This window comes from Carassius auratus, chromosome 23 (assembly GCF_003368295.1).
Source record: "Carassius auratus strain Wakin chromosome 23, ASM336829v1, whole genome shotgun sequence".
Lineage (NCBI taxonomy): Eukaryota > Metazoa > Chordata > Actinopteri > Cypriniformes > Cyprinidae > Carassius > Carassius auratus.
The window spans coordinates 5,970,347-6,091,246 of record NC_039265.1 but is presented as its reverse complement, the minus strand read 5'-3'; the positions used below and the strand labels follow the sequence as shown (position 1 = coordinate 6,091,246).

The 120,900-nt window shown below is 37.2% G+C and overlaps 5 protein-coding genes across 8 annotated transcripts; 1 reads left to right on the top strand and 4 right to left on the bottom strand.

Moving 5' to 3' along the window:
- Positions 1-1,061: 1,061 nt before the first annotated feature.
- On the bottom strand, positions 1,062-51,148 carry LOC113041104 (forkhead box protein P1-B-like). 2 transcript variants are annotated; one of them, XM_026199429.1, is made up of 17 exons: positions 50,999-51,148; positions 32,143-32,294; positions 29,335-29,421; positions 19,713-19,850; positions 19,405-19,494; positions 19,019-19,145; positions 16,397-16,562; positions 11,556-11,660; positions 9,982-10,069; positions 9,638-9,721; positions 9,343-9,550; positions 7,239-7,315; positions 6,983-7,084; positions 6,790-6,911; positions 6,638-6,701; positions 6,202-6,365; positions 1,062-2,380 (listed from the first exon to the last, which is right to left on the bottom strand). In XM_026199429.1, the coding sequence occupies exons 2-17, from the start codon at positions 32,278-32,280 to the stop codon at positions 2,236-2,238; spliced, it is 1,905 nt and encodes a 634-aa protein (XP_026055214.1). In that variant the 5' UTR covers positions 32,281-32,294; positions 50,999-51,148; the 3' UTR covers positions 1,062-2,235. The 2 variants fall into 2 exon arrangements, with proteins under 2 accessions (XP_026055214.1, XP_026055215.1); XM_026199430.1 differs by lacking the exons at positions 29,335-29,421; positions 32,143-32,294; positions 50,999-51,148 and adding an exon at positions 28,696-28,997.
- Positions 51,149-51,679: 531 nt separating this feature from the next.
- Positions 51,680-58,200, bottom strand: eif4e3 (eukaryotic translation initiation factor 4E family member 3). Its single transcript, XM_026199431.1, has 7 exons — positions 57,841-58,200; positions 56,626-56,698; positions 56,214-56,308; positions 54,107-54,167; positions 53,885-53,951; positions 53,643-53,798; positions 51,680-53,474 (listed from the first exon to the last, which is right to left on the bottom strand). The coding sequence occupies exons 1-7, from the start codon at positions 58,014-58,016 to the stop codon at positions 53,428-53,430; spliced, it is 675 nt and encodes a 224-aa protein (XP_026055216.1). The 5' UTR covers positions 58,017-58,200; the 3' UTR covers positions 51,680-53,427.
- A 2,813-nt stretch (positions 58,201-61,013) lies between these two features.
- On the bottom strand, positions 61,014-77,576 carry LOC113041102 (RING1 and YY1-binding protein A-like). 2 transcript variants are annotated; one of them, XM_026199427.1, is made up of 5 exons: positions 77,393-77,570; positions 67,934-68,059; positions 64,560-65,105; positions 63,507-63,599; positions 61,014-62,275 (listed from the first exon to the last, which is right to left on the bottom strand). In XM_026199427.1, the coding sequence occupies exons 1-5, from the start codon at positions 77,416-77,418 to the stop codon at positions 62,026-62,028; spliced, it is 1,041 nt and encodes a 346-aa protein (XP_026055212.1). In that variant the 5' UTR covers positions 77,419-77,570; the 3' UTR covers positions 61,014-62,025. The 2 variants fall into 2 exon arrangements, with proteins under 2 accessions (XP_026055212.1, XP_026055213.1); XM_026199428.1 differs by lacking the exon at positions 67,934-68,059 and having other exon boundaries at positions 77,393-77,576.
- A 900-nt stretch (positions 77,577-78,476) lies between these two features.
- On the top strand, positions 78,477-86,686 carry LOC113041101 (serine/threonine-protein phosphatase 4 regulatory subunit 2-A-like). 2 transcript variants are annotated; one of them, XM_026199425.1, is made up of 9 exons: positions 78,477-78,642; positions 79,392-79,473; positions 82,210-82,380; positions 82,463-82,556; positions 82,667-82,704; positions 82,806-82,880; positions 83,043-83,180; positions 84,029-84,318; positions 85,200-86,686. In XM_026199425.1, exons 1-9 carry the CDS (start codon positions 78,609-78,611, stop codon positions 85,550-85,552), a joined length of 1,275 nt encoding a protein of 424 aa, XP_026055210.1. In that variant the 5' UTR covers positions 78,477-78,608; the 3' UTR covers positions 85,553-86,686. The 2 variants fall into 2 exon arrangements, with proteins under 2 accessions (XP_026055210.1, XP_026055211.1); XM_026199426.1 differs by lacking the exon at positions 78,477-78,642 and having other exon boundaries at positions 79,442-79,579.
- On the bottom strand, positions 85,971-110,657 carry pdzrn3a (PDZ domain containing RING finger 3a). Its single transcript, XM_026199424.1, has 10 exons — positions 109,817-110,657; positions 107,491-107,580; positions 105,915-106,022; positions 90,102-90,340; positions 89,882-89,972; positions 89,512-89,604; positions 89,296-89,358; positions 89,107-89,208; positions 88,782-88,889; positions 85,971-88,652 (listed from the first exon to the last, which is right to left on the bottom strand). Exons 1-10 carry the CDS (start codon positions 110,525-110,527, stop codon positions 87,165-87,167), a joined length of 3,093 nt encoding a protein of 1,030 aa, XP_026055209.1. The 5' UTR covers positions 110,528-110,657; the 3' UTR covers positions 85,971-87,164.
- Between the last annotated feature and the right edge of the window lie 10,243 nt (positions 110,658-120,900).

The following is a 120,900-nucleotide window of genomic DNA, read 5'->3' as shown; positions in this document are numbered from 1 at the left end:
GAGCGTTTGAGATGGAGAAACAGATGGAGGACCAGACATGGCGTAGTAGTGACGCTGAGCAGCTGTTGTGCTCTGCTGGAGTTCCAGTATTAGGAAGATTTAAATGTCATGTAGGATGATGTCATAATGGAAGGCTGATGGTCATGTGATAATTACCCAGAGAGAATTTGGTAACCTTTAAAATAGGAAGGAACTTTGTTTTTCCCCATTTGTTGTCTATTTCATGCACTGTTCATAAATTGAATTTAAAATAAGGCAAACAGTGGTTCATAACAATCCACATCATATACCGTACAACCCATAGCTTTGTCAACTGACCGTCACGCATCATGCTGTATCATTGCCTACCATATTGTGTAGTAGAACATTATATTGGAATGTAACCAGTCTTTAAACTGATTGGACAGGTGGACGTTTCCACCTTCATGATCTAACGATCTCCAGAAGCTGTTTATAACCAAAGACGTGGCCATGTACTCAATCAGTTACTTTAAGCTGTGCCATTTATTTTACCTAGCTTTATCAAGTTATTTCTGTTTTTGACAGATAGTAGGACACGTCTATGACTTTAATATATTGTATTCTGTATTTTCTTATTGATCTTTTTATGTAGTAATATATTTTCACACATGCAGCTGACTTGGAAAGTTAAAAAAGACTACATGGAAGGATTTTGATAAGAAAAGTTTTTTTTATTATTACCATGTTATTTTTCCAGTATATGCACAAGTGAAGAATATAATAAATGTAAAGTCATGGTACCAAATCTGAATGCATGATGTGGATTATTTCAGTTGCGCACTATTCTAATATAATAATTCTAATGCACTATTCTTTTCATTTACCACCATTATCATGTATTATACTGTACTTTAAATCAGAGCGATGTGTGTATTATACACATTCATACACCTCAAATTAGATTGGTTTAATGTTTGACTTTATTTTGGACCCTTTTTTGTGCTTTTAATGCACTGTTAATATATTTATATTTGCATAAACAATTGAAAAAAGCGAATTTAAACATTTAGAATGATTTAAAATTGAAAAAGCTGACACCATTTAACTTTTTCACATTTTCATACAAGAATTTATTAATCATAAGGCCATTTATTCAGAGAGCATTAAACTGACAGTTCATTTGAAACCGATGCCATCTATTTCTTTCAGACATGTGTAACAAGTTACTCATTCAACAATTATGCATTATTTCCTTGTCATCTACTTTATTTCTCTGTGGTACAATAACTAGTTGTCAGATCAAATGATTACAATTACAAAATGCTCAAAATGTCACAAGTGTGACATTTAACACATCTTCTTAGACTTCTTAGTCTTGGCCATATTAAAAGGGACAATGTAAACAGGATACACAACATCAAAACATCTTTCACAATCTTTGGTAACGGTTGATTCTTTCTACAACAGCAAAAAACTTATCCAAAAAATAAAGAACTCAAATATTAAAGAAAACGTTTGGTTCAGCTATACTAGTAACCGAATGATTGGGACTGTTGGGAATTTCCTTTGCATAAACAATGTTTTGGATAATGAAAATACAGTAACCTTCTGTACACACTAAGTGAAAAACAAATCAAAAACATTCATCATCAAGTGCTGGTTATAAAATGTTCCCCTTTGGTTTTGTTTTATCTAAAAAAAAAAAAAAAGAGGTAAAAAAGAAAGACATTCACGATTTCATTTTCCATTCTACCAATAAGCAGTCTGAAATTTAAGGCCACACGTTACCGGGGCCGTCGTCAGGTCCTCTATGTTACAGCCTCATCGAAATATCATCAGCGCCCCGTGACCTCAAGCGACGGCCCTGATGGTGACTAAACCCTACAGTATTTGAGGCAGAGGTGATTCAAACTTGCATCAACAATAAAGAGCTTTTCATTCAGCATTCACAGCTGCACTGATGAGATTTTGTGGAAAGCTAAATATCTCAGACACCTTAAAAATTCATTTTCCTCAGTTGAAAGGGAAACCATCTTCCCTTTAAGCAGTTGATGGAGTTCAGCTGCTGTAGTGTTTAATATACAAACCGAAAATGATGTGTTGTCTACAGTGCCCTCTTCTGTCCTCTGCATGCTGATGGAGCACATTTTTAAACACAGAGGAGCCCTTCTGTACCAGTGAGGTCAATCTGCATACAACAGAAACAGGTACATCGAAACAATAAATAAACTGTTGTTCCCAAAGTCAGTTTTCTGAGTCTAATGGAGGAGGATCTCAGCAGCGGAGCGAGTGAGGTGACGAGGAGAACCCCGGCTCATGGTGGTTGGTGTCTGGACTGTGCTGGTCTTCTGTCTCTGGAGACATGGAGCTGTTGTAGTCCTCGGCCTCCATCTGCTCTTCTTTGATTTGAGACTGATGCCTGTGAACACAGACCGCTCACGTCAGCCAGGATCAAACCGAGAATCTGACTTCAACTGTAATATAACTCATCACATCACTTCTGATGAATCGCTGTGCTATTTTTAATTTCGTCTTTTAATCTGAATATCAACATCTGTGAGATTTTGACAGTCAAAACAGATCTGAGGTTGACTGATCTAATTTTGTCTCTGGAAAATGGTGTTGTATTGCATTACATGAATGACTTTAGATTTGGATGTAATTCTCACAAAAATAGTGCTATAGTTTATCATTTTACAGGTTAGAAACATCTGCACATTTACAAGCAGTAGTGAAGAAACAATGAAAATAAAAGAAACAAATCAAGATGCTTCAACTGTAGTTCAGATTTTACATGCCATTATATTTTCACTGGCCCTGAGCTGCAAATACAGTATGGGCCTTTTAAGCAGCTTGTCTTAAAATTAAGTTTTAGACGTTAAACAAAATTATGATTGTGCTGCAAGTTTCTAAAATTAAAATTTAAAATTTAAAATTTAAGCTTTTAGTAACTTTAAACTTAAGACATATATACTAGAGCTGTAATCGGGCCTTAAAAGTTAGGCCCAACAGGACCCGAGCCCAGATTGACAGCTTTTTTAAAAGCCCGAACCCGTTTACAGCCCGACATTATTCAAATGTGCGCACGCACACAGCTCTTTTGCCTTTTGCCAACAATGAGCAATTTATTCATGTTTTAACATAATTTACTCATAACTAACGTAGACTAGACCACTTGGAAGTTGGAATAAAGAAATAAAACAAGTCCTGTGTCACATCGTAACATCTCAGCACTCTAGACAGACTCATTTAACCTATAAATAGACCAACTCACCAATAAAAACGAGTCATTTAAAAAAAATTAAATTAAGATAAATTTTAAATGAAGATGGGTATTTGGCAATAACGAAATTAAGATAAAGGCTCCGCCGGATTTGCTTTATTTAATAAAAGAATAATGCCAACATTAGCGTAAACACTCTGTCAACATTATGCATTTAAGACTGAATGAATATTTAGTTATCATTTGAAAAACCTTTACTCACAGAGATTAGGCTAGGTCTACATGTTTTTGTGGAGGAAAATGAATGAATCCACTGTAGATGTCTTCAGCGCGTTCCTGCGCTCACTGATGGTGCGTCATTATTCATTCATTATTCTCATTATAAACATGGTCAAAACTTTTCCACACCTCAGACTTTGCTTTAGTTGCTGGTGCAACCAAAACGTAATCACCAGAGGCAAGCCTCCGTTACACCTGCTCAGCATTCAGCATTTTCGCATCTTTCTCGCACTAATCGAAACACATCACATGACCGCTCGTTTACCTCGCAAACCGGAGCGCGAGCCCGAGCCCGGCCCGAGCCCGCGTAAGATGATAGAAATTAAGCCCGAACCCGACCGAACCCGTTGGGTCCCGACGGGTCCCGTCGGGTTCGGGCAAAGATCTTCAGCTCTAATATATACACATATTTCATATATTATACACACACACACACACATATACATTTAAAAAAAAATTATTAGTTTTTATATTTGTGAAGTAATGTTATTTCAGTATCATTACTATTTTAGTGTTTATTGATATTCTGAATCAGATTTTATTTTTATATTTCCGCTTTTATTTAATGTTTTAGTGATTTAGTTTTTTTCAGTTTTAGTTATTTCAATACATCACATTTAAATTAAAATGAGAACTGCCTTTGAAAGCAGCTGAAATTAAAAGGTTTTATTAAATGTTATATTTCAGTAAATATTTAAATAATGAAATGTTTATTGTATGGTTTTAATTTTAGTCAACTATAATAACCCTGTTGGGGAAGAAGAGTTTTTTTTTTTTTTTGAAAAAAATGAAAAAAATGAACCTTTGGGATAAGATGATGCCCAACAATAATGGAGATGTTATTCAATCTTTCCATAAATTAAAGTAACATTTCAGACATTTAAAAAAATGGCTAATTGGGTGAAAATATTTTGCATTCACAGTGTTGCCATTATGCCATATCTTCAGTTAAAATATAGGCAGCTTAAGTATATATTAATTTGTCTGTATGTAAGTCATATAATAAATTTTCCTTTCAGATATTTTTTTACTGGGATTCTAATTTCTTTGTCACTGATCATTTAACTATTCAAATAAGTTATCAAAATATTTTAAATATTTGATTTATTATTCATTATACATTAATGACTTTATATTTATTGATAAGAATTATACATCAAAAGTTTTATATGATTTGATTTATATTTTCCTCTTGTTCCAGGTAGGTGCCATCTTCCCCAGTTTTTATATTTTATTTTAATAAAAAATTTGTCTAGAGATGCACTGATTGCAATTTTCTTGTCTAATTTCAATTTCAGATTTTTTTTAGAATTGTGACCTCCCGATATAGATTTTTTTCTGATTCTGATTTTCTTTCTAAGAACTATTATTGACAGCACATAGAAACAAAACTCTATGCAAATTTCAATGCAAAAATTATTAAACATTACAATTCCCCCTATCTGGACTAAATTACAGATTTTCTCTCACATAAATGACTCTCAAAATAAAGTGCTCTGTGATTAGAAAGAGGAAGAAATGGTTCACTTAAAATGAGTTGATGTATGTAACAAAACCCACTGTGTTTATAAATGGTTATTTTCCCCCAACCTAATTAAATCTGTCATCTTTCACATCCACTTCTCACTTTGCTTCAATTAATTCAGTTAGAATAATAAAAAACCGTAGAGTTGTTACAATTCAAATAAAATGAGTATCAACAAACTCTCTTTCCACTGCTGAAGTGGCATTAGATGCATTTACAGATTGATGAAGCTGAGGTGTCATAAATGCATTTACACTGCAAAATTTCAAATGCATAAATGATTTTATAAGATTAATGTTTTACACATTTTTTTAAACATACAAATAAATGAAAAAAAAAAGTGATAATACTTTTAAATATGACTAAACCACCAGTAGGTGGCGGCTAATGAGTCTTAATGAGTAAGTCATTATTAATTCATTAATTCAAGAGAATCTTTCAAATGGTTACATCATTCAGAAATTAGGCAAGTGAGTGCTGTCTTATGAATGGGCCACTATATCACTGACTCATTTGTTCAAAAAACATGGCTTTATTCAGTAAGGAAACACCGCTGTGTGTTGCTCAGAGACACAACAGTTCTGCTGGCGCTTTAATCGGAACCATCTCCGTCAGCCAAACTGAGCAAAAACCATCATATTTTGTCTCAAATCTAAGTCACTTATAATTTTAACTTCTTGTTTACTGAAATACTATTTTGTAAAACAGTGTCGAGTTGCAGTCGTGTTGATATTCAGGGAAACATCATGGCCGTATAATGTAGCTTACCTAAATCACATTTTATAAATAACTTTTTTTTTTTACTGCAGTATGCATCTATACATTTCTGTGAGTTACTTTGTGTGTGCTTTCTCTCTCACACACGTTGCTGGTAATAAAAGGATCGGCTCGCGGTCGGCAAGACGTGAAACTGACCGGCTGGTCATGTGAAAAATCAGCCGATTCCGATCATTGGCCGGTCAATCGGTGCATATTTAATTTTGTCCTATGACAATTAATTTAGCAAATGTTTCTATTTATTTCCCCTAATAACGGACATGTTGATGCATCATTATCATCCTGCACATGCTAAACTATACATTCTAAAAGGAAATGCACTTTGACCTTAAGAGGGCATCTTCCCCCATCTAAAAATAACTTCAAAGCCTTTTTTAATCTTTGAATAAGCCTGGCTGATAGATGTGATGTCGGACAGGCAGGAGAGTGGACTCACAGTGTGGGCGCAGGAGACAGCTCCAGGCTGGAGTCGCTGTGGGAGCCTTCGTCATGATCGTGAGAACTCATGTCCTCATGCAGTGCGCTGGCCAGAGCCTTCAGACTGGACGCTCCCATGGACGCCGAGCCGTATAGGGGCAGACTGCTGTCCACCATCACTGCCTGAGGAGTAACAATGTTTTAAGACCATGGAAAATAACACTGACATTACAAACAAGTTAAATACACTTCCATTCCAAAATATAGAGTATGGATGCATTAAATAGATCAAAAGTGTGACAGTAAAAACAAGCATATTAGAATGATTTCTGAAGGATCATGTGACTGAGGACTGGAGTAATGATGCTGAAAATAAATGACATTTTATAATATGTAAAAAATCGTACCAATCTCAAACTATTAAAATGGTAGCTTGTGTATGATTGACTCCATACCTGCAGAGAAGACAGGGCGGGATTCTGCCCCAGACTGGACTGGATGTTCTTCACCAGAGGTGATCTGAAGAAACAGACATCCGTGTCATTAACAACAATGACCTCAGAGCAATCTGTGCAAATAAAATCACTGCAATGAGATTTGAAATTACCCAGTGATCTTCTGTGGCCTTCTTTTCTGAAACTCCATCTCGTCTACAGTCCAAACGGCCCCCTTCACATTCTCGACTCGTACGAAACACTTGTGAAGACTGAGGTTGTGGCGAACTGCATTCTGAGATCACAGAATAAGTTAACAAACTGATCCAAGGCACAGGAAATCATTCAAGACCATCTTTCAGTTACCTTCCATGTTGCAGCATTGCGTCTGAAATACACAAATGTGCGCGTGAACCAGTTGTAGATTTCATTTAGTGTTAGCTGCTTTTCTGGAGACTCCAAAATGGCCTGTAAATTAAAGGGGAACATGTATCTCATATGGCAGCTGATGAAAGATGCAAATAAACGTCTAACTAAACTTCACCTCCAGTTTGTTCAGAAATCCTACTTGATGGCCGTCTTATCAGAAATGATAGTGCAGACCTCGATGATGGTTTCTTACCTGCCTGATCAAAGCTGCGTATGTAAAAGGAGGCCGGACCTCAGCACTCAGGTAAAATTCCTTATTCTGCACAATATCTATGAGACACAGAAGAAGGGTGCTGTCAGTTACACTTCATTTATCAAAGCAATTCTGTCTTCTTTTTTTTATAGGGTTTCCATGTATGCGGACATAAAATAAAGAAAGGCTTGTGCAATTGTTTTACAGGTTGGAAACAGTTTTTTGCTGTGAGTTTCTAAACTTAAAATATAAGTTTGTTTTAAATGGCAACTTTCTAAGAAGTAACTTTAAGCTTAATGCATACATAAATACATAATACATGCATATTATAGACAGACAGATAAACAAAAATCTAATTTACGAAGAAAGAAATAATGCATGAATGTTGAAATAAATTCTTCCAAAAAGAGTAAAAACTAATTTGTCATTTGTAATTAATTTGTATCCAAAAAATTAAAGATCATATGCTGAGATGCTAGTACCGTAAAACTTCAAATAATAGCCCGGGCTTCTATTTACCCAAATCACCGAACTGCACTGGCTTGTATTTGAGACAAGCGTCTATAAGAGACAGGCCTTTAATTTAGTTTTGAGATGTTCAAGCATGACAGAAGGAGGTTACCACATTATATTACGTTTTATTTATAATTAATAATTAATTTGAAAGTGTTTAACAAATCATTTAATGTATGAAATGTCTTTGGCTATTGGCAGCATAAAAAAATTACATAAAAAACGAAACGATGTGATTGCAATGGGCAGAACAATACAAGTTACCCCTAAACGAACGTGTTTAACAAATAATTTAGTGTAAGAAATGTCTTAGGTTATTGGCAGCATAAAAAACGAAACAATGTGACAGCAATGGGCAAAACAATACAAGTTACCGCTAAAATCCATCGAGCATGAACTTGTTGCCCGAAACATATCAACAAGAAAGAATGAAGGCTACCTTGTAAAACAACTGCAATCATGTGATAGAAAATTACTCTATTCATCACTATCATCATCCCCGCGATCCTCAATTACAAGTTTGGCAAATTTGACAACTGTCAGCATAAATGTCAAATCATACTTTTTTTTTATTTTTGTCTCCATGGTGGTATTGAGAGAATTAAGAAAAACTGAAGACTAAAAGAAAGTTCGTTAACCTCTTTGTTTATGTTGCCATAGTGATGAGTCGTTCATGAACTGTTGTTGTGTCTGTCACGTGAAATCTAATCAAAACATAGAACAGACGATCTGACAGGATTCAGAAGATCAAATACAACCCGATACTAAAAAAACAGACCAGGTTTCTATTTGAGACCGGCCTTTATTTACCCAAACCTGTCGTCACATCAGGCATTTAAAAGAGACAGGTGTCTATTTGGGACTCGGCTATTATTTGAAGTTTTACGGTCATCATCTTTTTATTAATACAAATTATTATTATTTGTACATTATTACTTTATTACTAAATTATTATTAAGTTATTATACTTAGTCGCGTAGGACCTATACCTTTCTGCATACACAGCAAATTAATTTTTGTGAAAAAAATCCAAGTCCAGGCACTCAATAGGATGCAAAAGTTAAAAAGCCTTTAATGGTTGGGCTAAAGCATTAAAACACCAACGCGTATCGGCCCATTGGCCTTCATCAGGGTGTTGGTCCACCAACACCCTGATGAAGGCCAATGGGCCGATACGCGTTGGTGTTTTAATGCTTTAGCCCAACCATTAAAGGCTTTTTAACTTTTGCATCCTATTGAGTGCCTGGACTTGGATTTTTTTCCAAAATCTTTTTCTATATTTAACCCTTCCAAGAGCACCAGAGGATACAAGGGATTCCAGCAGCGCTCCAGTTCTCTTTTGTTTAAATTAATTTTTGTATTGAACTTTTACTCTCTTTTGTGAAAAAATAATTGCTAAAATTTGAAATCATGTTACATGTGGACTGAAGACAGAGCAGGATCCTCTTTTTCTGTAGGTTGAAATAACTGTACTGGGCAGATGATGCTCCCACAGGCACACTTTTCTCTCACACTGATTTCGGGTCATTCTTATTGTAGAGCCCGGATCACTGCACTACACTGACTGTGGGTCAGAGGTCACGGATCTTACCTTGGTCCATGGCGATGTTGTATTTGTCAGAGTAGCGCTTGCGGACGGGTCCCATGCTGTGCAGGCTGGTGGGTATGATGACGGAGGGCATCTGGGGGAGTGATGTGAGGGGTGTAGACGGGGCTGTGGCACTCTGGGAAAGACTCATAGAGGGACTGGTTTTGGGAACGGTTGCTTTGGCAAGTGTGAGGTTGGACACCAGATTCACCTAACAACCAAAAAAAATGTGTATTATTTCACCAGCAATATTAAGTGTATCTTCAGAACTAAGCAAATGGCAAATAAAGTGACATACTGGCTGAGGGGCAGGTCTGGGCTCAGTAGACTTGACATGGAGGTGGGCCATCATGGCCTGAAGACGTTCTTTGTCTTTGGCGAGCTGTTTGACAAACATAAAGAAAACAGAGATGTAGCACTGATAAAACTGGAGCTGTCTGTTGTCTAGCGTTCACATGGTTTTTCTTTATGTGTACATACAGAACAGGAAAAAGATTAGAGCTCAGATTAGAGCAGGATGTTCAACTACATGCAAAGCAGAAAACAAACATGTCTTCAGAATTAAATGCACCATATCAAAAACCGCAACTGTGTTCCGTTCGGACGCAAAAGCAATTGTGTTGAGTGTGTGTAAAGCCTTGCCTGCAGTTCCAGCTGCTGAACCACCTGCATCTGAACTCTGCACTGTGCTGTGCTCTTGTCATCCAGAGCATGTTCACTGTTCAGATGCCTGAAAAACACAACACACACATACAGACGTTCAGTAGATGGAACACATAGTCATTAAAACACATCTTTCAAGTTTATTTTCTCTTGATTTCTGAATCACCACTGTGTATGAAATGTGATGTATAAATAAACTTGCCTTATCCTGCCCAAAGTTGACTAAGAATATAAGTCTAGTTTTATTTGCCAACACCAAGTTTAATCAGGAGAATACTGCAATATTAAATTTATATAGTTTGATTCTTTTAAGCAAATAATTTGTACTGTTTGAGCAACCACAATTTTGAGTATATCTTTGAATACAATTTAAGTTGAAAAGAACAGCATTTATTGGAAATAAAACTATTTTAACATTACACTAATAAAAAAAAAACACAGTTATAGCATTTGTAATGCATCAGTGGCAGAAGAAATATATTAATTTCCTAAAAAAAAAAAAAAAAGTTCTTCTAAACTTTTAGTGGATATTGCTACGAAAATTACCTCAGATTTTTACTCCCAAACATGCAATGTGAACAAGTTTGAATAAATATTTAAAAACCACGAATTCAAAATAATGATCTGATCATATATCACACATGTACAGGATGCAATACTACTACTGAGAAGTAGAGGGCGCTGTGTTCAAAGAAAATCTGAGCAAGGCTTTCATCAAACCAACTTCCTCAAACAACTCCTCCTCTAACAAAAATCTCTCAACAACAAAAAAAATTATTTATCCCTCCAACTCAAACCTTGCTTTTGAGAACATACATTAATTAAATAGTCTCCTTGGCAATACAGTACTGTATTTACTATTGAATAAACAGAGGGAGATTCTGACAATTTGAAAAACTCAAGTCATGCAGTTGTCCAGATTACAGCATCATCATATTTGAGAATGAATGAAAAATGCTTATCACAAAGGCTACGTGCCTCATCCTCAGCTGCGGCACGTGAATCTCAGTGTGATGTGATAGTTTGGAACATGTTGTTAATAGTGCAAATGTGCCTGAGCTGAGGAACAAAGGCAGTGTTGTGGCAATAGACAGGGCGGGGCCTCGGACTGGGAGCAGGGGTCAGGGTCAGTGGAGGGGGCACAGATAAACATCCTCCTGTTGTTTGTTTTGGGAGGGATGGCCAGGATCACCATGGGTACTCTGTTTATCAGTGCACTGAGCTCAACCCTGAGGGGCCCCACGGCTGCACCGCCACAGGGGAGAGAGAAAGAGAGGGAAAGAGAGAAGAAAACAGAAAGAAAATAAAGAGACATGGGCGGAATATACATATATACAAGTAATTGGAGGTTTGAGACAGTGGAAGGAGTGAATAAGGACAAAAAAACAAGTGAAAAGAGTGAAAGGGAAAGAGCCACATAAAATGAGCTGTAAAAAGGCAGCAAGCACACTCAGAAATGATAATTAGATTACAGCTGCTTACAGCTTCTCCTCAGATCTGCAAACAGGACAAACAGCATTATAAAACGCAGAGGACGAGAGCTGCTGACTCACTTGAGGAATGACTGGAAGTCTCCGAACACGGCATCGCAGCCTGGCCACTTGCATACGCCGTGGCTGTATAAAGGATGGGCGCTCTGGGAATGACTCTCCTGAGAACTGAAGCAAAAACAGACAATAAATGCACAATCTGAAGCGTTCCTGTCATGTACTTTTTTAAAGGTCAATAGTACAGTATTGTGCTGGACAATGTTGTGATACTGTGCAACTATTGGCGCTTTGCACAGCGTGGTATGACACAGCCTGGCATGGCTTGCATTTTCACTGCAGTTTAGTACCACTTTAAGTGGGTGGTATTATACACGTCGCAGCCATGAGCTGAGCGACCTCCTGAAAAACGTTTTCATTCTGCACTGCCCCATAAAGCTCTCTCTGGATCCGCTCCTCGGCTATCAACGAGAGGAACATCAGAACTTCCTCAACAGACCACAAAGCAACCATGTTTTGATTGTTTAAAAAAGGTGCGCTCATTCAAATCAATGGTGTTCATTCAAAAAAAATAAAAAATAAAGTTGCGTCAGATAATAAGCTGTCTGTGCTGATTTAAATCTAGCAGGTCTGGTGTCTCGTATCACAAGTTCAATGACGCAGGTAGTGATGATTCTCTCCAGCCAATCAGTGACCAGCAGGGCTTACACATCACATTTTAGTAATGGTACAGCTGTACCCAGTGGAAAACCCCCCAAAATTAAACTGTACCGTGCCATACCATGCAATGGAAACGCACCATATTTGACAAACAGGGCTCTGCTACTTCCATTTCAACCCAAACACACTACTACATTTTAATTTGTTTATGAGCCATCTCTCTCTCTACCGTCTAGAACATTTGCCATCTTTCACCTCTTTTTGCATCAGCCTTTCAAATAAAGCAATTGAGATTTTTAGGTATTTGCATTATTTTAATAAATATTTCCTACAGTTACTTTAAAAGAAAGAAGAAAATTAGCATTCATTCTGAAACCAGAGTTTCTCACTGTGGTCAGACATGCTTCTAAGAGTAAGCTATGGAAAAAAAGATGAAGCAAACTGCAAGAAAGACTGCACCTGATACTGCAGATTCATGCTTTCCACGGTGTCTCTTTCCACTTGACAGGCTTGTTTTCAATCACAATATTTCGATATTGTGATGCATCTTGTTGTAAGGCATGAATCGCAGAGTGTGCAGTATCGTTAAAGAACTACTCATGCAGCTCTATTTTAGATTGTTTGAGTTATTATTGCATTATTAATGCAGCATAATTACTATGATGTGATAAAAATAACGATAATGAACTTCCACATGGTAATATTTGTTGTACAGCCGATTGTTTTTTATTTCTTTTCTTTTTTTTGTAAATTTGAAGTATTTTTTCACTACCTTTTTTGGATCAGCAAGATTTTATGTTTTTGGAAGAAGCTTCATCCTCACCAAGGCTGCATTTATTTGATCAAAAACATAAAAAATGTCTAATTTATAAAACGTAATTTATTCTTGTGACCCCAGTCTTCAGTGTCTCAATCCTTCAAATATTCTAATGTACTGATTTCTTTTTACCAGCGCTGAAAACAATTGTGCTGCTTAACATTTCTGTGGAAACCTTGATAACTTCTTTCCAGGATTCTCTTCAAAGAACAGCATTTATTTGAAACAGAAATCTTTTGTAACATCACTTTCGAACTGTAGTAGTGTGGCATTTTTAATGCATTTTTTGATATTTTCATAAAGCTCTATTCTTCGGTCAGAAGCAGCTGAAAAACTAGCTGGACATGTTGAGGACTTTGTATCAAACAGTGGACTGTTTGAGAAAGTGATTTATTTTTGTATTTTACAAAAATGCCAAGAATGCTTTATTTGTTTGGGATCAGGCAAGGTTGTGTCCTTTGACCCCAGACCTTCTCCTTTTTGTTGCCTAAGAGAGCCCTGTGTGTCTCTGCCAGCAGATTCCTTCCCTTACACCAAACCAAAGAGAAAGCGTCAACAGCAGGGCATCTTTTCTCTCTCAATGCTTGAACACAACCCCAGTCTAGGCAGATGACTCACACTTGACAAATTAAAACAGACTTTGTTATTTCCATCCTTATAAGAATCTGAACAACCAAAGAAGCTAGCAAGCAGACACAATAAAACAAATATGAGCAATGAACCGTTAGTTCTTGCAGATGGGGCTCTGACGATCCCAGCCCAATGTCAAATGCTCACCTCTCAAGAATAAGCACTCAGCGTTACAGTAGTATAGATATCAAAATGGCAGAGCATGGCAGATTTTAAAGGATTGATTACATTTCAACCCTCAATCCATCAGTGGGAAAGTGTGTTTGCATGTCACTCAGTAAGCCAGAAGGAGAGATGGATAGACAATGCCCGCATGTTGTGGTCTTCTAGAAGGGGTGAAGGGTTTGTTCTCTGGTGCCAGCGGCTGCACTTAAGGTTTTAGTTGCAGGCGTCTCTCTGGCGGCCAGGAGTTTACATGACACATGAAACTGACCACACACTCCTTGAGCTCTCACCCTCCACCAATATCATGCAAACAATCACAGGCGGGCCATAAGAAAGCTCTGCTGACAATACAGACCAAATCAATGCAATGCTAGGACACAATGGCACCTACTGTAATCTGAGCATTTTCTGTTAACAGGGTAGTGTAGTGTGGTTAAGACTCGGGGCTGGGGATCTAGAAGGTTGCTGGTTCTTAACCCTTATTTCTCCACTTTACACACTTTTGGAAACAAGTTCAAGCATATCCTAATGCAGCAATATTGTTCACACAGTGAGTGTTTAAAGACTGACAACATGTCAAGAGCGTCTGACAAACAAGAAGCTCCTGAAACATATAGACAAACAGGTTTAGACCTCAACAAACATGGAGATGGAGGAGTGTTCAAGTGTGTATATGAAGAAAGGCCCACAGGGAATGCATTGACACTGTCACCTTTCACACAGCCACAAAGACAAATGCCTTTAAAGACACCTGACATTTGTCAACAGTATTCTTCCAATACAACATACTGTATTAGGAACCTCCCACAAACTGACTGGTTTGACTAGTCATCAAATACTACATTTCAGTGAGAGAAATACTCTCTAAGAAAATTATAATCTTGTCATTTTCAGACCGTTTTGTCACTAATATAATTGTCACTATAAACTTGTTGTATAGATTTTAATACATTAAATATAAAAATAAACATTTTATTCCTGGATGCAAACCTGAATATTCAGCAGCAATTGGCATGCTTCAGAAATCAATCTAATATGCTGATTTGTGGCTCAAGAAACATTTCTTATAATCAATGTTGAAAACAGCTGCTTAATATTTCTTATAAACAAAAGTTTAAAAGAAGAGCATTATGCGAACATAAATGTTTTGTAACCAAATGTCTTTACCGTCTTATTTTTTATTTTTTTGGTTGATTTAAAAGTAATTTCTTCCAAACAACAAATATTTTACTGGTTCGCATTATTTCTGATTGGTTAAGCTAACATTCTGGCTGTACCCTGACGTATTATTGGTTGGTATGCTCTAAAACTATGGCTTTGAATGTCTGCACTGCAGTAATGCCTAGATTCACTTTGATCATTAAAGTGTAAAATGTGTAGTGTCAATCTGTAATATAAAGTAATAATGAGAACACAACTGAAACAGAATGTGGTAAATTCTTTGTGCTTTACTCGCTGGCATTTCAGCGTGTTGTTACAGGAAGAGTGCATTAACAACTAGTTACTCATTCTGACTATCACGCTCAATTTAACTCGTGCATTTGGATTTTTTTTGTGCAGATGCATGATGTCTATGTTGTGCACATCGGATTAATCTAATATAGGATATGTTTGGTCAGTTTCCTGTTTTCAATTCACTATTGTATGCACAAATTTAACCATTAGGAGCGAGTGAGCATCGAGTGCAAATATTAAAAGGTCCCCTGAAGTGCCTTGAAAAACCCAGCATTATTCTATGTGGTCAAGTAATTTCAACTGAAACAGGAAGTGAGGGTGGGACATATCTACCAGCCCCACCCCCTTTTTAAAGTAGCCAATAGCGTTTCGTTTATATCTGCTCGGGATAGAGCCGTTGAGCTCAGTAAAGCCGCATTTGACAGCCAAAGTCTAATAGATTACCCCCTAGATTCAATATGAAACTCACTTACACTGTGCACTACGAGCCATTTACTGTACAGAAAATACTACACTCTGTGAACAGATCTCAACCTGCGCTTCAGCGTTTATATATACCGTATTTTCCGGACTATGAGTCGTACTTTTTTCATAGTTTGGTAGGTCCTGCGACTTATAGTCAGGTGCAACTTATTACATGAACCAAGAGAAATGAACCAAGAGAAAACATTACTGTCTCCAGCCGCGAGAGGGTGCTCTACGCCCTCTCGTGGCTGTAGACAGTAATGTTTTCTCTTGGTACTAAATAAATGCGACATAGTCCAATGCGACTTATATGTGTTTCTTTCCTTGTCATGACGTATTTTTGGACTAATGCGACTTATACTTAGGTGCGACTTATAGTCCGAAAAATACGGTAGTGCAGGGGGGCGGGCACTTCGGATTCTAGAGAGCATTTGATTGGTCAGAAGATTTGATGAGAAGATGAAGTACGATGTGACATCAAAAAAATCATTGAGCCATTTAGGCAGAAGTGACGAACTGCTTATATATATACTAATGCGAATTTTGTCACTGTTTTGTAGCACAAAACAGATAACCTTAAGACTAACATATTGTTACTAACACCCAAAAACGTTAATTGTGATTTCATGGGGACTTTAAGTATTTTTAAGAGCTAAATAAATGGCACATGCTTGAATGCAATAAAAGAAAATAAAGTTTAACGATGATGAAGTACCTGTCTCTCCAGCTGGGTCGGTGCACATGGTGTCCATTAGTGCTGGAGTGGTGGTTGAGGATCTGAGTTTTGGGAGGAGAAGGGGATTTGTCTCCTCTACTCTTCTCCTCCTGTCGTGCATCTGCCGTCTCTTTCAACAGCTGCTGAAGCTCAGCAGGGATCAAGCCTGTGAGTGAGACATTGCCTTCATTAGATCACTAGAAAACTAATAAGACCTCTATATCTATGATTTCATTTCTCCATTCAATGTCCCATTAACCTCTGAAACCAATGTGACTTGTAAGAGGTGCTTGACAGAGTGTGCCTGATCTTGAAATCGAGAAGTGAAAGTGAACCCAAGCACTCATTCAAAAGTGATTTCAATATCCCACATATTGATAGCGGCTCCCTGATGCACAAATATTATACACAGTATTATACATATTACAAAATGTTTGCGGGAGCGGACACAAAAATCACGGTAGCACAAAACACATTGCGGGAGCAATTGGTAATTGTCAGAAATTAAGAAGAGGAGCATTATGAAATAGTCCCATGCAGAGCTCTACTACGGACTCTCCATTAAAGGGGGGGTGAAATGCTCGTTTTCACTCAATATCCTGTTAATCTTGAGTACCTATAGAGTAGTTTTATTATATTCATAAGAGAAAGATAGTCTGTACCGATTTTTCCCGGAAAAACACGAGCGTCTGGAGGCGTGACATGTGGGCGGAGCTAAAGAATCACGAGCGCCAGTAGGCTTTTGAGTTGAGAGCATGTGGAAGCTGTGACATTACCGAGAGAAAAAAAACCATCATCCAAAACAAACTATAGCTTACAATCAGATTCAGCCATTTATTTATAATCCAGAATCAGATCCCGATGCTGAAACTGAACGAGAGCAGCAGCAGCAACGACTCGCTCCAAGCGGGGCTCGAACCCGGGTCTCCGGCATGGGAGGCGGACGCACTAACAAGGAGGCAGAGATATTTTAAGCAATTTTACTCACCGCTTGCGGTTCCAACACACGATCGTGACCCTTTTTCGTTGGGATTGCATCATCCTTAAGAAATAAACGATACGCAAATCCGTCGTCAAACTGGGCCTTGTTTGTAAAACAAGCATCTTCGAAATGCAGGGAACAAACAAAAACACTTGCAGAACTCTGTTGATGCTCTGTAAAAATAAACTCCATCCACTGGTCCCTTAATGCTGTTTTTTTTTTTGGTAATCTGTGCAGGGTTGTCTTGCCCTGGCAACCAAAAACACACTTCTTTTGTGACTTTTCGCGACGCTCTCGCTCTGATCAGTGAATCGCTCTGATCAGTGAAATGTTTGTGCTCAGCCTCGCTATACGGGAGCGCACTCTTCCGGCAGAAGTGCCCTTAGGACCCATATAAGGAAATTCCGCTCCATCTAACGTCACACAGAGCCATACTCGAAAAAAAAAACAAAAATACTGTTTGTTTGGGAACAAAAATACTCCTTCAAACGTACAACTTAATTTTTGAAACTTTGTCCATGTTTAGCATGGGAATCCAACTCTTTAACAGTGTAAAAAACTCAGTATGCATGAAATAGCATTTCACCCCCCCTTTAAGAATGTTATTTATTTAGTTAGTTAATTAGTTAATTTTCATTTTGTCATGTTAATTTGTTATTTAAGTGAAAAATATTTATTGTAGGCCTTTTAGTTTATTCTTTTTTATTTATATTATTTAATTCAGTTTTTTCTGTTCTCCGAAGCGGTGCAGGTGCGTGATAACTTGACGATGTGTGAATCCAGGTTCTGTTGTTGCGATGTTGTTCTGTATCCTGCTGTTTGCATGTTAAAATAAACTTGTGAAAAAAAAAAAAAATGTATCATTTTTTTTTCTTTTTTAACGGGTCACACACACAGACATACACTCAACCATTCTATTTTTATTTAAAGCAGTACGTAAGTTTTGCCTTTGTCGCCAACTACAGTTGCAGCTGTTTGTGGAATGATCTTTGTTGTGTGGATTGTACTCCGGCACGGCTCCCACGCGGATGAATCTGATGTTTCAGGAGTATGTGTGGCAGTCAGTCACCGCACAGGGGTGGATATTTACTTTACTTCACAATTACAGATTCTAGCCTACGTCTTGGAATATATGACCCAATTAAATATTTGAATGAAATATCGTCATCTGAACAAGTAACAAATCTGCCATGTTTGTTATGACCAACTGAGGAGAAAAGAATTACAATAAATCGTACTACCAATGGTGACCTGCAGGATCCTCACATGAGATAGCCTAGTAGCCAGGACAACTTCTTTATGTTTACAGGCGTGATGTAATGATGCAGCAGCAAGCTCAAATTTCCCGCAAAAAACCTACCCATACCACTCAAAATAGAAAACATTATAAGATACCCATTGTGAATGGGGCTAAAGAATGGCAATAGTTTTGAACCCTGGCTGGATATGTACTTGCTCAAATATTGATTTTGCATATTTTTTAACCAAAAAAAAAAAAAAAAGTTAAGAACGTCAGCTTTAATGGCCTACTAATTTACCATAGTAATCTTATCAGTTACCAGTTAATGGACAGACAATGAGCAGTGGTTGTCGTTCAGGAAAATTAAGTGAAATGAGCATCCCAAGTAAGGGGTTCTTACCCTGGGTCAGTGTACTGGTGAGAGCTGACGGGACAGACAACAGGCCCTGTCTCTGCAGGTTGAGCAGGTGCTGCTGTTGAACGGAGAGTAACTGCTGCTGTATAGCCATCTGCTGGGCCATCACCTGCTGTAAGGAATACAGAGACAGACACTTGACGCTCCCAGTACAGTCACTGCCCGTCTCTTCATTCATTCATAGCATCGTCGCACAGCTGGTACTTTCACTCAAGTGAGTAAAGCTGCAGACTCCACAGCTGGCGTCTTCGCTCACTCGCAGTACAGTTGCACAAAGCCAACAAAAGACATAAATGTGGCAAGTGGAAATCTGGCACAGATTGCAATAAATGGCTCCGATGGTCCTCTGGGCTATACTGTGATGCTGTTACCTCTTTACTGGGTTTCCCAGCATGATGTTGCTGCAGGAGCTGCAGGTGGAGTTCCTCTTGCTGTTTCTTATAGAACTCCTGAAGCTGTTGCTGAGAAAACATTTACACCGAAAACAAGTATGTTACACACTAGTGAGGGAGTAATATATTGACCAGGTTGATTAATAATCTGAAATCTGGGCATTCAAATTTTTAGATTATATGGGAGTGTAACTGAGGACCACAGCCCTGACCTACACTAAATGATATTTTATTGTTGTTGCAGTACTGCAGATGCGAAGTTGCACCGCACTAATGTATGTATGTACCTGCTGTAACATGAGGGCTTGTTGTTGCTGCAGTAACAGTTGGAGCTGCTGGGGGCTCAGGACCTGCTGCTGAAGGATCTGCTGCATCTGCTGAGAGGTGATGGCCTGAGGAGTGATCATCCCCACTGATACAGCCACCTAGACATAAACACATACAACCACTTCATTATTTAACATGCAGTAAATGTTTATTAGGCTTATCCTGATACCAAAAATGTAGTAGCTGCTACCAATACCAGTGAAATTTCAGGACTATCAGGACACTGTAACAAAATCTAATATGCTTTTATTACATTGTAAAATAATAATTAAAATACTTATACAAAAACAGAAGAAAAAAAAAAAACATTGATTCAAGCTTTTCCAATTTTACAGTCTGTAATAGATAAGGATAAAAGTAAATCACCAAAAGGTAATCAATTATTGCTGTAGTCTTAATTATTAGTGTTAATGTATTATATAATACTAATTTAGCACTGTCAGAATTTAACCAAGATGCAGGTCTGTGATTAAAATTAGCTGTGCATTTTTTTCTCTCTCGTAATGTTTTTAATAAAGTTACTATAACAAATGTTTCCAGAAAAATGCAGGGAACAGTTGCCTCTTATTCTTAAATATTTCCAGTAATTAGTATTAACAACATAAATGTACAGCAGCAGGTCAATTAGGCTGCACTTTCACAGCAAGATATTAAGTACAATTCCAATATTTTGACAAACACCTAAGGTTTTGTAACGCTCATTTATATTCACTTAAGACAAAACTGACTGTGCTTTCACTAATAACAAGACACACATTTTAAATCATCCGTACACACAGCCAGAACACCACAAGGTATGAGTGTGCATCCGGAAATAGATAAATAAGAGTGTAGTTATTGAATTAAGTCAGACACTCTTTAGGTGTCATAATCTTTTTATTTGAAGTACTGATTTGGTACCAAAGTCACTGTTTTTATGAAACTGATGCAATATTGACAATGTCAAGATGTAGGATGACGATACTAATAATTTTTTTATAGCCTCTTCAAAATGGTTTTGACAGACTTCAAGTTGAACATGACTTCATCTGCACACCTTGTGATGTAAAAAAAAACAAGCACTCAAAACACTTTGGTATCTGTTTTTAGTGGTTCACTTGTTTTCAGAGTAGCACTATGCCAGACCTCTTTGTATATTTAATTGTTTAGACATTCAGGGAATAGTTTCCAAGTCCTCTGGGCCTTGACAGTCAACATCAACAAGACCAAGTAAACAAATACACAAACAATTTTGAAAACCACAATGCTTACAGTCCTTAATAAAATGCAAGGACAAACCCATCTGCCTACAACTGGAAAAGTATGGAAGCACATGGGTAGCAAAATTCATTTTGAAAAGGAAATATACAAAACTGCAATGCAATATGTGGAATAGCAATGTATTTCTGTATTAGTGCTGCAACAACACGTCACACTTTTTACATCTCGTGTAATGGCATACTGGGAATGGAGAAAGTGGCATTCTATCAAAAAAAAGGAAGACCACGGTTATCAAAAGTATGGGAATACTTTAAACAGAGGACAAATAAAATGGCAATTTGTTCCCTTTGCAAAACCAATATGGTGTATCACGGCACCACAACTGCGATGCATGAGCACCTCAGAGGAAAACATCCTGGCGCTCTCCGGTGTTACGGTTTAACTGGTTACCGTGTGATCTGGTGACCAACTTCCTGGTTCAGGTCTCTGCTGCAGATGTGATGGAACAAACTGATGTGATATTATTAAGTGTCCAATAAAACGCAGATTTACTCATTGCATGATTCTGATATTCTTGTAAAGATTACAAGTTATTGGTATGATCACCCGTAGCAGCTGAAGTAAGGATAAGATAAAAGATAAAGTAAGTGTGTTGGCGCTGGTTTCGAACACGCGTTAGGGGTTGTTCTCATATCGCGCCTAAAAACGCGTGGAAAACGCTAGGAGCGCCGCTTTCGCCTTCTTTCCAAAGCGCTCGGGCAGTTGCACCCCTGGGGTGTCTGTTGTTGCTAAGCAACCATGACGTGCTCTCTCCATGAAGACGCGGAAATTTCAGCAAAGGATAAATGGATTTGCAGCACTAAAAATCACTTGACGTAGCTCTGCTACTAAATTTATTTAAAATATGTACATATGATGTATATGTATAGCTGTTCCTTCATCTTAGCTGAGCTTGCAACGTTGTTACGGGAAAGGATGAAGCTGATTGGTTAGTTCTTGTCACATGACCCGCGGTGCGTTTGCGGCATTCTGAAAAGTTGAGATGTTTTTAACTCGATGCGGTGCGGATGCACCTGTTTTCGCATGCGCGTCGCGACCGCGTCACTTCCATTAGGAGAGCGCATACCGCGCACCTACATTGGAATTAATGAACTTGAGCGAGCAAAAGACAACAGTCACAAACCACCGAGCTACCCCAAATCAGCTCCAGATCTCTGGAAACCATGCTAAACCATAGCAGAACCCTGACTACATTTTATGGTTTGTGATGCTAAAGAACATTTCATGACGTCTTAGACAACTGTAAATTTGTGACTACTGCGGTTTAATTGTAAACGCTATCGTAAACTCATATTTACCATAGTAAAATAATTTTCTTTGCCTCTTTATTTTTGTATACTGTAAAAACTTCAACCACATTAGTTGAAAATGAATAAAAGGTTGAAATATTATATTAGATAATTATATATTATATATTATATTTTTTGTAAAGTTATCCAACGGATTAATTAGCTTTAAATTGCATTTTCATTCAATACTCAATCCAATAATACGATCAGTGTAGACTAGTCAATGTGGATTTGAAAATGCATTCTGAGCTGATCACGCCCCCAACCTGTCATTCATTATTTCAAGGCAGGGTTCAGAAACAAGACACACAGTAGGTCAATATTCCCCATTAATAGGCCTGGCGCAACAATCAATATATCGACTTATCACACAATATATGTACATGACCTCAATTATTTTTGGTGACGCAATATATCGCCCATTATATTTACTTAAAAATTAATGTCACCATGTTTTGTGCATTCCACTTGCACCTGTGTCTTTTGCAGCATCTCGAACAATGTGGTGTAGTCATGAGGAGCTAGTTTCAAATGTAAAAAAATGCTTCTACAAAAAACAGTTATATAAAGGTCCGTGCTGTTTTCAGAATTTCCAGACTTTCGTTGTAAGGGTGGGCGGATCGATCTAAATATCGTTAGCATCGATGCCAACACTGGTATTGGTATCGGATCGATACAATTGTAATTTAATCGATAATTTAATTTAAATATCTCTCATCTACATTCATTATACTTTGCTCGTACCTCTACAATCCTGAACTAACGCTGCTTTCACATCCTGGCCCACTTTGCTACTCCGCCCCCTCCTGCTGCTCTGTTGTGAGTCGTTGTGTCGTCACGTGACTCACTGACACAACGCGCCGAGGAGCAGCGAACAGAGTGAGAGCGAAGCTGATAGCACATTCAGAAGGGGGGCTCAGGGAATGTAATTGCACCGGTATATTTCTTCTTTGTTTGTTCTTCAGTAATAATTGTGTGTGTGACTTCAACTCATTAATAAAAAAAAATATTACCTATATAATTGATCATTCATTCACCTCAGGAATAATGACAAAGACCCACTGCACTCCCCTACACAAAAGTTTTTTTTTTTCTTTTCTTTTTTTTTTTTTTTTTTTAAGTAAAAAGTATCGAATTGGTATCGGTATCGGCAATACTGACCCTATAGGTATTTGGTATCGTACAGATACCAAATTTTGCAGTATCGCCCACCACTATTGCGTCTGCCCGTCGACGGGAGATTACACTCCTGGGTCGAGCACGCAAAGTCTGAATGCAATTTTAGATGCAAGTCCAAAATTTGTGTACTTCGTATAGAGAAACACGCACAGACCTACGTCACCGGATTATCTGAATAATCTTCATAGTACTTTAGACCGCGGTGAAAACGCAGAAAGCAACAGGTCTGGGCGGAAAAAAGTTCCTGGTACAATTGTTCTGGGTAATTTCGGTGGATTCGAAGCACATGCAGCAAAATTAAAGGTTTTTTGTCATTTGGAAGTGTGTAGGCATTCAATTGATGCACATAAGCAAACAGACAGTGCAGTTCTACACTTATTTACTTGCCACCTTACACCATGGCTACACCGGATACGACAGTCATCGTGTGGCATCGCACTGCATCCAGTGTAGACAGCATCACTGATTATAGTTGGTTCAGTACTGTCGTTTGTCACGCTGCTCAGGTCCAGTGTAGACACGGTGTTGCCTTCCTCTCTTTTAACCCATAATAAAGCACACATCCTGTGGCACCTAAGCATCGCACATGCCTTAAGATCCCTCAGTCTGTTTACAATCCAGTTGATGCCTATGACCATACAGAAAACGCTGCTACTCCTGCCTGCCCCAGATGAAACTTCACCAGTCTGATCTAGACGCAGCTGTCACAGAACATTCCACAGACTAAGTGAGATCACTTAATTCAAGAGGCTCCGAATGCATTTTGAAATTCACACTGCATTTTCCTACAATTATCATGTGATATCACAATGAAAGTGCAATCCCATGTGTCCTACCCAAGTCTAAATGTATTTAAAAAAAAAAAAAAAACATTTAAATGATAATTTTACTCCAGTTTCTGCTTGGACATTTAAACATATTGAATCAATTTGAGTAATACAATTTAATTTGAATTTTGCAACTTATAAAGCATTTAAATATGTTTTTAACATACATATTAAAACTAGTGTAGAAAATGGAAGATATAAATTATATAACTGAATCTTCATTTTGCACTGTTGGACATATGTATGGGAAAATGTACATTTAAATACAGATATACATTGCCATTTTACATATTGCATTGTCAAAATGAATTTTGCTACCCATATGCTTCCATAGAAAAACATCTCTCACAAGCATTCATTTCAGTTATCTCCATTTAATTTGCCCATAAACCGAAGCAAACAACCAGTCAAGATTAAAAAGACAAATACATTATTCATTTGACAGCAGCTCAAACACAGACATTAAAAATGCTACCAACGAAAACAGACAAACAAAAATACCCACAACAGAGACGAGTGTTTTAAATGTAAATGCAGTGGATTCACAATGAGTTAGACCATGCTTCATTTGGCCTCTAGCAATTACCACATCTCAAGCCAAACACACACACAATCTCAGCTTTTAAGATGTTTACAGTAAACATAAACAGAATAATTCAAGTCACATTTACAGATTCGTATAAATAATACATACTGGGGTACACAGCAACTGTAAAAACAAAACTGGAGATTGCATTATAATTAAGTCTGTGAAACACAAACAAACACAAATTTCCAGTAAAGAAGTCTGTGTTCAGACTCGTATAAACATACTGCTGGACTGAAACATTGCAACTATGAGAGAACAATAACAGCTGACTCTTGTACTCACAAGATTTCCCATACAGTGTGTGTGTTGTGTGCATGTACAGGGGTTGATCATGGCTGTAAATCTGGAAAAAATTAAGAAATAGTTCACCCAAAAACTATTTACTTTTATAACCTTCTATTTGATGGAACACAAAAGGAGATGGTTAGCAGAATGCTTACACTCTTCTTTTCCTACTTGGCACTATTACATTACACTGACCTCAGATTCTCATACTCATATGGTAACTGTAAGGAATTTACACTTGTTCTATAATGAATAATTCTATTAAATAATACATAATTACATTTCTTTGTAAATTTTACATATATATTGCAATATATTGCAGCACAATATACTGTTACACCTCTAGTTTATCTGAATTTAACACAGCACAAGGGTGACATAAAACGTAATGCAAAAACTGAAATAATTTCAATATTTATAAAAGCTAAATATTATTTATGGTAATATATCTGGTCCCACTTTATATTAGGTGGCCTTAACTACTATGTACTTACATAAAAAATAAGTACAATGTACTTATTGCGTTCATATTGTATTTTAAAACACTTTTGCTGCTATTGAGGTGGGATAGGGGTAAGGTTAGGGAGAGGGTTGGAGGTATGGGTAAGTTTAAGGGTGGGTTAAGGTGTAAAGTATGGGTCAACAGTGTAATTATAAATGTAATTACAGAAATTAAATACAGATGTAATTACATGTAGGTTTTTTAAATATAAGTACAATGTAAAAACATGTACACAATAAGTACATTGTACTAAATTATTAATTAAAATGCAAGTACATAGTAGTTAAGGCCACTTAATATAAAGTGGGTCAATATTTTTTTCTTAATCATAACTATTTATCTATTCAAAGAAAAAAGTTTTAGAATGTATCTTTAATTACATGTTGTCATAAGAACAACCCAGTAGGCCCTTAAAGCTCTTGGTTCAGTTTAAGTAAAACATGACTAAAATTAATGACTTGCGGTTCATTAAGCAAGTCAGATTAATTCAGTAATTGCTGCAACTGATTCATGAGTGCTTTCCTGGTTGGTCGTGTGCTGCATGCAACAAAAGTGTGTTTATTTTTATTGTTGCTATTGTAATATTTTATATTCCTAACTCACAACTCCACTGAAATATGATTTTTTTTGTCGTGGTACTTTTAATTCAATGGTGGCCTGTTGCCAGCCTTGCAAAGTGGTGCAGGAAACAGTGTTCCCTCTTCTTCAGCAGAAGAATACACTCGGGTCGGGTTCAGCACGAATGACAAAATACACATGAATGACGCGCACTAATTGAGCATTTCAGCCGTTTGACGCACAAAAAGCGTGATTCGTGCGAGATAAAAAATCAGAACTTTGCCGAAATTTAGCACCGCGTTAACCAATCAGGAGTATGCTCTAGTAGTGACATGATTACGACGTAGTGAGCGGAGGGAAAATCCGAAACAACAATGGAGGACAAAGTTATCGTCACTGTATGCGATGACTTTGAAATGTCAAAATCCGAAACAACAATGGAGGACAAAGTCATCGTCACTGTATGCGATGACTTTGAAATGTCAAAATCCGAAACAACAATGGAGGACAAAGTCATCGTCACTGTATGCGATGACTTTGAAATGTCAAAATCCGAAACAACAATGGAGGACAAAGTCATCGTCACTGTATGCGATGACTTTGAAATGTCAAAATCCGAAACAACAATGGAGGACAAAGTCATCGTCACTGTATGCGATGACTTTGAAATGTCAAAATCCGAAACAACAATGGAGGACAGTCATCGTCACTGTATGTGGATACCCGGAGCTGTATGATACTTCCTTCATACTTTTACAGAAGCAGGAATAAAAAGGATCTTACTTGGAAGAAATAGATTAATTGAATAAAGACCAAAGATTACCTGTTAGATTTACCCAAAACGAATTATATTTTATGTTGAACCACAAAAGAGACATCAGAACCAGCGGCGAATGTCAGAAGGACTAGCCGAGGTGAGATTGCTCTCGGCGGATACATGAGGACTGAGCTCCTGCTGAACATGTGGAGCTCGTCTCCGAAATCAGCGAAACACATTTTTAAATAGACGCTGCCTTTATAAATAAAGCGCATATTTAAGTTTAAAACAACTACATTCTCGCCTGAAATACTTTAAAAATGACATTTCATGACACGATAACAGTAATATTTTAATAATTATCAGAGTAAAAATGGTGGCTGAAATCACAATGCTGTGTGAACTCAACTGGCAGACTGTTGCGAAGTTAATTTCACGCACAAATGAAGCAAATAAACTCAAACTGTATTCGTGCAAGTCGCGTCTGGTGTGAACACGCAGTCAGAAGCTAAGAGGCAGCCTATATGCTGTATACATGCCGCATGTCTATACTGTACACATAACCACACATCACAGGGAAAGATTTTCCATAAAAATATCTTAATGAAGAAACAGCACCAGTATATTTCACAAATTTACACAAACTTATATTCAGAAGTACTGCACTAACAGACTAAAAACAAATGAAAAATTGGCTTGTGAAAAAGCTCCAAAAGAAAAACTACTATGCCTTCGAGTCACAACACAGTCTAAACATTTTAAATGTCAAAGTCTAAGAAGAACATAAGCATGCCAGCAGATTAATGTAAATATTCTCTCTCGGTGGCACGGTGAGCACTGATGAGTGTTGTCTCCATGACTACAGACAAGTCCAAACATTGTTTTGTTGCTGTTATTGTTCTTGCCAGTGTGTCAGAGAACCAACTCCCCGTGAGTGAGTACATGTCAACAAGAGATCGCTTCTGAAAACACAAGCCATAAATCAACAGGCTTCAGTAGCCCCAAAACAAATAGAGCCTGTTGTTATTCCCCTTCAATACCTTGAACAATTTTGGTGTGGTTTCCCCGCCCAAAGTAAAAATAACATTCTTTCCTGCATTGTGCATCTGGGTAAATATAAATTGCAAAGGCAAAGGGAAAAAAAGAAAGAAAAAAAAAACAAGAGGGGAAAAAAAAAAAAGCTCAGTTCTGTGAACACTGCCTTTAAAAAGACAAAAAGAAGTAATTCAGGGAATAAAATTACAGCTCAAAGAAAGTGAGTCACAGAAATATAAGGTTCCAGTGACCATTGAAAGCTTTCAGCCCTTTGTCAGATCGGATACCACGGACCCTAGTGGTCACTCACTTCATTAATCACTCCCTCTTACGATAGAAAATAAAGAGTCTGGAACAATTCTGAAACACAATACTCTTCTGCAGTGTCAGCAACAAATGATACAAAAAATAAATAAATAAATAAAATAAATAACAACTCAGTCCATTTTAAATTTATGATCTCCAAGTTAAAGCATAAAGAAAATTACAGCAATTTACCAAAAAAATGCAAGAAATAAAAGCACAGTGGGGAAACAGAAAATGTGTATTTATTTAATAAACTGCCTGAAAAACACTCATAAAACTCAAACAGACATCCAATACCTGAACAAACTAAAGCAAACATTATATCGTTTACCCTTTCCATCTCAATACTCACAGACCTTGATAGCTCCATGGGCGGCAGGAACAGAGAGCGGCGCAGAATGTTTGAAGACTAGAGAGAACACGAGTATCCTCCTACTGTTCTTTCAACTGCTCACCGCCGATGACCAACCCACTACCTTCAATAACACTCTCACTAGGATCCTAAACCTAATCTTACCATCCAGTCAGTCACATGGCTGGGTCTAGTAATCCCGCCCCTTGCACTTGCCATAGTGGCATGTTGATTTGAACTACTATCTGAACCCTCGTTTCACCACTTGCATGCACATTCACACGAGATGCATGCATAAAGCATTCAATTCGTGATGAATAAATAAAGGCAGCTGTGCACTGGGTAGCATATATTGTGTTTGTTTGCAGCTAAAGCTCTACAGCTGTCTATTTCTCTTCAGTAATATAGCCTTATCTGTTAACTGACATGACAGAAAATACTTTTACAATAGGCTACACACAATAAAAGTGAACTTGTAATCTTCCATCGTAACAGTGTGTAATAATAAAACACCCTGATTGCCCCATCTCTTTATGATCTGTTGAAGCTCAGCATAAACAAGTCGGTTTGTGTAATAGTGTAAACAAAATGGTTCTCTGGAGGTGTATGTGTGTGCTGTGGGTGGAGGAGAATACTGCTCTACCTGTGCGTCTGCCTCTTTTTCTGTGCTCTTGGGGGACTTCTCACCACTCGGTTGCTGCTGCAGATGTTGTGGAGCAACTTGTAGCACCTGAAGATGCCAAAAAACAATAACAAGTTTCTGATTGGCTTCTGAGCTGCTCTGCTCTCCCAGGACTATTCACATTGTTTTCAGGAACACAGAGGCAAAGGCAGCATATTTCGCAATCAAGACTGGCTGATAAAAAAGTTAAAGTTGTTTTGGAAAACAGTGTTGAAGGAAAACAAAAAGGAAATTCACCAATGGAAATTGTCAGTATTTATTGACTCATGTCAATCCAAACCAGCATGACTTTCTTTTTTCTGTGAAACACAAAAGATACTACTATACAAAATTTTTCCACTAATGCTTTCATCAATGTTCAAATGAATGCTTTTGTTAACATGAAACCGTTTCAAAGTTACAGTAAAGATGCTAAAAGATTTAATTTCAAATAAATGCTTCAAATAAATGTTTTATTATTATTATAACTGCGTATCTATTATTTATTCTGAATCAAATCGTATTAAAAAAGTGTAACCACAAAAAAATAAAGCAATTAGAATATGATAACAATAAGAAATGTCTGAGAGGCAAATCAGCATATTAAAATAATTTCAAGGACCATGTGACACTGAAAAAAAAAAAAAAACACCATTAACATCATAAGAATAAATGACATTTTAAAAATATATAAATACACTATATAACTATCTTTATTCCTTAATAGCACTGTTTTACTGCATTTTGATCAAGTAAATAAAAATACAAGCAGCTTTGGTTTTTAAGGTTAACTATCCCTTTAAGAACAACTCCACTGGATATATCCAAGCAAATTATGTAATGGGACTGATTTGGGTTTGATAAAAATGATCACAGCCATAAAGTCTCTTGACAAGTCCTCACAGAACAAATGAACTGATGATTGTGCAACATTTAAAAAAAAAATAACCTGTGAAAATCCTGCTATGATAGTCCCACACTGCCAGTGCATAAGGTGCAGAGGATTCAACCTTTGGCTCCATTAACAGCCCCAGTCCCTTGGTGATTGGATACTGTCACACATTCCTCTGAAGACTATCACATGGTAACATTTGAAAAAACATTAGCATAAGTCTTTTCATGAGACAATCTAAACCTGTTCTTTATTAAAACCAGAACATTATACACCTTCTGAAAAAAAACAAACAAAAAAAAAAAAAACAGTTGTCAGGAGGAAGCAGCCACAAAGTAAATAGCCCAGCTGTGCCAAAGCAATGAGAGGGCTCCAAAAGTTGTTGAAAGGACGTCTCTCTCACTCTCTGTGGCTTTTGTCTTATTTTCCATTGTGAGGCCCTCCAGATAGAAATCAAGGAAAGAGAAATACAAATAGTGCAAGCAAACAATATCCACAGCGCTGGGACCATCCTCTCGAATCTGACCTCTTACACCTCTGAAGGGTCACACATCTGGCCCTGTGGAACTCCCCTTCTCAAAAAGAAGGGTGGAGGAGACGAGCAAACGGATATGGGAGACTTCAACAGAGAAGTGTGAACAGAAAAGGGAAAGCAGTCAGATCATGACACAGTCCTCCTTGGGAGATGAAAACAACATGGGAAAGCATTCACAGGAGCGTTTGAGAGCCTTCTCTCATTGTTTTAATACAGGACGGTTCCCTGAACCCACAGCTGTCTGGCCGATACTCCAGAGGTGACATCACACATCTGGAATCTGCACATGGGGCATCGGGACAATGTGTGGGTCTCTCTCAACATCAAGCTGCAGGACTTTGTCACTGCTGTTACAATTTTAGCATGTGTATTCATTTTACACAAACACACACGTGCCGATAAAAGCGTGCATAAAGATTTTTAGTGACAACAGGACTATTTCTGAGAGACAGAGCACACATCAATGCTTTAAATGAAGACGGGTGTGTCATACAATTGCTCAATTTTTCAAATAAGCAACAAGCCTATTGTGTAACAAATGCTGACATACCAATAAAAGCTTCATTACTTTGAGAATGTATTTCCTGGAACATTTTCAACATGTCAGTCTCATGTACCAGCACAGATTTCACAATTCACTTCCGATTTAACTGCAATTTCGATTCAATTCGACATCAAAAATAAAACAAAATGCCATTTTCTCACACACGTTGTTCTGAACCTATATGACTTTCCTTTAAACACTACTTTTACTATTTTCTCATTCCACTGAACTACATAAATCAACATAGTAGCAAATTTACCATTACATCTTTTACCATATACAATATTTACCATATTCGATGAGCTGTATGTGTGCACATTGATCACTGTTTATGTATGAATAAAAGCCTAAGTGAAATCTGTTCATATAAAGTCTCTACAAAAATACTTTGATTACACAGCATGATTCATATGGATGACTTTTAAGATGGTTACACAGACTTTCACTGAAGGAAAAAAAGGGAATATTTTGTTTAGAATATTAAAAATATTTTCATTTGCAGTCCCAAGATGGTTTTGGAATGACAGGAGGGTGAGTAAATTAGGACAATTTCCATTTTTAGTTGAACATACCAAAAAAAAAAAAAATAAATAAATAAAAAACTAGCAAGTCAAGTATGATTCGGTTACATTTTATTTTGATGAACCTTTAACTGTACAGGGCAGACTAATGGTCTAACTTGGCTCACAACGCTTTTGGTAAGTGCAGCTCAGTGCTACTGACACTGAACTTTGGCTTCTGAAATAGTCTCAATGCAAGAAAAGAAAAGAAACAAAACAACGACAAGAAACCATCAGCTAACATATTTTAAGATCTTACCGGTGTTTGAAGTGTCTGAGTTGTGGCTGACGGGGATGAAGATGTTTCTCTGGTTACTCTCTTCTCGCTCTCTGAGCTCTGACCTTCCTGCCCAGCTGGACTGCTATTGGTTGCTTGATCGGTCTTGGACTCCTGCATGTCGATATGACAACCTGCAACACAGGAGGAGGAAAAATGAGACAGCTGCCAGCAAAACAAATTACTTTTGACACAGAAGTGCATGTTTTAAAAAGCCTTTTCCTTTCTTTTCTTTCTGCCCCCACATAAGCCCAAAGAATAGATCATGACAAATCATGCGTGCCAGCAGAGTTGACATCACAACACAAACATTTGTGTTTGTACTGTTCACAAATATGATGGCCGCATTATAAACAAACAGTTCTGAGAATAAAGCATTTGATGCCAACTGACATGTTAATGCCAAAAACAGAAAATAACTCTCTAAAGACAAATCTTATATAAGACAAATCAAAACTTTTCTTTATGCACCTTGTCTTTGTATAATAAGGGCCTTTTGAAATCAGATAAATATCTGTTTTTCTCTTGAACAATCAATATCCTCCATCTTCCTTTCTTAAATTCGACAAACATCTGTGTGAAACAGGCTGATCGCATCAGAGTGTTTACAAAAAACTGACACGAATAAAAAGACAACATTCCTCATAGCCCTCTTTCATAGGAAAGAGAAAGGCAAGAGTTCTTACTGTTCTTCACTTTCAGTATCAGAGCTGATGATGCTGGTTTAGAATGCTAATTTAATGTTAATTATTGCAATTATGAATACGTAATTAATTGTCGATCCTAATTCGTTCTGCAAATTTCGTAAAGGATTTTTCTTCGCCAGATCAAGTACACAAAAAAATTGCAACCAAAAGTATTAAATTGTGAGTGAAGTGTTTGCTGAGGTCGCCATTGGTGACTAGGCATGAATTTACATGTTCTAATTTAAAATTAGCCCTTTTTTCCTGGTTGTTTTGTGATTGCATCATTTACTATGTTCATGTATTAAACTGAAACGATGCGCATCAAAGTTTTAGTGTAAAAAAAAAAAAAGTTTCAAACAGTCCTCATCTCTGCAGCACAGTAGCGCTGAAACACACCTGATAAACACAGTTCTGTTGTACAGCACGAGCGAGATTAGAAATGACAGACGTAAGAAGAGAAAGTGAGGAAAAGCAGCATCTATTTCGTGCAACAACTACAACTGGTAAAGCTGTCAGCTGTGTGGATATTGGCAATATCATTAACAATTCTCATATATAATCACTAGGGCTGGTAAGTTAACGCGTTAATTAGATTAATTATGGAGAAAAATAACGTGCTAAAATTATTAACGCATATAACGCACTTGCCCCGCCCCAGACCTATGTGGATCATCTGCCATTTCATACAGTCGATTGATGACTAATATGAGGCAGAGCAACAACTTACTGTGTGATGGAGTCTAGAAAATGTCGCAAAAATTCTAGATATGGGGCAAAATTCCCATTTTGTCTCATATTTACATCACATAGCTAAGAAATATCACACTAGCTCTAGCTGTAGACTTAAGTGCAATATCACATGAGTGTGAATGTGATACTGAGTGTTATACAACAGTTCATTACAAAGTTAATATTGTGTTATTTTCATACAATGTTGTCTGTTTTGCTCAATTTTGCCAACCAAAACAAAGACAAATCAGAACTGTTCATCCCTGAGCAACCCCAAGCGGCATTTCATTTGGAACCATTTGGCGCATTGAACCATTGGCCAGTTGTGTTGGATTTGAAGTGGTGCTGCCAAAGTCTTTTCAGGCAAGTTGTGCCACTCTGCCGCCATCTTGGCAACACCTCCGGGCAGCTATTTCGGACTAACAAGACAAGGCTCCCATTTAAATGAATGAGCATAGAGTTAGAACTGCACATTCACTGGTCACCGGGACATAAAAACTGCATGTATAGAAACAGCAGTAAAATATGATAAAAATCGCTGAAAAATGTTAATGACTTTGCCTCAAAATAAGATTTCAAACGACTTTTTCCCCACAGGTTATACTTTTACTACGCATGCGCAAGGGTTCCTGAACTGTGCGCATAAGTCAGTGGAACCAGACGATAGGCCTAAATGTTTCCCGGCTTGACCTTTAAAATCAGATGATTGGCTTTCCAGCAGGAGGGGCGGGACATGTGCATACAACTGCCATCTTTGCCGTTACGGGTTTTCCTTATACAGTTGTATTGAGGAAGTGGCATGTCTCTTATAAATTGTCTCTGGTGCTACACAGACCGATCGGTGTATGACATCAAAGTACAGCGAGAGCGATTCCAAAAGCACAAGGAGTCGTCTGCTCTTTAAAGCTCTTGCAGTACTTTGATGTCACACATCGATCGGTCTGATGGTGATGACCCGCTTCAAGTCAAACAAGCCTGATCATTTAATCAACCATTCATAAAGAACCATTTACTTCACTCCTGAATGAATCAGCCATTTGAATGAATCAGCCATTTGAATGATTCAAATGAATGAATAAATGACTTGATGACTTAATTATTAAGATATTTACCATCACCAACTGGCAGTTTTAGTTTATTAGAGTATCATTTCATTAAAGAAATAATTTAACATTTCCATAGTAATAATAATAAAATTAAGAAAATAAACTATTAAAGTTACAGTTTACCCAAACAAAAATGACATTTCTGTCATCATTTACTCACATGGTCCAAAAGAGCATATGTAATAAATTCGACAAACAAAATTTTTCTTGCTGAACCTACTTTTTGTAATCTCTGTTTGATGCTTTGCGCAACAATGACTTTAAATGATCTTTTTAGAGTAATTTCTCCAAATTTGATGTGATTAATTAGATTAAGTAATCTCAGTATCGGTATCAACTCCAATACTGGCATGTTCTGCCAGATTGGGTATTTATCAGATGAGACCGATGCAAATTTGATATTGTGTGAATAATATTCAGTGTTATTTTTAAGCCCCAAGTAAGGCACAAAAACATGATAAAGCACCAAAATGTTTTCATGCACTATATTTCAAGTGCACGACAATCAAATAAGAAACTTTAATTACAAAATAAACACAAAACAGCACGTCAGCCCCTCACGGACGACTGACTCGCGCAAATAAAAACCAAACACAAACTAAAACCCAGGCCTGGTCCTCTCTCGTCCGTCACTGTCGTCGCTCCGGTTTTATATGCTTCCATCTCCTCCGTGGGACTCGAGACCGGTGGGTCGAGCAGGTGTCGCTCATTTCCAATCATTCCACCGGCCTCGCTCCTGTTCCCACGTCTCTCAGCCCTGCCCCATTCCTCACAGCTATAAATAATAATAATAATAATAATAATAATAATAAAAATAAAAAAGGCCAACCAACAAAAAAACTGCATAATATTAACAGACAAATTATGCTCATATTTATAATTCCAAAGTCAGTAAGCAACAGGTGCTTGGAAATGCTGTTTTGTGCTCTTTTATTGATGAGTCGGCTGCGTTACGGCCAGCTGAAGGCGATGCTTCTCTGCTGGTCACTGCACAGAACACACTGCGCCAGGAGAGACGACACTGCGCCAGGAGAGTCAGACCTCCCTCGCGGGGCAGCACTGGCAACATTTTCCAACTGAATCATAGCCAAGGTTTATCCAAAAAAACTCACTAGGTTTGTCATATTTATTCTATGGAAAAATGCCACTAAAAGTGTCTGAGGTTTGCTAAATATAGCGGTCCTGTGTGTGAGGCGCGGGAACTGATGGCAGCGGGTGGTGGATATGTGTGGTGGTCACTGGACGAGTTCTTCTGTCTACTAGTTCTACAGCTTCAGTTTTGGAACTTTCATGCAAGTGAAGAGAGACCCTTCTCAAAGCATTCCGAACATTATTTAAATGACACCGGTACTGTAGTATTTTAAAAATGTATATCATAAGAAAAATAAACACAGGTATTTGGTATGAACCAGTTTACCTCTCAGCACTATACTGTTGCATCATTACGATCGCATGTGATTAATTGCAGAGCACTAGTGTGTACTGTGCATATTTATTATGTATATGTATTTATACATAAATATACACATTGCACACACTTAGTATGTAAACAAACTTTTGAATGGGATTAATCGCGATTAATCATTTTTCCACACTACATAAACACAGTTCCAATAAACAATATATATATTTAACAAATATAGCATTCTAAAGGTGCTTTTTGTCCTTGAATAATGTCTTCATTCTCAGTAAATACTGATATACAATACATAAAACAAAAAGTTGAAGCATGCCTGTTTCAGAAAGGATAATTGTAAGAGAAAGGTTCTTTTGAATATCGGCATAACCTGTCTACCTGCCTTCCACGAAGCTTAAAATAAACCATTTAAGACAATGCAGCTGCGTGGGCTGTGTGTACGGTTGAAAAACGATGACATGTTTACAGTTCTCTTTTTATCCCATCCTCATGATGGCAAGAAACCACCGGTTTAAAAATGAACTGGTCATACGAAAACTCAAGAGCTATAAAAGAATGTTTTTAAGCCCTATATGCTTATTAAAGCTCTTCCTTGTCTGGCTGAACATTTTCTCTGGTTCTTACATAGTTAAACACTCTCCCACACAAGGAAGCAGGGGGGCCGATATTTGTTAAATAACTGATTGCCACCATGACTACAGTAAACACTGGGGCCCTAGGTTCGGTGTTTATTAACAAACACATCTTCCTTCTGGAGCAATTTAACATTAACCAGGTGGTATAATCTGCAGATCTGGCAGGTGCAATAATACACAGGGAGGGCCTTATGTAAACAGCTGAGGAGGGCGGGGGAACGGCTCGAAAAGCAACACAGCTAGAGTAAACAGCGAAGAAAATCTCTAGACAAACAAGCAACCCCTCTCCTGACATGAATGTGAACCAGAACAGAGCTCGTGGGATTTGAGTGCTTGTTATTTAGTGCTGCTAACTCAGCCGCTGCCTGTTTCGGCTAGCAGAGACACAGTTGTACTTTCACTGAGAACGAAGGACAAATTTCAGATTGGTGTGGGGTTTTATACATATTGTTGAAGTCCATGAAAAAAAATGAGGAAGATATGGACCAAACAAGGAATAGGTAAACTTCTCCAATTATTGAGTTCTTATAAATCTTTGCCCTTTTCCTACAATTGACGGCAAGCTCGCATGAAGATCTGCCTCTATACAATCAACAACCGATAGATAGAACCTAGCCCCCACCCTACAATTTTTTTTTGTTTTAATTTTCGCTAATCCAGTTCACTCAGATCACAATACAGAGGAAAAGATCTGTCACTACTTCCATTTCATCATGACTTTATTCAATTCATTAAGTTCCATCCTTCCATTGCATTTAGTTGAATAGATGGCGTCAATGGCGCTGCACATTGACAACAGCTAGGTGAACAGATGTTTCACATCACGGTTGAATGCTGAATTGACCAATCAGCATCCAGGACCAGAACTACTATCTGTTTATATAAGAAAAAAATGTGCACTTGCAGAAAATCCATGCAAGAATAACATGCCACAGAGGAGGAAATCTGGAGCAAAACGGCATCTAACATAGACTGCACAAATATCCAACAACTGAGAAAACATTTGTGCACATAAAAACCATGACAAATATGTACTAAAACAAACACTGTACAATGAGAGCATTACATTGTAATGCAACCTGTCCACAAATGTGGGGGAAAAACAGGCCTACATGTGAATCATGCACAACTCTTGTGAGTTACACCGTGTCATTCTGTCATAGGCTGACACCAGGCAGCTTTGCTGTAAATAGATGTGTTAGAAACAACTACAAAACGCCAATCTGAACCAGTACTGGCCTGTTTGACTGATTAAAAGAAACGCTAATGGAAGTTTGTTTGGGTTACATGTTCTTACATCGTCAAAAACATGAAAGGGAACAAAAGCTCATCAACAGTGTAACTGCTGAAGAATGTTTTGAGCGTGTTTATTTGACATACACTGGCATCGGTCTATTTGTACAGATGATAGGTCTTCATCTCATGAATGTTTCTCTGCATTCCTAATGCCTCATTTGCCCATAGACACAAACTTCAGCTGACAAGCAACACAAACATGAGGATTTTAGGGGAGAGGTGAAGCCTCTGAGGACTTCAACTGTAAGGAGGGGAAAACATACACCTACCTGAAGGAATGCCTTTGAAGTCTCATTGAGGAGATATTGATACATAACACAAAGAGGGAGGAAAGCAAAGTCGTAAACACACACTCTTGAGCTCTAAAGGTGCTTAATGTGATGCAGCATCAATACGTGGCTCTTAAACTGAGTTACAGTAATTACGTTAGCAAGAACAACAACAACAACAAAACGGTTGTTTGTTGTGTAATTATGACTAGTTCTGAGGATGGTGGGGTTTATCACCCATAATGCAACTGAACATTCAACTGGACAATTAATATGCCCAGGCACGGCTGTTTAATGTTGTTTACTTCTAGGCATTGATCATATATTAATCAATTCGCTAGACCAAGTAATGATACAAAGAAAACATTCATCAGACTCAGTCTACCTATTAATTCTCCAAAATAGCACGTATCTGTGTGTTTTTCACCTCAGCTATGGAAATTAAAAAAACCAGTTCATCAATGGCAGCCTCAGGCTATTCTGTTACAGATATTTACAATAGGTGTTTAAAAAAAAAAAAAACTTGTGCGCTGTCTAGGAATGAATCACTAGATAAATAAATATTTTAAAAAGGGGAGCAATATGTGGAGAAAAGAGAGCTCTACCTATTAGAGGGAAGATGTTAGATAAAGTGTCCAGGGAAATAAATAATGTTTTGCTAGTTAAATACATTTGACTAATAATGCTATCTTTCTGACGGACTGATATTTTAACTGTTATATGCTCTGAATCAAAGTCTTATAAAAAGGAAAGGAACACTAAAGAAAGTAAAAAGCTTCAAAGGGCACAAGTCTATACACAACCTTTACAAATTCTTTCTTCTCAAATGTCATTATTTCACAGATCTTTGTAAACAGCGATGCCTTTCATCTTGCTATTATGAAATCATCATTACTAATATTAAATTACTATTATTAAAGCGACAATTTCATGCTTTAAAATTTTCAAATGTTTAAATTGGCATGGCTTAAAAACACATACAAATAAACTTTTGACAGATTTATCACTGGTCAGAATAACTAATTAATGGGATAATCACAAAAAATAAAAATAAAAATCAGCATTTGCACCCCCCAAAGAAGTGATTTTAATAAATATATTTTTCCCTCCAAACAATAATAACAGTTTTATGTTGTTTTGAACCCCTTTAACCTTTACTGGAACAACATGAGGGTGGATAAATGACAAAATATAGTTTTGGTTGAACTGTCACTTAAAGACAAGCAGCTAAGAAACATACACGATGACTCAAGCAGGTGCCTGCTAGCAGAACTACCCGAGTGCTTCACATTACATTCATATTCCTTGAAGTTTATGAAGCCATCAATCATTTACCTGTAACCTGTACAGACTTATTTTTGAAGGCTAAACTCTAACACTCATGAGAGTTGTGGTTTATGACAATTGTGTACAAGTCTCACTTCATTCAAGGCACTTTAATACTGCTGGACCTGTCTAAGAATGATTATTGAATGTGCAGACAACTAAAATCGGCAGCATGAGTTCATTCAGCCTGGTTCTGTCAGCCAGACAAGGCTGATGGGAGCAGTTGGCAGAAAGAAGGGGCTAATGGCACTTTATAGTAGGCTACAGCATGGTGTCTGGATGCATGGATCTATTTTTAGAGAGGTTTCTGAGATAATGGAAGAGGCAGCCCTCATAGAATATCACATTTCATAGCCTGGCTATAAACACATGACAAATTACGCAGATACACAAAACCACACTGTACGGATACAAGCCAAGGAAAAGATAGGTAGGCTGCATCAGTGAAATTACAGGGTCCGACAATATAATCTTGAAAATGTGTGACACGCTTAGTACAGAGAGCAGTTTGCTATAGTGCCTGCTTTTCATTCAGGTGTACTACTATGTAAATACACTTTACTGAGATGGAAATTATGTGGTTTCCACATAGAGAGTGAATATGAGGGTGTCAAACATTAGACTTTGAGTTCATTCAAACTTTTTAAACTTCATTAACAGTGTTTGCAGATTACAAACAAAAGTCAAGACTGAAACTTTTTTTTTCTCCGAAGGACATAAATATAAGGACAGTAGTTATAGATATTATCTTTTAATACATTGTTTTGCTTTTTTGTTTTATTCGGTTTTTTTATGTATATATGAAAATTTTAGGGAATGCACCAAAATGAAAATTGTGGGCCGAAACTGAAAATTCTGGATGCACTTGAACTGCTTTGTAAGATTATTTATTATTTTATGAAATAATATAACTTAAACTTGTAAGATTTTTTAATTTAACTAACGATATTGCATAAAAAAAAAAAACAAGCTAATGAAATGAGCGCACTTTTACTGAAAGTAACAATAAAACTCTTCAGGCACCATTTAGGCACCAGTACCATTGTAAAAGTATTGATATGGCACCGATATTGTAAAAAACCCTATCGATACCAAACCCTAACCGATGTTGTTGGTGTAACCTGTGGTACCATGAGAAAAGCCGAAAAAAGAGTGGCTCGTCAGAGAAGCATTATAGCCCGTGAAGCCTGCAAATAAATATCAAATCATTAAATCATTATTTAAAACTACAAAAAGAAGACAACAATGGAACAAGAGAAGATGGCATTCTTTTAATCTCCACAAGGACTTGTACCACAGCAGATCAACATTGTTGGTCGTGGACAACAAGTGATATATAATGCTATGCAGTATAATAAATGATAAGACACTTGTTCTTTGCTTTGTTTTATTTTATATAAGAAGGTAACATTAAAACTTATTAAAGTGCACAAACACACACAAAAATCAAGTACATACGGAGGGAGGGTGTGATGATTGGGGCGTGGCCGAGAGCCGTGGCAGACGGGTTCTAGCAGACCAATCACAGCGCTTGTGGTCTGCATAGAACTGAAGTGCCGTTAGATTTTTGGAGAGGTGCACGTCAGGCTACGGCATACTAAACATAGCCTATGGTGCAGCTACAGTGTAGGTTTGACCCAGAGGTAAAAATCAGCCTTTAGCCTTAAAACCCTTAAATTTATATCAGCTTTACTGGTAGTCTACCGTCCGTATGATACATTTTTGGGTATAATTTGTCACAGTTTATTTTATTTTGCTCTCCTCGCTTACATCAACTAAAGTATCCTGCACCCAATAGTAAAAAAAAAAATATATATACACATATACACAAATCCTCGATTCGATTGCATTTTCGATTCTAAGGTCACGGTTCGATTCGATTCTCGATTTTTACATTTATTCTTTTTAAAGCACAGATTGTCATTTTTTAAACTAGACTTTTATGTAATATAATATCTTACCTTTGTTTGCAATGTACCACATTACACTGTCAAACTTAAAACTTTTATTAACAACATAATGCAACAATAACTTATATCTTTAGTCAATTGAAAACTTAAAATAAACTGCCATCCAGTTTCTCTTTTGTAAGTGCAGTTTTCTTCACAAAAGATGACTATATATATATATATATATATATATATAATGTATGTATGTATGTATGTATGTACAGTATGTGTGTGTGTGTGCATCATTACAGTCTGTAAAATACGTGTATCTCTTATTACAAGACTGCAATCACTAGCAATCAGAAGAATTCCAGTTAATCAAGTATCTACAAAAGATCTACTCTATAAACAATGCATTAAATTACATTAAAGACAAAAATAAATTAAACAAGCAAAAGAAATGATTACTCACATGTATCTGGTCTACTGATGAAGTCATGGGTCAAGTCAAGTGAATTATTAATCATTTTCTAACAGGCGTCGAATACTGATTTTAGGAAAAGGGGAATAACCAATGACATTTGAGATAACAACTAAAACAGCAAGCCCCGCCCCACGACTGACAAAAATAAAATTGTTCGCGCGAGCAGAAGTGAGATGATCGAGCACGAGGATGTGGGGAAAGAGCATGCGCGCGCGAGGGCTTTTATTGCGCGCAGAGTACATGTCACGCGCGCGCGAGAGTTTGAAATGAGCTCGCGGGCTCCCGTTTCTTCGCATCCAATTCAGTTTTCCTCTCGCGGAAGCCATATAGCGCGCGCGCCAGCATCAGTTGAATGCTCGGTTATTTTTGTCATTGATTTGCCGTCATACAACATGGGGGCTTGGCAGCATCAACGATTCCATTTTTTAATTCGAAGTAGGGATGTCAAATTTCGATTATTTCAATGATCGATCGTCGTTTAAATTAACGATCAATTAATCGATTAATCGTTAACCATAATACTGCAAAATGCGTCTATTGCAGGCACGCAGTCAGCGGTATGACAGGATGTGCGAAAGCCACACACACACACAAAACGCTTTCTCACTTGAATTAAAGAGGTTTTAGTCTGAATAAAATGCTAGTAGCAGGATTATAAAATGAATAGATGCGATTATGATCATTTGATAAAATGAAGAGAGCGCGCCATACTTTTGAGGTCATTTTACTTTGTTGACAGTTTCCAATCCTGCACGGAGAACGCTGAACGCGCCTCTTTAAATGGTTTTGTGGTGCTCGTTGTTGTATTTTAAAGCACAATTGCAATGTTTTCAACTGACATTATTGTATAAAATTATCCGAAATGTGGAGCGCGTGTGACTGCGCTGCACATTAAGTGAACTACATCGGCGCTGCTGCACCAAAACACAGTTGCTCACATTAATTTGATCCTGCTGGATTATGTCCTAGAAAATGTCAGATTTTTAAAAATCCGGCATACAGCGCATTAGATCGTGACAGTGCATGCGTGCAGACGAGGATGAGCGAGCGGGGCTTTGGCTAGATTTATTTGGAGGTTATTGCTCATGTCTCATTCGGCACAAATCGAAATGTTTCCATATTCGCAATGTATTTGAATGTTAAACTATTATTTATAATGTAAACTAGGCTTGTACTTAACACGCATTCGCATATAGACGGAAAAGATGATCCTCTTCATATGAGCAAAAACGTCCTTGGCATAACAGCAGAGAGGACCGGTGTACTACGGTCTATTTAAACTGACCAGTGTAACCTTTTAATGTTTAGTTGACATTTTATTTTGATAATGAACAGACTGCGATGTAACTTTGAATCGCTAGAATATACGTGTGCAGCAGGCTCCGGGGCGATCGAAACAGCTGAGACATTAAAAAATATATATATTTTCCGCAAAAGTGTTTACTTTCATTTGGGCACACTCACAATAAAAACAGAAGATTTGTGCTCTTGTAAAATAAAGCAAACAAACAGAATGCGTTGTCATCCTTTTTTTTTTTTTTTGTGAACTTATGGAGCGCCCACACTTCTGTTTTAAATCCGTTAATCTTAATTAGCCTATTTAAGTCGGATATATTTCGCATAGCCTATTTAAAAAAAAAAAAAAAAAAAAAAAAACATGAAAACAAATTGTTATTTTTATGTTGGGCCTATTACTTAGTAGGCTATAAATTTTCCTTAAAGCATCCCATTTTGTCCCAGGGCTTAGAACCTGTGCCCTAGTCAGGTCCATGCAGAAACTTGTGAACGATGCTCGGCGTCATCGTTTAGTGACAGCAGTGAATGCTCCAGGAATGTGTCGGTCACAGCGCCTATTAATCGCTGTTTTGAATCCAGCAATTATTTATTTAGAAATGATAAGATCAGATTATGACAAGTGTGGTATAAAAGCTTTGTTTATTAGAGGAATAATAGGTTAACTGGAAAATGTTAGATTGCGACCATGCTTTTGGACCCCATAGTCTTCATTTACGCGGCTTTGTTCTGGTTTGCCGGTTGGTCACGAATTTCCTCAAATTCAGTATATTTAGGCATTGTTTCTTTTCCTAAATCTTCATAGTCTAACCCTCTAATTTCCCAGGTTTATTTTATTATCTTTCGCTTTTAATAACTGTTTTCGCATCTCTTACTGTGGTAAACATGGGAAGGGAAATTAAAGATTTCATGAATTAAGAATTCGTTCGATTTATTAATTTGTTCCCTTATTTCACTTAAATCATGGGTTATTTAGGGAACAAAATTAATGAAACATGGACAATTGCCACATTAATAATTCGTAGGAATGAATTAACAAGTGGTAGGAATGAATAGACTACCTGTCCTGTCACTGTGTCCCGCAGCCCTGCAAAGCGCACGATATAAAACTGTTATCTGATGAAATGATTAGTAACTACATTTCTATTGCATTTAATGTTGAAGAACTTTTATGTTGTTTCTATTTTAATGTACTTTAAAGTTTAAATCACATTAAAAGCTTAATTTGTACATTGTGAATGAATGATGATGCTTTTATATATCGTCACCGTCACTCACAGCCGCTCGCACGTGTTGAGTGCGCATGAGCCGCACGCAGCCCAACACTGAATCGGTTAACCGACCATCGATAGCCTTAATCGATTGCATCTCTTATCGACAATTAATCGATCATCGATTAATCGTTGACATCCCTAATTCGAAGTTTGAGACTGTGACTTAATTTCGATCGATTTTGATTTAAAATCGAAATCGTGGCACCCCTAATATATATATATATATATATATATATATATATATAGGAACCGTTGCAATATTTCTTGTTACCATCTTTTATATATCGCTGTCTCGTTTGTATTTGGCCAGTTTGGAGAAAGCATCACCAAACCTGACGGTGATGTGGTTTTCAGGGCAACCGTCACAGCCCTAGTGGTATCAGCATATTTTAACGAGTACGAGTACAGGAGCTCATTATCGGTCCGATACCAGTATCGCTGCATCCCTAATTCAAAAACAAAGTAAAAAATCTTACCGTTCACAAATTTTTGAACAGTACCTTACATAAAAACTTAAAGACTGAAAATCTAATCTTGTTAGATACAACTGAATTTAGGCATCACAAAATTATTCATTTTGAGACTCGCTAAATATGCAACCTACACTATTTCCAATTAGCCACTGTTAACATCAAGCAAAAAATTAATAGAAATGAATACTCTTATATGAAGCATATGCTTCAAACTCTCCAGGATGGCAAACACAGATAGTTTAACCACACTTTACTGTTCCAGAAGATTTGAATAGGTGTGCGAGTCAGTTGAGATAGGACAACAGAATTATCCCCATTTCCATATAGATTACACCAATAAGACAGCATGGTGTGACAAGCAATTCTTTCACAACTCTTCAGCAACACCTTCCCAGTCCTCAAAATAAACTTGTGCTTATTTACCAGATACTGATTACTACGCACACACAAGCTATTCATTTTGTTTTTTACTTTTTGTTTTAGGTGTTCATTTACTTAAAAATTAACCCAGACAGAGGACTAGGCTTCCTGACTCTGCCAAATGTTAACAGAAAAAAATAGTGACTGAATAACGCCAGCCAAAAGCAAACCTGTCAACTTGTCCACCAGCCATTACGCTTCCTCACCACGACAAAGTTTGCTTAGTGTTTACGCACTCATCTGAAACCCCTTCACCTAAGGGGAAACCCTTGGTGAAGCCAGAACATAAGAAAGGGGAAACATAATCTAAGGGTGTACTCACAACTAGGTGATCTGAACCGTGCCCGAGCATGTTTGACCCTCAAAGCCCAGTTTGTTAGAATAGTGTGAACGCTCCTTACTGTGCCAGGACATGGTTTGTTTGGATGTCCCTGGCTCACTTGGAAGAGGTGGGCTAGAGCACAATTCAGTTGGGCTCGGACGGAGCACGGAACAGCTACTATTTTGTGTGCATTACTGTCATCATTACGACCACACATCTTCTATTAATACAGTACACTAACCAATTAATTTAATTGAATGAATGAATGAATGCCTCCATAATATTCATCTGATACGTGCAGCGCAATCAAGTGAAAATCACTGCACGGCATAATTTATAAATCTATTAGGCAATCTATTAGCGAAAGTGCTTTTCTTCACCCTTTTTTTTTTCAAAACAAAAAGTTGCATCGTGAATGCATTGCTCTGGCCCGGAACATTAAAGTGCAATATGAGTGCAGGCCAGTTGGGGAGTGGGGAAAAGGAACAATCGTGCTCGGTTCAAGGCAACCCTAAAAAGGAAATATCTGTTCATCTACACATCCACGCCTAGGAGCACCACACGTACCGCTTCCTCGGAAAGAACAAACCACATTACACTTACTCCTACATTCTCTCATGCTTGTGGCACTCCCTTCAACTATAATATCATTCGTCTCAAGAGTGCAATTTATGTACTAGACTGTTGCTTATTAGGCAGTCAGCCATCACAGCAGGACGTCTGAGTATGATATGCCATAAAGGTGTTTATCTAGACAAGTCAAGAAAACTGTTAATCATTAATCCGATTATGACAGTGACATTACCGGTTCCTGACTATCTTGTTCACTGTGTAGCAGGAGATGGGGGAAGTTATGTCATTGAGAAATAAGGCATCACTTTTGTGTAAGTCATTAAAGCGGTTATTAAGCAAGAAGGGCAAAATCTGTCAATCGTTGTATTATTCAGGCAGATATAAAAGTGACAGAGAGAAACAGGCAGTTTATAAACACTGTTTAAAGGATAATAACGCCTTATCAATAACACAGTTGTGAAACACAAGACAGGCCATCACATGTTTGTTAACAATATGACGAAGCTCCAGGATACAGAAAAATGCCTGAAGGAGTGCGATCTGAAAGAAGAATGTACTAATGCATGGTTTAGCAAACATGGGTTTATGAGTTTATGAGAAGCTAATATCAATTCATAAATCCTTCTGTTTAAAATGCCACATCATCTCACTGAAGGATTTATTTCAAACACTCGACTGATGTTATGAAGTGAGTTTGGAGTAAAATCGTTTTATTAAATGTGGTATTTTCACATGCTTTCCGATGGAGCAGCATTTACTACACAGATCCATAGTTCACTGAGAAACTACGCAAACTGCTGTCATTATCGCAAAATTATATCTTCGTTTTCATTATCACGCAATTAAATTGTCTGTGATAATGAATGCGATATTGCGTCGCTTGTCAGTAAACTATGGCTCAGTGTAGTAAATGCTGCTCCATCTGAAAGCATGTGATGGAGATTTACTACTAATCACAGAACAAGCTTCACTAACAAGATGCAGGACTATTGCATTTGATTAATCGTGCAGCCCTAATTCAATCATATGTAACACTTAAAAAAAAAAAACAAGTGGGGTTACACAATTAATAAAGATGAAACAGCCATTGATCTTATCAAATTGCAATATTCAAATCGAAGACTGCTATTTAACCGAAGTAGAAGTTTCAGAGTGGCACTCTGTTTATTTATACATTTGCAGCTCATAATATCAGATTTTCAAAACTAGAAAGGGGAATGCATTTGGAAAATCAATGCACACTAGGTTCACTAGACTTTTTATAAATTCACATAAGCAGAACTGCCAACATTTTTGTGGACAGACGTTTACAGCATGCCAATATTAAACCACAATAAAAGCTTGAAGATTTGACATGTTGAAAGCTTGAAAGTAGGGCTGCAACAAACGATTGTTTTGATAACTGAATAATCTAACAATTATTAGAACAATTATTCCACTAATCATAGATTATTTTGCTGATTAATCAGTAGACATGACTATTCAGCTTTTGAAATTAGTTAAAATATTGAATTATACTTATTCTAACAAATAAAGGTAATCACTTCAGCTTTTGAAAGTCTGTAATTACAATTAAACAATTTATACAAACAGATATATTTGGCACACAAAATGAGATGGCAAAGAAACTTATGATAAACCATATGGGAAAGTAGCTGAATGACATCATTATGGCTAAAACCTCCTTTTGTAAGTCATATTGATAACAAAATAAAGGTTAAGTGATAAGACATTATTTTTTTAATAAACTTTTTATTCACAACATAAACTCTCTTAAAAAAAAAAACCTTTTAGGGTTACGATATTCCAAACAGTCCTGAGCTGGATCGAGTTTTGATCTCTGCAAACCAAACTATAACTTTTAACGAAATGTTTTTCCCCCCACTATTAAAAAAGATTTTATCATTAGCTATAGCTCCACACTGGAGAGCTGCTTTATAACAGAAAATCAAGTTGTAATTCTAACTGAAAACGACATGAGTTTTTCATGTTAAATATGGTAAAGCCGCTAGATTTAAGGGTAACTGTTCCATAAAAGACTATATAAATAAACAAATAAACATGACGTGACTGGACATTTCTGGAGTAAATAACTGAAGTGCAGAGCTTGTGCAAACATTGCTCAAATCAGATGCTTTCTCAACATTCAGTTTTTATGTGTTTTTTTTTTTGTTATTGAGAGGAAAGTGCACAGTATATATTTATACATTCATCCAAACGTCACTCAGTAGTTTCAGGTTTGGCTGCGTTTGCTCTGAGTCTTCTCTTGAATTGCATCAGGAGAGCTGAATTGGGCTACAGTGCCACACTAGTCAAACCACATTATTGCAGGCACTTACATTAGGTCATAGGAGATCAGATGACTACTCGACAACAAAAATATTTGTAGACATTTTTTTTTTATTGTCGAAGTTGTTGATAATGATAAATCAGCCGATATTTGGCATTTTTCAAATATCGGCATTGGCCGATAAGTTTTTCTTCTTGGTCAATGAGACTTATTTTGAACAGCAGCGCCTGAACACACAGTGCTCTCACACTCTCTCGTTTGCTGTCGGCATTAACAGTTCTCTCTAATACGGAAATAAATCTGTCTTATAATCATATAGAACAGTTAAACCAAGGAATTAATGTATACAAAAAGTATTATAACGATTGCTTTTATATTATTAGTAATAGAAAGGCAAACATTATAATACTTTCTCGTTTGCCGTCAGCACTAAGCAAATACACATTTATGTCATTACAACAAATCTTTGAATGGCTAATGAACATTTAATTTCCCAAACCTTGCAAACTCAGTCGAATCCACAAACTTTCCAGAATACTGAGTGCGCTATTGGTTACAGTGTTTACTTCCATTGTAATTATATTTTTATTAAATATTTATGTATTTGTGAAAAATACTTTGTCATCTAAAGTATGTTTATTTTACACATTTATTTTTTTAACCATTGTCAAATGATTTCAAATTTCTTAAATATTAATAAATAATTATATCGGCTTCACTTGGCCCCCCTGATTTCCAAGATATCAGCATCAGCTGTCAAAAACCCAATATCAACCAATAGTGTTAGCTTGTTCTTGTAAAGAGTGAATTTAAATATGGGCGATCTGACAAATTTGTATCATGATCAGTTTGAAGACATCCACAATCTACTTCTCAAAGGAATTGTAGATTGTGCAATTAAATATTAATTAAAAAATCTCAGAGGGGTACTCGGCATAAAAAAAAAAAAAGAATAATTTGGGAACCCTCGGTACTAACAAATAAAATCCTCTTTAACGCTCTACTGAAATTGTTTTCCAGTTGTGCTGAATAGACAGATCTTCACAATGGACCGTAAAGTGAGGGAACCAGATCCTAAAGGCCGGTAACACCTGGTTAGACAACTAAAGTAAAAAAAGACGGAATGGGATGCATGTAAAGAGCTGCAACAAATGATTAACTGAATTGTAAATGCTCAGAGGCAAAAAAAGGAGGAATGAAACCAGTCAGGGGCGCAGCTTTATTGTGTTTGTTGTAGTTTCAACAACTTCAAAATCAAACAATGAAACTAAAGGAGACCTTCTTTTTTTTTTACTCTTTAGTACACTCATGTAGGATTATGAAACTCGTCAAACCAACTAGACAATTATGAAACTCAGCAAACCAAGTACACTACAAATGCTGGCTGTGAAAACCTAGAGATATACCAACCTACCTAGGCAGCACTTCTTTTCATAGATGCCCTAAAATAAGTCTAGGAAGATACTTATTTCAGCTATGAGACACAACCAAAGTGACACGCCTTATAAGAGAGTATGCAGAGTCCCTGTTTAAACCTGCTGACCAAAATCAAACCACCCAGCTAGGATTAACACTCAGTTGAATGAGATTTGACTAATGCCCACTGACAAACATTATAATACAGGCTGCATAATTGTAGTGAGGTGCAAAAAAAAAAAAAAAAAAAAAAAATGATAGGGTAAAGACTGTGTGTTCAAAAAGAAAATAATTGTTTTAAACAAATAATGATTAAGACATTTTTATTTTAAGCCTAAATGTATGATTGGGCAACTGCAAAAGTGCATTTAAGTTACTTGATTAACTTCCAAAGACATACATACACATATATACACACACATACATACATATATATCAGTTCAATAATGTATGTATTTGTAGATTGTATGTATTTATGTGCAGTATGATGTCTCTTTTAGTACATGCTGTGTGGTTAATATTTGTTTTATAATCGGTTTAATAATGAAAAAGTAATAAAAAAAATGGTGGGGTTTTGGAGGTTAGACGTGATTTACGACGGACCGTGTCTTGTACAGAAGTTACTCTGGCTTTTTTGTTATCCACATGAACTGAACCAAAGGCACATGTTAGCCAGCTAACACTCCCATAATGGGTTTAAATGGGATGCTGCGAAAATTACTAAGTGTAACGAAAGCCACAGACTTCGTTCAAGGTAAATGACATGTTATAAAACACTAGATAAATGGCGATAAAAGTGTGGCTTTGAATTAGCTGCTCCTCCTGTCTGCTCCCCAGTGCTGCCGTTAGTTCTGATAAGGCTAATAACTAGCAAATCAACCTCGCAATGTAAATTAAGAATAAACAGAGAAGGCAACTTGATAAAAAAGAATAAACTTACCGGGGATGAAGTGGTTTCTCAACAGACAGAAATGAAAAGTTTAACAGCGACCCTGGAAGGAACTTTTGCGAGCTGAAATGTGCGGTACGTCGGTCTCCCATGAAGCTCGCGCAGACGCGCGCTGGCTGCCACACCGCCGCGTGCTGCACAATGTAAACAAGTGTATTCTTCCGCGATGCGCGTCCCAGGGACTACTTCACGGACCACGCGACTGGAATTCGCATGCATACGGCACCGTTTACAGCAAGCGTCGGATTGTAAACGATAAACAAGATTAATTTGATAAATTTAGTTATGTCAAAACCGAGTTTTTAAGGTGAGTTTGAGAGCGGAGTAGCTGTTGGGGCGTGACGTCACGTCCACCTGCTGAGAACTGTAGTGCGTCGTCGCTAAAGACGCGAGAAAAAAATTATGTTGCGCACTAGACCTGATATGATTTATTCAATGAGTGATTAATCAATATCATATTAAAAACGAGCTAGCGGGAAAAATATGTGGAGCTAATCTGGTGAAATGTGAATTAAATAAAAGGTATTGGAGATGAAGACAAGTGAAGACATTAAAGATTGCGTTTAAAGGTTGTGCAGCGCCACCTAGTGGTTACTACATTAGTATGTTATATCATAAATGCATGCAGTTGAAATGAGACATTTTTTTTTTAAAATAACTGCAGTAGTCGAATTTCGAATTCTGCTTTGTATTTATTCAATATTTCAAAACCTATAAGCAAAAGAAAAGAAAAAATAATAATAATGTAACCGATTAAATACATAGAGATAAACAAAACATCCTGTGAGTGAAGCCCCGGTAGAACTCAAGGCACCATTCCAGAAGATTGACAATCAGTTTGAGGTTTCAGATCCTGATTGGGAGTTTGGAAAACCGACACAAATGCTCCTAAAAATACACTCAATAATCCACGTCAGTACTTGCATCTCATCGAGAGATCAGTGATAGGTAGGAAAAGGCTGAAATAAGGTCAGCTGCATGTACAGGATGTTTTGCACATCCCTGCCCACATGAAGGACAAAATCATAATTGTGCTTTTTAGTGCATTAAAGGGCCTGATTCCTGATTCAGTTCATTTTGGGCTTGAAGTTTCAGTCTTGACGAACCTAAATAAAATCACAGCAGTAAGTGAGCTAATGCAAAAAACACATCAGTAAAGACGAACACGAGAAACATGATTTTAACTCTCTCTATGCAAGTCCAGAAAGACACAGACAGGTGCAGATCTCAGACGATGAGGAATTATAACACCGGGAAACAGAAAGGAAATCTCTTTGGTACTGAAAAACTAAAAAATATATGCTCTGATGATTACACAGGTCATTTTCAGTTTCATAATTTGACAATATCTACACTAGCTCACCTCCACTCAGAAGTTTTCCAACATAAGCATCCATCCAAACACAAAACAAACTACAACAATAACAAGACACAGTGTGATTACAGTGAATAAAAAGGCAGTTAGAAGCAAAGGCATAAGTTAAGAAAAATAGACTTAATGATTTCAGACAATGAAAATACGAAGCATTTGGACTATTCTGACAAAGACCAGACACTAAGCGCCTACAGCAACACAGAGAACAAAACGAAGGATATCGACCACGAGGCAATACCCGAAAAAGAAAGTTCACCAGTGCTTTGGCGCCATTCTAAAACAGCTTTGACTTACATAAAATACTACAAGAGGAGGTCTGGATACAGTTTTCTAAATCATAAAAGCAAAGCCGTTTGCAAGATGCAAGGATTTACCCTCATGTGATTAATACAGGATTATTTATTTTAATTTACGTAAATATCAAATTTAGGGTGAAAACGTGAAATTGCATATGCATTTTGCTGTATACTTAAGGTTATAACCAAGGCTGTTACACCCACTTACATTTGCTCTGAAAATCATTAATAACCTCCAAGCCAAAGAGTTTTTTTCCAAAGAGAAATGTGCAATACTTTTGCATAAAAGAGTTCCCAGAAGCAGATTAAGCTTAGCCTTAGACCTTTTTTTTTTTTGACCATTTAAGGAAAAACAGCCCTAAAAAGTTTGATCCTAATGGATTTCTAACGCAATGAGTATATACTTTGACAAGCAGCAACTGTCATTGGACTGCACATTTGATCAATAAACCTAGAAATGTGGGGGCATTGCTCAATCGTGCTTTATATTACATATGCTACTGGCTATGTGAGCTTTATTGATATTGCCTAAGTATCTGTTATGAGAAAACTCCTTATGAAAAGCATGGAGGGATTATCTGCAATGCTTTACAGCTTAAAAACAGGGCTGTATCATTCCCTAAGTGATATGAAACGACCGCAAAACCAAAGTGTTCTGTTCGCCCAGGAGGGATTCTTTCTCCGTTTTCAGTCCCTTTTCTAGGATCAGTCCAAAAACAGGGAAAACTGCGGTGAATGTACAAAGCTTGCTAATGTCTTGAGCGACCACCTTCAAATGCATGGTGCTCCTCGTGTGCTGAAAAAAACAAATTGGAATCAGTCATTAACAATTCTATGATGTCTTTGCACTTAAAATGTGTTAAATTACTTCTACCAAACCTATAAATACAATTAATTTAATGTATGACACTGTATCAAGCCATTAGGGTTTGCAGTGAGAATTATGTAAACTGCTGACACTTACGTTTATAAAATACTGCTTTAAAAGATATCTGTGGAAGAAGTTCGTAGATTCTTCCTAAAACGTTGGCCTCGTTGGCAAAAGAGGCGTTTCCATTCCAGACCTGAACCACATCTTCTCGTTCTCGCACACTGACACTTACTCCTACCACCTCGTCCTCTAAAAGACAAACAGAGATTGAATTATTTATTTAAATGTTAGCAATAAAATAAACTTAATTTCATAGAACATGTTTCTGTGCTCACCTGATGCACAGTAATCTGTGAACTGTTCACCAATTGTAGCCAATAGCAGCTCCTTCCACACAGCTAACTGGTAAAAAAAAAAAATATGGACAGATATGGACAAACTATATTTTGGCAGTGAAAGCACATAGCAGAATGTATGGGGAAATGCTGAATTTGTGTATGTATTTAACATATTTACATTATGCAGTCAGTCTACAAGTCAAAGTGTAGCAGACTTACTGTGCTCTCCTTTGGCACTTTCATTTTCCAAACACCTCCCTTGGCATTGCTTTCCTCTTCCCTGTGTAGACAGATACAAAATATTTTTAAACAAAATGGTTTATATTAATAGCACCAAAGCATTTCCCAAGCTAAAGACAGATCCACATTCCAGTTAAAAGGTTTGTGGACATAAGATTTAGCTTTTAAAGGAAGTGTCTTATGCTCAGAAAGGCTGCATTTATTTGATCAGAAACACCGTAAAATAACTAACTTAAAATAACTTTTCTATTTGAATATATTTTCAAATGCAATGTATTTCTGTGATGCATCATCATTACTCCAGTCTTCAGTGTCTCATGATAGATGACAGATATCTTTGCTGCTTAAGAAAATTTTTTATTAACAGTTTAAATGAAACAGAGTTGCTCAGGATTTTTTGATGAATACAAAGTCTGAAAGAGCAGCATTTATTTGAAATAGAAGTTTTGTAACATTATACAGGTGCTTCTCAATAAATTAGAATGTCGAGGAAAAGTTCATTTCAGTAATTCAACTCAAATTGTGAAACTCGTGTATTAAATAAATTCAGTGCACACAGACTGAAGTAGTTGGTTCTTTTAATTGTGATGATTTTGGCTCAGATTTAACCCAAACCCACCAATTCACTATCTCAACAGATAAGAATACTTCATAAGACCAATAAAAATATAAACACTTTTAGAGAATTGTTGGCCTTCTGGAAAGTGTTCGTTTACTGTACATGTACTCAATACTTGGTAGGGGCTCCTTTTGCTTTAATGACTGCCTCAGTTCAGCGTGGCATGGAGGTGATCAGTTTGTGGCACTGCTGAGGTGGTCTGGAAGAACAGGTTTCTTTGACAGTGGCCTTTTGATAGACAGCTCATCTTAAATTTTTGGTCTCTTGTTTCTCATTTTCCTCTTGACAATACCTCATAGTTTCTCCACGGGGTTCAGGTCTGGTGAGTTTGCTGGCCAGTCAAGCACACCAACACCATGGTCATTTAACAAACTTTTGGTGCTTTTGGCAGTGTGGACAGGTGCCAAATCCTGCTGGGAAATGAAATCAGCATCTTCAAAAAACTGGTCAGCAGAAGGAAGCATGAAGTGCTCCAAGATTTCTTGGTAAACGGGTGCAGTGACTTTGGTCCATTGTGTTTTTTGAAAACCAACACCAGCAGATGACACTGCACCCCAAATCATCACAGACTCTGGAAACAGTCCAAACTTAACACTGGACTTTAAGCAACTTGGGCCATGAGCTTCTCCACCTTCCTCCAGACTCTAGGAAATTGGTTTCCAAATGAAATACAAAACTTGCCCTCATCTGAAATGAATTTGAACCACTGGGCAACAGTCCAGTTCTTCTTCTCCTTAGCCCAGGTAAGACACCTCTGACATTGTCTGTGGTTCAGGAGCGGCTTAACAAGAGGAATACGACAACTGGAGCCAAATTCCTTAACACATCTGTAAGCCTTGACCCCAGCCTCAGTGCATTCCTTGTGAAGTTCACTCAAATTCTTGAATCCAGTTTGTCTGACAATCCCCAGAAGGCTGCAGTTCTCTCGGCTGGTTGTGCATCATTTTGTTCCACACTTTTTTGTTCCACTCAACTTTCTGTTAACATGCTTGGATACAGGACTCTGTGAACAGCCAGCTTATCGACAGTTAATTTTTGTCACTTACGCTCCTTGTGAAGGATGTCAATGATTGTCAGAGACCATTTTGAAGGCCCAGGAAACCTTTGCGGGTGTTTTGAGTTTGATTAGCTGATTGGCATGTCACCATATTCTAATTTGTTCAGATAGTGAATTGGTGGGTTTTTGTTAAATGTGAGCCAAAATTATCACAATTAAAAGAACCAAATACTTAAACTACTTCAGTCTGTGTGCACTGAATTTATTTAATACACGAGATTCACATTTGAGTTGAATTACAGAAATAAATTAACTTTTCCTCGACATTCTAATTTATTGAGAAGCACCTGTAAATGTCTTTAAACACAATTTTGATCAATACAATGCATCACTGTTGATAACAAGTTATAATTTCTTTTAACAATAAAACATAAAAAAGAACATTTAACATGAATTGGCTGAAGACTCACCACAGTGGTCTTCTTTCTCCTCGCATTAAGTGGTAGCTACACCTCAGAGGGAGGCAGGACACAGGAGGAATGTTGTTGTACACACTCCAGAAACTCTTTATGTTATGAAAAACAGGTGATCCATAATATATCAGCAACAATATATTCCCCAACTGCAATGGTAAACTTTTTTTCTGCTGCCTTACAAAACTATTTAACACTATTACTGTCCATTACAATATTTTGGTGCCTAATTTCATTTAAGTCATATACAAATCTAAATGTATGCTATAATGAATTGGAAAGATGCATTTAATTCAATTAAAATGAATAAATCTTGATTAATATATCAAAGGACTAGTTTTTCAGGTTGATCAAGCAAAACATAAAATTCTAATTACAAAATGACTTCTAATAAAAGTGCAACACCTACCTGTACAGTGTGGACAGTGTATATCTTTTTGAGATTTGATTCACACTCTGCTGCCGTTGTACCTGGTAATGACCTTAAAGATATAAATAATTAAAAATAATTACAAAATGCACACTAATAAATAGATTTAAAAGAATAATTCACTTAAAAATTTAAATTCTGCCATCATTTACGCACCCTTGTGTCATTCCAAACCTGTATGGCTCTCTGTCTTCCGAGGAACAAAGGTGAATTTCTTAGTAATATAAATCAAAATAGTGGCTAAGATAATGAAAGTGAATGTGAACTGTTGCTATAAAGCTTCAAAATTACAAATGATTGCTTGAAGTGCTGTCTTTTTTGTCATTTTGAAGCTTGACAGCTTCATATTATGTGATTAAAAACAATCTAGACATTCTTCAGAAATTCCCCTTTTGTGTTCCATGAGCAAAGGAATATCATAATTTTTGTAATGACATGAGGGTGAGTAAATAAAGACAGATTTTTAGCTGAACTATACCTTTGAACAAGACATCTCTACACTATGCTAAACTTGGCACATCATCCATATCTGTATCATAAACCATAGATTCATAGGGGTGTTATCTCCGTCTTATGTCAAGTGCTATTCAGTGCTTGTGATAGTCCCATAGGACACAGAACACAAGCATTTCACAATCCTTATGGCAACCAAATGTCAGTTTGATTGTAAACAGGACTTCAACCCTTTGAGAACCATTGCCAAAAACTGCAGAGAAGATTTTAAGGAAGAGAACCTTAAGGAAAAGTCCTATGCAAATGAACAAGCAACTTAAAAGTGGTCACTTATTCTTCACTAACAGTGTCCTACATTTTAAAAACACCGACAAAACTTAAATTGGCTAGTGACAAAGCCTTGATGTACACCTTTGCCATATTACTCTGCTGAGTTACAGAGCTCCAGAACAACATGCAATCTGATATTAAATAACAACCATGACCTACAGGTGACTCGACCTACTTTACTAAGTTATTATATCAGCTATGCGTTTTGACACTCTTAAAGCTTACAAACACTTAATAGAAGAACCTGAACCATCTACTATTGTTAGCGGTGCTCGTTTAGAAACTGAAAATAGTAAGGTTGGTTAGCTATATAAAAAAAAAGAGAAATACCAATCTTGGGCCTTTGTTGTCAGGCTCGTGGATATAGAAAGTGGAATCCTTATTAACAGTAATATAGCAAAATCAGCCTACCGATCCAGCCAGAAGGTCCACGGGGAGTGCAGCGGCAGCGAGGTGCCGTCCTCGATGTGGTTGGTGATGTTTTCCAGCTCTCTCTCGTCGATGTGGATGTCGTTTTCCGTAGAGTTCACAGGGCTGCTTTGTCTCGCCGTGTTCAGCTGCAGGTTTGGGGTTGCAGGAACCGCCATTTTTGCTTTATTGCCGCTAATCGATGTCTGAGCGTTTTGCCGGGAGATCTATAATAATCTCCACATCCAAAAATAGGCAGATTATTGATGCTGACTCATTTGCCGATCGGCCGGCTGGACTTGCCGCGTCACTGCACAACAACAACAACAGAGTCGGACTGGAGAGGGTGACGTCAGACGCAGCGCGCCCCGTCTCACCGCACTTCAATATAAAAGCATTCAGACGCACTCTTAAAACAAGTGGTGTCAATTTCAAAGGTTTGAGATTTTAATCAGGCAAACCACTGGTAAGAAACCAATCTGTTATCTAGCTGATTCATCTGATGGCGTTTGCTTGTAGGCCATTTCGTATCGGCGTCAAACTGTGTTGATATTTTTAACAAAACTTGAAATAAGTCAAAATAAAATAAAATCTGAATAATAGATGAAAAACTTTTTAATTGACAATTGAAATTTACTAACTAAAATCAGTGAATGATATCTTGGCAGTGAAGTATAAGTTAAACTGAAATAAAAAAGGTTACAATTAAATAGAAATATGCAGTCTGTTAAATCCTTAAAATGTCAAAAGTGCACAAAATTACTAAAATAAATTAAAATAGATTAATGCCAAATAGATATGTAAGAAATTGTAAAAGTGCATAAATTACTACTATTAAATATAAGTAACTATTTTGATTATTATAAGTTATTTTGAATTTGCTTTTCAATTTTTATTATTATTTATTTAATTTTAATATATTGAAGTATAAGATTATGATTAGGGAGGTAAAGTTGATATTTGGAGTATGATAAATACCAATGACCAGTTCAGACCAGCTAGAAACCAGCTATGTTCCTAAACACAACTAAAACCAGAGGGTGGATAGGATATGTTACTGTATCAACATCCTTTGTTTGCCGTCTGATTTAAGGGGTTGGGATTGAGACATACAAAAATCCATTGATGTTCCAGTAATTAATGCAACAACAAGAGATGTTGATCGAAGAGTATATGTCTTATCTAAATCACACTAGGAAGGTTTGCTAAAATTGTAGTAGATTCAGTGGATATCTAATAAACAATTAGTGAACGTGTCAAAGAGCTTGTGATTACAAAACCAATTACAAAAAAGTTGGGACACTGTACAAATTGTGAGTAAAAAAGGAATGGAATAATTTACAAATCTCATAAACTTATATTTTATTCACAATAGAATATAGATAGCATATCAAATGTTGAAAGTGAGACATTTTGAAATGTCATGCCAAATACTGTCTCATTTTGGTTTGGATTTCATGAGAGCTACACATTCCGAAAAAGTTGGGACAGGTAGCAATAAGTGGCCGAAAAAGTTAAATGTACATGTAAGGAACAGCTGGAGGACCAATTTGCAACTTATTAGGTCAACTGGCAACATGATAGGGTATAAAAAGAGCCTCTCAGTGTCTCTCAGAAGTCAAGATGGGCAGAGGATCACCAATTCCCCCAATGCTGCAATGAAAAATAGTGCAGCAATATCAGAAAGGAGTTTCTCAGAGAAAAATTGCAAAGAGTTTGAAGTTATCCTCATCTACAGTGCAAAATATCATCCAAAGATTCAGATAATCTGAAATCTCTTTGCGTAAGGGTCAAGGCCAGAAAACCATCCTGAATGCCCGTGATCTTCGGGCCCTTAGACAGCACTGCATCACATACAGGAATGATACTGTAATGGAAATCACAACATGGACTCAGGAATACTTCCAGAAAACATTGTCGGTGAACACAATCCACCGTGCCATTCGCCGTTGCCAGCTAAATCTCTATAGGTCAAAAAATATAGGTAAAAAAAAATCTAAACATGATAAAGAAGCGCAGGCGTTTTCTCTGGGCCAAAGCTCTGTGGTCAGATTAATCAAAATTTGAAGTTCTTTTTGGAAAACTGGGACGCCATGTCATCCGGACTAAAGAGGACAAGGACAACCCAAGTTGTTATCAGCGCTCAGTTCAGAAGCCTGCATCTCTGATTGTATGGTGTTGCATGAGTGCATGTGTCATGGGCAGCTTACACATCTGGAAAGGCACCATCACTGCTGAAAGGTATATCCAAGTTCTAGAACAACATATGCTCCCATCCAGACGTCGTCTCTTTCAGGGAAGACCTTGCATTTTCCAACATGACAATGCCAGACCACATACTGCATCAGTTACAACATCATGGGTGTGTAGAAGAAGGATCCGGGGACTGAAATGACCAGCCTGCAGTCCAGATCTTTCACCCATAGAAAACATTTGGAGCATCATAAAGAGGAAGATGTGACAAAGAAGACCTAAGACAGTTGAGCAACTAGAAGCCTGTATTAGGCAAGAATGGGACAACATTCCTATTCCTAAACTTGAGCAACTTGTCTCCTCAGTCCCCAGACGTTTGCAGACTGTTATAAAAAGAAGAGGGGATGCCACACAGTGGTGAACATGGCCTTGTTCTTTGAGATGTGTTGATGCCATGAAATTTAAAATCAGTTTAAACATTTAATATGTCATCTATGTTGTATTCCGAATAAAATATTGAAAATATTAAAATTCCACATCATTGCATTCTGTTTTTATTCACAATTTGTACAGTGTCCCAACTTATTTGGAATCGGGTTTATATATATGCACCCATTTTAAAGTCAAGATGAAGCAGAAGTAGTAACATTCTATACTGTAATGTCCGTATATGAGTTTAGCGGATTGGGAGGATTTTTTTTGGGAGGGGCTTAGCATTGGGCGATTGCCTGATGGGATGTTGAGATGTGGATGCAGTTGAGCATGAGCTTGCAGTAGTGGGACTAAATGAAGAGGTCCTGCATACATCACCAGAGAGAAGGAAGGTCCAGTTAAGACATTGTGAGTGAACATCATGAGGTCCAAAAAAAACACACACACAAAAAAAAAAACACATATGCATGGATGATTTGTTCCCAATAATAACAACAGCATGCATTCAGAAAACAGAGGATCAAAGTTTCCGAGATGCTTTGAGACTGTAATGACTTTCAGAAGTATTTTATTAGCTTCATGAGCTTCTAGATTTTTAACAAAGTTCCGAATGAATGTGTAAACCTGTGCAAATCGTCCTCATGGGCGAGAAGAAGACAGTTTTTTCAACACAATGCTATATTGGGAGTTTTTTCAAAATTAATAGTAGAGATCTTGGTAAACCATAAATATACTGTATGAACTCTCACAAATAGATAATTTGCTTCATACTCCAACAACTGCCGGTTTCTCTCTCTCCACACTTTCGTTGCCATGAAGTTGAATAACAGACAGTACTGTGAATCTCTTTATAATTTTACAAGAAATATGCAAAGGTTTAAAGACTAAAAACAGAGCAAGATAAAGAACAATATTCTAAATACTCTCTTATCATCTTGTGAACCACAAAACATGTCTACATGGTACACCGTATGGATTTCAAAGTTGGCCTTGCAGTTATAATACTGTAAACTCACATCATCACAGTTTGTGTTTCCACCATGTAAACACATAAGAGTTTGTCATATGAGATAATAAGGGAACAAATCTCCCTGGTGGTCTAGCGTGACCTTATCATTGAGAACTTGCTTTCTACGAACAGCCGAAGCAACAGATCGTCGACTCAGAGCTGGCTGAGAGATTGAGGAATGAGCTCAGATACTGTACATATAGCATAAACGATTCTACGCTCTAAACACAAAGTCAAAACAGCAGTCTGCACGATTTAATGACAATGAACTATAATAATGCAAACTTGGGAGCGCTGATTTCCATGGTGCACAAAAAAGTAGGGCACAGAATATACAGTGGGTCTCGGCCTGACAGTGACTCACGTGAACATCAACACATCAATCTACAAGGTGCTCCACGAGGGTTTTCGTTAGGTACACTTCCGCCGATGTGTCATGATGGAAATTGTCTGAATGGGTTGAAAACCTCCCTCTTCCATGTACAGTTACACGTTTGGCTATAGGAGCTCCTGGCCTCGCCAAGTGGCATTGAGGTGTCTGAATCTCTTCCCCTTTAGATGCTCTCATTGTGCCCAGTAGAATGGTCTCTTCTGGGGGTGGAGGCGCGGGACGACCCCTTGTCCGTGCTCTCTGAGCTGGAGCTCAGGTGCTGCTGCTCAGAGCCAGCGCTGGAGGTGACAGTGGAGGAGGAGATGGAGGTGGAGCGGGTCTTCTCCTTAAAGTCTGTGATGATGACAGTCACATTGCCCACGGTTATAGCGAGCTGCTGAGCCGAGCTCCGGTCCACGTTCTTCAGTTTAGGTCTGAAGAGTAACAGAGGAATTGAGAAAGAAAGAATTACACATCAACTTTATTACTGCAGCATTCATTGCGTAAACTATTAAATGGATAGTTCACCCTAAAATGAAAACGGTCATCAGTTATTCACCCTCAAGTCATTTCAAACAGTGTTAATATATGTGTGTGTGTGTATATATATATATATATATATATATATATATATTAATAAACATTATTTCAGCTGGTTGCCAAGGAATCATTTCTTATATCTTTTAATTTAACATACTAAAATAACTACAATTGAAGAACTGTATATATAAAAAAACATATCTGCAATACACATATAAAGATATTTGTAAAATGAAACCTGATAGATTTCTGTCCCTCCACTGAAAGTTCATTCAACCAAAACTTTCACATCAAATACGGTCAACTGAAGCTCAAATGTGCTTGACTGATATACGAGAACCAATCAGGTTTGTTCTGATGTAAAATGTAATGTAAATGTTCTTGCATGTACAGTTGAGTTTCTGTAAATGCTTGATGTGACATTATCTTTTTTTTTATCTTTCTAATGTCTTTTGGACCATCACATTTGAATCAACATTCAATGGAAGAACAGAAAATCTCCGAATTCATCAAAATTATCCTCATTTGTGTTTTAAAGATGAACAAAAGTCTTGTGGGTTTGAGAAGTAACTCATAATAAAATTGTCATTTTTGGGTGAACTGACTTTTTAAATATAAAGCAAGTTAGCAACGTTAAAAGGTGCGCCAAGTAATCTTAGGCTGCAGATGTAGTATATGCTGTAACTACATAAAGACAGCCGAATTATCTTTCCAAAAGCACTGGCAGCCATTTCAAGATGTGATGCAGCATCAAGCAAAAGCAGACGTTTTTGTAGCCAATCATTAATTTACTCTGCAAACAAACGTGTCTTTTATTAACAGGATGAAGAGAGTATTCAGCTTCATGTGTTGAAATCCATTATAAGTAGTGGGCTCTCTTGTGTACAATGCAACAGCTTTTTCTAGGCCTCTAATATGACTATATGAGTCTTTACCTTATGTAAGTGCATACTTTCATAACGCTTTTGTCAGAAGTACTTTTCACTTCATTAGGAATAAACTACTGAGTTTATCTCTAAATGCTTAATTCAGCCCAAAGGTCTGAATATGATCATCCAGTTCTAGCTGTTATCTTTTCAGCAAGTTACAGAGCCCATGGACTATGCAGATCAGTTCTGAACTTACCGTGAAATTTTAGATTTGTTATTCTTCTTGACAGACTTGCCAACCTTCATGCCATTACTTTCCCCAGCTGGACTTTTCTGAATGAGTTTGGGCCTGTAAATAAAATTCAATATGCCATTAATAACTATTATCATACAACTTTCCCCACACTCTATGGACTTAATCATTCATATGTAAATGTATTTTTATAGCAATTCTCCACTGGTGTTTTACTTAACATTTACATTTATTCATTTAGCAGAAGCTTTTATCCAAAGTGATTTAGAAATGACAAACACGCATTTCTCATTGCAGATTAGCATATAAAATATAACCAGTTGAGTTATTACTTTAATTAATTATCCAATAAAAAAAAAAAATACATAGAACAGAAATAACCGAAATAAAATCTTTAACAGAGTGCAACAGCGGTCATCTACTTCTCAGTGGCAAAGGCTCCAGAACTATTTTTTACCATACATTTTCTCATAGGGATATTAAAAAAAAAAATCATTTAAGAATTCTAAGCTATGAGCCAAACCAACCAGCTGCCAAAGGAGTCAAAACATTAACAACTATAAAAAAGTATAAGTATAAAAAAATCTTACAAAAAGACAAAGGTACAAGACTTAATGGCTTTAATGAGGGAAATAACTACAATCCCATGAAGCATTGCAAATAAAAAACTAATTAAAACGGAGAAACTATTTAACTTTAAGATGTCGCTTATAGAAAATATTTAAGTAGTTAGAGAGCAAAGTGGGCATACCAACTATTACGTGATAGCATCTATTAACAAACTCGCAGCTCACAGCTGGACTGTCTTTATGGGATTAATAATTTTTTTAAAAACTCAGTTCCCCTGTGGAGAAAATTGATGGGATTTTCAATTCCAGAACCCCACTGTTATAAAGTAAACTAAAAATACATGCATTACCAGAATAAAAATCATTTGGCATAATTAATTAATTGCATATGCTTGTTATCTTTGACAGCCCTAATAACAATATCTGATTAAATCAATCTAAAAGAAAGAAGACCACTCGCAGAGCATGGCTGCATAAAAACACTCACTTCATCTTCTTAGCAGTGGGTTTTTTACTCGGCGTGAGGCTTTTAGGTCTCTCTTTGTGTTTCTCCATCATGGCTCTCTCTATTTTTCCTTTTTTGAGTTCCTCTCTCTCTGCACCCATCCTCTCTGCCGGCTGCATCCCAGAGCCTGCTGTGAGCGGATGATCTTTATCCATGTGAAGTTTGTCCAGCATTGCTCTGTCTGTCTGCTCTCTGTCTGTTCTGTTGTGCTGCTGCTGCTGCAGGTCTGGTGTCAGTCCTGCTCTCTCAGGCCTCCTGTCTGTGTGGAGCGGCTGTGGTTTGTCTAGACCACGCTCCTGTCTCTGATCCTTGTGAGACTGACCTCCATCCAGACTTAATCTCTCGGGATGGTCGGAGTCAGGGTGGAGACTGCTGAGTCTATCCGAGTCGGAGTTGTCCATGTCGAAGTGGTCGTCGTCAGGCAGGTCTCTGTCTGTCCTTTCCCTTCTGTCTTTCTTGGCTGGAGGTGGGCCGGCGTACTGTTGAGCGACCTGCTGTGCCACGAGTTGAGAGTTTATCCTAGGTTTTCTAGAAAAGAAAATGTTACCAGAAATCAAGTGCTTTGTCAGTACTGATGTCAGTTTATATAGCCTTAACCACCATAGAAAAAAATGATGAAATTCTAATTCCAATATGAAGTGCTCTGTTTGCTGTTAGGATGACAAAATGTGTAAAGGAACACTCCACTTTTTTTTGAAAACAACTCTCCTAGAGTTAAACAGTTGAGTTTTACCGTTTTTGAATCCATTCATCCGATCTTCGGGTCTGGCGTTAGCACTTTTAGCTTAGCAGAAGAGTCAAGTTTTAAATAGGAAAAATATTGAAACTCTTTGGTCATTTTTGAGCGAGATGCTAACGGTCTAATCAGATTCAATGATCTATGCTAAGCTAAGATAAAAGTGCTACCGCCAGACCCCGAGATTGGCTGAATGGATTCAAAAACAGTAAAACTTAACTCTAGGGGAGTTGAAAAATAAGCCTATTTTCAAACAGATTGGAGTGTTCCTTTAATATTGATAGTAAAGTTTATATTACATATTATCAAAACTATGAAATTAAACAAATAAATCTATTGGAATTATAGAATGATTTCTGAAAAACCATGTGACACTGAAGACCGGAGTAATGATGCTAAAATATACTGATGCTTTGCATCAAGGCAAGGCAAGAAAAGAGAATACCATAGAAAACAGCTATTTTCAATTGTAATAGTATTTCAAAACATGAAAAGCATTCAAATAAATGCAAACGATCACATAAACAAATTTGGTCGGCACAAAAGACCCCTTTCAAAAACATTGGGGTAATTGGGGTATTAAAATGTGTACTGGCACTTTTTAAAGACTGTCATTACATATGAACTAATGTGAGGGGGAACAACCTCTTCTGGAGGTTTGGAAAAACGGTGTTCTAAATGACCAAAATGGCTTTAACTTGGATGATACATTTGGTCTATCAATAATTCAAACACATGAAGTTCATGTCTCAATGTCCTCAATACTATTTTCATACTGGCACAGCCGAAAGCAATGAGAGATGCTTTCAAGTTATGAGCGAAGGGAGTATTCTGGGTTTAAAACATTACCTCTCGGAGTCAATTTGAGTTGGAGAATCACAGTAAATTAATGTAGATCCGAGTTAACAACACCCTACTGACAGTTCAGGTCTTTGATTGGCGGCTCTCTATGATGTTCTATTTACATGATCTGTTCCAGATTTAACTTCATACTGACAGCACATAATCACCATCCCCTAATCTTATTAAAAGAACACAGTTGTGCTAAATAAATACAAATGATCATAAACAAGCACAATTCATTTCTTACAACACCTGGAACCATTACATTGTTTTGCACCAATTAACTGATTATGGAGTATTACCACAGTTTTGAGTTATGCACAAATCCTCTTTGACAAGTGGAAAAACTACTTTTTTGCATTACTATAAGTGTGTGGGCCACTTCACGGAATGAGAATGGCTTAAAAGCGAGACAGAGAAAGGGTTTCTGGTTTGTCTGTGTGGTGCCCTGCTGATTCCCTCAGCTGTTGCTACTCTGGTGTGCAAGAGTAGCCAGACACAGACGACACTCACTCAAGTCAGCAGAAGCACACCTCAGAACGACGTAATAAACCTGGCCTCATCAAACAACCGCTCTATGAGAGAGCAGGGACTGATCCTGTTGCTTTAACAAAGCAAGAAAATCAACATTCAAGCCTGCAATTTACGCCGAGAGAGATGCCTGTGTACTTCACGCTGTACAGAATACATGAAAAGAGATATGAACACCTGCGATAAAGCCAGTGAGCACTCGACTCGCCACATTCATCCCACTAGAATATCTGGCTGAAAACAGGTAAAGGAGCAAAATATAAAAGGATATTTTGTCTCTTTCATGATATGTCAATTTCAAGAGCAAACCGTTTGAAAAAAAAAGAAAAGAAAGATGAAACACTTTGCATAGACATTGTACTCCAAACGTCTGAGACCACCGGTGAATCATTTTTATAAATTTTTCATTTTCACAATTTAACATAAATATATCAAGTATAAAAATGTGAAGTTTTATAATGAAAAAAGAAAATAGCCATTTTAAAATTCCTTAAAGAGGCATCTGATGTTTGGTGGAAACATCTGATATTTTGTACAGAGTTCAACGGCACAAATGTGCTTATATGATTAGTGACCTAGAATTGTGTCAGAAATATCCCTGCTGTATCCCATAATCCACTTTTGGGAAATCTTAAACGGCTAAAATAATTATACACTACCATCTGTGCTGTGCTTTTGCAAAACAGCTATGAACATACTGAATATCTACTACAAAAAAAATCATTATTTTTCACCATTGGCTTATATATCTTACATTTTTCACGGACAGAACCCTTATCTAATCCACTTATCATTTCAGAGACTATGGCTGCATGCCATGGGCACCAATAATAGCCTAAATTCTAGCACATAACATCATCAATAAGATAACATCAGTGCATTAGTGACAACACAGCAATAAATCAAGCCATGTGTTTCATATTTTGCACATTATTCAACAAACAGCACAGTGTGTGTAAGAAAACAACAATGCTGCATTAGCAAATCTGAGATAGTTAAAGCCTACATCTTGCAGTTTCCCATTTCCTATAGGCTCACATAATGGGGAACCAGCCGGATCCTGCCGCCTGTCCAAGAGTGTCACTGAAATTCTACAGGATTCATATGACGTCAGTGTGGACAAAGACACAATCCACAGCAACAAGACAAAATATCAATGTTGACATCTTCACTGCATGCATGTGCATTGTGTTTATGATGGTTATGAATGCACAGCTCCCTCTTATAAGCTGCAGTGTCACTTTACCTTGTAGATGTACCTTTCCGCACATCACATATACTGCATTTGAATGCCTCTGCACTGTTTTTGAAGGTGCAGACGCTACAGTCCCAAAATCCGTTGTCTGCAGAGGGCTTGGCTTGTCTTTTTGGCCTACAAGATTTAAAGGGAGAATTGGTTAGGGTATTTAAAAAACATGCTGCACCCTAATTAGTGCAAATGTCATCATGTGCACTAATTCTACGTGCTGTTTTCAGACGCCGTCCTCCACAACCACACTATTAGACTTGCAATCTGGTTGCAGTAAAGTTGGTTTTATATTGGACATTTGTTAGACATTCGCTGAGCAAATTAAGGGACTGTCTCAAAATTGCATGAAAATAATTTAAAAAAAAGATGCAAAGCAGATGCAAAGCATCATGCAAATAAAATGTAAAGAATTAAGTGGAAAAACATTAATACATGATTTTAAAATGTCAATCGGATTCTTACTATGAATTATTACATTGAATTCCAACATTTACTTTAACTTTTAGAAACAGGAGCTGATATGGCATCTGTAATATATTCAGTAACACTTGAAAATATGATTTTGTATATTATTGGTGAATCTTTCAATTATTAAAATCTATATAACTTCCATGTGACCCACAGATGTCACACCAGTTGTAATATCTTCACACAATCCCAATACAAATCATACCTTTCAAATAAATTCTATAAAGACTTGTATTATTAAGCTGTAATATATATGGTCTCTGATCCCTAATCAAATCAAAATGGTTCTATCTGTAATTGTTCTGTGTTCTTAGATAAGCATGAAATTCATGTTAGTCTAAAAGAGTTTGCAACTGCTGCTGATGCAGTGCCACATGGAGATCTCATGGTTTTCACTCAGTGGATCTATGCAAAATATTTGTAAATATTTGTATATAAGTAAACACTGATTCTCATCATCTAAATCATAAAAACAATAAGAAAATTAAAGTAGTCTATTCTTGTGACTTTTGTTATCTCCAACTGGAATGGTTTTGTAAGTGATATTCCCTGGGAAGTAAGTCATTACCTTGCAAATACCTGATAACAAAATGTTACATTTAACCCTTTCATGCATGGTGTCCACTACAGTGGACAGATATTTGAAGCCATTTTGAACCATTTAAGCACCATTTCCCAACCACCAACTGCGAACCCCTAAAGTGTTGTCTACAATTGGATTTAATTATTGTCGTTGTATCCTTTGTTTATTTGTTTTTTGTTTTGAGATATTGCATAATTTGTTTAAACAGGCAGAGGGAAGAGGAGATATGCCAGTAATAACATCAGTAATAAGTGTTAAATCTTTTTATTCTCAAAAAGACAGACATACACCCCTGCCCCATACACACACACTCTTACCTTTTGTTTGTTACACTTCACTTTTCTGTGCTGTCATGGCATTGCTTGTTGTTATTTAAATGTTCTTATGAGTATTCATACATTTTGCTTGTAGTAAATGTAAAAAAAAGGAGGGGGGGATGCTTTTTAAAGATAACACATTAAATTCTATTGATTCACTTTTTATACCTTTGATGCATGTTGTCCACTACAGTGAACAGATTTGTAACTCCCTCAAAATAAAATATACTGACAAAAAAGTTTTTGGCATGAATTTTTTCTTGTTTAAAAGTAAAAAATAAACATATATAAAAAAATATTACTTTGTGATTTAATAATTAATGCATGAAAGGGTTAAGTTGATTTAAAGATTTTATGCAGATAAGAGCTCTCCTATCCACCTTTTTCTTCAATGCGAAAGTAAGCCTATGGGTGAGACTTTGATTCATAGGTAAATAACGGGGAGAAGTAAATGGTAAAACTGTTTGCACTACAAACAAATGTGCTCACAATTAAGATAATACATAATATGATAAGACACACCAACTTTCAATATCAAGCAGCAAAACAGTTTTGTTCAGCTACAAATAGCTGGACGGAGTGGACACAGATGAGACTGGAAACCAGACTCATGAATGTACAAATGGCTGTGCCCATTTTTACAACAAGAAAAAGTTGGATAAGCTTTGAGAATGATATTACAACTGTTCTTTCTGTTTAGAGAACCCTGAAACCTCTTTACATTTATTTGGGAATTGCTCACACAATTACATTTTGATGATATTCTTGATTTTATCAAATATTATATGAATCCTAATATCAAATTTATGAATAGAAATGTATTTTTTTGGTTTTCATGATTATGAAAAGAAAAGTGATATTTATTTCATAAACCTTATTTTCCTGTTAGCTAAATATCATATTCATGATGTCAATTTTGGTGACATAGAATGCAAAAATCACTTTTATAAGGTGTTTGAACACAGTTGTTTGGCTGCAGTGTGTGAAAACCACCAGCCTATAATGGTAAAAAATCCACCCATTCTTTGTTTTATAATCCCAATAATTCATAAACAGTCTCTCCACACAAGCAGTTCCAGGTTGTAGTAGCATTTTACACCGGACTACCTCACAAACGAGGGTCTGTTCAGCGCTGGAGTTGTGCAAAGATTGCTTCTGAAAGAGGGATTGATACCAATGATTTGAGCACAAACATCCAGACTAAAGATTAAAAAAAAAAAAGTAAGCATTACGCATAAAAAAATTTGTTTTCCAAAAGAGCTTCCAAAAGAGCTTTTTGGCTAATGTTGCTAAAGCTACCATTGTCTCTGCCTGTTTTCACCACTGTTGGGAACGTTACTTTAAACAAGTAATTAGTTATGGTTACTCACTACTTGTTCCAAAAAGTAACTGAGTTAGTAACTGAATTACTCTATAATAAAAGTAACTCATTACCAGGGAAAGTAACTATTTGCGTTACTGTAAAAAAAAAAAAAAAAAAAAAAAGTCAAAGAATTATTATAATTTTTTTTTTTTTTGGAGCAGTTTTCACAAGTCAGTTAAAATGAGTAGAATGGACAGGTGTTCGTACAGAACTTTCAGTATTTATTGTACGTCAACAGACAGCTAATTTTATCCTGCACTTCCAAGTATTATCTTTGTAAGAAAAGTGTTTTTGGCCACTAGCTTTGTAGATGAGTGTGTCACATATTAGATGTACACATTACATGCACGTTCTTGCCTTTGAACACAATGAATTTGAAATAGTGCTTATATCTCCACCTTGAAAATGCCAACTTTTCATCGGATTGCTCCCGACTCGTCATCTCTGCTGCTGCTGCTCTCGCGTGCGTGTGTGTGTGTGTTTGACGCCGCTGGCGTAAAAACACTGGCTCTGATTGGCTACCATGAAACACATGACTCTGCCTTATCCAATCATAATCACTTATCTCGTTATTAACCCACCTCCTCACTCACTGTGTGAGCCAGTGGTGCGTTCGGATTGCATAGTTCATTAAATCAATGCATAGTAACCTACCACATTTAACGTCCAGTAATGTTAACGGCGTTATAACAACAGGAAAAGTAATTAGTTAGATTACCCCGTTATTGAAAAAACAACGTCGTTACCTAACGTTCTTTTAAACGGCGTTATTCCAAACACTGGTTTTCACTAATGCTTCCTTCATGTGCTACCAGAATGATCGTAAATAGGAATGTGGTAGTTAAAAATTGCATTTGGAAACAATGTGAGGTCAGTATAACACGGTCACCACCAGTTAAACCATAACACCGGTGGTATGCCTGCGAGCATATATATTAGGAGTGGAACGGTTCAACTTTTTCATGTTTCGGTTTGTATCATGATTTTAGAATCACAGATTTCGGTATGTGCTATGTTTATAGAAAAACTATACTTTCAAATAAAAATTATGAAAATAAGAATATTCTATCTAACTACAAGCAACAGCACAAATAAATACAAAAGATTAAAGATACAAATAAAATAAACAGTGATTTTTCAGGCTAGCATTACTGGTGCATCTCAATAAAATTCATTTATTTCAGTAATTCAACTCAAATTGTGAAACTCGTGTATTAAATAAATTCAGTGCACACAGACTGAAGTAGTTTTAAGTCTTTGGTTCTTTTAATTGTGATGATTTTGGCTCACATTTAACAAAAACCCACCAATTCACTATCTCAACAAATAAGAATATGGTGACATGCCAATCAGCTAATCAAACTCAAAACACCCGCAAAGGTTTCCTGAGCCTTCAAAATGGTCTCTTAGTTTGGTTGACTCGGCTACACAATCTTAGAGAAGACTGCTGATCTGTTGTCCAGAAGACAATCATTGACACCATTTAAACATTCATTGCCAAAGAAGCTGGCTGTTCACAGAGTGCTGTATCCAAGCATGTTAACAGAAAGTTGTGTGGAAAGAAAAAGAGTGGAAAAAAAGAGGCACAACCAACAGAGAGAACCGCAGCCTTAAGAGGATTGTCAAGCAAAATCGATTCAAGAATCCATGCCACGCCAAATTGAGGCAGTAATTAAAGCAAAAGGAGCCTCTACCAAGTATTGTGTACATTTACAGTAAATGAACATACTTTCAAGAAGGTCAACAATTCACTAAAAGTGTATTCTAATTTGTTGAGATGTGAATTGGTGGGTTTTTGTTAAATGTGAGCCAAAATAATCACAATTAAAAGAACCAAAGACTTAAACTACTTCAGTCTGTGTTAGTGTTGTCACGATACCAAAATGTCAGTATTCGGTACTGATACCAGTGAAAATCCACGGTTCTCTGTACCAATTTCGGTACTAAAGCAAAACACAAAAATATGCTAATTAAAAAATATATAACTTTTTAGCACTAAAAATAAAACCAATGCCATTCTTTATACTTATTTACAATTGTGTTTAAAGTTTTTCTACAAGTTATATAATTATGAAAAACAGTAAACAAGTTTCACCCAAATTTAATTTGTCTTTTAATTTATGAAATTTAAACACATTTTATTTTTGGTAAATAAAGGGGATTTGCTATTAAAATTTAAACATGGAAGACATATTGTGATTTATTTCTTTTAAAAATAAAGTTTTTCAACAGTAGTAGCATTATCACATACACTTTACTAAATAATAATAATATTTCTAGCACAATGCCTTTATGTAAAAATTAACTTCTAGGCCTAATGAATGCATATTTGTCATTTTAACTGAACTTAAGACTGGTGGTGATGCTTAAAGAGCCACACAGATGGGAAATCAAAAATTACCTGTATTACAGTGTATGATGTAGCTGTCCATCAGTGTAAACAATGTGCAAAGTAATTAAACCAAAAAGTACACGATTTATAAAGTTATTGGCTTTTAAAGTAAGGAGTCGACTCTGAATCGCTGAAACGAGTCGTTATAGATTTCAAATCTGTGTGCCCCACCCCCCACACAGACGCTCTGGTTGGTGTGATAGCATCATGTCGAGGAGACAGTGTGTTTTTAATTGTAAAGGCATGTTTGCTTTATTTTCACTGCCAAAGAATGAAGATCAGAAGAACCAATGGCTAAAATTAATTTTTACCACAATAACAGGGCAGTACAACAAATCCCTTTTGTTGTGTTCACAACATTTCACTGATGACTGCTTTTCTAATCTCGGTGAGTACAAGGCGGGATTTCCAACCGTTTGGCCATAAAAGAGGGTTCATTACCAACTTTATTTAGACCAACAAGCATCTCCGAATCACAACGCGAAGTATGATTATGAAGTTATGTGTTTGTTTTCTCCCGAGCGTCTTATCAGTATGTGTGCTGTCTGCAGCCTGTCTGCGCTGATCTTCATTTACAAACACGTCATTAAAATGAAGTGTAACAAGTGCTGCTAATAGATATTCTGTGATTAAGTAATCCATATGAAAACAACGCAATGTCCGTTTTTCACGTCTCCCTTCATTATATCTAATGTGACCACGCCCCCGTGCTGAACACGCTATTCAGATTCAAACTGAAGCGCGCGGCTTGAATACGCACACACAGAAGAAAAAGCAGCGAGACTGTTCAAGTTTTTTATTTTACTGTTTGCTTTGCGATGAGCGGAATAAGACATAATTCACCCCAAAAAGATGCTAACGCATTGTTTACCATGAAGTTGTGTGCAGAACAACCAATCAAAACTGACTATATTAGTTGACCAATAAGAACACAGTATGCTACCGAAAGGCTACCGAGTCTGTTAAACCTTTGAAAAGTCTTACCAGATCATTCAAATCCGTGCTCGCACTGCCGCTAACACAGAGAGAGCAGTTAGCATGTTTGGTTAAAAAAACATCCTCACATAAGGTCTTTTCAACTACACAGTAATATTTCTGTCTAATAGTAATTTATATCATCACAGAAATATTGGGATGAAGTTTATAGTTCAGATATAAACATTGATGTCTATATTATAGCGATCAAAATAGAGCAAATCCCCTTTTGAAAGTACTGCGCTTCAAATAACGTTTGTGTTATTAGCAATTAGCATTTGCATTAACATAGCAATTCCGCAAAGGAGAGCTCAGTTCAGTGTTACTGTCTGTGAGACCCGACTCTCTCTTTCTGTGTGTGCACCAAACACAGCGCGAGTAACCATCAGCTCAGTTCAGCTTTTCCGCGTCTTGTGTTTGAATGCTTTAAAGTTTTTTGAATGGTTAAATTGGCAAGTGGCAAGACTTAATAACACGTGAAAATGATACGCTTTCATGAAGACACGCATTCTGTCAACTGTCCTGAGCATCTTATTAGACTGGCCTCAGCCAGATGGTTGAGATCAACTAGTAAAGGAGTATTTTTTCCTATTGAAAGAACGATCATAGCTCACTATCAGCAGTTATTTTATCTATGTTCGTAACATTTTTTATAGATTATTGCTCAGTGTAAGAGACAAATAAATATCAGATAAAGATAAATTGGCACAAGTACCAGTACGAGTGATTGCGTGTGCGAATTAGTCATACTGTCTCTATATTATTGTGAAGCTGTAGGTTGTAAATAGCCTAGTTCCTTCAAAAGTAGAAAAATATGCTATAATAAGTTTTGAGATTCTAAACTACTTTAGTGATAAATCACAGGACAGCGCTGACAACTAGTTTCTGTGTTCCTCTGTGCGCATGATCTTCACATCTACTGTTTATATGAGTGTTCGTGCCACAATGCAGCTGCACGAACATGGGAGCTCGAAATAATAATAAACATTCGACCGTCTAATCGCTTGAATATCCAAACCATAAAACAAATACAACTGACAAAGTGTAGTGAAGACGCAAGACTCCTTCAAGTCATTTCTCCTGCTGTTGTACCTGCACTAACTCACATCGCTAACCAGTCCCTCCAGAAAAACGCGATTATGCGATCGCCAGGCTGCATATTTATGCGGGGACGCAACCTTATGAAGTGACGTAATTACCTGACGTAAACATCATCTGCAAACCCCGCGGTGAAACCAGGGTGAAACTTGAAGCGCGCAAATTATTCTTATTTGCCAACAAAAATAAGCACAAAAGAACTTGAGAAGCAGTTTCCCGATTTGTTACATGACAGTGGAGCCAAATTATATTGTGAGAACTTGCGAAAACTGCGGTTTGATGAAATAGAGAAAAAAGGTGATTCCCCCCAACACCCCCTCCTCACTAGGCTACTAACACTGTTGTAGTTTCATTCAGAAGTTACAGTTGTAATTATATTAGTAGTATGTAAAATAATTTACGTTGCAGTAAGAGATTGCAACTTAAATATTCTGTGATTTAGTATGCTCGCTTATCATAGGAAGTACTAAGAAATTACTCTTTACATTAAGGTAGTAGCCTAGTGAGAAAAGGGTGTTGGGGGAATCACCTTTTTTTCTCTTTTTCATCAAATCGCAGTTTTTGCAAGTTCTCGCAATTTCATCGCATATAATTGCAAAAATATGCCGCATATTCCATCGCATTTTTTAAGAAAACATGCCGCAAAATCAAGGATTTTTGCCCACAACAATCACAAAAAAATTTTTTTTTCCCCAACATTTAGATAGGCTCGTATAACCCCACTTCTTGAGAAACCCACCCTTAACCAAACTCTTTTAGAGAACTACAGACCGTTTTCCCTTCTACCTTTCATTGCAAAAACACTTGAATGAGTTGTGTTCAACCTCCTGGACAGCAACCAATCTGGCTTCAGAAGTGGACATTCGATTGAGACTGCCTTGCTTTCAGCTGCTGAAGCCCTAAGACTGGCAAGAGCAACATCTAGCTACTAGGGTTAGCCTCATGGCTCAGTTCTTGGACCACTTCTCTTCTCTGTCTACATGGCATCACTTGGTTCTGTCATTCAGAAACATGACTTTTCATATCACTGCTATGTTTTACCTCTCATTCTATCCTGATTATCCGAAGATTGCTGCTCATATCTCAGCATGTCTAACAGACATTTCTTGTTGGATGAAGAACCATCACCATCTACTCAAGCTGGCTAAGACAGAACTGCTTTTGTTTCCATCAAACCCATCAATTCATCACAATTTCACCATCCAGTTAGGCTTATCAACTCCTTGGAAACAGCTAGAAATCTTGGAGTTGTGACTGATGATAAACTGAATTGGTCCTGCAGATTTGCTTTATACAACATTAGGAAGATCAGGCCCTTTCTTTTAAACACATGCAACACAACTCCTTGTTCAAAATCATGTTCTATCCAGGCTGGACTATTGCAATGCTCTCTTGGCAGGTCTTCCAGCCAGTTCTATCAAACGTCTACAATTAATCCAAACTGCCGCTGAAAATTTTAAAGAAAAGAACTCACTTCACACCTCTGTTTATTAATTTGCACTGGTTGCTATTAGCTGCTTGCATAAAATTCAATGCATTAATGTTTGCTCACAAAACCACCACTGCCTCTGCATCCAACTGCAAGACATGTAGTTTACTTACATATTTATAACATATAATAATCATTTAAAAGTTAAAAATAATATATTTGCCAACATAAAGTACACATGTAAAAGGATCATGGTTTTAGTGTTTTCGTTGAATAATGCACATATTTAATCAAGTTTATTGTGGATTTTGCACTTTTGAGATGCTCCCTAACTTGACATGCGCAAGCGGAGACCGTTGTGAGGACTTTTTCACTTCAGAGGTTTAAAACAATTGCATCATCGATGCTACTATTCATTTTGATATTATGCTTTTAAATGTGATCTGAACGAGATACAGCATGATCCATGACTATTATGTGATTGCATATAAATTAATGCTTAAGTAAAGATCGAATGTATAACGAATCGAATGTCCAAAATAAAACCAACTTTACCGCACCCGCAATCTGACGATTTTGGCTAAGGCTTTCTCTGTTTAAAAAAGGCGATAAGAAAAGAAGAGTGGAGGCGTTTCCTAAATTCCCTTTGTCTAAAGCTCGATACCGGGAGCCAGGCAAGGCTCTGTATCCGCCATGGCTGCGCTTTTTTCCCCGTTAAATCTGACCAGGAAAAATAAGTAGACTTCAACCGCATTGCGCGGCTATACGCTAGTGCACACAAACGCGCAAGATGCTTAATGAAAATACAGAGCGAAGGAGATGTTTCTATACCTGGATGGGCTTTTCTTGTCGCCCATAATGGGAGAAACACCGTCTTCAAGAGGAGGGGGCTTCTGTAATGTACAGTGTGAGCTCCAGACAGAGCCGCTGCTGCTATCACACACTTGCACTCGCTGACCGCTGCAGCGAGACTGGCGTCGCTCCGTCACGTGACCTCGCCCTAAGCCAATCACAACTCGCACACATTTAAAAGTCTAATGTTTCATATAGAAATGTGCGCGTTTGAAACTGACCACTGCATATGGCTCACCTTTAATATAGCCTGTGAAGAAAATATCAAAAATATAAATAAATAAATGATGGCATGCTTCATAGGACAAGTCACACTGCCTAACTCTGGTTAGCTTATGCAGCGTAAACACACACACACACACACACACACACCCTTAGATCAGAGCCAGTTTACATTTAACGTTACTGTTTAAAATATATGTATAAGCTCTGTTTGTGCAATCAAAAGTAACAAATTATAGACAGACTTCAAATTAAGGTAAGCGATCACTAAGGAGAAGACACTTTTTAAATATAAATTTATTTTACATACATACACTGCCTCCCTCTGGTTATTATAGCTATTAATTTATAGTGTCTTGCAAATATATTCAGACATATTCAAACGTATTCAGTTTTATTTCATAAAATATCAGTTCGTGTTTACAACCCTGCTCTTCATTTCCCGATAATAAAGTTCTGAGTTCAAAAATTCCTTTGTTATTATTCTGCTATTCATTAGTACATTCTTCATTAAATACTATTTATAAGTGCTACTTCAGTGCAATCCCAAGCAAGACATAAAGCATCAGAACCAGAGCCATGGCTCTGATCAGAACCAACCAGAGCTGTTTTATTATCCGTTTTCTGGATTGAAATATCACTGCCTCTACCTACACAATTAAAGTTCAACTTGTAATTTTACATTCAACTTTCTTTTTTTCCCCACTTTTTTTAAATTTTATTTTTAGTAATAGAAGCACAAGTCTCAAAGATTGATATATAAACCAAACTCGATTGTTTCTTGCTCCTCTACACAGAGTCAAGTGTTTTCGTCAACAGGGAAACCTCGCGCACGCCCACAGCAGTGGGCAAACAGGTAGTGACGTCACCGGCGCCATATTAAAGATCCGTTGCTGTTTTCTCCGTGTCGCTGTTGCCATCTTTCTGTTTCCAGTGGACTCAGAGACCAGAGAGTAGCACACATACCTCCACAATGGAAATCGATACACTTTTGGGAGCATTTAGAGGTACCGCAGACACCATCTGAAAAACGGTTAACAGAAAAGGTTTGGTGAATTCGTTAGCTTGTAAGCTAAGCTAGTAACTCAAACTAGCAGCCGATGCTAGATGCTGATCCAGCGGGAAACCGTTAAATAGGAGTAATCGATATCGGTTGGTTCTCAACAGCACACAGAAAATGTGTTTGAGTTGATTTTGGTGATGTACCTGGTTAGAAGTTGATAAAGTGCTCTTTATCCCAGGAACAGACAGAAAGCCGGTTAGCTGTGAGCTACACTGCTGCTACTGTGGCTTAATCGCGTTTAACGTTACTGTCAGAAACGTCCAACTTAAATTACAATTAGTTCTCTGGCTCTTATTTGTGTGGCATAACTTTGTAGAAAAGTGAGTGGATTATAAAATAGTTACAGAGGAGCCAAAGTTGCTGACTGAGTGATGCTTTAAAACTGTCATAGATCATTGATGCTGACTTTGTTTATACACTCAAGATATTAGATTGTATACAAATATTTCTACAAATCCATATTTTTTTTTCTTGTCCATGATCATACTGTAAATTCTCCAATTCAAGCACCATTTCAGAAATGTCAGTTTCTAAGTGCTCCATTGGCATTCTTCATACAAAATTGATGAAGCATGAATGCACTGTAAGCAATAACACTGAAGTAAGGTATCAGTAATGTTAAAATGAATATGCAATAGAATAAAAAAATATTTCTACAAGAGGCATTATTATTTCTTTTGTTGTTCACTGTAGATTTCGAGAAGAAAGGAGAAAAGGAAACCTGCCCCATTTTGGATCAGTTTCTGTCGCATGTTGCAAAAACAGGAGAGACCATGTAAGTTCAGTTCTCACACACATCGATTCTACAGATGCTGCTGAACAGAGAATATTGCTTTCATAGACACACACTTATTTCAAGGACAAACCTCGGAATAAAAAAGGTAATTGTGACTTTTCATCACATAATTCTGACTTTGTTTTACGTTTCTGTGTTTGTATATTGCAGTTTTTGAATATATATATCTCACAATTCAGGTCTTTTAACATCTCACAATTCAGATTTTTTTTTTTTCTTCGTATAATTGAAAGTGTCTGCATGGATCATAAAATATATTCTTTGAACAAAATGTTTATTTCTTGAACGTAATATCTGATTTTGTGCATTAATATGAACATGAAATAAATGTGCAAAGACCTTTTCTGATCCAGACAGACTAATTTTGGCCATCCTTAAAAATATTTTGGTTTGCAGTAATGGTAAAAAGAAGTTAAAAAAGGGTCGGTCGGTAGGTCTATATGTTTATTTTTCAAGTTGCAATGTAAAAAATTTTTTTTTGTACAATTTTGGTGATGATGACGTAGGTATGAATTTAAACAAATAAGCATATCGTGACGTCACTGACTGTGTCTTCAACCCGTGCCTTCGGGCGCATCATTGCAAACCTCATTTTGATGCAGGCTATATAGACCACAGACAAATTGAAATCTTTGTCAAAAAATGTTTATTGCATGAATTTCAGGTGAGAAGAAAAAAAATGAGGGATTGTTATACTGTTTTGCAACCTACAAATGAGAGACTGTTTACTTTGCTTTCTTGGGCTGTCACTTTTGTGAAAAAAAAAATCCTGTTTGATTTGAGTGACAGGTGTTCATTGAATTTTTTATGGCAAATTACACCAAATATAGGTAAATCCACGGACAACAGGCAGGACGAATGTAAAGATTCATTATATATTGGTAAAGACCAATATTTCTGATGATTTATTGGCATGAAGTTAATGTGCACAATGATAAATAAGAGTGCAACATTCTCGAAAAACAATAAGCAGAGTGGACTGCCATAATTCAAAACATTTACTGCAGGCTTCAACATGGCTGTGTTTACGATTAGAAATGTCAACAACAAAAAAATCGCATGGGTGGTTCTAGCCCGAATCTGTATCTGTATGCATGAGACGGTCTGAATACCGGCAGAATTCATATTTCTGTTGTAAAAAGAGAAACACTGTGCAGAAGTATTATTCGCTGTTATGCGTGTGTGTCTGAAGCTTCAGTTGCTGTGTGACGCGTATTCAAAAAAAAAAAAAAAACCATGACGCGCTCCGAGAGAAGGCCGTTAAAATAAATTTCCTATTTTCGTTTTCGAAACTTGTGTTTGTTGGTCCAATCGATTCGTACAATATTTTCTCGAACATGAAGTGCCAGTCGACACGGTCACGGTTTTAAATTAGATCTGGGCACAGTTTTTCCAGAACTTCGTGCCAAGTTAAAGCGGTGTCAAACTCTTTTAATGAATTTTTTAGATGTATTATGGTGCCCGAACCCATATGACTTTGAACAGTGACCGCGAACATATAGTTTACTGCAGCCGCCGCCATCATTACCAAGCGTGAACCGTTGACTCTGACAGTGAATGAGAGGAGACTGTCGGACGCACGGGCCATAGTGTGACATGTGTAAACATTGATGACGTCACAGGGTTTTTAAAAAAAGAACATAGCCTTTGTTTGTATGTAGGCCTAGGCAATTTATATATTTACAATACTTACTAAAATATAATTAAAATTATTTTATTGCTTTTGTATTAGTTGTTTGAGGAGTTAAAAAAAAATCGGTCAGTCTTTTAACGCAAATGTACAACCGGCAAGTCAGTCGGACTAAAAGCAAAAAAAACCCCAAAAAAAACATTTGACTCGGTCCTAAATTGACCGGGTCAGTCGGGTTACGGCAAACAAGAATATTTTTAAGGATGGCCTTATCCACAAAATAATCAGACTTTAATAGAGAGAAACTGTAAATTCTCAGAACTAAAAACTAACATAACTCAGTCAGAATTGTGTAAATAAAAGTCATGAGTACATTTTTCTCCTGTTCCTAAGACAAAAAAAATGGCTTCTATAGAGTTTCAAACATCAAATCAAAATTGGCAGTTCTTATTTTTTAAAGAAATACTGCATGATTTATCTGTGCCTTTTTTTAATTTATTTTTGCTTAATGTGCCCTTTTTTTTAATCAGACGTTAACTTCCCCTCGCAAGGATGTCTCTTCTCTGATAACATGTCCATTAATATTAAGGCAACACTTCACAATAAGGTTCCATTAGTTAGTGTAAATGAATGTAGCCTATTAACTAACATGAACAATACATTTATTACAGCATTTATTCATCTTTCCTAACGTTGGTTAATGAGAATAGTTCACTGTTAATTCATGTTAATTCAGAGTACATTAACTGTTAACAAGCTCAACTGTTGATTTTAATAATACATTAGTAAATGTTGAAGTTACCGTTAACTAAGATTAATAAATGCTGAAGTAGTATCGTTTATTTGTTCGTTAACTAAAGTAGTTAACTAATGTTAAAGTGTTACTGTCAGTAAAAAAATGTAGTTTTTTTAAATTCAGTATCATTAAAGTTGTTAAATTAAATTACTTTGTATTATTTAATAAAATCTTTACAAAGAAGTTAGAGTTTCAGCCCAAAACTTTCATCTCGATGCATCCCTACAGCTGAAATGTAAATGTGAAGTTTCAGATGTTTCTGTTTCATCATGTTTCTCTTCATCACCAGGATTCAGTGGTCTCAGTTTAAAGGTTACTTCCTCTTTAAGCTGGAGAAAGTGATGGATGATTTTAAAGCCTCATGTCCAGAGCAGCGGGGACCTGCCAATCCAAACGTGGAGTACATCCCCTTTGAGGAGATGAAGCAAAGGATTCTTAAAATCGTCAGTGGATACAATGGGTAAGAGACGCCAGGCATATTCCACAGTTCCTCCATTGTCCCTTTTTTAAAGCATTTCAATCGATTTTTGTTGTTTTTTCAGGATTCCTTTCACTATTCAGCGTCTCTGTGAGCTTCTAACTGAGCCGAAAAGAAACTATGCGGGAACAGAGAAGTTCCTCAGGGGTGTGGAGAAGGTATGTTGCATTCAAAGAAACTTTGGGAATGGATTTTATTTGTGCTCTGTTTTCTAAAGGTTTTTCTGAACTCTCTCCACTGAGCTAAATGAAATATTTGTCATTTTCAGAATGTGATGGTGGTCAGTTGTGTGTATCCTTCCTCAGAGTGAGTTAAACTCTCTTTCTGCTCTGTTTGACTGTTTTCTGATTGGGCAGCTTTCAGTGATGCTTTTAAACTGTTCTTTAATGCATCTCTTATTTTTACAGGAAAAAAGGATCCGGTTGTGTGAACAGAGTGAATGGTGTCATGTTCCCTGGCAACACTTCAGCGTTTCCTGATAGGTGAGTTTATCACTTTAACCAGCATTGTGGAAACTTTGATATCAGCCTCATGGGTCACTAAACCAATCCAGTTTGAAATGTTAGCGCTCTCTGTAAAGAGAGGTTTGTTGGACTTCGTTTTACTGTCTGATGGTTTGATGTGTCTTTGATTGTCTGTGATAGAAATGTGAATGGTCCAGGAACACACAGGCCACTGAACAGACCAAAACTATCCCTGTCCAGCAGCGTAGCTACCAACGGCCTTCCTGACAGCACAGAAGGCAAAGAACAAGCGTCAGAGCAATCAGACAGAACAGTCAAGTGAGTACAAAAACATGCCAGGACATGATACTCTTGTTCAGTGGATGTAGACCTATAGTTGATGAAAGATGAAAGAGATTTTTTTTCTATTTCTTGTATTTTTTGGAAGAACTCATTAACTCACAGCTGTTATTTAGCATATTTAGGTAACACTTTACAAGATGTCATTTGTTAACATTAGTTAATGGAATGACTAACATGAACAATACATTATTTACACTATGCATTAATTATTGTGAATGTTAGTTCATGAAAATATTCGTTCATTGCTTGTTCGTGTTAGTTCACTGTGCATTTAATTTTAACAAACACCAACAATGCTGAAATTAAAATCAACTAATATTAATAAATGATGTGATGTTTAGTATTGTTCATTTTAAGTTCACTTTAACTAATGAACATAATTTTTTTGTCTCATTTCATTTAAGCTCCTCGTTGACACTGTCTCATTGGTAAAGAAATACTTTGGCTTTTGAGGAGAAAAAAAAAACTGCGACCATTTTTCTTTGTTTGAAATGACGCCACAACTTTTGGACAATAATTTTTTTATTGATAATTTTCACATAATGACTATTCAATTGGTTTTAAAGCGCTATGTGTTTAGATTCTAATGAATTATTGGATTTGGATTGGATTGTTTGATCAAAGTGTGTTACAACAAAATCTATACTTTAAAAAGCATTTGAAAGGAAAAGAAATAAGGCATAATAAAGATTCCAAGACTGTTTTAATGTACCCGTCATATCTCAAAAAGCTGAAAATTCATGCCAAAACTGGACATGACTCAAATTATGATTTCAAGGTCTGTAGAAGTGGGCATTTAGAGTTTAATTTTTTTTTTTATTTAGTGAGTCTTCATCAGTGTCAGAAGCAGACGGTTCACACGGTGGTCCAGTGAAATGTAAACATCGTGAAGATGACGATGATGGTACAAACACTGAGACTCATGAAGCAAAGAGACTCAAGTTCGAAGATGAGGAAGATGACAATGAGGAAGGAATGGAGAAAGAGCTGAATGAAAAGCAGTCGCCCTGCACATCGGCAGCAGAGAGCTCATCGGATGTACCACAGTCTTCCTCAGACGTCACTGCGGAGGTGAAGGATAATAAACCTGAAGAACTCGTCTCTGAAGACCAAGGTACAGTGCACTGACTACCAGCAGAACTATGTTGAGAGGATATTGGCATACACCTAGATATTGCTTCTAACATCTTGTGTGGACTGAGGTTGTGAACATCAGGTCAATTGTAATTGAAGCATCTGGACCTTGCCCGTTCATTGAAGGTTATTTCTGTCATCTGGGACTGTCAGCTGCTTTTCCCAGGCTGGTTTCGCACGTGGTCTGCTTGTTTGGTCAAACCTGAGTCTCATCCCCCCCGAAAGGTCTTTTTAATATTGTATTATGGGATTCATCCACAATGCATTTGTTTTATCAACATTAATACCACCGAGTACTAGAGGCAGCTGTTTACCACTGGAGCTAGGTAACTGTTCAGGGGAAAGTGCCAAAAATGGAAAGTGCTGTTTCGTGTTTTTGTTCCTTTGCTGACAAAAATGAATCCTAACATGCACGGTGAAGACCATTTCTGCAGACATGAGCAGCAATGAAAGATGCATTATACTATAATAGGCTTCCACATAATAGACCAGATTACTTTCATGCCAACTCCGTATTTAATTTAATTATTTTTTTATTAGTTCTGTTGAGCTTCGGTTTTATAAAGATGTCTCATTTAGTCAAGTGTGTCCAAACTTGGTCTATTTTTTTTTATTTCTACATATTGTACATTTCTCGATGTGCAAAGAAGGTGTGTGACTGAAAATCACAATAGACTATAAAATTTGGGTTCAGTCATTGTAAAATAAGCCATTAATATAATTTTTTTTTCCTTGTTTTATTTAAACCCGTTTGGACATGTGAGTAACTGCTGTGCTAATATTTGCATATTTTTGCATATCAGCAGCTGTTTGCATACATTTACGTTTTCTGCTCCTCTCTCTCTCTCTCTCTCTCTGCAGAACCCTCGAGTACACAGTCAGAGGTCGTAGAAAACGGGGTTGACAAATCCACTTCGGAAGATTCATCTGACCCTTCCCACAATCAGGCGACCGGCAGTGAATCAGATCCACCAGAACAGCGGCCGGAGAGGGACGAGAGCGCCGAGGCTCAGGAAACGGACGAGAGAAATGACCCAGTCAGCAGCAGTAGTAGCAGCAGCAGCAATAACAGCAGTGGCGAGGGAGTGTCCAGTGCAGAGACTCCATCTGCATGTCCCAGCAGTTCCACTGAGCTGACGGCAGAGGGCAGTACCACTGCAGAAATCAGTTCGGACAGCTCAGAGACTGCAGATGACACCATGGAGCAAGACTGAAGTTTGACCGCACATTATTGATTTTTACACTCTACTGTACAAAACCCCAAAAATCACTTATCCTGCAAGTTTAGCAGATCCTTTATAGACCAGGAGAGGAGTGCATTCTGGTGACCTCTTGTGACACATCCACTCCTTATGACCCTTCACTTAATATGGGCTCTTTGAAGAACAAAAACTGGAAGCTCATCTTTCTGGTGGTTGAGCGGAGCCTCGAATGCCTTGTGTCCATAGCAGTTTTCTTTAATCGTGTTCTAATCATGGGCGGCCATCAACTCTTCATAAACACATTCTAATGGTGTCGGGTCAAACATCATTCATCTCTCTCCTGCTCTACTAAGAGTGAAAACGTGGCAAATCTTTGGTTTGTGTGAGTGTGTGCATATGTTTGTAGGGGTGAGGGGTGTGTGTGCACTTCCTTCAGTTTAGTCCAGTAAACGGATGATCTCAGGATTCCTGTTGACTGGCAGACCAGTGTCTAAACATTCCAGGAGAACACCCCTTTCCCCTCATATTGCCTTCTGCATTCATCTGCTGGCTTGTAGCACAAAGTGCTCAATAGCAGCATTAGACCGATTTCCTTTCTTTGCTATTTTTCTTTTATTTGTAGATCCTTCTTTGATTTTAACTGCCTTCCCAGCATAGCACCGACATGTATTAATCCTCTGATGCTGGTAAATAGATTCTAAAATGGACTAATGTGATTTCCCATGCACTAGATGGTTGAGTGCTGTTGGTTGCAATGTGTAACTTAATATAGTGAGCCTGTCTTTTCGACTGACATCTTATGCGTAACCACTATTGAGCCATCCTTATTTGTTATAAGATTTTCTTTTAGTTTCATCAAACAATGGCAAACATTTGTAAAAAGGTTCAAATGAGCAACACTGTCGACACCAACATCTCTTAAACTGTACTTTTCATGCTTCCTACAGACTTGTATACAGGCTGTTCTACCCATACCTATTTCCACAGCTCCTTTTTGATATGTAGAATTTTTAAATTAGATTTTGTAGATTATAAGTGTTCACTGCTTTTGTGAAAAGTGAAAATTGTATGATCTCCATCATGTGAACTGAATGCTTTGGGCTTTCAACCGTATTCCTGAAGAGCAATAAATGTTCACATTTAAAAGCATTGGTATGCTTAATCTGTGGCAACACGAGAGAAATTTCTAACATATGTAAATGAAACTCTTTGGAATATCAGGTCATAGACACGATTCATTTTCACCACAATGTTTAAGTGGAACCTAATATTGCTAGCCATCACAATAAATAAGTGGGTGAACTGCAAATAAGAGCCAGAATTTCACAAAATAGATTTGCATCTGTTCTTACATTAAACTATGATGAGTCGTTCAATAAAATATTTCAGTACAAACCGCAACGTTAGTGCACCATCAAGTTCTATAAAGTATTAAGATAGGAAATCTGTAGTTTGCTTGAATTTATCATCACGCATATGTACTCGAACTACTGTGTCTCCCAAATCACTTTCATACTTAAGTCCCAATATGACCCACCTCTTGAAATGAGGCAAGATTTCCCCCACCAACCCTCACCTTATTTTACACAGTAAACTAGTAATGTGCCCTAAACCGCGCAATCCCTTATACTGTAGTCACAGAAAGAAAGGAATTATATAGTCTTGTACCATCTGTGGACTTCGTGCCATGTGTCAGCAGCTCCTGAATGGTCATCCAATTATCAAATATTCTCTTGTTCCTCCTCTTCATCATCTTTTTACGGCTAAGTTGGATAATATCAGGCTCCTTCTTGTTGTCCATTGCTCCTGCTTGTTCTTTGCTCTCTATGCAGCACTGCTTCATGAGTTCCCGCCGTTGACGCTGTTCTTTGGCCCGCGCCGCATGCTGTTTGCGCTCCTCCTTGTTCCAGTATCGACCCAGTTTTAGTTCGCTGGCTGCATCGTCATCTGTAGTCACACTGCAGCGTTCTTCTCGAATGCGCAAGGCTCGCTCTTTCAGAAGCTGGTCCCTGATAGGCCTTTTGGTGATGTATCTTGTTCCATCGCTACGGATCTTTACCTTCCACCCCGTCTTGAGCCTGGACTCTGTGGGGGGGGTTTCTGCATTCTTGCACAGGCTGGCTAAGCTGACTTGACTCTGGGCATATTCCACAGCTGACTTCTGCTGGATAAGCTGCATATAGCTTTGGTAATGTTGTGCATGGGCTGGGATATAGGTATTCTTGTACGACGAATGACGCAAGGATGTCAAAAGACTCTTCCTTGGGTTCTTTTTCTTACTCTTTCGTTTCCCCTGATTTGTAACCTCTGGATCTCCAGGTAAACTCTTGGTAGGGCTGATCTCCTGAATGGGAGAGAGGTTATGTTTGGAGCATGCTGTTGTTGAGTTGCGTCTATGCATTGGAGAACCTTTACCCATGTCTCCAGCAACCATTCTTTGGAATTCAAGAGAATCTGGTTCCAGAGTAGGATGTAAACTCGAGCAGCTCTCTCCAGTGTTGTAAGCACTAGTAGAGCCTTCATTATCCACTTGGTTATTGATGAGGTCCTGATGGACTTGCTCAGAAAAGTCCTTGGCACTAGGTTTTTTGGCTTGCTGACCACCACCTTCAGCCTGAAGCCTGTGTGCTTGTATGATACTCAGGCATTCCAGCTCAATGTTAAGCAACTCTTCATTAAGCATCCGAATCTCCCGATCATCGCAGTCTACATTAACCCCCTTTTCATACAGTGGGGCATTATGCTCCAGAAATCCCTGAGGACTGTTACCATTGACCAGAGATTTCAATTCAAGCAGTTTCCAGAAATGTTCACATGCCGTGCCAGGTACACCAAGGAAGCTTCCACCGTCTCCATTGTCAGCTGAAAGGAAGGAGTCATTGCTTAGGTGCATGTTGCCACTTTCGACAGTTTCCTGATTATAGATGTACTTCCTGTGGCTTTCTGGGAGCGTGTCACAGAGGGAATTCTGGTCATCCCCCACGATGTCCTGCTCTGAGCTTTCATCATTACGAGTGCTTTCATCTGTGCGGCCTACACCGCTGTCTTTCTCATGCTGGTTGGACAGTAAAGTAGCCGTATCTGTAGTGCCGCCATCTTCTTCATTTGTGCTCTGTTAAATAGAATGGGAAGATATGTTAATAGCTCGCAAATCACTTTAATAGTAAGAATAGCTCCTCCTAAATCATCCTAATTGGATGAAGCGAGCAATACACTGTTGACTTGACCCTTATTAACTTACCTGCTGCAGCATACGTGTAGTGAACTCCTTGACCTGGTGAAGTTGCTGCTCCAGTGTGCCCAAGTGCGAGTCTTCTAAGCTGTTTCTATTTTCCAACCAGCTAACATCCTGCAACACATACCGAAATGCAATGTCAATTCTTTTACGTCAATCATGGATGTCCAAACCTAATACAGAAGGCCACTTCATGCAAAATTTTGTTCCAGTTAGTTGAGGTGTTTAAATTGGGTTTGAGCATAGCTCTGCAGAAAAGTGGTCCTACAGACCTACAGTGGTCCAAATGTAATCGACCAAAATCTTTATCTGCACAGAACAGTGAGCAGACCTGACTTTCTGGTCGAGCCACTAGGAGGGAGACATTCTTGCTCTCCACCTTGGTAAGAAGTGTCACTGCCATCTCATGGCTCTGGATGTCCATTCCATTGATCTTCAGCGTTTGAAAAATAAATCAAAAAAGCTTTGTTTTATGTTTGAGACAATATATTCAAAGCAAACCCAATAGAATAAAGTCTACCTGGATAATCTGGTCTCCTTCCTGGACTCTGCCATCTTTTGCTGCAATTCCTTCTGGATCAATCTAAGCAGGGTCAGAACAATGTATTTAGCCTTAACTGTGAATAGACTTGAGAACCTAAAGCTATACTAAGCAAGAACTAAATCATAAATGTAATTGTTGGAAAAACTGCCTTAACAATTACTGTCCTGAGAAATTCCCACTGCAGAACCCTACCTCGCTGATATAAATGGCGGACTTCTCATCATCCGTCTTGTAACATAACTTCAGGCCAAGCTTATCCTGAGTGGTTTTCCTCTGCAGATCCACCTATTAAAACAGGTAATTGATTTAGAAGACAAAGATTTAACATTTTAGTTAACATAAGACATAAGCCAGAGCCAGTCTGAGAATTTGTAGTGTTTCCTGCACTTATATAGATGATGATTCATTTGCATGGTAAATCCATGTGTAATTAAAGTGGTCTTGGCAAAATATAAGCCGGTATATGAAATCAAAATTAAAATGACCTCAGAAGACACACAGATTAAACATGATTTAAATGTGCATGGCTCAGGAGAGAATACAGTCTATGCAAACACAATACCTTGTATTCCAGTGCTCTACTCTCATGGTCTTTCTGTAAACCGTTGTGGAAGTCTGAGGGGTAAGGTGAGTCACGTCTTGCCATTTGATGTCTTCAATAGAATGAAAAATTAGCATTAACTGATGCCGCGTTCACAGTAACTCTCATTTTAATATGAAGATTTATATTAAGATTCTTTGTTTTGATACAGTTGGCGAAAGAATCACTGATTAGCACTTACTGTGAAGGTGAACGGAAACTCTCCTGCAATGGTAACTTGGCCAAAGTCTCTATATGGTTTGAGGTTTTCAGCATAATGTTGGTCTGAGTACTGTTTTCCATTCCTCGGGCTGGGTCAAGAGTCTTGCAGGTATTGTGTGCTGTCCTGCGCAGTACCTGAACCTCAATAGGGTCTTTGGCAGTTTGGAAAGCCTCTACTGCTTGATCATGGGTGGCAACAGACATGCTTCTTCCATTTACCTACAGAATAAACAGTTTGACATTTTTCAATTTGTTAACATTTGTATGAAAATCAAATATATAACTAAGTCATAAACTAAACACGTTCACAGAAATTTAAATTGACATGACATGTGGCCACGTCTGGTGACCCATGCTCTGAAAGTGAGTATCTTGTGTCCACCAGCTGCTTTAAGAACTTCAGTGCCTCTCTTCCTCATGGACTGAGCCAGATTTGCTAGTTCTTGCTGTAAGATGTTACTCCACTCTTCCACCAAGCCACTTAGGGGACATGTGGTTTGACACTGCGAGGATGATCAGCTGCCCTTCCTGTCGAACGAGGCGTCTTATAATACAAACAGTTACTGCTCTGGTCACATTTGCAATAATTATTTATGGTTCACTGAACACGCATGAAAAACATCCTTTTAACCCTTTCCGATGAAAGTTTTAAAAGTATATCTGGATTTTACAATTATTTTTTTAAATGCAGTATCTTATATAAGGGATGTTTTCTTTTTTGCTGAAATTTATTTGTATAATATAAAGTACGTCAATATGCATTTTCCATTGGATTCCAACCCATAACATTGACATTGCTTTTACATGCTCCACCAGTTGAGAAGACTTTGCATTCTATATGATATCTGTTTTGTGAGGTTCACTTCATGTTACACAGTAGTCTTTCAACAGGCAGTAGATCTACATAATGTCAGGAGCAAAAACTCTTCTACTGTATATACTTCTATGAAATGCAAACCAAGCATTGATAGTTTTGAAAATACACTTAAAATGTCACTTTAATTGTATGCGTTGTCGTCCCAACTCCAACAATGAATACTGAACTTGAGTGCCATGTGTGGCTGGCTGTACATTAACCTTAAAACCAGATCTAAGGTCAAAATCCAAAACATGCTGATTTCTGAGGAGGGGATTCAGGATTCCAGGTAATGCATAGCAGGTGGGACAGCTCAGGGTTGTTTTAATTTTTTTAAATCATATGTAATAAAATCCTCTGGTTTAAATCTGAAAATTAAAACTATAAACAATCAGGTGTATGGTACAGAAAGACAAAGCAGATCTAATGCCATCTATTCAACTCTGTTAATTCTGTTACTAGGCTTAGAAATATTTCTAGCTGACTGGAGTGAGAAAAATATATAGACACATAAGAACTGAACTTGCAAGATACAAGTTAATGAAAGACTCCAGGCCAATGTTGTCATATGACACACTGACATTTTGACCTAAAAACTGTTAATTTGGCTAAACATTGCAAAGCTGGTTCATATTTATGACCGGAAGTTCGGTTTTAACATTATCACACAGTTAGTGAGATTTCATTCATTGATTGAAGTCCAACAGGGTGTGTAAAAGCTTTTGAATTACACAAGGAAATGGCTATGTGCCAGTAATTTAATGGGAGAGAACTTAATTTATCAAAGCGCTGTAAGACGCAAATCTCAAAGCTAATGTCCTCAGGGACCTCAGCTCAATCTGCTGTCTGTTCTAGAATCTTGCAGTGGCAATAACACACATGGGAACTTTGTCAGTATGCCCATTCATGTGTGAGCTGACAAACTACTTTAAATTCACTCACTCACACTGTTTCTCTTATAGCTTTTGGCACACAGGGCAGGAAATTCACTGCATATACTTGAGTTTAATTCAACGAGACATCCTTTGCCTGACTAAAGCTACTTTTAGAGTTGCATTAAAGCAATACACATTCTGCATGTAATGGTTCAGCTAGTTTGTTAACCGATTAACCTGTTGATCTTTTTTTCATGAATTCATCAAATAAAGAGACTTTATTTCCATCTTTTCATTGAAAAGCATGGCATTCTATAGTTTGTCTACTTATTTCATTCATACATTGTAGGCTGTACTTTTTCACTTAAAAACTGCTAGCAAATTGCAGAAATAATTACAAAGAAACTGCAAGTAACACATTGAATATAACACCAAATTTTGAAGTAGAAGGCCTGAAATAATATTTACTTGTCGAATGTACTCAAAAAAATGTAAATAATATTTAAAACTTCAAGTTTTTTTTTTTTTTTACACTGGCTTACACAGTATCAAAATACAATTTTTTTTTTTTTCAATCAAACACTGAAATGTAGTGTATAAATTTTAATATGAGCCAAATTTAGCTAATTTCTGCTAAGTGATGCACAAACATATAAAATATAATTTTATTGGATTGAAGTTAATAAGCCTAGTTATTTCACAGTTCTAAATATGCGCAAAGATATGGCTTGTTGCATTGTAATATGTGCATTTAGCCTCAATTTTCTTTTTTTAGCCTCTTTTAAAGAGTTCAGTTCACACTTTCAGCCTTACAGGAGGTCATCTGGAGGGTAAATTACAGTGGGAGCTAATTACTCGAGGATGGTGGGAACGTCACTGATCTATAATAAACCAAACCACACAAAAACACACACTCATTCATTAAGTATCTGGATGAGACGCCAAACATTTCTCTTCAGTAGCGTGTGACCCTCTCATGACCCTGTCAAATGTACACAGTCTCCGAAACACATTCCTTCCTTCGGCAAAATAACCTTTCGCAACCTTTTTAGCATGCAAAACAACCTCCAGAGACAAACCGCGTGAGGCATTCGAAATGTGTTCATTCAATGGTCTTAATCAAATTGTGATGAATTCAATAAAAAATTAATGACATTTCTTAATAAATTTGAATTTAATCACACTATGAAGCCATTACTCCCAGTGTATGTAAATGAGGAATAAACAAACCAAAATGACTCGAACAAGTCAACCAAGTCAACTACCTTTTTTTTTTTTTTTTTTTACCTGACACGTGCTTCGTAGTAGTTTGTAGTGCTCATCTGACCGCTGTAAAGAACAGAGACTGCAGCCCATGATGGAAACACATCAGCAAACAGCACACCGGCTCCAAAACGTGATCACAAAAGAGACTGTGGCTTACAGACACAACAACTCCAGCGTGAGACTGTGTTTGTGTCTGTAAGCCACGCATGTGAGAGCTTGTTCCCTCCTCCCATTCACAGCAGCCCTCTCCCCCTCTCATAAAAAGGAAAGCGTTGTCTGTATCCTCAACTATGTTGTTTTTCTGATCATAAAAACAATTCAAACCCGTAATCAACACTACCAAAGATTATAATAACCATGTTCCTCAGGTGTGGCGCAAAAGAGGCTGTTTCGTAATGTGCGGAAACAAGTCGTGAAAACGTTTTGTTGGGGGCCAATTAAAAAGCTCACTTCTCCAATTACTGGCATGAGCACGTCGATAGGAAAATTGCAGCAGTAAAATGAGCAGCTTTTGTTATGTCAGAGCACAGTGGTATGAGCACAACTGGAGGGTGTTGTTATTTGTTATTCCTCCGAAAGTACACGAATGCTCAGCATGTGATGTAATGTGGCATGTCACAGACAGGGTAAAGGTTATTGGTTATCATGCGTTAATTGACTCGGACCACATTACTGCAGAAATGAACAGGACTTGAATGGTTCATGGTTTGAGAAACCAAAATTTCCTTATTCGAGTCATTGTAGTATAAAAACAACCGTAGTTGAAAGTTTCAGAACTCTACAAGAACATTCTGATGAAATTACATCAAGTCTGTAAGATAAAAAATTACGATACGTTTATGCAGCAAGGATGCATTAAACTGATCAAAAGTGACAGGAATGTATAACGTTACACAAGTTTTCCATTTAAAATAAATACTAAAAATATCAGTTTCCAAAAAATATTAAGCAGCACAACTGTTTTCAACATTGATAGAAATAAGAAATGTTTATTGAGCATCAAATCAGCATATTAGAATGATTTCTGAAGAATCATGTGACACTTAAGATTGGAGTTATGATGCTGAAAATTCAGCTTTGTTCGCAGAAATAAATCAGATTTTAAAATATATTCAAATAGAAAGCAAATTTCTTTTTTTTCTTTTTTACAAATAATTATAATATTTCCCAACACTGAAGTGCAATTGATTAAATAAATGCAGCCTTAGTGAGCATAAGAAACTTTCAAAGACATAAAAAATCATATAAATTTAAAACATGTTAATGGTTTAGTGTAAAATGATTATATTTTAATATAAAAATGTACATTTTTCATAAAATATTAAGTATTTTTCTTTTTAAATGTACAAAATTTCATGAAGCAGATTGATTCAGTGAGTTTATTTAGGGTATATTTACATTTGTGTTTTCAAAAAGATTTGCTTTCAGACCACAATGTTTTCAAAACTATTTCCTTCCAAAAAAAATGACTAAAAACGCTTTATTATGCATGCCAGGCCAGTAGTTGGCGATATTACTTTGTGAAGAAACACTATGCATCTACACACATACACAAACACGCATGTAATTACAATTTGCTTTTTCAAAGTTTATAAGGAGACGATATCCGTATTGTTTTCAATGAATGGCAAAATGCAGACGTTCTCCATTTTTTGCTGAAACCTATGTTGTGTAAACTTTAGTGAAGGCTTCATCTGACTAATTCAAACCTTTAACCAAGTCTTCTTGCCTGATTCATTAGAAGATCCAGCTCATAAGAGTCCTTTGAGTTTTCTCACATGCTCTGACACATTAAGCTCTGGTGCTCATGTGGGTGATGTGAGTTTGAATCTAACGTGATGTTTACGGATCCTGTAACCCTCCTCATCATTTCCTGTCCTATCTCCAGTATTCTACAAATAAAAAGGGTGAAAATACACATTTACATATGAAAACACCTGGTTAAGCTTAGTGAAAGGGAGGAAAACTAACAGTGTAGCAGACGCTGTGCAATCTTGGTGGCTGTCAGCCATGCAAACACACAGGACAACCAGACACATGGTGTTCTCCGAGGGAAGAAAACGCAACATTCAATCCTTCCAGATCACTGACTGCATGCAGTATGTATTGGGCATACATAATTATGTATGCAAACAGTGAGGAAGCACATGGTAAAAGCAGCAGTGAAGGGTTGAATGTCCCTTTACACTTATGTGTACTGATATCCAGATATCATTAAGCTGTTCCTCAGGGTCTATATAATCCTCTCATATGGCTCAGTGCTCCATCAGGCTAATGAAAATCTCTGCTTGAGGTTGTGTATCACTGAGCTGCAGTGTCTGGCGCAGTGCATACAGCCAACTTAAAGATGAAGTGTGGGTTTTCGCTTTCTCATCCAATGGCGTTAGTCATTATTTTTGCAATTACGTTTGCAAAGTGCTGCAGAAATTAAACACTCCACTTCTAAAAAATTATTTAGTTGCAGGAACCTCCAGTACGGAATCAATATTGTACATTTCTCATGAAATTTGCAGCTGGCACATAATTGAACTAATTCATTACAGAAACAGAGAGCTTGATCAGTTCTGTGCTTTGCAGAGATTTGTAACATCTTTGGACAGCTGTGCTGTAGTTCACTGTGGTCTTATCTCATATTTCTGCCTGTAAACTGAGCAGAGATGATTCAGTTTGTGGAAGAACACAGTGTCAGGACTGAGTCACCTTTTGTGACTGTGCAGAGCGAAGCTCCGTCTTTTTTGAACATCTCAGGAAAACCATGACTCACACTTCTGTTCTATTCTGTTGTTCTATTCTAAACCATCTGGACAGTTATGTGAAAGTGTTGAAAACCTTATTCTTTTTTATTAGGCCCAAGATAATACCATTCAAAACTGTAATAGTGTGAAAGACTTAAAAATGTAAATAAAATGATCTAATATTCTTATGACGGCAAAGCTGACTTCAGCATGACATGATCCTTCAGAAATCATTCTAATATGCTGATTTGGTGCATAACCATTTAAAAACCATACATTTTTGTTCAGGATGCTTTGATAAAGAGAAAGTGCAAAAGAACAGTATATTTATTTAAAATATTAATATTTTGTAACATTATGTCTTTACCTTTTTAATCAAATTAATGCACTATAGCTAAGTAAAACTATTAATTTCTTTAAAATAAAACATCTTTCTGACTCCAAACTTTTGAACTGTAAAACTTTATATTAGTTGTGCAATAATGACTTATTTTGGTTATTACTATTCATAAATTATTTAATTAAACACCTGCTATTTTATGCAAACAGTAATTATAAACTCAAGGCTCATTATTATTATCCATGTAGGTTTCCTGTATTTAAAACTGTAGCGCATGGCACTAGTAACAACAAGGTCATGGGTTTGATTCTTGCTTGCTAAGGTGCTGTACTCTCCACAATCACTTTCTACCTCATCATGAGATACTCTTTCGACACATCAAGACAATTATCATAATAACACAGTCGCACTGCACTCACTCACTCAGGATTTCCACAGAAGACCAACCTGTAAACCTGTTTTCAACATCCTGACATGAAAGCACTTGCCCCACTGACATTTTTTGTGCACTTTTAGGACAACTCGTAGAAAAACAACCACAAATAAACCCATTTAGATTCCAGGACCGGGGCTTCAGCTGCTTTTAAACACAGTATTCTACATAGCTGCCTTGCAGTATTAAGCATAAATGTTTCTGGAAATAAATCCTGGAGTTTTTTTGTTATATAATAATGAAAAGAAAAAAAAAAACACCTGTTCAAACACTGACAGCTGACCCCTTGCTTTTAATACAAACCCCACAGACACAAAGAACAAACAGACTGTTTTTGTCTGTCTGGTTTACCAAGGTAACATTTAAAATGCTGGTTCTACTTCTGCTAAAGGGAACGTTATCTTCAGCAACAGAAAAGTAGCAGTTCAGAAAGAAAGAAAATTTAATTATTACCTCACTCATTTTTACTTTTTACAATGGAAGTCAATGGCTACTAGCAAATGTTTGGGTACCCACATTCTTCAAAGTATCATCTTTTCCACCTTTTTAAGAAAGTCTTGAATAATTAGGAAAGTTTTGGGTATACCTGAGTCCAATCGGACATGTTTTCTCAAACCCATACCTACATTAGTTCAAAACTCCAAAACATACCTATAAAGGTGCTGGTTGTATAATTAGAATATCATCAAAAAGTTGGTTTATTTCACTAATTCCATTCAAAAAGTGAAACATGTATATTATATTCATTCATTACACACAGACTGATATATTTCAAATGTTAATTTCTTTTAATTTTGATGATTATAAATGACAACTAAGGAAAATCCCAAATTCAGTATCTCAGAAAATTTGAATATTATTTAAGAACAATACAAAGAAACGATTTTTTGAAATCTTGGCCAACTGAAAAGTATGAACATGAAAAGTATGAGCATGTACAGCACTCAATACTTTGTTGGGGCTCCTTTTGCCTGAATTACTGCAGCAATGCGTCGTGGCATGGAGTCGATCAATCTGTGGCACTGCTCAGGTGTTATGATAGCGCAGGTTGCTCTGATAGTGGCCTTCAGCTCTTCTGCATTCTTGGTTCTGGCATATCACATCTTCCTCTTCACAATACCCCATAGATTTTCTATGGGGTTAAGGTCAGGCGAGTTCGCTGGCCAATTAAGAACAGGGATACCATGGTCCTTAAACCAGGTACTGGTAGCTTTGGCACTGTGTGCAGGTGCCAAGTCCCGTTGGAAAATGAAATCTGCATCTCCATAAAGTTGGTCAGCAGCAGGAAGCATGAAGTGCTCTAAAACTTCCTGGTATACGACTGTGTTGACCTTGGACCTCAGAAAACATGGTGGATCAACACCAGCAGATGAAATGGCACCCAAACCCATCACTGACTGTGGAAACCTTACACTGGACCTCAAGTAACGTGGATTGTGTGCCTTTCCTCTCTTCCTCCAGACTCTGAGACCCTGATTTTCAAAGGAAATGCAAAATTGACTTTAATCAGAGAACATAACTTTGGACCACTCAGCAGCAGTCCAGTCCTTTCTGACGCTGTCTGTTGTTCAAGAGCTTGACACAAGGAATGTGACAGCTGAAACCCATGTCTTGCATACGTCTGTGTGTAGTGGTTCTTGAAACACTGGCTCCAGCTGCAGTCCACTCTTTGTGAATTTCCCCTACATTTTTTAATGGGTTTAGTTTCACACTCCTCTCCAGGGTGTGGTTATCCCTATTGCTTGTAATCTTTTTTTCTACCAGATCTTTTACTTCCCTTCGCCTCTATATTAATGTGCTTGGACACAGAGCTCTGTGAACGGCCAGCCTCTTTTGCAATGATCTTTTCTGTCTTGCCCTCCGTGTCAATGGTTGTCTTTTGGACAACTGTCAAGTCAGCAGTCTTCCCTCATGATTGTGTAGCCTACAGAACTAGACTGAGAGACCATTTAAAGGCTTTGCAGGTGTTTTGAGTTAATTAGCTGATTAGAGGGTGGCACCAGGTGTCTTCAATATTGAACCACAATATTCTTATTTTCTGAGATACTGAATTTTGGATTTTCCTTAGTTGTCAGTTATAATCATCAAAATTAAAAGAAATAACCTTTTGAAATTTATCAGTATGTGTGTAATGAATTAATATAATATACAACTTTTTGATGATATTCTAATTATATGACCAGCACCTGTATATAAAATTCACCATGAAAGAAAAAACACTATAAAATACTGGTAGAACAATCTCAACTTTTATTACAGGGGCAGATTACTGATTATTAAAGACTTGGTTCTTTGTGCAATACAATCTCAAAACACAATTTGCAAACTAATATATTTTTATGTTTACATCACATTGCAGCTGCATAGGTATGGCTCTTCTAATGCAGTAAACTTGCTCAGTAGCTCACCTGGTAAAGTATTGCATTTGAGATGTGGAGCACTCAGATACGAGTGATCCTGTGAGACACAAAAAATCTCTAAGGCTTGTAGACACAATATAAATTGTCATGGTTGCTTTTGTTAACACTGTCAGTTAGGTTATAGTGTAGGTGGTATATTATTTTCAGCGTGGTAAAGAATTTATCTTTTAGTGCCATTCACTGGACATTTCATTTTCAAACCGATTCAATATGTACAATAACACAATATAAATTGTCAGATTTGCAGCTTAGGGGCTGTGTATCACTTTTTTTTGTCCCTCTTCACTATTGATGACAAAAAAAATGTAATACAGGTTCAGAACAACATGATGGAGAGTAAATAATGAATTTTCATTCCTTTAATGTACTACTCACTGAATGTGCACATAAAAGGTACTGTACACAGACAGGATGTACATTATGCTCCACTCACCATTTGTTAACACCAGGTGAATTCACTTAATGCTGTAGTTAAACAGGTCTGGTCTGTTTTCTGGCTGTTTATATAAGATGACCTTACAAGCTGTGAGAAGGAAACGAGGTGCTGCATGTCTTTATTAAGCCATGAAAACATGCCTTTATTACTTGAAAATTTTTGCAGGGGAGTGCTGTAGCGGTTTGCTTTGCGGAGACATGCCTTTCAATTCAGTGCTCCTAAAATAACACACATTCAGAGAATTAAAGAGGTACTTCCTTTGAGACTAATCGTGCTTTCAAGTTTTAAAATGGCCTGAAAGGAACAATGGAAATAAACAATTGTGCAAAAGAGCCGCTCAGCCTTCTTTCCACAAGAGAACGGAGGATGCCAAGAAAAGCAAGGCTGAACTTAAGACCAGAGTCCCATTTCACGGAGATGAATGCAGAGGATCTCCTGGGCACTCTAACCTGTAGTAAATGGATGAATCTATGCATCTGCATTCACAACTCATCATACCTCTATACATACAGCGAGAGAAAATAGACTCATTAGAGTCATTTTTTTGAGACATATGAGGAGAGCTGCAAAACACAGTGATTCAATATTTTTTTTTTAAAGCAAGAAAGGCTGAAAAGAAGAAATTACTGGTACAACTATAACTAAACTTCAGAGTTCCATTCCATTCTCCTTAAATAAGTGTTTGCAAGGTCAGTCCAGATTCATCAATTCACTCAATAGAATTTCTTAATTAATTTCAGAATGAATACATTCAGAAATCTACAGCGTTTGTGCAATCAGCAACATCTGGATGGTTCTATGCTTATCAAACATCGTTTATAATTCAGAAGTAATGAAGGCATTTGAACTCATGCACACATATTAATGTAAATGAATGGCTGGCTGCCCAATACATGATGCTTTTTGTTCAGTCTGTCAGGCAAAATAGAGATAAATGTCTATACGTCTATATTATACAACTCATAAATTAATATTACAACCCACTGATATTTAGACAATATTTGTGAATTTGGGGCTATTTCATTAGCCTTAATCACATATCACTTCCTATTTTCTTGAATATTTTGTCTAGACACAAATCCATATCAGTCGACCATAATTAATCCTTCAAACATGTCTTACACTGTCATAATCTTTATTTTATAAAAGCACAGACTTGCATTCTAAATGACAATCATGTATTCTGAGTCTCTTTTTAGGTTTCTAACAGAATTTTAAGTATAATACTTTGCTCTGTACGCCACTGAGGGGATTTCTCACATTTTTCCTTCCCCGAGAGGCACTAGCAGTCAAATCTGTGTAGCACAAGAGCTTCTCTGTTCCAGACTTTTTAAAGTGAGCTTGCCAAGCCTACAGTTCTGGTGCTATAAATGCATGTCTAAAATTACCATCACACCACCAAGTTTTTTAGTATCTAGGTATACAGTTATGTGGTTATATGGTTGTGTGAAATCATCCTACAGTAATTTCACTACTGTATATTGTACACATACAGAACAACAATTTAGGGTGACGTTTCTATAAGCATAGGAGACAAACCCGTAAATATTGGGGTGAGATGTTAGGCAATGATTTCCTTAATTGCACACTTATGTTTGAAACAATCCTTTGAATACAGAGCCCATTTTCCCATTGCTCTTCTAAAACACTAAAATACTGAAATTCAATCATTGTTTCAGTGCAAACCAGGCTTCACACAAGTATGTACTGTGATGTTTATTTGTGATTCATTACCAATTTCATTTTCAGTGACTGTTGTGTTTCAGTTGAACAGTTTTATTGCAACAATAGCTAGAAATTATTGTATTTTTGGCAGAAATAATGTCTACCATGGTAAATTCAAATTATGGTAGATAACCTCTTGCACAAAACAGCATAAACACAACACATGCATAATTTGATGATATATTGCTAGAGGAATGTTAATAGATGTGCTTGAAAGACTGAAGAATGCTGACTTATTGGAAACTCATCTCCCTGGTTTTGTTGATGGTTGTTTGGAGATTACCGAATCAAATTACTCAATTCTGATCTTCATTCCATTTTACTGTTTCATGACGTTGTTAACTAGCTAATACATATCTGGTCTTAAGCACTTATGGACAACAATGCACATGACCATTGTCAGGCGTATGGAGATCTGCCCTGAAATATGCCTGCTGCCATTACTTCACAGCTCAAACATAACTCTACTTTCAAGTGAGATGCTTCCTATGCAGAAATCAGCATGCTAAAATCATATGGTATAAGTCAAATCATGCAATTCAGACTCCAAAATCTAAGACTTCTTAAGGTTGATTCCAGTGTAAATGCTGGTGTAAAATGTGCTGCTGTCAACATTAGAGTGTGAAATAGGTCAAAGCTACTGCACATCCTCATACGGCCAATCAGAGCACTTACATTTAACATCCTTGTGATGTTTCTAATGATATAAGTCCAAAACATGCGTTTGAACTGAATCGATGAATTGCTGTTTGTTCCTTTCTCAGGGACTAATGTGCCGTGGCGGAGTAGAGTTGTACATCAGTTCTCAAGAAAACAGTCATGTAATGTGCATTTACTGAAACGCATTCTTCAAATGAATCTCATTAGTTTCACAGACACTTAACTATAATTACTGTAAATGTATTGCATGTGAATATGATAAGAACATTTCACAGTCATCATGACTTGATTAGAAACAGCTTTGAACTTTTTCTGGAAAAAAGCATCTGATGCAGCCACAAGAATTAGCATCTTAAAATACAGTATTCTTTAATTACAACCTAAGATCATGATATTTAAAAAAAACTGATATTTAATATTACGAGTAAACACAATTATAAAAATATTAACTGACAAACTTTAAGTGCTGTTCTTCTATACTTTTAATTCTTCTTCTTTCTTAATTATAAGAAATGTTTTTTGAGCAGCAGATCAGCATTTGAGAATGATTTCTAAAGAATCGTGTGACACTGAAGCCTGGAGTAATGATGCTGAAAATTCAGCTTCTGCCCTTATTTGGTTTCCTTCTTGTTCCTGTTCCTAATTGTGTTTATTGATTCCAGGTGTGTCTTGTTAATTCCCTCATTAAGTTCCTGTATTTAAGCCTTGCATTCAGTCTTAAATGTTATTCTGTGTGTGTTCCTTCCTCGTGAGATAATAAAGCCTGTTTATTGTGATATTCTTTGTGTCCACGCTCCTTGTTCCAGCACAGTAGTGAACTGTGACAAATAATATTTAACAATATTAATATTTATACTTTCTGTACAGCACTTTGGTTCCACTTGTGGTGTTGAAAGGGCTTTTTAAAAATAAAGTTGAATACTGTTTATTTAATCAAATAAATGCAGACTTGATAAGCTTAAGAAACGTCTTCCAAAAACATAAAAAATCTTGCCGACCTCAGACGTCTGAACAAAAAAAGAACAGTGTAAAAATAAAAAAGGATCAATGTGGCAAGAACACTGATATGAAATACCAGCAGCAACTGCATTATGTAACGTACAAGCTGTCCAACACCCCAGTTTTTTTTTTCTTCTTCATTCACTGAGCTTGCTTTCGGCTCAGTGACCATTGTCAGAGCCCTAATTCCTCATTCCTCTAATCTTTCCATGATCCTTTCTGATGTTTTTCTCTGTATCTTTAATCTTATTCACCACGTGTTGTGATTATTCTCAGCAGCAGTTGGAGATCTGAAGTCGAAAAAGGTGGTTTCAGGGTTTAACTCGCATGAACAGCAAACTGTGATCAAAGGAGTCTGTCTCAACACTTTTCTCAAAGGGATAGGGAGAAACTGAGGTAGACCTCTATATAAAGCGCACAGGTCATAAACAAACATTAGACAATCCCTTAACAAGGACACATCCTTGTCTCTGTAATGAGAACAGAGTCCTTTTGGTCTCACAGGCTTTTGCTGATGGTTAATAATCTGAGTTTTCGGAGAACGTACTTCCACAGGAGTGATTTTCTTCTGAATCTCTTTTCTTGAGGGGAGTCTTTTGTGGTCTGTCAGGTTCATATAGAAGGCCTGAGCTACATAGAGCTTGAGAATGGCTGTTTTGAAACCAAATCAAGATCTAGAAAGCATTTCCCTTCTAACATATTTCCTATTTCTTCCAAAACTGCTTCGACCCGGATCGCTGCCTTCTAGCCTAGTTTTCCAGTAGGATGCAACATACCCCCTAGTGCGACATATGAGTTCAAAGCACGTTTTATAAACTTTGCAGGCTAAAATATCATTGCTGTCCTGCTGACACTGACCTCCCAGGCTGGTGGTCTTAACCTCTGAATTGGCTCACAGCAATTGTTTTCGCCACACACTGGTGCGCTTAATGAAAGTATCAGCGGAGGAATGCTTTCGTAAACCCACAACCTGAAGGAGGAAAATAGTGTGCTTGTAGCTGTCCTGCCCATGTGTATTAACTCAGGAGAAAATCGTTTGTTTTTCCAGATTTACAAGATGTCACAAAGATGCTTAATGTTTGTGATTCACCTGGGTATGTCTTTTAGCATATGCAGGAAAGCCTTTAGTTAATCCATACACAAACACATCGAAATTTTAGTGCAACATGACAGGGCAAGCAGATTTTCCTGCTATACCACACAGCTAATAAATAAAGAAACATAAAACAAAGAAATGAACAAACAATTGCTCATCAGAGATCAACAAAAAAGAGGCTGGCGTCAAAGCTCACATTTTTGGATTATGTACATGCATTTTTATAACTTGAAAATTACATATTTTGGCCTTATATGTGAAATGTGGCCAGACACTCTACTGTCAACACTTACAATTTGTTGGCTAGGTAAAATTATCTGAGCATTGATGAGGTTTTGTCCAGAAGAATTAACTAGTTTAAAGTTTAAATGTTAGTTTAAATGTAAGCCATAATTTTCAATCCAAAGTGTTTAAGACTAGCTGTTTAAAATATGTTGAAATTATTAAATGTATGATTTTTTTAAATAATAAATCATATAAATATTGAATCAAATATGAAAATATTAAATGTTATAAATATTTATTAAATATAAAATGTAATATTAAATATAGATATCTAGTTCAGCATTGAAACTCTAGCTGGTCAGACTGATAGGTCCTTGACATGTGATCTGCTAGCAATCATATTGTTTACTGCATGGCACAAGTTGATTGGAGTTAGACACATATTCTGCAGCCTATAAGATTGCTTTTTCAACACTTAAAAAGCCTGGTTTAGTGTTCACTGTAAGCTAGCCTTGCTGCGAGTTCCTCTGAATCCTTCCACCTCCCCCAGCTCCACCTGTCTTGATTGCCCATGAGCCCTGCTAATCTTTCTAATGGCTAACTTAGTCATGCATAAACAGTACAAAATTAGCTAGTCTAATATTCATAATGATCATGACTATCAATACCCAAAAAGAAAAAAAATACCATAAAAAAAAGAAAGCAGAATTTGACTTTGTGAGCAATATTCCAAGTATTCAATGTACCACAACAACTTTATATAATAGAACAGAATTCAAGTCATTAATCACTAAAAAAAATCCAAACTCAAGACTTAAGAAAACCTGCAATACACCATAGAAGTCATATTAATTACTTATAATTTATAATTTCTCTTTTTTGTGCTTCATAAAAAAATAAAAATAAAAAAAACATACATTTTTAAAATGTCATCTATGAGCCAATTGTACCTTCTCGGTTTATAAAAGTGAGCCATGAGACCACCACAAAGGCTACATGTCTGACTTCCTCTTTGAAACCAGCAGATGTATCATGCATTCTTTGGGGAACTAATCGAGTGGGATGCACAGATTTCAAAAGGCACTGCTGCCATTGTTATGTTCATCACGTCAGACAGACAGCAAAGAGTCCACATGAGACAAAGTGAGTCGAGAAAGAAATCATCATGGTCTGCTCTGCTCATATAAGAGGCCACTCAATGAAAACACAGGGTTTTTTCTTAGACACTTAACGACAAGCTGATATTTTAACAGCATTCTGGATGGGCACAGATGTCACATTTCGTAGATATTTACAAGCTACTATTTCTCTATGTTGTGTTGTCACTGTTATGTGCCCTTATAGAAAGCATTCGCTTTTATATGTGAAACATTTTGCTCCTCTTTTCTGAAACAGTGATGCTGGATGAACAGACTAACACCCTTTTTAATGAAGTCTGCCCAGTGTGAAATCAACCTACAATGGCGCCAACATTGTTAGTCTGACTGGATCTGACAAATCTAACAAACAGACTGTGAAAACATTGGCACCAGTTGAGCAGCTCAGACTAGTGGTATGATGTCTATCTCCTTTGGCTTTCATCTGTCTAGTGATTGTCTTGGTGACCTTTTTCTTCCACAGTGTGGGGTTTGATTGCCTCCAGCATTTTAGTCTTCATCCTGTCTAAGAAAAAGCTTGCACCTTCAGTTTAAAAGCAAGTTCTGCATCCATAAAATCAACCGACAAACCTCAACGATCCTGTCATGAACATGCAGTCCGGCCTTGTCAGCTGCTCCGTTTTCCACTATTTTGGATACATAGATGCCATCACTGAAATCCCCATGCTGCTCTGTTTCCTTAGATAGAAGCAAATGTTGAAAATTAGACTAGTTAATTACAATGAAGTAAAAAAAAAAAAAAATCAATAAATTGTTAGATATTCATAACAGTGTTTCTCAACCTGAGGGCTTCAGCAGATTCACAAAGTGGCTGTAGAATGACTTAAAAGTCTTCAAAAATGTAACATTTAAAAGAATATAAAGTTTAATTAAAAATGTCACTAATATATTAAAATAATCCAACTCATATCTAAACTAAAAATGCTAAAAAACAAACTATCAATAACTAATAACAACAAATCCATAACTATTGTTTTTACTGAGGAACATACTAAATTAATAATGCATAAATGTAACTGTAAACATTTCAAAGTTTGAAAAGAAGCAGCTTTTTTATTATTACATGTTGATAGCATGACGATTTATTAAATGCAAAATATATGGATGGGCTTTGAACATAAACCTCTGAAATAATAAATGAAATATTATAATAAAATAAAACTCTTCATTATATATTAAATTGCAATAATAAATTAAATAAAATTATAAAATCATGAATTAAAACAATCACACAACAGAAGACTTCCATTAGTTTAACAAAAGAAGAACAGATACTTTTTGTTATCTTCATGTTGTTTGGCTTTAATTAGAGCATTCTGGCAATTATATTGAAATATAAAATGCACTCTCAACTTAATTCTGAATGAAGCATGAGCCTGACTCGAGGGCACGCTCTCTATACATAAATGTATGTGTAACATGCATAGATATGCATTGAAAAAAGGTTAATATGGCTGTCCATTAAGACTGAACAGGTGGTAAACAGCCTGTGGTGATTCTTCACTAGATTAGAGAAGAGAATGTGATGCGAGCGAAAGCCAAACCCACAGCTTGCTCCCTTCTCTCCACTTGGACACAATCTATGTGAGAATTTAATGGCTCCCACGCTCGCATTTCACACAATGTACTCGAGAGAAATGTGTGGAGCTCAAACTGTGCAATCTGTAATTATCTTTTTACATGTGGCTCAGTTGCTGATTTTGTTTTTCTTACAATGGCGGGGTTGGTTGAGTTAGGAAAGACTGTGCAAGTGCATTCTGTGGCTAAAAGATGAACTAACCCACATTTACAAATGTGTTGCATTACATTTTTATTTCTGTCATTTAAATATAAACCAAGTGAATCTGGGTTAATGAGCTACCTTTCCCCAGTCATTTCTATGGCAAAAAGTGTCCCAGTCCAAGCTGATTTCATATCATGCAAAGTAAATGGTGTGCATGTTTTTCAAAGAATCAAGCTTTCTCACACAAAGCTATTAAATGGCTTGAGAACACTTGAGAAATAGTGTATATAAGTCATATGAACTACTTTTATAATACTTTTAAGGTACTTTGTGTCCTTTTTGGTTTTTGATCATTTCAAAAATGTACATTTTTGATCTAAATGAACTTTACATGGTAGATCTTTGCACAGTCAGCTTACATACCCCACACAATCTTCCTCCAATGATACTGAATCCAAGAGATCCTGATGATGTTCTGTGGAGGGTGACTTTGAGGCTCCTTGTTTCTTCACCCTGAGTTAGAGAGATAGGACAGAAAGAGAGAAACACAAATGATGCTGCAACAGACTGCAACAGCAGGTTTCAACCCAGCTTCACTGACCCTACTAACCATCTCTCCCCTAAGAAGCAGGGCTCCCTCCATTAGCTACCTAATGAAACGACAAAGCCACACGAGATTCAGGGGATTATCATATATCAAGCGGCGGAGACAGATCACACCCTCAGAGACACCTGGCAAAATCACAGTCAAGGTGCTATAAATGTCTGAAAATAATTTATGAATGTGTGGCCAGGTGTTCACCACACTCACGACACAGTGAAGAAATTACTGAGGAATTAAATCCCACTGCTTTCCTTCAGATCAGGGCAAAAAGATAAATATTTATTGCTGGTAAGAGAGTTTCCGGTCTGTAAATTCACTCGCGGTCATCAGCAGGTGTGATCAGGTTTATCTTAGACCCCTAAATGCATTTTAATTGGATTATTTAATCATATTTGTTATGTACAAGAGAAAGGCGAGTAATGTTAAGTACATATTTGTAATACTGCTCCATGACAGACGTCAAAAATCTCTCAGCAGACGGGGTTGATCAGCTGTCATGATGTGGCAGATGTGGCCGAGTGAAAATCAAGGCAGGGCCTGTGACTTTTCAAGAATGACAGATTTAAGACAGCCTTAAAATATCTGAACTTAAGTAAGCTGTCTATCAAACAGCAGTGGCATCCCCCGCTGAAACGGAAATCTGTCACAATGAGTGAGACCGGCATCATGAGCTCTTGATTAGTGTCTGACTCAACCACAGAGAGCGCAAAGAACAAGAAGGGACTCTTGTTTAGATATTATGTCCTTGAAGTCCACAAGACATGCCTCCTGACAACTCAATTAGACTGAAGACTTCATTTTGTTGGTCTCACAGACCATTCAGATTGCTTGAAAACGAAGGGAGACGGTGTAATTATGTGAAAGCATTTGAAAACAGAATGAGGACGTACAAGTTATGTTTCTCTTGTTCAGATCTGGATCATTCAAGTGTGAATGCTTTAAACTGACACGATAATGAACTGACGGTGCTGGCTTGGTGACAGTGAAGAGAGAAAAAAAGTCTTGAGAGAAATCTCAGTGTGGGTCAATCAACAGAAATATCTTATTATATAAAAGATGCTGATTCAAACAAACATTCAGTGGATTCCAGCAACTATTTATTTATGATGGGAGATTGATGCTTATATATCTTATATACTGTATCAAAGATACACTATTAGAAAGAACTGTGCATAAAGTTTGGGATAGGAATATCATTTAATCCTATCTACTCCTAAAAGGTGAAAATTAATACTAGTAATAAAAAATATAATTTGTGTTTTTTGAAACCTGTAGTTTCTTCTGTGTAAAATAAAAGAAGATACTTTGAAAAAAATGTTGGTAACCAATCAGTTTTGTGTCCCATTGACTTCCAGTGTATGATTAAAAAGTATAATCGATGTCATTGCGAACAGAAACCTTTAGGCTACCAACAATCTTCCAAATATCTTCTCTCAAGTTTCACAGATGAAAATCATTCATAGAGGTTGATGATGAGTGATGATAACATAATTTCACAATTCACAATTAATATCCCTTCATATCCCTTTAAGGTACCTCTGTGAACCTCTTAGGTTTAAGTGACAAGCTCTGCACCTGTAAATATACAGTTTTTGCACTTTTTTTCTGAAGGTACAGGTTAATATTTGCTCTTGGGTAAACAAGAGAATACAACACCATTTGAACTAAATGTCAGCAACACAATAACTTTATACAAGTGTTAACTGCTTCCATGCCAATGGTTGAATTTTTTTTATATATTCACTTTTGTTTTCAAGAGTAATATGAAGGATATTAATCAGCCAATCAATATATATAGAGTTACTCTGCTCATAAAAGTGTCAGCTGGTTGACAGTCACAACATGCCACACTACAGTTCAGCGTAAATTAACCTTATCTTATCCACCTTTTTTCTGTTTCCCACAAAACATTCATAGCAGGCCATGCCAGTAGTATTAATCTGCACTCTTGAGTAAAATGTCTACCACGTGTTTTGACAATATCTTTGCTCCCATGGATTTAACTTGTCACAGTGATTTCAGGTCTACTCGAGAACCCACAGAATCAACTTGATCAGTAATTCAATTCAAAGTAACTGCGCTACAGGTTGTCACTTTGATTTGACTTACACTGTTGACTGTTCAGTGTTCACAACTCACACTGACCTTCTCGAGGGGCATCCAGCTGCTCGACAGCGCGTCGATCCTGCTCTTGTACTCGGTGATTTTCTTCTGAAATGTGAGCGCCGTGATGTGCAGCTCGCAGTGGAGCGCGGAGAGTTTGGAGAGGAGCGATCTCTCCCTCTTACTGAAGCTCAGCGACTGGCGCTTCAGCTCCTTCTCCAGACTCAGCACTTTGCTTTGGAGGAGACCGCTGTGTGTCTTGAGAGCTTGCAGACAGCTGTGGTCCTCGGACCTCTCCTTGAGGGTCAGCGCGAGTCCACATCCGTCCTCACAGACCTCCACGGCCCTGCGCTCGCATCCCTCCCGCATGTGCGAAGCCACATCCTTCAAGCTGAGCACCGCGTCGCATCCTTCATTCCCGCATCTGACCGGAGAAAATGCGCAGGTCTCCGCGTGCTCTGGCAGATGCTGGAGCTTCATCACCCGGTTGCAGCCTCGTTCACGGTGGTCGCATCTGATGTTCAGCTTGAGAATGAGGTTTTTTAGTGGCAGGACGTGGTTCAGCTCTTTCCTGGAGATCTTCTGGCACTGGACAGGGCAGATGCTGACTTTGGAGAGCCACTGGAGCGCGCAGACGGCGCAGAAGACATGTCCGCACGGAGTGCTGAGAGGATCCTCTAGAACTTTCCCACACAGTTTACAGATTAGGTCCGGGTCCACGGGACCTTCGAAACGCTCTAGGTCAAAGCCCATAATCCTGACGTGAAGTTCTGGGACGACTCGGCAACAAAGAGAGAAAGAGAGAGAGAGCTATCAACCCACGCTCACGAAATGCGCGATTAAAGTAGTAGTCTCACTCAGGACGAGAGGCGCGAGCTACCGTAAACACTCAGCGAGCAGAGCAGTGTGATGAGCGCGCGATTCAACAATGGAGATGATGAAGTGTTGAGTAGCGTCTGAAACTAAAAAATAAATAAATAAATAAATACTTTTAATTAAAAAAAAATGGTAATAGGAAACCAAAAAAATGAAGTGATATGTTGGTATCATATGATTAAAATTAACTTTTTGTTCTTCTTATTGATACTATTAGTAAATCCATTAATATAGTGAAATATAATGAAAAATAACAGTTTTTACTCTAGATGATGCTCATTTTTTTTCTTCTAATATTCTGATTTTAATTATTAATTGTGCTGCTTCATATTTTTTCAGGATTATTTTTTCAGGATGATGTATGGAAAGTTCAAAAGAGCAAGAATTTATTTAAAATAAAATATTTTGTGACATTTAAGTCTTTACCTATACTTTAGATCAATTTATTGTGTCCTTGCTGAACAAATTTATTAATTTTATAAAAAAAAAAAAAATCTTACTAACTTTTGAGAAAAGATAATAATACAGTGTTTGCCTATTTACTTTCTTTCTTTTAAATGTAGTAATTCTGTAATACAGTTGTTCTCTTTACAATTTTTAATTATTATTTTAATTATAGAAAATAAAAATCATTACCACTAATAATAATTTAAATATTACACTAATTAGAATGGGAAAAGGTAGTCTTGAAAGTCCAGATGTATAAAGTATTTGTGTGTGTGTGTGTGTGTGTATTATTTAAAAAAGTTTATATAGACACATCTTACATTTTTAGGAAAATTGTGATATTTTTTATTAATGTCAGGTTCTCATATTTTATCAGTGCAATGTCATAATTTTATACAATTGATTATTAACCATATCTGTTAGCCAAAACATCAATTTAATATTTTTGTTTGTTTCCACATTTTTTATGTAATACGTTTCAGAAATGTTGCAGTTAGCACATCTCGATGTATAGCACAACTACATGTAAAAAGATAAAGCTACACGGACTTTATCTCAGCATCACATGCCCAGTGAATAATACGGAGCATGTTTGAGCCAGCTGGATGTTGGTTTAAGCTGCAAGTTTGTGGCCTGCTCATGTCAAGCATGCACTGCCTCTTATCAGACCTACATTTCCAAAGCATCAGCACTTGCTTGATCCCCCCCGTGCAGACACAGCAGTGTTAATATACTTCCAGCACAGGGTCAAATGATAGAAACAGTGTTTTGAGAGCGGTGCGTTACAGCCTTATCAAACTCCCTAAAGATTGGAAGGTAAATCTTCAGTACCTCACATGACAGCTGGCTTATTTGCTGGAGGAAAAAGGAAGATGGAAGAGTGCGGAATAATTAAAGGCTATCTGTTAGGCATTGGCTACAAGGAACAATTCATTAACATCTCATTATTTTTCAGCACCTAATTAAAGGGGAGGTAAAGGGCGCTGTTTAAAGGCATGTATGGGTAAACAGCATTTATCTCAACCTATTAGTTTTATGTGATTCTCAGACAGGCCATCTGACAGTTCACCTTGTATATAAACGATACTGGATCTAGTTTGCATGCATTGTTGCGGTGAGGTCTTAGGAGCGATTTTTAAAAGAGACGAACCAAAACCATTAAGTGCTCATTAGAAATAGTGTAAGTAATGTATCTGCCACACTACAAGCCAGAGACACATGGTTTGGATGCAAACAGGAGAGTGGTTTGACATTAAAATAAATAAGTTGTTAGAAAAAACAATGACTATTTTTCATATTTGCTCAATCTAAACGGGCTAAAAAGCTAGTGTGTACAGACTGCAGATGTTTTGCCTCATGTTCTTGTCAGCGACTGTGTTAAATGAAGTTTAGGAGAGATTAAAAATAAACTGACAACAGACCACATCTGACAGCTAATAGTGAAAATGAACAGGCATCGCAAGTCATTGTCTGCATGAAGCCTGCATGACAGGATAGACAAAAATGGAAACATGCAACAACTTAAATTGTCACCTCATTAGTGTGATTCGATGCCTTAAAGGAATCGTTAACTCGAAAGAAAAAAACCTGTCATTTTTTTTTCTCAAGTTCCAAACCCATATGAGCTTCGTTATTCTGTGAAACACAAAAAGAGAGGTTTCTAATAAAGTTCACTTTCTTCTACAATGAAAGTTGATCAGGTTTCAAAAACAACAACAAAGAAGCATTATACTGTATGCTATATTTTTAAATCTCTACAATAGCTTTAGGTGAGAAACACAATGAAATTGAAATTGTTATTCTAAAAAAAGTAAGGAAGTATTTTTTTTTTTTTTTTTTTTTTGGTGTACATGTTCAAAATAAGCTTGGAAATTCTGAGAATTAATACTATTATTTAGTTTGTTTGTTGATTGATTGGTTGGTTGGATGGACCATCCTTTTAATAATCAATAGACACACAACAGAAAATAGGAATACGTTCAACATAAAGACAATAACATTGTGTCCTGCTCTCTCAAAAGAGCATGCAATGCTTTTCTGTTTAATGCCATTGTAAATATGACAAATGTAACATATGAATACAGAGACGCACGCAGTCAAGGAGAGATTCTTGCCACAGGCTAATGTTTGGCAACCTATTTACATCTGCAGGAGGAAACAGCTGCTGAGTTATTGTGTGACCTGATGACTCACACGCAGCTACCACACATTAAATCCTCTGCCTTGATTTACAGCCAAACCAATGTATCCATCACATCCACAGGCAGTCACTCACTCGTGACCGATGCTTTGTGTGAAACGACAAAAACAGAGAAAGAATATGAATCTGGCTGTGAAAGGAGATTTTCTAAAACACACACGCTCTCTTTTTCTTTAAACTCCATTTCTGAGCAGATGAAAAAACTGGTAACCGCATCTCTGGTTATCTGAAGCGGCGGGCTTTATTTAGGCCTTATAAAGCTTCTAGATCCAATTAGTTCCCTAAAGGCCCATTAGAATGAGTAAATCAGGCTAAAAATCTGCAGAGATCACAAGTGCACTTCTTAAATTAACAGTTTCAAATGCTTGAGGATGGTATTTTTTCTCTTACGGCTCTTATCTCGGATAATTTCTGCTCCTGATTATACAGCAAACCCTGCCGATTAAATGCACTGGGTGCTTGAATTAAACCGAGATAACCAATTTTCCTGTCTTTCACAAAACACGGGTAGAGGTCTCTAAGACACTGCTGATGAGATCATTTCAGTCATCCTCCAGAGCAGTAACTGACCGGATACTCCGCGCAATAGCGCCATCTATTGAAGTGGCAATAGTAGGTGCAATTCCCATCACACACTCTGGGTGGCACTGTTTTGCTAAATATCAGCATGAACAACAGTCACCTGTATGCATGCTGCAGAAAATAACATTTGCTTTGTTTTAATCCGACAGCAAATCATTGGCTCACATATCAAGAATCCCCAGGCTTATATGGGAAACATGAGATCAGTGCCGTCTCTCTCTTTGTACATATGGCAGTGACAGCCTTTGTATAATTCCACTATTATTTATTCAACCAACTGTCCGTCGAACAGTTGTGATTAAAATGTCAGCATGCAAAAGTTCTGCTTCAGTGAGATTTAATCTCAGATATTTTGTTTTCATCTCCACGCTTTTGTACCAAATGCAAATGATGCAAATGCTTTCAAAAATGTTTTGACAAAAGCATTTATGTTGCTTTGTAGAACTACACTTGGATCTCAACTGATTTAGCACTCAGGTTCAGTGTGAAAAGCTTCATGTTTTTTTTTCATATTTTATTCCCCTATTTTTTCCATATTTTGGTTACTTTAGCTTTGCACATCCTCTTATAGGCTAGATATATATTGCCACAGGTTAATTTGCCTAAACTGACTTCTCGGACTACAAATGTAACAATAAAAATATTGTATCCCTTCTTCACGTTAGTTGATAAATCTGCTTGTTTCCGTGACTGTCCAAAGCACATTACGTGAATATGAGGCACATGATTGCCTGTCTGTTGCATAATCTTTTGAATAGATAGTGTTGTTGTTTTTCATAAAGCCCTGAGAACTCAGTCCAGCAAAGCATCTCGTCTAAGTCTCTTTGCTGTCTCATCCTTGTCTCGCTCAAACCTTCAGGCTATGAAAGCTGACATTTTCGCTGCAGAAGCCTAGCTATAAATCATAAAGTTTTAGCTTCATCGTCCGTAACACACGTTGGAGCAGATTTCAAAAGTGTATTGATTTTCTGGACAATGGCAAAGGACTGTCACGCCGTCATCCATTTGAGGTGAGACTGAAGTGTCAGGGTAAGCAGAACCCCCCAAAAGAGGCCTCCTGAACTGAAACCCATCATAGCATATTACTTGCTGAGGCAGTAACAGGATTTATCGGTGAGTATGGTTAATGCAGTTCACACCGCACAACATACAAGACTGCACATGGACGCCCAAGACCCCAAGCATGATCAAAGTGAGAGCGGCTTCTGAACTGAACCAAATATGCCTGATGCTCGGCCTAATTCATGGTAGAAAAATATAGCACACTTAAACCTTCTGTAATTGAGCTGATTAATCAGCCTGGGTTCAAATTTAGCTTCATTAAAAATAACTAATCTCCAAATAAGTACTTGATTAGACTAAAAACCTTCAAAATCCACCAGTTGGCAAAAGAGAGGAGTGACTAACAGCACCAGAGAGGAAATCATATATGCAAGAACCGACTGAAGTGTTGTTAATTACAGCTAAATTGCCTAATATGAATGCTAATATTAACGTTTTCATCAAGGTAGCTGTTTGTTATAGGTTGGACTGCAAAACAGATCAGATGTTTCTGACAGCAGAATTGAAAGGATTGAATTTCTATATGATTTATTAATTATTCTATTTTAACAGACATATATTTATTATTAAAATATATGCACATTATCTGAGCTATATCTGAGAGTTCTGAGCAATCCGAGCACCTATACAGTAAATCACGTGTTCAGTGTCACCAAGTTACTCACTTGATTAGTGACCTAGAAATATTCTGCGTTCATGCCACGCCGTAATTACCGAGATTACTAGATGGCATCCTGGACAGAGTATTTCATGTCCTTGGACTTGTAATTATGTGTTTCTATGGCAACACTATAAGGCAAAAATGTATCTGGTTAATTTGATAGTTATTTAAATCCTTGCCAGTATTTCTGTATGTCTATATGTTGTTTATTTGCAGATTATTCTTGCATTAAGACATTAATGATAATCAATTATAGGAATTATTAAACAGAAAAAATACAAATACTGACTTATTTACAATGTCCTGCTGAAGCTGCTTTGGTGTGTTTTCCCATGATGCTGTGCAGTCAGGTGGTACAAAGCAGAGCTCAGAGCAAGTACAGTACAGTAGAGTTTACCAATTGTGAGTATCTACAAGAACATGAACACTTACAGTATGTTTGACATGGTATGAATTTGTGGTGTTAGGTTTGTGTGATAAATCTTCAAACATTGTTTATTCCCAGGGAAAATTAATAATAATATATAATAACAATGAAATCCTGTTTTCAGTATGTAATCTGTCAACAGTTTGAGTGTCAGTCCTTGCGCATGTTTCTAGGTTAATGCTAGGTTGTAATGCTTTGATACTTCTTTATTTAGTAGTAAGCTCTGTTGATAGGTGAAGATGAGGTGGCACTGTGTCCATGGAGTAAGTTAATGACTGCAGTCATTAACTTACTGTCAAGCTTACATTGTCTTAAGCCAAGGAACCCTGTTAATAAAGACTCTTAAAGACTCTGTAAGATGACTCTCAGGTCTCATGTGACAACCAAGAAACATCTATATATACATGTATTTTGACATACAGTATATTTTATTCTGTCTTATTTACTATTCTTTTATTTCTCATTCTTACTGTTTTTTACAATATTCTATGATAGTGAGCTGCATTAATGGTTAAAATGTAAAATCTGTTATAGTCAATTCTTAAAGAGACCTAAAACATTGTCAGTCAAGCTGATTTTGTGGTGTAAGCTAAGTTATTAACACATATTATTTGTAGCAGAGGATGGATTCTGAGTATGGGTCATCATATTGTCATATGTTTTCTTTTTATTTTTGACCATCTGATGCAATGTGAATCAGTGGATGTGAAACTATAAAATGCATGTTGGTCGAGTTACTTGTTTAAGTTCTATTCTATAGGATTAACATATAAATGTAATGTATTGTACATGTATTGTAAATGTCAAATGCAAAATTTATATGTCTCCATAGGCGCACACACACACACACGCAGGCATGCACGCACGCATGCACACACACATCTCATAGGCGTAATGGTTTGTAAACTGTACAAACTGTATGTTCTATGGCCCTTCACCAACCCTACACCTAACCCTAACCCTCACAGGAAACTTTGTGCATTTTTACTTTCTCAAAAACATGGGTTATGTCCTCATAAGTCACCCTCTACTTGTAATACCTGTGTCATACCCATGTCATTATACAGAGTTGTGTCCTCATATGTCACAAAAACAAGAGCACACACACACACACACACACACACGTGTGTGTGTGTGTGTGTGTGTTTGAGTGTGCACCTATGGAGACACACACACACACACACACACACACACACACACACACACACACACACACACACACATATATATATATATATATATATATATATATATATATATATATATATATATATATATATATATATATATATATATATATATATATATATACACATATATTATTATTAAATGACTGTTGGCTCATTTGGAGCATATCAACAATACCTAGCAAATCAATTGCTGCAATCTTATCACACATAACACAATCTAGAAACTGCTACAGATTGCAGTTTAAATTTAATTGCCTGTCTGAAGACGGTTTTTGTGATCTGGGAGATCTAATTCTTGCAGAATTTCAATCCTTTAACAGGAAAATGATGAAGATTCATGTATGCTTCACCCAGTGCAACTGAATATTTTAGGACACCAGACAAAGTCTGGAATTATTTCTTGTCTCTGGATGGTTGTTGCATCGCCCCTGGTTATGACATCTTGTTACATGTCCTAAGATTTTAGTATTTGATTAATTCAAGGACTCTGAATGCACTCATTACTACCTGCCCCAAACAATTAACTTCTCTTGGAAACACTAGGAACTTCTAAATCAATGAAGACTCTCCTAGTCTTTTCAGATTAATGTGGCTGATCCAGCTTGCTTCTCCCATCCAGTGTCCTTCTATTGGCCTTCACATAAAACCATCATTTCTGCTTCTGTGCCTGCAGGATAATCAATTATTTACTTCTCATCACCGTCTATTGTCCAAAACTGATCATCGCTATTACAGCATGCTGGGGAAGAAATCTCATTAAACAGTTTTCTCATCAGCAAGAACATCATTCTGTCACCTGCCTGACTGGACCGTGGGCTGCAGGAAATTGGACACATTGCCACATTTTCTCCTAAATATTTGAGACTTCACCTTGCAGAACACCTTAATGGACACAAAACCTGAGGCAAGGCTGGTTCTTCTGTGCTGCGACGTCTGACTGAGGTGAAAAAGCAGATTATTGATCACTTTTTTTGGTACTTTATTTCAAGCAGACATACTTTTTTGCTCTGTAATGCCTTCAAACTTTAGTGAAGCCCAAGTTGTGATATCCTGGCTGGCTTGCTTCTGTTTAAATCTTGATGTCCATCTCACAGATCTTGATTTTTTTTTCAGCAGGCCATGACACTATGCTTTAGTTATGAAGCCAATGATAGGGCGAGTGTCTCCTGAATTAAAGAGCAGTGTTACAGGAGCTATCGGTCCAGAGCTCATTAGAGAGGATGTGATCTGACAGTGTGTGTCAAAGCGTGTATACCGCACACAAATAAAAAAAAAAAAGTGAATATGCTGCTTCAGCAGCCCCCGTGGTCTCTCCTCTCTGAAAGCAGGCTGACTCAGTTAGAGGAAGAGACATGGGTGGATTAAAGGCCTTGTATTCATCTTCCAGGCAGGTGGACATAAAGACCAGCAGCCATCCACAGTTCAGCCATTAACCACAATATACTGTGTGTGTAAAAGGAGTAATTAAGACAAAAGAGATGCTGGAGGTGCTAAAGTTTTCACAGGGGAGTTGTTTCTTTTTGGGGAGGCAGAATGTTGTGTAACTAAAGCAGGTTTGTGAATTTTGGAGCTATCAAACAATTATCTTACCCATAGGGTATTGTTTAATACATTTTTAAAAATCTCTCATCTTCATTAAATGATTTGTTAGACAGTTAATATTTTATGCTACTTACAGAAGCACTTAACACAAGTCATGCCTTAAGTGTCCGCAAATGCAAAACTGTACAATCTGAAATTTAATGCAAAAATGCACTAATGATATTAAGTTGCCTTGCTGCTTCACATTCAAGCTCATATAACACATGCATTAAAATGATATATTGCATTAAAATACACATACAGAATCACCTGTGTATTTGTATGTTTCCCCACAACATGCAATGGTCCCAAATTATTTGGAAACTTAAGCAACAATTAAAATGTATAAATGTATTTGCATCCGAATATAACCCAGGATTCTTTAATGTTAAACAAACATAGGACAAGCACACTTTTGTATTAAAACATTTCACAAAATTAAGCTTGTTGCAAAATATGAGCCAATATATTACATGTATGCATTTTTTTTTTACTTAAATCTGGAACAAAAACAATTAATCAAAGAGCCAAGAATAATCATAATATAAAATTCAAGGTTTATTAGAGTTTAACTACATTAGAAAGCAGACTAGAAAATAAATGCTGAAAAGAAATAGCAAAAACACTGAAAAATATTTTTTACATTATATGTTCCACATGCAAACATTTTAATGAACTTAACCAGGGGTTATTCTCCTAAGACACCTGTGTGAACCTGATGGAATATTACTTCATCCATCCACAAAAAAATACCTTGAGATTATTTAATTAAAAAATAATTGAAAAATAAAATGGCTCAGAAATTGATCACAGTTGTAATGGGGCTGATGAGTCGTGAGACGTGCGGATCCATGTGTGAGCATTTATTAAACAGAGACGTGTCGTAACAGGCATTGGTCAAACAGGAGCAAACAGGTATGGTATGGGCAAGACACAAGAATAATCCAAGGGGAAGCAAGGGTCTCCGATCAGCAAACAATATCCAGAGGGTTAAGCAAGAGGGGAAATCCAGAATCCAGAGCAAAGGGTCAAAACACGAGAATGAAAACTATAAACTTAAACAAGACTATGAAAACCATGAACTTAAACAAGAATGAGAAAACAAACACGGAATTGCAGCTATCGCTTGGAGAGGGATAAGTGCTGAATAACACTCGGCAGTGCATGAGAAGAAGTCCAATGCTTATAAAGCCTGTCTGATGATGTTCTGTGTGTGTGTGATTGATCTCAGGTGAACGGTGTGATTGTTATCAGATGAACTTGTGATTGGTGCAATGGATCATGGGAAATGTAGTCCAGGGTGTACTGTGTAAGTCTGTATGGTGAATTAACGTCAGTTCAGTGACCAGATCATGACATGCCCCCCCCCCCCCCCCCCAAAAAAAAGAGTGGCTTCAAAACACTCCTAAAAAATTTAGGAGGGCGGTGGAGCAGAGGTGGAACAGGAAGAGGGAAGCAGGGCCAGGTCCACATAGAAGTGGAGATGCTGGGGACTAAGGCAGAGCCGGCAAAGCAGGAAGCCAGGGTGGAGCAGGTGGAACTGGAGCCCACCAGGACGGAGCAGGCAGCACTGGAGCCCACCAGGGCAGAGTAGGCAGCACTGGAGCCCACCAGGGTGGAGCAGACAGGCAATGAGTTCATGAGTGGCCTTTGTGGCCATGACAGGACAGGCAGTGACTTCATGAGCGGCCTCCGTGACCGTGGCAGGACAGGACGAAAGTTCATAGATGGCCTCCATGGCTGTGACAGGACAGGATGAGAGTTCATAGACTGCCTTTATAGTCGTGACAGGACAGGACGAGAGTTCATAGACGGCCTTTATAGTCGTGACAGGACAGGACGAGAGTTCATAGACGGCCTTTATAGCCGTGACAGGACAGGACGAGAGTTCATAGACGGCCTCCATAGCCGTGACAGGACAGGATGAGAGTCCATGGATGGATACTACTGACACCTCCGAAGGTTCTGCAGGAGTTGCCACCGCCTCTGGAGGTTCCACAGCAGAAACAGTTTCCTTGACAGCAACACAACAGGCTGAGAGAGCATTGCTGGGCGCCACCACCATACAAGGAGCTGAAGCAAGCACCGCCAGTTCAGCAG

Bases quoted from the DNA above. Each gene is read 5' to 3' on its own strand.
- LOC113041104 (XM_026199429.1), bottom strand. From the start codon at position 32,280: ATGCAGGAGTCCAAGACCGATCAAGCAACCAATAGCAGTCCAGCTGGG. The intron at 19,146-19,404 runs GTAACAGCATCA...TATTCCTTACAG, and splicing joins CTGGGAAACCCAGTAAAGAG to CAGGTGATGGCCCAGCAGAT. The intron at 7,316-9,342 runs GTAAGATCCGTG...TGTGTCTCATAG, and splicing joins CAACATCGCCATGGACCAAG to ATATTGTGCAGAATAAGGAA.
- eif4e3 (XM_026199431.1), bottom strand. From the start codon at position 58,016: ATGGCGGTTCCTGCAACCCCAAACCTGCAGCTGAACACGGCGAGACAA. The intron at 53,799-53,884 runs GTGAGCACAGAA...TTTGTCTTTTAG, and splicing joins CACAGATTACTGTGCATCAG to AGGACGAGGTGGTAGGAGTA. The intron at 53,475-53,642 runs GTAAGTGTCAGC...TGTTTTTTTCAG, and splicing joins TAAAGCAGTATTTTATAAAC to CACACGAGGAGCACCATGCA.
- LOC113041102 (XM_026199427.1), bottom strand. From the start codon at position 77,418: ATGGGCGACAAGAAAAGCCCATCCAG. The intron at 65,106-67,933 runs GTAAAGTGACAC...TTTCTTTTCTAG, and splicing joins CGGAAAGGTACATCTACAAG to AAAACCTAGGATAAACTCTC. The intron at 63,600-64,559 runs GTGAGTGTTTTT...TTTTATTTACAG, and splicing joins CCCACTGCTAAGAAGATGAA to GCCCAAACTCATTCAGAAAA.
- LOC113041101 (XM_026199425.1), top strand. From the start codon at position 78,609: ATGGAAATCGATACACTTTTGGGAGCATTTAGAG. The intron at 82,381-82,462 runs GTAAGAGACGCC...TTGTTTTTTCAG, and splicing joins ATCGTCAGTGGATACAATGG to GATTCCTTTCACTATTCAGC. The intron at 84,319-85,199 runs GTACAGTGCACT...CTCTCTCTGCAG, and splicing joins ACTCGTCTCTGAAGACCAAG to AACCCTCGAGTACACAGTCA.
- pdzrn3a (XM_026199424.1), bottom strand. From the start codon at position 110,527: ATGGGCTTTGACCTAGAGCGTTTCGAAGGTCCCGTGGACCCGGACCTA. The intron at 89,605-89,881 runs GTATTGTGTTTG...CTGTTTTAATAG, and splicing joins GTAGAGCACTGGAATACAAG to GTGGATCTGCAGAGGAAAAC. The intron at 88,653-88,781 runs GTAAGTTAATAA...TCTATTTAACAG, and splicing joins CTACACGTATGCTGCAGCAG to AGCACAAATGAAGAAGATGG.